Source organism: Musca vetustissima, unplaced genomic scaffold (genome assembly GCF_032173495.1).
Source record: "Musca vetustissima isolate MV318-11 ecotype Yass unplaced genomic scaffold, APGP_CSIRO_Mvet_v1 utg12355, whole genome shotgun sequence".
Taxonomy (NCBI): domain Eukaryota; kingdom Metazoa; phylum Arthropoda; class Insecta; order Diptera; family Muscidae; genus Musca; species Musca vetustissima.
In genome coordinates this window covers 1-125,372 of record NW_026889304.1, presented here as the reverse complement: position 1 = coordinate 125,372, position 125,372 = coordinate 1, and the positions used below count along the sequence as shown (strand labels likewise).

The 125,372-nt window shown below is 34.0% G+C and overlaps 1 protein-coding gene across 1 annotated transcript; it reads right to left on the bottom strand.

The window, feature by feature from the left end:
• Positions 1 to 71,054: 71,054 nt before the first annotated feature.
• LOC133336991 (receptor-type tyrosine-protein phosphatase epsilon-like) lies at positions 71,055 to 118,358 on the bottom strand (the record flags this gene model as incomplete). The annotated part of the gene is made up of 5 exons (XM_061545254.1): positions 71,055 to 73,487; positions 91,512 to 91,759; positions 91,812 to 92,032; positions 112,240 to 112,372; positions 118,233 to 118,358. Coding segments are annotated over 5 exons (3,093 nt in total), but the record flags the coding sequence as incomplete, so codon positions are not given.
• Positions 118,359 to 125,372: the final 7,014 nt, after the last annotated feature.

The window sequence follows — 125,372 nt, the reverse complement described above, 5'->3', positions numbered from 1 at the left end:
ATCTTTCCACTATCGTGTAGTGTAAGGAGGCTCATGGGCGGAAGGTATCCACCATTATTCATAATAGTATTCAGGTCACTGTTTGTTACCAAACAGCTTACTATGTTGTGGTTAGGATGGATTGTGCACTTCTCCAAGTATTTCAACGCTATATTAACCATATATTTATCAAACCTTACAATATTGCTTTTTTCATATAAGATTATATTTTTGGGGCTAGTTAGTCTACCCTGTTCATTTATTGTCGTTCTCATTCCAAGACAATGTTTTATCATTTTCCTTTCTAGTATTCTAACTCTTTCCATTTGGTGTGCCGAAATTGCAAACCATATTGGAAATGCATATGACATGGCTGGTCTTACCAGCTGTTTATAAAGAATAAGTTTCACCTTCTGTGTGAGGCCTCCTCTCTTACCAATCATGCTTCTTAGCTTTGCATAAACAGCCCTGCCTTTGCTAAGTACATAATCAATATGCCTCGTAAATTGCATGTCCGATTGGAGTATAACACCAAGATACTTCAATGTATCGGTATTGTGGATGATATTATTGCCTATTTTTATCGCCGGTATGAACTTTCTTGCGTTTCTGCAAACCGATCCTGGCTTTCCCCTAAATATTATTGAACGACATTTATCTATATTAAGTGTCAGTTTCCAATTGTCAAGGTATTGCTTCAATTCTTGCAGGTACTTTGTTATTAATTTTTCGGCTGTTTTTGCCCTATGATGTGTTGATGCAATAATTATGTCATCTGCAAAAATTGAAGCCATGACCTCTCCAGACGGTTGTGGGATATCGGCAAGGAATATATTAAAAAGAACAGGTCCTAGCACTGATCCCTGTGGGACCCCTGAACTTAGCGTAATATTTTCCGAGTTATAGTCATCTGTAGTTACATAGTAACTTCTATTATGAAGGTAATTTTGGATTATCTTGGTAATATTGTGATTAAAATTGTATTTATTTACCATTTTATATATTAGTCCTTCTTGGTACATAGAGTCAAAAGCTTTCGACAAGTCCAAACTGACTGCTATAGTTGCTTTGCGTTTGTTCAGGCCTCTACATATTTTATTTGTTACTGTCATTAGGCAATGTGTGGTCGAAATCCCTTTCCTAAAACCATATTGGTTGGTTTTTAGGATATTATTATTTTCTAATTGGTCATTTATTTTTTGTAGCAAAATTATCTCAAATAGCTTTCCAATTGAGGACAATAGAGAGATAGGCCTGTAGCTGTTTGGATTTGTGGGATCCTTACCTGGCTTAAGCACAGGTATAATTTTTGCTATTTTCCATTTGCTAGGAAAATAGCAAATATTTAAACAATGATTAAATAATACTGTTAAATATTGCCATGAGGCAATATTTGTTCTTTTGAGGACATAGTTGGGAATTCCATCAATTCCGAAGCTCTTTTTATTATTGAGTGTTTTTATTACTTCACCTACTTGTCCAGACTTTACAAATTGTGTGGTAGAAGCTGATATGTTGCTACCATCAGCTAGTAGGTCAGGGCAAAATTGAACCAATGGTTGTTCATCAAATGTTGTTATTAAGTTGCTTGAGGAAGATGTGCTTTCATTAGAAAATATTTTAGCCAAAAGATCAGTTTTACCCTTACTAGAAACAATTTCTTCTCCTAGTTCATTAATGAGACAGTCTATTTTTGTTTTTGGGCCTAATCCACAAAAAGCTTTTGTTTGTTTAAACATATTTTCGTTAGCTGATATATTATTTAAATACCTAATGTAGTATTGCTCCTCAAAGCATGCAATTTGTTGTTTAATTATTCTATCTAATATTCTGATTTGCGACCCTAATGATGTATATTCATTAGAGTTAAAAATCCTACTTCTTCTTCTTCGAAGATTTTTTTTCTGTGCCAGTAAATTAAGAATTTCAGTAGATTTTTCTTCCTATATTGCTCTTTAATATTATTTTTCATAGCGGTATTAAAAACTGCAGTCATGCTGTCAATTGATGCGTCAATTTCACTGACTGTTGCATTTCTATCCTTAGGAAGGTATATTTGCGCTAAATTTGCTTCAAGTTCAATATTAAATCGGCGAATATTCATGCTTTTGAAGTCAAATATTTTCTCCGGTTTTTCCTTATTTATATTATTTAAAATTATTTCAAGAAAAACGGCTTTATGATCTGAGTTGCAATCATCCGTCTCAAGCCCAGTAATCGCCCTTCTCGGGTCCTCTAGACTTATTTGATTTGTAATCAAGAAAAAATCTATAAAAGATTCCGTAGTCGGTGTTACTCTGCTTGGACTTTCTGTTTTTAAAATTTCAATATTTGGAGTAGAAAGAATCCAGTCATTTAATATACGGCCATTGGCATTTGTTTGGTTGCCCCCCCAAAGCGGGTGCTTCGCATTTATGTCAGCACCAATAATTGCTTCATTAGGTCCTATTATATTAGCTAATTTATCAAGGTCTTGCTTTGATAGTGAATCTTGTGGTCTGAGATAAAGGGATGATAAAAATATTGACTGTCCCCCAATGTTTCTGATTTTTAATAACGTTGCCTCAATACTACCTAAATTAACATCTATTCTACTGCATTTCAATTGATCTTTTATAATGATAGCTGTACCCCCTCCAAACTTATCCTTTCTATGTTGTGTAAAGATTGTGTAACCTTTTAAATTAAATTTGTGATTTTTACTGAGTTTATGCTCAGCAACCAGTATAACGTCAGGTTTTTTTTCATTCACAAATAATTTAAAATAATGTCTTTTTTGTCTGGAAATCAGTGAGTTTATATTAATAAATATTATTTTAAAGTTAGTCATTGAGTTTCAGTGTAAGAAATAAGCCAAAGATAGCTTCTGATTTTTCTACGTCTGTTTTTAGTTCTTTGTAATGTACTGAAAATTCACTAATTTTTTCCATACATGTTATAAAATCTTTTCCTAAAAGCCTTTGACAGTCTTTATTGAAGGCTCCCATAGCCTGATTAATAATTAGGGTAGTTGGCCCACTTTTGTTTCCAACTGAGGTCGTTATTGGAGACATTTTTGCAGCATTCGCATACGACAAATTATTAGTGAATTTCGGATAAGTAATATTTGGCATATTTGTTTGGTGTTTAATTGTATTGGTTTTTGAATGTGCTTTTTTCTGAGCCATCCTTTCTAGGATTTCAAGATAGTTGTTTTTTTTTTATAAAAACAACAAACTGGGATTCAGCCTGATTATTTTGCAACAACAAAATACAAAATGGTATCCCAAATAATCCGCCAACACTACTTAAATTTACTAATATTGACTCAAGTTTCATGGCGGCTCCCATATAACGGCACTCTCCCATAGTCGGTATTTTGAAGATTTTGGACATGTTTCCAACCCAATTGGCTGTAATTATTTTTTTCGGTTCCCATTGTATAGCACATCTCCGTACTAAAATATTTTTTATATTGACCCAAGTTTCAGGGTATATAGGGTTTCTGAAAAGGCGTGGTCTATACCATTCTAGAAACAGTACCAATGCATTTTGAAGCTAGAAATTCAATTAAATGGTGGATCAATAGGATTGTTAGACTCCCACCTCCACTTCTTCACAAAGTCCAATATCTTCAAAATTTTACCCGAAATGCGTTATTATTAATTTTTAAAGATTAGAATAGCAGGAATTAGTGCAACTAAAAGTGGCGTCAAATGCTGCAGAGATGCTTGGATTATGTGGGTAACTACCTTCCAAAGTAATCTACGGTGTTTCAAACAACAATAAATATAACGCGACAACCAACACTACCGCACATAAGTGCAGGTACCATTTGATAATACGTATTTGGACGCATGGATGAGGAGAGCCAGAGCCAGGCACCAGGTTCCTATGCAACTCTACATAAACCATTGACTCCACGATATTATACTGCCAGGTTAGATCTTCGGTTCTAGGTTAACGATGACACCCGTGCGTGATTTAAAGATGATCGGGAACGGTTGTATTGGAAGTCGACTTTGACGATTTAACGGTGATCAGGAACGACTGTAGTCGGAAATCGGTTACGGCCATTTAGTGATGACCGCAACGATTATTATCGGGTATTGCAACGATGATACCGGTAATCGGTCACGTTTAATAGTATATATTAATAGTATAGTATATATTAGCTGTTCATATCTAACTACGAACAGTACGCCGAAGTCTCTGTGTGGAACTTTAAGCCGAATACAGCGTATTTTTGTAGAAGCCATAAAGGGTAGCCACAAAAAAAAAAAACATATTGTGTAATGGCAAGCTCCATTTAGTGAATAAAACTGAAATACTTGTCCATTTAGTGAATGAAACTGAAATACACGCGGTGTAATGTGGTAGAGTAGAAGACGCTGTTAAACGTCAATAGTTTCGTTTCGTTGTTGATACTCATAGGGACGTCATGCGAGTTCATTGCTATGGTGGATGGAGCGGTCGATAAAACAGTATAGCTGGACATACCAGACATGGGTGATATTTTGTGATAGGAAGTATTCACCTCAGACAGGAAGAAACTTCACTGTGGACGAGCAAATAAGAGCTGTTATCATTAAAATCTCCATCTTCAAAAGAATAATTTGTAATTCGAATTCCAGTGAGCAATAGTAAATACATCTTTTTATAATAAACTAGCATAGACCCGCTACGTTGTTAGCGAATCTTTTTTATAGTTAAAAAATAAACACTAATTTAGCTACACAATATACTTTTGGATTAAATATAAATTTGAAACATTTTAGAAAGTTTTTATGTCTTCATTTTTTTTAAAAAAATCTCAGATTTTACTCGGATTTTCTTTTGAGCAGAAACGTTGATGCTTCTATTCTACTAAATCGAGTAAAACTTACTTATTTTTATATTTTCTGATAGTTTACAACTTTCTCGATCCTCTCGGTGGACCAATGCAAATAGTACAATAATACGTTTTTTGACCATTTTCGTTCCTTTCATTAATTTAATACTTACGGTGAAATATGTAGGACGTTTTAGTACATATTGTAGTACCCTTATAGTACGAATTACAATTTTGCACAGCGCATCATTTATTATGCAGAGACCTGCCTTTATAGGGAATATTTCCATTAAAATTGCAGAAATTTAGTACAAAATCCTCAATTGAAAAAAAATTCGGGTTTTTAGTATATCCTCGATATAAAGATCCAGCCCAATAATGATTACATCGAAAGTCGCTGCTGTGTAATATATTTCCAGTGTAGTTGGAAACATCATTGGAAATAAATATCAGTACTAATATTTTAGACATTTTAGTGGTGTTCAGCGGCATGTTGGAGTGAAACCATTGGAAGTTTTAACAAAAATTCTCATAGCCATTCGCTGTAGTATAGATCCATGTGGGATTGGAAACATATAACTGTAATTTTTAGTAAAAATGTTCGAAAAATATTGCCATAAAACATTTTATTTGTCATAGTCAAAGGTAAATACTAACATTCGAATATCTGTCTCTAACCTTCCCTATTTATTATCTTTTACTACAAATATTAAAAAAATTACCTTTTTGATTTGTTATAGCTAAATATACATACAAAATTTCAGGACTCTACCTCTATCCCCTTTGTCGTATACAATATTTAGTATTTTAAGTACAAATGTCATACAAAATTGCGAAAATCATTTTTTTCATAGGAAAAGCCTTTTACCCAATTTCTATATCCACCCGTACCGCCGTATACAATGAATTATACTTTTTAGTACATTTTAGAACTTATTTATGCAAAATATTTATGTATCAATGTTTATAGCCATAGTTCCAGATAAGTATTTAATAACAGTTCTTATCTTTATCCATTCTACCGTACACAACATTCATTACTTGCATCCATTCGTATTCTATTTGATTATAAAATACACAACTACATACCGAATTTCAGAATTCTATTTTTCCCCACACATTGCAATATTTTGTATTTTTGGTGCCATTTAGTACGATTTTCCAATAAACCAAGCCTCTTATTTATACTAAGATTTGGATATTTGTATTCTAAATTTACATTTATATTTTTTACAATTTATTAGTTAAGCTGCATATTAAATTTCAGATTTCAATCTTTAACTTTTCCATTATAATTTAATATTTTGTACCATTTTAGTACTAATTGCAATAATATATTACTGTATAGCATAGTATAGGTACATAGATATGTACCGCGTTTCAGATTTCTATTTTTCCCGGCTTCATTATAGTACAGTATTTATTACCAGTTTCAAAAGAATTATGCATAGCAATATTTTTCAATAGAGTAAGTTACATAATAAATTTCATATTTCCATTTCTACCAGTTGGATTTTATTTTATTATTTAATACTTTTTATCATCACTGTAGTACTAACTTCCAAAAAAGTGTTATGTATAGTATTCTATTTGTAATAGCTTAAGGTATATACCAGATTTCAGATATATATCCCTACATGTTCCATCGTAGTATAATATTTAGTACATTTTAGTACCTTTAGTACTAATTTCAAAAATTGTTTGCACATTTTGATTTATTTATCATTTGTAGTTCCAACCATTCCGGAGTAATACAGTGTTTAGTACTATTTAGTACCATTTTAATACTAATTTCCAAAAAATATTTTTATAAATTATTCTATTTGTAATAGTTTAAGCTACATACCAAATTTCAGATATCTAATGCTACCTGTTCCGTCGTATTATAAAATTTAGTACATTTTAGTACTAATTTCCAAAATTTGTTCACACATTCTGATTTGCTTATCATTGACAAAGCTGCATACCGAATTTCAAAGTTCCACTTCCAACCGTTCCAGAGTAATACAGTTTTAGTACTTTTTAGAACCTTTTAGTACTAATTTCCAAAAAATATTTTTGCGCCTCATTCTATTTGTAATAGCTTAAGCTCCATACTAAGTTTCAGATATGAATCTTCACTGATTCCATTCAAATTTAATGTTTAGTACTTTTTAGTACCTCTTAGTACTAAATTTCAAAAAATTTTCACACACACCAATTAGCTTATCGTAGGCAAAGCTGCATACTCAATTTCAGAGTTCTACATCTAACCGCTCCCGCGTAATAGGGTTTTAGTACTTTTTAGTACATCTAAGTACTAAATTCCAAAATTTTTTCACACATTCAAGTCCGCTCTTTATAGGCAAAGCTACGTACCAAATTTCAGAATTCTACATCTAACCGTTCCCGCGTAATACAGTTTTTAGTACCTTTTAGTACGAATTTCCAAAAATCCCGCCTTATCACACGCCTACGCACCAAACCCGACCTACATGCAAAATTTCAACTTTCTAGCTTTAGCCGTTTCGTCTGGGCGTTGATGATCAGTCAGTCACTTATAACGCAACTTTTTATATATATAGATTAATCGAGGAAGTGGCGGTACTTCTAATCTTTAGGTTTAGAAAGTGTTAAGATGTGTAGAGTTTGGGTTAAATTGGATTCCCAAATACTTTCATTTAAGATTTACAATTTGATATGAGAATAAGAGGATCGACAGACTAAATCTTCATATTTAATAGGGGATGACCTTTTGTGCCGGGATATTAGTAGGAGTGGGCCTATAATGTCCATCTTCGAACTTCATCTATGCTTATATGGAAAATTGCGATGCCCTATATTTGAATTAGTAATATTCTCTGCAAGTAATCGTGCGCACCAGACGAAGGAATGGACTGATTCCAAATAGTTAGAAGCGGATTTTGTACAAAGAACTGAAGTCTATAACTGATATATGAATGAGGCACAATATTGTTGTATCAAATGTGTATACCCACATTGGGCTTAAGACTGAGGATATGAAAATCTACATCTTTACGGTTAAGATATTTTATGTTCCGCAGACTATAATAAAGCTTACATTGTTAATGTTAATATGTATGATTTCATTGCTTTTCCGACAGCAATCCTCTACAGCGTCCTGCTATTTCTAAAGCAAATAAATCAAAAACGTTCATTATAATTTTATTGTAATGATGTTTTTGTTGTTTTTCTTGGTTCGTTTGTTGTTTGGTTAGAAATAATATTTCTGTGGCATTCCCCCCAAAAAAATTGACAAGGGTCTAATACATTTCCATTTAAAGATATTCCGCGTGTAATTTACATACATACAAACACACACATATGCTGCCCAGGGAGGATGTTACAAAACCGCATGTTGTATTCCATTATGCATAACATTCCATGTGGCATAACATAACGAATGAAAGAGTATTGAGCTTTGGGTAAAAACGGAACGGGTGTCGGCATCGTTCAATTTGGTTCGAAATTTGAATTTTGCGTATTTGCAAATATTCTTCTGTTTGTAGCATCGTCACAATAATCGTCATCATCATTGGTATCAGCAGCAGAGGCTACATCATCATCATCGCATTATAATGAGACTAAATTAATTGCTTGTCTGATAATAAACGACTACAAATACATATGGATGAATGAATAATTGGATGTACATATATTCATGCATCTGCAAATGTGTGTGTGTGTGTGTGTTGCCTGTGTGTATGGCAACATTTGTGGGAATTGTTGGCTCTGTGTTGCGTCCTTAGGGCGGCACAATTCATGTGTGTGTGTGTGCCCTTGTTACGGTTTCCTTGCCGTTCGTTTATAAAATGAACATTCATATTCCATTGTTATTGTTATCATTAGTAGTATTTTTGTTGTTGTTGTTGCTGGTGTTACTGCTACTGTTGTTGCTAAGACTGTTGTCGTGGCCTGTTAGCTCCCGATGTTGTTATTGTTATTTTGCTTTGCTCTACCATTTATTCGCGTTCCTTTGTTGGCTGATATTGTACGACGTATTTAGATAAAAATGACTATTTGATTTTGTTGCTTTGTATGTATGTTGGTGGAGCTTTGTATTTGCCTAACGGGCATCAAACTCCAACAACAACGGCAACATTAACATTGTGCTGACGTTAGGGATAAAACATGAAACCGGAAATTTGTGAATGCTTTTTATCGCTAACCCTTAGTTTGGTATTCCAATAAATAACACGCCCAAACCGAACCCAATTGTGGTTTCCGATTAGCGTTTACATTTTTTACGCATTATGAATGTTTTGACTGATATTTGTTTTTAATAAATTGGAATTAATTGCGTGTGTGGGGGTGGGTGTTTTTGTAAAGGTAAAAGTATATTTTTTTGTCAATTTTATGGTGGGCGGAATATTTTTTTATTTCCTTGCAGAGGAATATCCTTCAAAAAAAAAAAAAAAAAAATAACAATAATAATAAATAAATAAATAAAAAAATAAAATAAATAAATTGTCAGTACACTTAGAATTTATTAAAAAATAGTTTTCAAAATAATGCTCCAAATTAAACAAGTGAAAAAACCGTTAAGTTCGGCTGTTCGAATATTGGATACCCTCCATCATAGGTATACTGACAGATACTTACAATGAAACCAGTAAGGAAAGTAGTAAAGTCAGACGGGGCCGAGTATATGGTACCCTTCACCGCTATGGGTATATTAAACAGGACTATTATCATGAAATTGTATGAAATAAAATATGTGATATTTATCTAAATGTGAAACGACATAGATCTATCCACAAACATGCTATTCTTTTGTTACAATGGAACAAAAGTATGTAAATCGACTTCAAACAAATATCAATAGGTCGTTGGGCTAGGTCTGTACTTCTAGAAAACCCAACTACGTTATTCTAAGCTCAATTTTGTACGTTGTGCAAAATTTGATGTCAATCTGACAAATATGAGGAGTTTGATGCAACATTTACATAAAATCAGTTGAAAATAGATATGAAAGTTATATCCAAATATGAACCGATTCCAACGAAACTTGTCACAGGTTAGGTTATACTGATTTCAGTACGTTTTGTTCTTATCAGCCATATATTGGTTCCTTGGTGCTATATCTAAATCTCAACCGATTTTCACTAAACTTGGCACACATTATTCTGGATTAAATTCAAAACGCTATGTAACATAAGAACTTGGTACATTATTTAGATTAAATCGGACGAAAATATATATACATATATAAATATATATGCCAAATTCCATGGAAATCGAAAGATATATAGGGACTTTGGTGCACCATTTACATGAAATCGGATGAAACTATATATGGGAGCTATATCTTAATCCGGACCGATTTTCACGAAACATACCAGACATCATTCCAGGCTCATTCAGTACGTTATACAAAATTTCGTGCAAATCAAAAGATATGTAGGGACTTTGGTGCACCATTTACATGAAATCGGACGAAATTATATATGGGAGCTATATCTTAATCCGGACCGATTTTCGCGAAACTTGACAGACATCACTCTAGGCTCAATTCAGTTCGTTATGCCAAATTTCGTGCAAATCGAAATATATATAGGGACTTTGGTGCACAATTTACATGAAATCGGACGAAACTTAGCACACATCATTCTTGGCTCAATTCAGTACTTTATGCCAAATTTCGTGGAAATCGAAAGATATATAGGGATTTTGGTGCACCATTTACATGAAATCGGACGAAACTATATATGGGAGCTATATTTATATCTATATATGGGAGCTATATCTAAATCTGAACCGATTTTTCCCAATTTCAATAGGGTTCGTCCTTGGGCCAAACAAATGAGCTGTGCCAAATTTCATCCAATTCGGATCATAAATGCGACCTGTACTTCGCTCACAATAATACATGGACATACAGACAGACGGACGGACATGCATAAATCGACTTAAAAAGTGATTCTATGCATATTCTCAAAAGGAACCATGGGTCTATCTCGTTTCCTTTTGTCTGTTACAAACATATGCACAAAGACATAATACCCTGTACCACAGTGTGGTGAAGGGTATAAATATAGAGAACATAGCAAAACCTACACCGAAATTTCCACAAACCGGTGTATATACACAAAAAAGTAAATTTCAGCAGTTTTTAATGGGGATTTTTCCTAAAATCTGAAAACCACAAAACGGGGACTGATAGCAGTATCATGGTAGAGTATAAAAATTCTCAAACTACTTCAATTTAGAGTGCAAAGTTAGGCATAGGTGGGCCAATATTGATTACATAGTGTAGGAATAAGCGAATATCTGGGGTTATCATTATATGTGAGGCTATGCCTAACTAAGGGCCGGTATAGCTCAGTTTCGAACCCAACATTTTAGTTTTGCATCTCAATACTTTCCTTCAGGAGCTATCATTATATGGGGGTGATGTCTAAATGCTGGCCGATATATTTCATTATAGAAAGGAATGATTAAAAGAGATGGCCAATTGTCTTAGAATTCTATAGAATACACCTATATGGGGAAAATCCCAACACACCTCAGCTTAATTAGTTTATGTAAGAAATGGGGTTATTGGGGACTAACCCTAAAAGGAGGGTGAGTACTTATAATTTTTGGTAGGGAGATTTTTTACCATATACAACTATAAAATACCAAATACCAGTAATACTGAAAATTGGGGGTACCCGTATATGGGTGCTATCCGAAAAAATTGACCTATATTTATAATTTTTAGTGAAGAGATTTGCTACCCAATAAGATGTATAAATTACAGCAAATTCGGTCGAAAAATGCGATCAAAACCCCCAAAATACTGAAAATTGGCGGTACCATTATATGGGGGCTACCAGAAAATGTTGACCTCCACATATAATTTTTATGTTTAGTGGAGCAACTATGTACCCAAATTGAACCCAATGTACTAAGTTTCAACGCGCTCAATAACACAAAAATACCGAAAATTGGGGGCACCCTTATATGGGAGTATTGCCTAAACGTGGACCGATGTAACCCATCTTCGAACTTGACGAAAATGCCGAATGTGCCCCATCAAATGCAGACGAATTTTAACTAATACTAACTTATTATGTGTTTTTTGTACTAGCTTTTATAATTAAGTATCAGAGGACTGTAACCAGCCATACGTTTTTTATATCTTCCAGTCTTCCCTATCGCTATATGGGGGCTACACCAAAAACGTGGACCGATATATGTCATTTACAATATTATATATCATAGGACTACTGGAAATGTCTGTGCAAAATTTCAGAGCTCTATATTAAATAGCGCGATCTCTATCTTGATTTCAACAGACGGACAGACATAAGTTGGCACATAATTTTCTTCTGATCAAGAGTATATACTTAATGGGGTCTGCGGTGAATATTTCGAGGTGCTGCAAACATAATGACAAATTTAAAAAAAAAATTACTTTTATTTTGGTTCCACCCTATTGCATTTCTATAGTTTTCTTCCAGATACCTTTACATTGTATGAGCGACGAGACTTTTTGAACATCATTTAAGAAAATTGCATACGTTTGTGTTCGGAAACAGAAATAATTACATTCTGGGAAACGTAACGTATTCTTGGAAAATTAATGTATAGAAAATATGCACTTAATATTACGCATAATTTGTTAAAGTTTGAAATAACTATTTCCACTTCCACTTACCACACACCCAACCGGTTTTAATCAACAACTTTCGTTATGCAAAAATATGAAAATTATTCATAGACATATTTAGTTTTAAAACATAACTGTTCCCTCCCCCACACGACTTTACTCCTCCCACTGTCATCATCACACCATAGTCATCTTTAACGTCGACAATTTAAAAATGTTTCAAAATCCTCCCATCCTGCCATTCCAATATCAAACGAAAATTTACTCCGAATGCAGTGAAGAATACTAATGTGGCGATGTATTTTTTTTCTCACAAAGAACAACAACAACTTCGATGAAACAATACGACAAGGGAGCTGTAGAGCCGGCGTTATAAGTTTTAATTCCATTTTGTTGCTGGTACTACTACTGTTCATATTGTCGCAGTCGTCGTCGTCGTTGTTGTTCTTATTTGCAGTTCCATTCTTCCTTTAGGCCTTTTGGTAATTTTCTGCTTGTGTAACTTTCCATAAATGTTGCTGTTGTTGTTGCTTGTCAACATATTCTGCTTACAAATGCTGGTTTTCCTTGCTGTACCCGTCATGGTTGACGTTGTTGTTTTTGTTGGCTTTTTTATTGTTATTTTTTGCGTTCTTTCTTTTTCTGTTGTTGTTGTTGTGATTGTTGCAAAAAGTACGCGACAAAATTTAAATGTAAATTAAAACTCATAAACCATAGCGTAAATCTTATAAATGTTATTTTCTTTTCCTTTTGAAAGTGTGCGAGGAAGAGGTTGAATATGTGTGATTGTTTATATGTATGTATGTGTGTGGAGTCTGTGCATGTGAATTCATATGAGTTTACAGATTTTTTACATTTAAATACACATGTTCGTACCACAAAACGCCAAGAGATACCAAATGTTCTCCATGCCAATATTAAATGTGTGTGTGTACTTGCGTGGTGTTAAGTTCGAAAAAGTGTCCTGAATTTGTGCGTTGGAATATTTATTTTTGGGGATGTTGCTGAATGCTTTCAGATTTATTGTATCCAGATTTTCAACACACAGCACTAAGAGTGCTAAGTGGTTTAAAACACAGTGCTGGAAAACCAATTAGGAAAAGGTTCTCAGAAGTAAAAAAACTTTATCATTGTAGAAAATTTTATCCAAAACTATCGATAAAATAAGGGACATATCATTGTGGGTGCTATAATTTTATATAACCTGGACGTTTCTTCCAAGATAGATCATTACATCCTGTCAGACCGAAAGTGCACGTCGAGGTACCATACATTTTTATACCCTTCACCATAAGGTGGAGTATATATATACATATATATAATTGTTCTATGTCGACAAGCGCCGTCTGTTGAAATCACGATAGAGAAGTTTATATAGGGCTATGAAATTTTGCCCAGACATTGCTAGTACGCAAAGGATGTTCGGCAATGTAAATGTGATATATCGGTTCACGGTTTTGTATAGCCCCCCATATAATTAATCCTTCACCCTTAGTTCCTTTGAGAATATGCATAGAACCACTTGCTGAGTCGATTTATGCATGCCCGTCTGTCCGTCCATGTATTTTTGTGAACAAAGTACAGGTCGCACATGAAATTTGGCACATGCCACTTATTTGAACCAAAGACGAACCATATTTAAATTGAAGTAAATCGGTTCAGATTAAGATATAGCTCCGATGGTGCACCAAACTCCCAATATTGGTCCAATTCAGACAAAATTTTGCACAGAATTTGAATTAAGTCCAGATTTATGTTTGTGAAGTTTTGTTGGTATCGTTTCAGATTTAAATATAGCTGTCATATATAGTTTCGTCCGATTTTATATAAATGGAGCGCCAAAAAGTCAAATTTATGTTGAATGAGACAAAATTTTACACAGAGAACTGAATTAGGTCCACATTGATGTATGTGAAGTTTTGTTGGAATCGGTTCAGATTCAGATGTAGCCCACATATATAGTTTCGTCGGATTTTATGTAAGTGCTGCACCAAACTCCCAATATAGTTCCCATTGAGACAACATTTTGCAAAGAGTACTGAATTAGGTCTAGATTGATATATGCCAAGTTTTGTTAAAAACGCTTCAGATTTAGATATAGCTCACATATATAGTTTCGTCTGATTTTATCTAAATCAAGCACCAAAAATTCAAATTTAGGCTGATTGGCGCAAACATTTGCATAGCTTACTGAATTAGTTCAAAATTTGTGTGTGCGAAGTTTTGTTGGAATCAGTTCAGATTTATATGTAGCTCTCATATATAGTTTTCTCCGATTTTATGTAAATGGAGAACCATTCTGCCAATATTTGTCCGATTAGGACAAAATTTTGCACAGCGTACTGAATTAGTCTAGATTGATGTATGAAAAGTTATGTTGAAATCGGTTCAGATTTAGATATAGTTCCCATATATATTTTCGTCTGATTTTATGTAAATGATGCACCAAACTCCCAATATTTGTCCTATTGAGACCAAATTTTGCACAACGTTCTGAATTAGGTCCATAATGACGTATGCGAAGTTTTTTGCACAGGGTACTGAAGTAGGTCTAAATTGATATATGCCAAGTTTTGTGGAAATCGATTCAGAATTATATATAGCTTCCATATATAATTTACCCAAATGGTGCACCATACTGTCAATGTTTGTCTGATTGAGACAAAATTTTGCACAGCGTCCTGAACATACTGCAGTTTGTCGCCCGCTGTTCAGATTTAAATATAGCTTACATATATACTTTATTCCCATTTTGTGTAAATGGTGCACCATAGATCCTGTTCTATTTGTACGATATTTTGTTGTTGAAATCGATGCATGATATTAGATATAGCTCCCTCATATATGTTTCTTCGATTGTATGCAACTGGTCCAAATGGAGGTGTCTATGTCTTTTCGTTTTACATGAGATATTACATACCGTATCGGATTGAAGAGGCGCAATCTTAGGCATCACAGCCGGATCCTTCTTTTTGGTTACAGAAAGTAATCGGAAAGTAATTTGCAGTCTCAAACCGATTTGAGATTTCGCGACATCCATGAATTGAATACGAAAAATTCCAACATAATTTACTTAAATTATGAGTTCGAGTCGTGAATAAGTATTCTACATCGTGGAGTAACATTTTCAAAGACTTCCTGTATATTCTAAATTACTTATATTCATAGCTTCCACTTATAATTTTTACATAAGAAGACTACACAATTAGCATATGTTCAAATATTCAAAATTGTATTTTCATTTTGTGGTTATGAAATACTGTGTGTGTACCGGAAACCGGAAGTGTGCTAGAGAACAAACAAACAAAAAATATATTACATTCAACATGTCTTGAATTTATAACCACAATAAATGTGATTTTATTGTAGCCTTTCTATCCCTCCTTCAACTTTTAGCTAAAAACATTTTTTGCTTACTTTTGTTTTTGTTTTTGCTTTATTTTATTTTTTCCTTTTTCTCTGAGGCAAGAGTTCCTTAATGGCATTAAGGATGATAGAGGGTAGTATTATCTGCATATGTGATGAGTGGTGGATGAGGAGGGATCGAAGGGAAAAAGTGTATGGGATGGATATGTTTAATTAAATCACTTTTAATGAGGTAAGTAAGAGTTAAGTGTCGTAAAAGGGAATGTGGCGGCGAAAAGCAAAGGGTGATACCGTGAATATGTCATCCGGTGGCGTAAATGTTTGTTCAAATATGTGTTGGTATGAGAAACTTATACCATTTCCATGTAGTTACACTTCCGCTTTCTAGCACCCTAGTGATAAGTCAAAAAAAGGATATCCGTTGAGCCATGTCATAGATAAAAATGCTACGCTTTCCTTTGGGAAATGTATTAGTTTCAGTAAAAGCCCTTCCCACCCGTTCACCTCTTTAAGCTCGTGAGGTTGGAATGATTTGTAAAAGTGTGTGAGTGAGTGCTTCCTGTCCAGACAAAGTTTTCTTCTATGGCATTTTTTAATCGTCACTTTTGTTATAATTTATATTTTTATGTTATTAATTAATTACTAGGAATTAGGCTTCTTTTAAATAATAAATATTCTTTAGTTTTGTACAAAGTATTAATTACGGTAATAATTTATTTAATATCCAATCATACAATTATGTTCAAGAGTTATGCATAGTGATATAGTGTTTGAATTTAATGATGTATGAGAAGCATTCAACATATGGTGCTATGTTAGTTATATTCTCCATATTGATTCCGTGTGTGGACTGATAATACAAGATCATCATGTGACATAGAGTCTTTTCTATCACTAACATTTTTTCGATATTACATGAACATTTGGCATTAAAAAAGCTTTGTTCTGGATCCCACAGGTTGTCTCAGTTGTTATTATGTTAGCAATGCTTAAAACTCTCAACTACTTCGCATAAATATCATCACTACTAAGTTCTAGCAACATTAATCATGCAGCCTTGACCCGATATTTCCAATGTTAGTCTTCTGTTGTTATTTCAACAAACTGCCACGAAGTGTTAAGCCAACAACAAAAGCAGGTCATCTAAGCGTATACATGTTATTGTTGTTGTTGATCTGTAGCACGTATTTGCTCTGCAACAAACATTGCACATTCGCCACCAATGACAGCAGAAAATTCCTCAATGGAACAATGACACACACGACATAACTAAACAGAGAATTTATTATTCGTATTCGGTGTGAAGAAAATTTGCATATGTTGTATAAAAATAAACAGCCAGTGAGGAGTAGAAGTGACAGACGACTATTTTGTCACTTTTGAAGGAAATGAATTATTATGATTATAAGCGAATGTCATAAATCATCATCTATATATTTAAATAAATAATATTGTGTTAAAGACATTAGGTGATTTATTGAATTGCAACGAATTTGTTCTTGAAAATTGTCGTGAATAGACACATTATTTAAAAATAAAATAAATTTTTATATAAACTTTAATATAATTTTCAATTAATTTTATATATGTTTGAAATCAATAAAAAATTCCAAAAATATTCATAAAAAGTTTTCAAAGTATACAAATACTTAACGGCAGCCAACTTTGATAACAAATTTTTCTAAAATTTAAAAAAATAACGACTATTTTGTGTTCGCTCTATCTAATCTCTTGGCACTGGGTTTATAACTTTTTTGCCATGCGGATTTGTATCTCACTTGCATGTTGTTAGCTTGCATGAAGTCAGCACTTGAAATATCAGCTAGTCAAAAATTTTACCTACCCACCAAACCAGTAACCTATTTATAGTTCGATTTTCCTTTAGTACATCCTTTAGTACATCTATCCTACACCCTATCAGTGACCCTACAGACATTTAATACCTAATGAGAACCCAAAATATGAAAATAGAGATATTGGCAATATAGTTCTAATGTATGATTTTTTCGTTATTTCCACCGCATTCAACTAAGCCGGATGCTGACATTTTGAAGCCGAAATTTCCCTGTTTTCGGACGAACTAGTTGAAGCCCTAAACTTATTATAAGATCGTAGGACTCGTGATCTCACTTCGATTGGTGTATATCTCAAGAACATTTTTATAAGAAACCTATTTATTGGGTTGAACCCCGCGTGATTTTAGTTTTTTACGTGCTGAATCTACTGAGATCAGCCGTGTTCAAATCCGCCCAATAAAACTGCGGTCAAAAGTACTTTGAAAGTAGAAAAATCTGCAAATACATAATTTGAGAATTCCGCGTGTATAATCGCTTTATTTTGTATATAAATGTAAACATTTATAATCCATATTTCTGAGTAAATGTTTCATAAAATATAGCGACACGTGAATAATTTTATCCAAAATAGATTAGGGAGGCATATACACGGTTCTTGATGGATATGAGCATATGAGATTTAAAAGCTTTCAAAATATTCACCCTTTGTAGGGGAGGTACCAGAAGGAGTGAACCGATATTCCCCATATTCGAACTAGATTTATGTTTGAGAGAAATATTACGATGTGCACAGCTTGGACCAAATCGGACATTCCATTCGCTTTATATTAGATATATGAATATTCAATATGTTGACACTTTGTGTGAGAGGTACCAGAAGAAGAGAACCGATAGGATTGGTAAAAATATTGCGTTGTGCAAAGTTTGGATGAAATTGGCTATTGCGTTCGCTTCATATGAGATTTACAAGTTTTCGAAATATTGACCCTTTATAGAGGAGATACTAGGAGTGGACTAATGAGTCCCATCTTATAACATTATACAGGTTTCGATAAAATATTAGGTTTTGCAGAGTTTAGTTGAAATCAGATAGTCAGTTCGCATTATATTATAAAATTAATTTTCATCAAAATGTTGACCATTATGTGGGGTAGCTTGATTTAAGTTTGGAAGAAATTTTACGATGTGTTACGGGCCCCCTGGCTACGTCGTTGGCTCCCATATATATATATTTGTCCGATTTTATGTAAATGGTGCACCAAAGTCCCTATATAACTTTCGATTTGCACTAAATTTGGCATAGGGTACTGAATTAAGTCTAGAATGATGTATGTTAAGTTTCGAGAACATCGATTCAGATTCAGATATAGCTCCATATATGTTTTAGTCCGATTTTATGTAAGTGGTGCACCAAAGTCCCTATATATCCTTCGATTTGCACGACATTTGGCATAGCATACTGAATTGAGTCTAGAATTATGTGTGGTAACTGTCGGAATCGGAATCGGTTCAGATTTCGATATAGCTCCCACATATACATTCGTCCTATTTTATCTAAGTGGTGCACCAAACTCATAATGTTAAAACGAAATTTTGTACAACGTATCAAATTGAGACTTGAATGGCGTTATTGCGTTTTGTTGAAATTGGTTCCTTCCATATGTATTTCGAATGGGTGTCTGATTGAAATTAAATTTTTAACAGTGCGGCGTACCGAATATCGGGTATCAATTTTGCTATAAGTGATTTTCCATAAATTCGTGTTATGGTACGCAGATGACTCTAAATCTCAACGAATGACATTAAATTCATGATAAGTTGTAGAAAGACAGGTAAATTCGAGGGAACATTGACATTTGGCAATTGTAAGGATACATATGTACAATATACCCAAAGTGGTGAAGGGTATCACATAGTCGGCCCCGCCCGACTTTACTACTTTCCTTACTGTAATAGGTTGCAGATTGTAATAGGTTGCAGAATGGCATGTGTAGGGCTTGATGTTATTTGGATTACATATAGATTAAGATCATATATTTATGCCCGTTCAACTTCATGTCAATGTTCTTTCGAAAAGGCGACGTCTGTTAGGATACATATGTAAAATATACCAACTATAATTACTATTAAAACGAGTCTTACATACCATATGTAAAAAATACTTTTTTATGTTTATTTGAAATTACCTTTTTAAAAAAGTATTCTAAGGTTTAACCTATTTTAGTGAATAGTAATTTATACGAGTGCACTTAGATTTTCTCACGAACATCTAGCATAGAAGGTCATAATATTTTTAAAATGAACATCCGTTTTTATATTTCCCCATCAAAAACAACTGGTTAAGGCCAGTATATCCTCACAAAAACGTTAAACATAAATTGAAAAACAACATTGAGGCTCTCATAACAAAAGCTACCGAATATCTCTCAAACATATGAAGGTAAAGAAACATTAATTTTTGTTAAATACTTTTTTAGGTATATTCATTAAATATTTTATGTTAGAGTAGAAGGCTTGTGAAGATGTGTTGATTTGTTTTTGTTGTACTGAAAAAAAACACAATTTTGTTTTTATACTTCTTGTAAAAATTTTGAAAGAGAATTTTATATATGAAGAGAATATAAAATTTTGTTTGCATGCCAAGGACTCCCATAGGCAAAAAATTGTGTTTTAATGTCGGAATATAACAAAGGCAGTCAAGTCATGATGAGTTTGTTTGGGAAACTATTATGCAAGTGACTGCTTAACATGAATCTTCATTAGGAAAATGAAGGTTGAACAGAAGTGAGCATTGACAGCCAGAAAATATTTGTGAGATGATAAAACATAAACATGTTTGAGTTGCCATTACAGCTATCAAGGATGGGTAATTAAAAATTTTAAATGTATTTTCAAAAGAATAACATAGTAGGAAAGCTTAAAATGCCTACCAAGGACATTGACCATTTTTATAAACACATAAAATGGAGTCTTCACCAATATGATATACTACTCCTGCGATGTTTGGTATTGAAAATAGTTCACATTGGGATGTATACTAAATGGTGTAGATTAATTTTTATCTAAATAAATAGCTCACATATATATTTTTTGTTCGTTTTCACAAAAATGTTACAACAAAGATCCTATGTCTGCCTGATTTGCATGAAATTTTGCATAGATTTGATGAAGTCATTTCAACGGTCCTTCTATCGACAAGATATACCGAAAGTCATTAGATAGGACATTTTTTATTACTATAGGTTACGATAAAAATCTCAGGAGCACCATTGTAGCTACCCAAAGTGGTGTGGGTACCATATTGTCGGCCCCGCCCGACTTTAGCATTTTCCTTACCTTATTTTGTATATAACACCCTTTGAGTTCACAACAGCCAACCAAATATGTTTTTTATACCAACCTAACCTAAATTCTATTCAACTTGTTTGATGTTGCAGCACCTATTCATAGCTTAACTCATTTCCTTCATAAATAATGACACAAAACCACGTCGTCTTTGCATAAAGTAGCATCGTTATAAAAGGCAACGAACATAAGCCATATTAAACCTTTATTATCATACTACTTTTCCTCCACCTCATACCACCCCTAACCAACCACTTCATATTATAAGGGCGCTTAAACACATAATGTCAAAACAATTGCACGTTAAGTGAAAAATAAAATATGAAGCTCCCTGTTTTTTTTTTGGGGGTGGGAGTTAATGGTAGGCTATCCCTCCCCATTCCAAAAAAAAGTAAGAAAGGAATAAGTCCAGGAAACCAACACAGCAGCCGTTAGATATGGCGATGTCGAAAAAGATTGCGTCCGACTGATATTGCGAGTTATGTGTATGTGTGCGTGTAAGTTACAATAACAACATTTACAGCCATGCTTAGTTAACCATAAATGTAATACTGTGCCGCCTCTGCTGCTGTCTCTCTTCTTTTAATTCCATCCTCTGGCAAACGCGTACCAAGCCAGAAGTAATGACGGAAATAAAAGGAAACACAGATGTTTGGAGAAAAAGAAAGGAGAACGGAATATGTGTAGGTTGCCATGTGTTGCGTATGTTGGCGTGCGTGTGTGTTTGTGTGAGGACACCACTAGTACAATGACTTCTATTTGCATATGAAATGTTAAATTATTAAGTGTATGTTTGTGTAGCTGTTGTTGTTTTTTGCTGTTTGCCTTAAAAAAGTAGCACAACAACCAGCTATGGCAATAAACACATAATAATGTTGTTGTTTTTGTTTTTGCTATTTTCGTTACACCCCAAGTAATTTGGAAAAGTACATGGTCATTATATGGGATGCTTTAAATGGCGTGGCGTGAATTACAATGGAGGAATATTATAAAAAAAATTGGTTGCTGAATTTAAACGTGCTTGTGCAAGCATTGAAGATGATCCACGTAGTGGACGTCCAGCGACAACAACAGAAATTGTAGCCAAGGTGCATGATATGGTATTCGATTATCGACGAATAAAAGCGCGTGAAATTGCTAATATCATGGGCATCGCAAATGATTGAGTCCATTCAATTTTGCATGAAGAACTACAGATGAAAAAAATTTCGGCAAGATTGGTGCCGCATTTGTCCAGTCGATCAAAAACGCATAAGAATGAAGATTTCTCAGCTTGTTTGGATCGTTTTAAGCAAAATAACATGGATTTTAAGCGTCATAATTGTTGATGAGAAATGGACCCACCAAACTAACTATTTTTTCACCACTACTTTGAAGACGTTGAGGAAAACTATTTTAATCATGGGGTAGAATTGATAGAAAATCGTATTGAAGTTTAAAATATTTTTGAAAAACTAACTATTCTTTTTCATTGGTAGGCTAAGAAGTTTCCGAACCGTCGTCGTATATCTACATCTGAACTGGTTAATACCAATTTTAATGCAGTTTGTCTTCAAATGTGGCGAGAACAAATGTCAAAACATGAACTTGAACCTTTTCTGCATATATGTTCTGTACGGTTCAAAAATCAGAAATTGGCGGTGGTCATTCAGGTTAGTTGCAGGGGTTCTTATATGGGAACAATGACAACAGATTTTAACAGACAGACCGACGGTCTTAGTCATGTCAGTCTGTAAAAAAGTTTTTAAATCGACGATTATTTCGTGGAGTTGCTACTGTAATTGTGTTTTCCGTTATATGAGGGCTATAGTAAAATTCGTCATTTTTCGAAGGTACATTTGCTATCCCACCAATATTTCATCGGGCTATACATTTACGTGCACCGATAAAATTTTTGTCTGTAGAGAAAAATATCGAATCGCAAAAAAAAAAAAATAGAAGGATATCTAAAGGTGGAATAGGATGAGAACATGCGAATATCGATTTTTCTGTCTTTGGGGACTTTATCCAAAATCTAATGAGACTACTTGGAGGTTAACAAAAAAGGATATAAGGAGGATATGTTCTACAAGAAAATTTAACCTATGACGAATTTGTCCATCTGGGTTCTTTTAATAATCGCCAAAGGTATTTCATCCCCATAAGGCATTTTCCACTGCAAGTTTTTACCGACCCCCTTGGAAATTTATATAAACGTCATTGTACAAAATTATGAACTTATATTCCTTATAGCCACAAATGTAATATTATCATTTTAAAAGGAATCGAGATAGACTCATGGTTCCTTTTGAGAATATGCAAATAAAGTAAATTAAGTAAAAAATGCTGTGATGTTATGTTTTAATAAAATCGGTTCAGATTTAGACATAGTTCCCATATATAGTTTAGTCCGATTTTGTGTAAATGGAGCACCAAACGCCCAATGTTTGTCCGAGTGTGACAAAACTTTGCAAAGTGTCCTGAATTAATTATAGATAAGCGTATGTGCAATTTTATTGTTATTATTATTTTTTGTTTTGTTTTGAAATCGGTTAAGATTTACATATAGCTCCCATATATATTTTCGTCCGTTTTTGTCAAACTCCTAAAGTTTGTCCCATCGAGATACAATTTTGCACAGAATACTGATTTAAGCGTATATTGACATCTATAAAGTTTTGTTGAAATGGCTTCAAGTCCAATAGCTCCAATATATATTTTTAGCCGATTTTATGTAAATCATCCCAAAGTTTGTTCGATTGAGACAAAATTTTGCAATGCGTCCTGAATTAATTATTAAAAGAAAGTGAGGTTCTGTTGAATTTGGTTCAGATTTAGCTCCTATATATGTAAATGGTACACCAAACTCTCAAAGGTTTGCCCAATTGAGAATACGTTTTGCATAGAGTACAAACATAAATCTAGATTAATTGAAATAGGTTCAGATTTCGGAATAGCTCCCATATGTATTTTCGTCTGATTTTCTGTAAATGGGGCACTATAGGGGGCCTATTGAAATGCGTATGGAGTGATGTGTGTTAAATTTTGTTGAAATCATTGCAGATTTAGATATAGCTCCCATATAAAATTTCAGCATTTAATGTAGTTTTGCCTGGATTTCAAAATAATATATGTTTGTTTTGACTTCAATTGGTTCATATATATGTACATTACATATTCAATTTCGTCTGATTACATGCTATGGTCCTCAATAGATGTTATGTCGGTTCTATTGACAGGATATGTACAATAATATCAGCATATCTTTTATGTACCCAAAGTGACGAAAGGTGTCATATAGTCCGCTCCGTCCTACTTTTGAACTTTCCTCACTGGTTTAGTTACGTCATAAGTTTCTAATCTATGTAATAGCAGTTGCCTCTTTAAAATGAAGAAAATGGACCAGGCCTAGTCACAGCTCCCATTTCATTAGAATTTTTTTAATGTATTAAAAATTGTCCTCATCTGTTATACGTTTTTTCCATGAATTATAGCTTTTTTACTTTGGCATAACGTTGTTCTCTGCGGGTATCATATTTTCTAACTTTTCTCCATGGTACAATTTTATAGAAATTTGAAAATAAACTTTCTTATTTTCCATATCATTTTCCTCAGCTATATTTATGCCTACGCTGCAAAGGTGACTTTTGAAGTACTATTTTTTTTCTCCGGCATATCGAAATTGTCCATGTATGGGTAAGACACATAACGTAACATAACGATGTATGGGTGACAAGAAATTCGTCATTAAAATTTTGTAATAACATATTTAATCGCAAATGTTGTGGAAGAAAAATCCCATTGGCGCCAAAAATGAAAGAGGCTTTTACTACGATAGCTCGTGTGATTGTGGTGGTGGTTTACTTTTGGAACAAAATGAAAAAGGCAAAGAGAGAATGTTGCTTTCATAACATAACAGGGTAATGACTTGGGGCAAAATTGTTTTGCCTATTTTACACACCCAACGCCCTCCTCCCATCCCGTCTATATCATCCTCATCATCTAGCGTCAACACATCAAATATCATCAACCAACCACCTCTGGCACCTCTTTAAATTATTACACAGATGACACATATTTCTGTATGTGTTTGTGTATGAACGTGCCCGGTTGTGCGATGTTGTTGCTGTCATCATAAATATGTGTGGGCGACACGCATTAGTGTGTGTTTGGGAACGAATACGAACGTACGTAATGTGTTGCCACATTTGTATTTGTTTTTATTTGACATACATGTGTGCGTGTGCGTGTGTGTGTCATCCTTATGGGCAAATAAACAAACAGGAGCAGCAAAAAATTATATTATAAAAAAATGTAAACTGTAATACTTTACATTCGATGTAACAACAACAACCCCTACGACAACGACATCGACTATGACAACAACAACAAACTGTGACTCATTGCCAAAGAGAAAAAAATGAAATTACATTTCTAGGCTCATTACCGTTCCACATACACACACTTTGAGGGTTGTTCAAAGAGCTCTGCGTTGATACCAACCAAACGCTGTTGGCTTTTTGATGCTCGACTGGTTGTTGTTGTTGGTGTAATGGATTGATTTGTATTTCTATTTAAATGATGCTAAAATTTATAGTCAGTTTTGAAAGTGATGGGATTTGATGCGGTATGACAAAAACAAATTGTTTAATACTCAGCGGAAATATATATTTCAGTCTATTTATAAGAGTGTGAGTTCATATCACACACAATTATGCCGTTGGAAAAAACTGCTATAATGGAAAAACTCTTCAAAGGTTATAAAATCACATAAATGAATGCCTGCGGCTCAAAGGTGGAATAACATAAATAAAATAAATTGCAAAAAGTATGAATGTTGTTATTTCCTGTGTCTCTTTAGAAAACAAATACAAATGCAATGGAATTAAAAAAAAGCAAAATAAATTCCAAAACCATATTTAATTTTTTTTTCAAAAAATATTTATTTGTAAAAATAACTTTTCCACTTCATAGTAATCCCTGATAGTAAGTAATCTATCTGTGGCATTTTTCCACAAATTATCGAAACATTTCCGAAGCGCATCATGGTGTAGGCAATAGTTCCTGTTTCAATTTCGAAGACTTATTCGTATGTTTCAATCAAAGGTATTCCAGATTTTTTAAGAGGTCCACACTTTGTTATAGCACTAGTATAACGATATCTAAAATGTTCGATATTTTGAAGACTTTAGTCGAAGTTTCCAACGTTGGCCGTTGGTGGGTAAACCACTCTTTCACAGAACAGAAACGATCTATGTTTTGACATAATCCTCCCGATAAAAGTCCCGTTCCCATTTAGGTATTTTCAAAGACCTACTCAAAATTTGATGTACTTTTCTTCATAATAAGTGTGTGTTTTATTAACTTCATTGTAACAATAACAACAATGTTATATACAAAATCACCACTTCATAACAATTACGAGATTTCTTTAGAAACTCTCTAAAAATCATACAATAAAAATGCGGAACACCATAAGATACAAACATATACAAGCAAACCACAACGTTAAATATATACAGCCAAAAAAATATACAGCCAATATTAACTCAGCGAACTAAGCTGTGGTGTTGTGGATACTATTAACAGCTAGTGGTATTGTTGTAAAAGTGAAAAAACTGCTAAAACATTATAAATTGTAGCTGGAAATTAAAAATTACAAGAAAAAAATAATTATTTCAGGGAGTAAGGTTTTCAACATTTTTTTCTTGCGAGATAGTTGATGTTGAGGTTTTTGTGTGAGCAACTTCATTGCAATAAAATAAAAAAAAAAAACTTTTGTCATGATGTAGATCGGAGCCCTTATATGGCTCAATGCAAAATATGTATCTGCATCAAGTATGAACATATTTGGATTTTGGAAAATCACACAATAAAAAAAAAAAAAAAACAATAACAAGTGAAAAAATCTTTATGTTTGGCCAGGCCGAGTTTTAGATACAGTTACTTGACATGAAAGATCCAACCTCATGTGTCAAAAACAGGTGGGATTTATAGATAAGTCACATTATATATAAATGAACCTATGTAAACAATATTTTCCACTGAAAAATGTCCTAAAGGTTACACCGTATTGCATTGACAATTACTATACCCTTCACCACACTGTGGTACAGGGTATTATGTCTTTGTTTGTAACAGGCAAAAGGAAACGAGATAGGCCCATGGTTCCTTTTGAGAATAAGCATAGAATCACTTTTTAAGTCGATTTAAGCATGTCCGTCCGTCTGTCCATGTATTTTTGTGAACAAAGTACAGCTCGCATTTATGATCCGAATTGGATGAAATTTGGCACAGCTCATTTGTTTGGCCCAAGGACGAACCCTATTGAAATCGAAAAATCGGTTCAGATTTAGATATAGCTCCCATATATATTTTCGTCCGATTTCATGTAAATGGTGTACCAAAGTCCCTATATATCTTTCGAATTGCACGAAATTTGGTATAAATTACTGAATTTTGCCTAGAGTGATGTCTGCCAAGTTTCGTGAAAATCGGTCCATGTAAATTGATTTCATGTAAATTGAGCAGAAAAGTCCCTATATATCTTTCGATTTGCACGAAATTTGGCATAACGTACTGAATTGAGCCTAGAGTGATGTCTGCCTAGTTTCGTGAAAATCGGTCCAGATTTAGATATAGCTCCCATATATAGTTGCGTCCGATTTCATGTAAATGGTGCACCAAAGTCCCTATATATCTTTCGATTTGAGCGAAATTTGGCATAACGCACTGAATTGAGCCTAGAGTGATGTCTGCCAAGTTTCGTGAAAATCGGCCCTGATTTAGATATAGCTCCCATATATAGTTTCGTCCGACTTCATGTAAATTGAGCACCAAAGTCCCTATATATCTTTCGATTTGCACGAAATTTGGCATAACGTACTGAATTGATGCTGGAATGATGTGGGCTGAGTTTATTTTAAATCGGAGGAAAATATGTATGGAAGATATATCTAAATTTGGACTGATTCCCAACAATTTCAATATGGTTCGTCCTTGGGACAGGACCACACAGTGGTGAAGGGTATAAAAAGGGGATTTCTAGGGACTCCCACAAAAATCCAAAATACCAAATTACACCGAATTCGGCTGTAAACCAAAACCAAAATTGAGCACCAAAGTCCCTATATATATTTCGATTTGCACGAAACTTGGCATAACGTACTGAATTGATGCTGGAATGATGTGTGCTGAGTTTCGTGAAAATCGATTCAGATCTAGATATATATATATATATATATATATATATTCGTCCGATATTATCTAAATAATGTACCAAGTTCTTATGTTGGATAGCGTTTTGAATTTAATCCAGAATGTGTGTGTGATGTGTGCCAAGTTTTTCGATTTGCAAAAATTTGGCAAGACTTCTGATATAGCTCCCATATATATGCTTTCGTCCGATTTAATGTAAATGGTGCACCAAATGTATCCTTCGATTTGCACAGTATAATGTGTGCCAAGTTTAGTGAAAATCGGTTGAGATTTAGATATAGCTCCCGTATATTATAGATTGATTTTAAGTAATTGACGCACCAAGGAACCAATATATGGCTGATAGGAACAAAACGTACTGAAATTAGTATAACCTAACCTGTGACAAGTTTCGTTGAAATCGGTTCATATTTGGATATAGCATCCATATATAAGTAAATTGTGCATCAAACTCCTCATATTTATTAGATTGACATCAAATTTTCCACAACGTGCAAAATTGAGATTGAGAATAACGTAGTTGGGTTTTCTAGAAGTACAGATCTAGCCCAACGGATGACTTATTGATATTTGTTTGAAGTCGATTTACATACTTTTGTTCCATTGTAACAAACGAATGACATGTTTATGAATAGATCTAGGTCGTTTCGCATTTAGAGAAATATCATATATTTTATTTCATACAATTTCATGATAATAGTCCTGTTTAATATACTCATAGTGGTGAAGGGTATCATATAGACGGCCCCGTCCGACTTTTCTACTTTCCTTACTGGTTTGCAATGAAGTTGTTCACCCACTGTATTATACAGTCGCGTCTTATACTGTAATGGATAAGGGTTGGGACTATAATATAGTGTAAATCATTATGCAACAAAATATAAATTTTGGCAAGATTTAATGGGATTATTTTCTAATAAAGTTTATTTTCGAAACTGACCTTTCTGTTCCTCCGAAGGGTATGTATGATAGCAACACATGTACAGATGAACGGAAATGGCTAAATTGTCAAAGAATTCCGTACTTTTCATTACATAAACCGACCATTTTATGCGGTGTTCAAAATTTCGTGGCCACCTTACAAACATGAGAAATTTGATGCGCTATTTACCTAAAATCGGACTAAAATATATTACATAGGGGAGCTATGTCTAAATCCAAACCGATTTAAAAACAAACAACAATAACAAAACTTGACACTCATTAGGTTATACTAACTTCGGTACGTTTGTAAAATTATGAGACAATCGGCATAACTTTAGGTCTTAAGAGAATAATGTACTTAAAATCCGAAGATACCGATTTTTACGAGACATGCCACAGGTTAGGTTATACTAACTTCAGTACGTTATGTAAAATGTTGCGTCAATCGACCATAGTTTGATTCTTTGGTGCACAATTTATTTAAAATCGAAGGAAAATATATATGGAAAATACATCTACATTTGAACCGATTCTCCACAATTTCAATAGGGTTCGTCCTTGGGCCAAACAAATGAGGTGTGCTAAATTTAATCATAAATGCGAACAGTTCTTCTTTTAACAATTTAACATAGACAGGCAGATGGACCACAGTGTGGGGAAGCGTGTAAAATGGGGTTTTCTAGGGACTCCCACAAAAAATCCAAAATACCTAATTACAGCGAATTCGGTTGAAAACCAAAACAGGGACATTGTTAAAAATTCTACATGTATTGATCATTTTTTGCACGATGATTGGACACTAATTTCGATCGTAACAACCAATTTGATAGAAAAGCTTCTCCAAAATTCTCAATATCGGCATTTTTTGGGGGTAAAGTTATATGGGGACTATCCGAAAAAGAGGGCCGATATTGATCATTTAGTGTGGAGATAAGAACACATAAAGTCGAAAAGTGTCGGAAATGATTATTTTGTTTAGTTACGTAATATGGTGGAGGGTATAAAAATACAACAAAATTATGATCAACCCTCCAAACTACTCAAAATTCGCAAGGTGTAATATGTAATTTGGCTATAATTTGGTACTCTGGGCTCGGATTAAGTAGCAAACTTCCCTACGTATATTTATTAACATTAAAACAATGTTAGATATAGTGTCCATATAAAGTTCGATATTTTGAGAATTGCCATATTACTTGGTTAGTGGTAGTGATCGTACTATTAATTAGTGTTCAATACGATCTTAACTGGGTTAAAACAACACACGTATGTGTTGGCTGGAATGATCATCCAGTTTTCTAATCGTACATGTAAATCTGGCGGTTTTAACAATTTAACCATATTTAACCTCCGAATGTTTTGGAGCTTAAATGGGGAATAATATTAAAGTATCCTAATCTCAGCTGTTAATTTGGAGATTTTAATCATTTAAAGATCTCTGTATATGTCATGAAGGGTTCAACAATGTTTAGTAGAGCTCCACAATGAGCTTCGAGTCTCCCCTCCTAATAGAAGCTATTTGAATTTTTTAATGTTTTCCTTCTTGTCTGCAAACAAGTGATTTATAGCATATTCTTAATGAATAGGCAACGCACTTTTTAGTAAAAATATGACATCAAAGAAGTGTGTGTAACCAATTTTGTGTGTAATCGGATAGTAGTGATTGTACCCTCAAAATAATATTCTATTCTAGATGGAAGAAGGCCCTGAAAAGTATTTTTGTCACTTTTTTGGTTAAAACCTGTTTTCAGATAATTAAATAAGTTCTATATAAAACCTAGTTACATGACCTGGATGAGAAATGTATGTATCGAAGGGGGCATCACAAACCGACACAAGTATTGTACAATCATTTACATATATTAATAGATATGTAATACAATTATAGTATGTTCGTCCCATATGCGTATGAGTGGTGTCATAACTTATACGACACCTGGTACACAGAATGTATTTCAGCTTAAAATATTTTTGAATACAACCTGACTTCTCATGTTTTGATATAATCAGTAGCTCTGTCCAATGCAATTGTATAATGATAATCTAATCGAAAGACCTATTTCGGAAATATTTCTAGTTGTAGTCATACTTTGCAAATTCCATTCCTTACATAAAATACTTTTTTTTAAATATACGCGATATTTGCCTAAATAAATTTATATAACCCTTGTTTTTGCTGATTCTTAACTTCAATGATATTGACTTCATTATATTTAAATCTGTTTCAAAAGTGAAGGACATTTTGCATACTTTTTTCACATAAGATGCAGAGTTGATGACATACCGTATCCTTTCTTTATTAAATTTTCCTCTTCCATTAAGTTCATGTAAAATATTCCGAAATTATGCACGTATCAACATTTATATATTGTCACATACGCCAAACCCCTTATGGGAGCCAATAATTAATGTCTCCGACTACTTCAACGGAATATATGAGAATCCGTCGGGAAAAAACGCAAGGGTGGGCGACAACATCTAATGCTACAAAGTAGATAGTTTTAATAGAATTAAATGTTTCACATTGCTCTCAAGTTAAAAGTATAATTTGAATTTTGTGGTTAATTCGTTTAAGCTTTTGCTCTTTGCCGTTGTCGTTTCCGCGTCGTGACTTGGCGACTATAAACCCACAACAATGGAAATTCTTTTATTTTAGCTGTCACGTTTCGTGGAATTTATGGAAAAATTACAATGCACACTTATGCGTGCATGTGACGGTGTGTGTGTGTGGGTGCGTGTGATGGTGGCATGTTCTTTATGACGTTAATACTTTTATGGTATGTATTTATTCTTTAACCCACCCTCTGTTCCCAGTCTCTTCTTCACTATCTATGGCAATCTCTGTTAGTTGCCAGCTTATGTGTTGCTTGCTCAATGGTTGAATGTTAATTTTTTGTCGCTGTTTTTTATTATTTGCTCGATGCGCGGGGATTTTTTGATGTTCCATCATAACCTCAATTATATTCACACACACACACCCACATCCACACAATAAATTCCCACAATCACATACATTCACACTTGTATTTTATATAATTTAATAAAGTCGGGGAAAAAAACTTCCGAATTCAATTAAAGTTTGTTGGCGTATAACTAATATTATTAACATCGTTATTGTGCAAATGCGTGGTTGTTTTATACCATCGTGAGTGTATGTGTGTGTGACTGTATAGCTCGCTCTATGGGAGCTGTAAAATTATTGTGTGGGTGAGTAAGTGCGTATGAGTACTGTCATTACTTATACGCTACCTGAGGATTGAATTTAATTAGTTTACTCTTGGTTTGCGCTATTTATTTGACGAAGTTCGGTGGGTCTTTTTTGTGTTTCGTCGCAATCTATTTTGGAATTTTAAGAAACTTTTTTTGTTTTACCATTCATCACAGTTGAAATTCGTTGAAATTGCTTTACATAGCCAAAATTCCCATAGAAATATGTTGTTTGGAAACATATTTTGTATATGCATGTGGTTTTTTGTTGAAAGTGATAATAATTTTTTTATAATTAAATTAAGGTTACTTTTTGCAGTCATAGAACTGAATTCATAAGAATTGTTTTCATCACTACAAATATATGTAATTATGAAATATGCTAAATTATAACAAATATTCGGAATTAAGACATACTCGATTTGTTTCGATTATTGTCGGAAATATGAATAATTTATCAATTACAATATATATTATATCCCCAATTCCAATACTGATCCTTCATATTTATATCTTTCCTTCGAATAGATCAGACTCATATTTCCAAAAATTGTGTTTTGAAAAATATCAACAAAGCAAAGTTTGATTGAAGATTGGGTGTTCCATTTGCTTCCAATGAGATTTAAACATTTGAATCTTTGTGGAAGGTATTAAAAAGATGTGATACATAAGTCCCACTTTTAGTCATTATTCAAGTTTGCTTACAATATATGGTTGTGGCATTTTTGGTTTAAGGGAACCCCACCCATTCCCGATTTTAATTTTTCGAGATTTTCAATGGGCTGGTAAATCAATACCAATGCTTGTTAAGATTTGTAACTTTGCATATATATATATTTGAAGATTTAAAAGAGAAGAAAAATTATGTACAAAAAATTTTTGTTATTGTTTTGTTGTTGTCTTTTGTAATTAAAGAAAGGTCCTTATTTTTGATGGCGGGCATGATAACTCCTCACTGGAACATCGGAATCCGAAAATTCCAACGGTGTTAGAAAGAGTACATGTCTGGCTCTCGTATGAACTAGGATTATTGACTTCGCTCTAAAATTAACAAAATGGGGGACCTTTGAAAACATATTTTTGGAAAGTCGCCGATTTTTTGACTAAAAACCTAGTTAAAAAATAAGGAAGATCTTCACCGATTGGGGGGGGGGGGGTGGATCCCCCTTAAATGACGAAATCTCTCTCAACATGATTTAAGTTTACATTAAATATAACGTTGAGCAAAGTTAGGATACAATCGGTTATTCCTTCGAGGGTTATCAGAAAAACTGATGAAAGAATATTTGTATATCGATTCCAAAATTATCTGAACAGGATGATCAGATATGGAAGGATATATGGAAGCTATGCTAATTCAGTGCACTATGCAAAATTCCGTGCAAATCGAAAGATATATAGGGACATTGGTGCACCATTTACATAAAATCCGACAAAACTATATATGGGAGTTATATTTAAATCTGAACCGATTTTCACGAAACTTAGCACACATCATTCTGGACCTAATTCAGTACACTATGCAAAATTTCGTGCAAATCGATAGATAAATAAGGAGTTTGGTGCCCCATTTACCTTAAGTGGGACGAAACTATATACGGGAGATATATCTAAATCTGAACCGATTTTCTTCAATTTCAATAGGGTTCGTCCTTGGGCCAAATAAGTGACTTGTACCAAATTTCATCCAAATCGGATCATAAATGCTCTGCTTACAATTCGGATCTGTACTCTGCTTACAATTTAACATCTACGGACGGACGGACATGCATAAATCGACTCAGAAAGTGATTCTATGCATATTCCCAAAAGGAACCATGTGTCTATCTCGTTTCCTTTTGTCTGTTACAAGCATATGCACAAAGACATAATACCCTGTACCACAGTGTGGTGAAGGATATAAAAACATGGAAGAATGTCCTAAAGTTCGAAAATGCCAAAATTCAAACTTTTTAAATTGATAAGGACCAAAATTTACCTAGTATTTGGTATTACAGTTATACCGAATCCTGGACCGATATATACGAATTGTATTCATATGAAACAGATATACTTTATGTGGTCTCCGTTACATATTTCGAAGTAGCAAATTTGAACATTTAAAATCCTTGATTAAAAATTCCTTAAAGTGTATTTTTTTAAATCATCTAAAATCAATTCGAAACTAGTGAGCAACAATATGATACTCTTCACAACTATAACTGAACTTTTATTTTTTGTGGATTTATATTCCGAGCCTGGACAATATCTAGAGTTCAACAGCTCCTTGCCTTCCTTTCCGAATTAATTTTGCTCGGAGTGAACATTTACTCCATAAGATTAAAATTTTGTTATTTTTCACACAAAAGTAAATTTCCAGCCATTCTAATTAGTTGGCTAAATCCCCTTCCGCGTGTTAAAGTTATTATGTTCGGTTTAAAATGGTAGCCTCTAGATCGAAGAAATACTAAATATTTAAATCCTAAAATTATGGATCTTGGACATAAACGGAACTTCGTATAAACAATATCCGAATAGGTAAATTTTTGTAAGTATTTACGGTAACTCCCCTAGAATACATATAGCCTATAATTGATATCAATTTATAGGTCAACATTTCCTCTTGTATATACGGTCAATATTGCTGGTGTATGTTCTTTAGGAGTAAATATAACGCCATAAAATGAATGATTTTTATTTTTCACAAAAAGCTTTGGGTACCCACTAAATACAGAACGATTCTTATGAAATGATTCATGATTGTTCATTGGTCAAGTCCCTTTCCCCATTTCGTAATGTTCGGATCATAATTGTGCCCTCTACATCGGTCAGATGTCTTTAGTCCTAAGCGAATCTACATGCAAATTTTCGTGATGAACCTACACGCAAATTATCGTGTTTTCAAATAAAATGTGGGTCTAGGACAAATATTTCGCGATGTTACAAACTCTTGGCGTCACACAAAGCTATAATACTCTGACAACATAGTTGTGTACGGTATAAATATTCAAGCATTTTTTTACAGAATCTACGTTTATTCATCCTTCAAAAAATCAAGGTATATAGTTTTGAAATCAACTGGTATAATTTAAGTACGATTTAACGCCCTCACCATAAATCCATGAATCGGCACTAGTATTAATTGTTGCTTTATCTGGATTTCGTACTAAATATACGATAGCCCAATCTGGAAAAAAATAAATCAAAACACAGTTTGTATTCGTTAACGGGGAGCACATTAATGAGAATATTTCTATGAACATTTCATGGCCTACTGATGAAACCAATCTGGATGTGGGTCTTTTGCTATGTTTCCTACGAAATGTTTTCAAATTTCATATTATGTTTAAAACATATTTTCATTTTTAAAGTACAAGCTAACATTATATTTTATTTTCACATTAACCACATTCATAATAATTATCAATTGTATTACTTACACAGTCGCATACATAGATATAAGATTCTATGAATTTTATGATTATACATTTCCAGTCTAATATAGCAATTGAGAAAAAAATTACCTGAAATGAATTGAAAGGAAAAATGTATGAAAATGTGAATACAATACAATTGAGTAAATATTAAAAATTATTATCAATGTATATATTTATTTAAATAAATATTTGTTTCAATGTGTGTGTGTTTGTGTGTGTGTGGGCGTAGGCAGTTGCATGCCTATATGTGTGTGTGTGTTTAAAAGAAACAATTCAATTTGTCATTTTCATTTGATTTTTTCTGTTTAATATTCATAAAAATTACCATCCACTCACTATACCGCCCCAAATAACAAACTGAAATGTGTAAATGTTTATTTATGTGGAAAATTGAGTTTTCCTCGGACACTATTTTGCAGGCATCTGTACACAACTGACAAATACTCACTCACACACATATATATATATATATATAGGATGTGTACGTGTGTCTGCGTGTATTGATATTCACATTGAAAATATTTATGAAGAAAATTCCATGTATTTTTTATGAAGCAAGTCAAAAAAAAAATAATATTTACATTAAGATAAACAAATATGTTGATGCAGAATATATATTGATTTTTTTATAACGCATTATCATACAATTCAGAGTTTAATTTGAAATCAATTTCGACAGTTTAAAGTGTGCTTGTACATTTTGATAACAAAAAATTTGAATTATCAATAAGTAGAAAATTCAATTCAATATGATACCTTTGTACTCCACAACATATTTATTCAAGTTTATTATTCCCAAAGAAAACTGATCATCATATTTATTTGAAATAAAAAAATTACATTTCATAATTTTTATATAACTAAAAAGTTTATATTTTTTAGTTACATTTTTTAAATTATTTTGAATTTGTACTTGTTTCTAATTCAACTTTTGAACTGCTTTTCTAAAATAAATCTTATTAGCTTGGCTTTTTTGAATATTTTATTATGTTCGCCAAAAAAATAAAAAAAATAATAATAATAATAATCCAAATGAAATATATAACTCATATTTATTTCACAAACTGGCCACAAGCGTTGAATGTTCAAATCTTAATCATTTCCCAAACACACATCACATTGAAATCATATAGAATTCGGTCAGCTGCATTCATATTATCATTGTATGTGTATAAAACACTCTTGAATATTATATAAATCACCTGCATATTTAAATTTTGTTTTTGTGTGTCCATTAAAATGGAAACCCGAATGCAACAACAACAACAACAAAAACACACATAATACAATCTAACACAGCCAGAAACTACTAAATTACAATGATATTCTCGAATACTTCAAAATACTCATTTATGACTGAATAAATAAATTGCATGATGCAAATAATAAATAATGGAGGAGTTATACTCTATCACGGCAATAATGGCATAGATTGGTTTTGATCAAGGATTTGTAACACAATTCATCTTGATGGTCTATGAAACAAATGTCTTTTGCTGTAATGGGACGGGGTCCCTTCACCACTTTGGGTACATCCAAGAGATGCTCAAATGTACAACATCCTGTAGACATAGCATCTTGGGAGGACCAGTGAAATGAAATCGGAGGAAATTAAATGTGTGAACTACATAGATATTTCAACTAATTTGACACTAGATTGCCGAAGGCGGTCATTTTGACCGTTTTTCAATTTGAAGTACAAAAACAACTGTGTATATAATGACACAGCTTTTTAAAATTTGGTCACTCTTTTATAATAAACGTAATTCTATGTGGTACAAAAAGTCACCAAATTTAAAAAAAGTGTCATTATATGCACAGTTGTTTTTGTACTTGAAATTGACAAACGGCCAAAATGACTGCCTTCGGCAATCTAGAGTTAAAACAATCCATAACACATGCCATTCTGAAATCTATGAAAAATTGCATGCCAATCAGAAAGACTTGGGTTCTTTAGTGTACCATTTGTATTAAATCGACAATATTATGGATCTGTATGTAAAAGCTTATTATTTGCTGCACAATTTGCATGAAAATATATAGGGAGTCTATATCTAAACCTGCACTGATCTCAGTCCAATGCGCTTTGTAACATTTTATGTTACGCGAACAAACAAAGGCTCCTAGGTGCACCATTTGCATAAAATCGGAAATATATGGGAGCTACATCTAAATCTAAACCGATCCAAATTTCGTATTATAACCGCTCTTTATCACTCTGAATATGAACTAGAATAGAGCTTATGGCTCATTTTAACTAAATTTACTATTATTATATATTATCAATTTTATTCCCCGCATGTTATAACTCCATATAGCTATTCGTATAGTATTCTAATATTATTTCCTTACAGGAAATGCGATGGAAAGGGATTGGCGTAAGTAAATCAGATGATTAGACCCTGTATTATAGCTGTCACGAAACAAGACATGAATTTGGCTGTGGAGTTATGGTCAACAGGAGAATAAAAGACATCGTCTCCAGATTCACTCCAGTAGATGAGCGAATTGCTATAATCCGTGTAAAAGCGAGGTTCTTCTACATCAGTCTTGTTTGCACTTATGCTCCGACCGAAGACAAAGATAAGCACAACAAAGACATTTTTTACGAGCGCTTAGAAGCAGCATATGACATGACATTAAAATTCTGCTAGTAGATTTTAATGCAAAATCTCTGCCTTCATGAATAAACATCCGACAATGGCATGAGGTTCATTGACTTCGCGGCAGCAAAAAACATGGTAGTTAGCAGCGCACCAGATTTAAGCATCTCGATATACACAAGGCCACCTGGATATCTCCTGATCAAGCAACGAGAAATCAAGTCGATCATGTTGTGATAGACGGAAGGCATTCATCCAGTGTTTTAGACGTTCGATTGATCTGAGGAGCGAATATTGATTCGGACCAATACCTTGTAGCAGCCAAGGTTCGCACTCTTCTTAATGCTGAAACAAAGGTGCGATCTAACACAACGCGGAAACTCGACATCGAAAAGCTGCAAACACAACAGATAGCCGAGGCCTACTCCGCTCATCTTACCCAAGTGCTTGACGAAAGCACTTCTTGTTCCGATAATAGTATTGAAACACATATATATATAATTGCACCTCTCCCTTCAAACGGTAGCAAAAGCAACTCTTGGGTACCAAAAACCGCCATGGTACGATCAGGAGTGTCGTAATGCTACTGATGTGAAAAACTCAGCGTATAGGGCAACCCTGCAGACAGTAGCAACACGTAATGTGATGGAGAATTATCGAGAGAAGAGGAGAGAGGAGAAACGTGTTTTCAGAAAAAAGTAGAAAGAAAAAGAAAAACGTGAGCGTGAGCAAATCGAGATGTACAGGAGTCAGAATGAAGTCTGAAAATTTTACCAACGAGTAAATCACCAAACCGAAGGTTTTGGTGCAGGCACATCGTCCTGTAGAGATGAAGAAGGAAACCTGATGACAGATACAGACAGCGTGTTGAGGATCTGGAAGGAGCATTTTGAAAATCTTCTGGTATCAAATAGTGGCGGTGAAGAAGAAACGCCAGAACCAATAAGAGATGATGGTATAGAGTGTATACCACCTAGCCAATATGATGCCATAAAAGCAATTAATCGCAAAGCAATTAATTAATTAAGAACAATAAAGCAGCAGGAGCCGATGGGTTACCAGCCGAACTATTCAAGACTGGTGGCCAGATGCTGGTCAGGAGCTAGAGGAATGCATGCCAAATGATTGGAACCTTAGCATCCTGTGTCCCGTGCACAAAAAAGAGACAAGACGATATATGCCAACTATAGAGGAATTAGCCTTTTTCCATCGTATATAAAGTGCTATCCCGTGTGCTTTGTGAACGATTGAAGCCAATGGTCAATGACATTATTAGGCCATACCAATCCGGCTTCCTGGCAAATCCACCATTGACCAAATTTTTACCCCAAATTCTGTAAAAGACCCACGAAAAACACATCGACACATATCACCTATTCGTCGATTATAAAGTCGCATTCGGCAGCTCTACCCGTTGAGATATGTTTAAAGCCATGTCTACGATCAGGATTCCTTCAAAATTAATACAGCTATGCAGGATACCTTTAAGTGGCATAAGATCAGCGGTTAAGGTCGGAAAGGATCTATCGGAGCCCTTCAATACCGAAAGAGGATTCAGACAAGGTGACAATTTGTTGCTTACTCTTTACACCAAACAACACATTTTACTCATGACACATGACATGACATAGAAATAATGGGTCGAAGATTGAGAGCGGTAGCAGTCACCATTGAACACATTGAAAAGGAGTCTGCAAAAGTGGGTCTGGTAGTAAACGGCGAGAAGACCAAGCTGATGGTATTAACGCGTAAGACGTCCAGTAGACTCGGACCAACGGTGGAACTTGAGAACTACAGCTTCGAGGTAGTTAAAGATTTTATATACCTCAGTTTTGAAATTCGGAGAAGGATTGTGAAGGTCAACAGATGCTACTATGGTCTGAGTAAGCAACTCAAAAGCAAGGCCACCTCATGCCAGACCAAACTCACATCTACACTGATACGCTGATACTACCCGTGATGTTATATGGATCTGAAGCATGGATACTTACGCAATCAGATGAGTCAGCTATTGGAGTGTTTGAGAGAAAAAATCTCCGAAAGATCTATGGGTCGATCTGCGTTGACGGAGAATATCGACGTCGAATGAACCATGAGTTGTACCATCTATTCTCGGACATCGGCATTGTTAGACGTTTTGAGCTGCAGAGACTACGTTGGTTAGATCGTGTTGTAAGAATGGATGAAGATGACCCAGCCCAAAAAGCGAACCAACTGATGGTTCACACAGAAGAGGAAGGCCACGAATATGATGGAAAGATCAAGTGGAAGACAACATTGCCGAATATGGTCTCTCAAATTGGAAAGACTGCGCAAAAGACGGACGCGCCTGGAAATCTTTTTTAAGCTCGGCATATGGAACGAAAGTTCTGTCACAAGCCAGCTAAGTAAGTATAGTATTTTAATAACTCATTTCTTTTCATATTATGATGATGGTAATATTCTTTAGTTCTTTTCTCTTACTCTGATTTTTAAATTATTTTGTTTTCGACCACAGCTATGTAGTGCTACACACTATTCTATTTGCTGACAAAAAACAACAGTTTTTAATTTGTTTTTTATACCCTTCACCACGCTGTGGTACAGGGTATTATGTCTTGTAACAGGCAAAAATAATTGAGATAGACCCATGGTTCCTTTTGAGAATATGCATAGAATCACTTTCTAAGTCGATTTATGCATGTCCGTCCGTCCGTCCGTCCGTCTGTCCGTCCGTCTGTCTGTCTGTCCATGTTAAATTGTAAACAAAGTACAGGTCGCATTTATGATCCGAATTGGATGAAATTTGGCATAGGTCACTTATTCGGCCCAAGGACGAACCCTATTGAAATTGGGAAAAATCGGTTCAGATTTAGATATAGCTCCCATATATATATTTAACCGATTTAATGTAAACGGTCCCTATATATCTTTCGATCTGCACGAAATTTGGTACAGGCTAATCATTTAGGCCTATAATGATGTCTGCCAATTTTCGTGAAAATCGGTCCAGATTTAGATATAGCTCCCATATATAGTTTCGTCCGATTTCATGAAAATGGTGCCCCTAAGTCCCTATATATCTTTTGATTTGTACGAAATTTGGCATAACGTACTGAATTCAGCCTAGAGTGATGTCTGCCAAGTTTCGTGAAAATCGGTCCAGATTTAGATATAGCTCCCATATATAGTTTCGTCCGATTTCATACAAATGGTGCCCCAAAGTCCCTATATATCTTTTGATTTGCACGAAATTTGGCATAACGTACTGAATTAAGCCTAGAGTGATGTCTGGCAATTTTCGTGAAAATCGGTCCAGATTTAGATATAGCTCCCATATATAGTTTCGTCCGATTTCATGTAAATGGTGCCCTAATGTTCTTATATATCTTTCGATTTGCACGAAATTTGGTATAACGTACAGAATTGAGCCAAGAATGATGTCTGCCAAGTTTCGAGAAAATCGGTCCAGATTTAGATATAGCTCCCATATATAGCTTCGTTCGATTACATGTAAATGGTGCACCAAAGCCCCTATATATCCTTCGATTTGCACGAAATTTGGCATAACGTACTTAATTGAGCCCAGAATGATGTCTGCCAAGTTTCGAGAAAATCGGTCCAGATTTAGATATAGCTCCCATATATAGTTTCGTCTGATTTCATGTAAATGGTGCCCTAATGTTCTTATATATCTTTCGATTTCCACGAAATTTGGTATAACGTATTGAATTGAGCCTAGAATGATGTCTGCCAAGTTTCGAGAAAATCGGTCCAGATTTAGATATAGCTCCCATATATAGCTTCGTCCGATTACATGTAAATGGTGCACCAAAGTCCATATATATCCTTCGATTTGCACGAAATTTGGCATAACGTACTTAATTGAGCCCAGAATGATGTCTGCCAAGTTTCGAGAAAATCGGTCCAGATTTAGATATAGGTCCCATATATAGTTTCGTCCGATTACATGTAAATGGTGCACCAAAGTCCCTATATATCCTTCGAGGTGCACGAAATGTGGCATAACGTACTTAATTGAGCCCAGAATGATGTCTGCCAAGTTTCATGAAAATCGGTCCTGATTTAGATATATCTTCCATATATAGTTTCGTCCGATTTCATGTAAATGGTGCCCAAAGTCCCTATATATCTTTTGATTTGCACGAAATTTGGTACAGCCTAATCATTTAGGCCTAGAATGATGTCTGCCAAGTTTCGTGAAAATAGGTCAAGATTTACATATAGCTCCCATATATAGTTTCGTCCGATTTCATGTAAATGGTGCACCAAAGTCCATATATATCCTTCGATTTGCCCGAAATTTGGCATAACGTACTGAATTGAGTCTAGAATGATGTCTGCCAAGTTTCGTGAAAATCGGTCCAGATTTCTATATAGCTCCCACATATAGTTTCGTCCGATTTCATGTAAATGTTGCACCAAAGTCCCTATATATCTTTCGTTTTGCACAAAATTTGGCATAACGTACTGAATTGAGCCTAGAGTGATGTCTGCGTTGTTTCGTGAAAATCGGTCCAGATTTAGATATAGCTCCTTTTTATTATAGATTGATTTTAAGTAATTGACGCACCAAGAACCAATAGGAACAAAACGTTCTGAAATTAGTCTAACCTTCTGTCACAAGTTTGTTTGAAATCGCTTAATATTTGGATAGAGCTTCCATATATATTTTCGCCCGATTTCAAGTAAATTGGGCATCAAACTCCTCATGTTAGTCAGTTTGACATCAAATTTTGCACAACGTACAAAATTGAGCATAGAATTATGTAGTTGCGTTTTCTAGAAGTACAGACATAGCCCAACGGATGACCCATTTATATTTGTTTGAAGTCGATTTACATACTTTATGGATAGATCTACGTAGATTAACATTTAGATAAATATCACATATTTTATTTCATCCAATTTCATGCTAATAGTCCAGTTTAATATACCCATAGCGGTTAAGGGTATCATATAGTCGGCCCCGTCCGACTTACTACTTTCCTTACTGGTTTTGTGCATATGTTTGTAACATGCAAAAATAATCGAGATAGACCCATGGCTCCTTTTTGAGAATATGCATAGAATCACTTTTTGAGTCGTAAGCTCGAAATTTGGCACAGCGTAGCAAATTAGGTCTAGAATGATGTGTGTAAAGTTGCCTGAAAATCGGTTCAGATTTATATATAGCTCCCACATATACTTTCGTCAGATTTAATGTAAATGGTGCACCAAAGTCCCTATATATCTTTCGATTTGCTCGAAATTTGGCACAGCGTAGCAAATTAGGTCTAGAATGATGTGTGTTAAGTTTCCTGAAATCGGTTCAGATTTAGATATAGCTTCTATATCTGACCAAATGAACAATTTAGTATCGGTTGCAGAATGACGTGTTTATGGTTCCAATTTCATTTTACTGGTCCTTTAAAAATGCGACTTCTGTTAGGATTCATCTGTTGAATATACTCAAAGTGGTGAAGGGTATCATATAGTCGGCCCCGTCCGACTTTACTACTTTCCTTACTGGTTTTTCTATTAATATTTTGTTTAAAACTCTACTTTTCTCTGCAGCACTTGAAATGAAAATGAAAATTGATTATTTAATCTGGTTGTTTAGCAAAGTAAATTGCAGTGTTTTTTTGTTTATATTTCAATCAACAATGGTCATAACACTGATGCTAGCTATTATGACTGTGTTGATGGAGATGATGATGATGATGATGACGACGATGATTATGATACTGATGATGATGTTTATTCATATTTTGTGCAAATGACACAATTCAAGTGTAAATAAAGCTTAAATATTTATTTATTTTTTAAAGTTGAGTATAAATTATAGTTTGTTATTGCACTGTGTGTGTGTGAGTTTAGTTTTTTTCAGTAGATGCAATGTTTGCAAACAATTGATATGTGAGATACTTTTCACAAGAAATAGTTGAATAAATAGAGATTTTATTTTGTAATAAAAAGTTATATATTTTTTTTAATAAATTTATTAAGAGTATTATGAGATTACAAATGTTGTAATTCTAAAGTATGTATTGGAGTACATTTTTTATTATAACTATTTTCAAATTATAAGATTTATGAAGTGAGCTATTGTTAAATGCTCTGTTATAATAATTTGTTTTTTAATTGATTTTTTTCTGTGTAATTTATTGGCAACATTTGTTGAAGATAAATGTTGCCATAATTTCCCCTGTTTTTTTAGTTCTATGCTAATACATACTTTTACCTAAATTTTTTTTGTAATGACATGTTAAAGTATTGGTATTTAGAAGGAACCATATTGCATTTTGGAAGTTTTTTTAGTTATTGGGATTCAGCCGTTAGTATACTGTGTTAACCGAGATTACAAAAGGAGGTAGAAGAGGAGAGATTTTGGTCATTTCCTAGTAACTTTGGCTTAGCGAAGACTAAATCTTGGATCTCGTTGGCGACAGGGAAAAAACTGCATTGTTAACCTGATTTTTTATTGCTTGTGGTTTTTATAAACTTTGAGGCAATTATACCTGTAAAAAGGATTGATTTTATTTGGATTTTTTCAAAAGTTGGGTTAAACGATTTTTTTTACAATCTCCCAACTGGTCAACTATATCCAGGTTGCATTATTTTCCTGTTTTTCCTGAGGCTGCAGCAGTTGTTTTGTGTCCTGGTGACACTACATGAAGTTAGAGATCACACACTCATATGGTGAGATTGCATTATTCTGCTAAGGCTCCATTTCATTAGTGCTGATCTTCCTATTGTGTCTGTTTTTAGGAATACCCTCTTCCCCGGTGCATTCTACATTTCTATATCCCCGTTGCCCAACAAATTTTGTGCCTAGAGAAGAGACTGAGATTGCTTTGCATTCAGTTGGTAAAGTGCATTGAGCGAGTGCTGCAGACTGCATTATACAATAGGAATATGTGTGTTTCGAAATAATTTATTAAATCGACGTCTAAATTTCATAGTGCACTGATGTTAATTGCCGAAAGTGATTTTTGTTAAGATCATTCCTAAATTTTGCAGTGTTACCTTGGTTTTTTTAATTTTTTTAAAGGAAAGAAGAATATAATTTAGCTTATTGTCTAAAATTGTAATGAGAACGAAAAAGAAAACATTTCGGAAGTGAAACAAAAAAAAAAAAAGAAAAAATAAGAATTAAGAGATAGTGTGTGTGTGTATGTGTTTCATAATTGGTCATACCCAACATTATATTTTGCTAAAACTTCTTCTAAATTTATACAGAAAAAAAAGTAAAAACAAAAAAATATATTAGAAGAAGAATATAAGAAGAAGAAGAAGCATGTAACACCAAATATTTAAATACCTATTTATTGAAACAACAAGTGTTTTATCGTACAATTATTGTACAAAGAGATTGCTGATCGGTATGCTGTTCACCCTCTTCGAAAGGCCTTTCATCGTGGAAGTTCATTAGACCATCACGTAAGTTTATAATCTCTTATACTATATTACATTCAACAAGCACAACTCATTGGTTTTGGGGAGATCAATTGTTCCGTTATCTCTCTGGTTATTACCCATTGTGCTCATTTAATTGAGAAAATAGAAAATAATTTACAAATAATAATTATTATTTGTTTAAAATTATTATAAAAACATAATAATTTTAATTAATGAATAAAAATTAAGCCATTGTGATTGTGCTTGTTCAATGTTAGTATATTTCCTGTGTAAGTACGATTGATTGTCAGTGGATATGCCTATATTACATAGCATTACAACAGACGAAGTGCTGTTAACATTGCTCTGTTAACATTGGATGAGAGCCACAGTTTGGAAAGCTTTGTTCCCATTAACTCCGCTGTGTGTTTCATTGTAGCAATTTAATTTGTTTATTTCGTTATTGATTAGAAAATTAACAATTACTCTATATCAGTAATAGGCATATCTATTGACACATCGGCTATTTAATATTTATTTATATATTTGGTGTAAATAGTGAAACGGATATTGAAAGGCTAAATAGTCAAGTCGCCTGTTGTTAACATACCTGTATGTATGTGCATGCGTATGTACATATGGTTATCACGGAACAGGTCATTGACTTAACAGCTGTTTTGAAGCTAATTCGACCGATCAAACACACATACATTTCATTCAAATTACATACTGACATAATATACTATCTTTATTATTTGCATTGTTTCATCATCGAAATTTTTTTACTCAAAATTGAATATGAATAATTAAACCAGTAGAATTATATTTCTTTATTTTTATAATTTCTGTATAATTTATATTTATATATTTTTTTTAAATTTTTCAATGATAATGTTAGCTATTTAAAAAAAATTTTGTCATTACGGGATTTCATGATTTTGCTACTGTGGTCTTCATAGGAGTTAGGTTTGATTTATATTTTTGTTATTATATCGATTTGTAAGGATTATGGATTTGCTGTTATTTTTGAGATTTGCATTAAGATTTAATTCAATTTTCTTTGAGTTCAAATGAATTTGTTATACTTAGTCATAGTGTTAAAATATATGATGTTATTGGTTTTTAATAAAGTGGTGAATTATTTGAATATGAATTAGATTCTTTGAGGTTTTGATTTGTGATTTGTGAAATGTAGGGAGAGTGGGTTGTATAGGTTGGGTTTATCATTACTTTTTGGTTTTGATTGTATGGTAAACAGGATGGGTGGGCATATCATGCAGCTACCAACTATGCATGATGTTTTCACATACTGTGGCGAGAATGGGTTTTTTCTAGCTTCCTGTCTGGACTATAACAGACTATCTTTACTTATTTTCTCTCAATTCTTCTATTCCTATCTTCTTCTGAATTAGCACGCATTGATAAAATAAACTTGTAGTTTCTGTGGACAAATGAATTTTAGGCAAGATCCCCCCCAATACGACGAGCAATAAGGCTGGATAAATATGCGTGCAAGGCCATAGATTTCATTTGAATATAATTCAATAGCACTCCACAACTTCGATATCCCATACATACTACTGCTAGACAACACTGATGTAGCACATGGACTATGAAATTAGGAGGAAAAAAGTTGAGAAAACCCGATATATTTTTAATTTGTGAGGGAGATACTTGAACGGGTGGATCCATAAAACCCATTATCGGAATGGATCTAGATTTACTTTGTGAGAAGATTGAAGCAGTTCAGATACTCAATAAGCTTCATATTATACTGCCATAATCTAACTAAAGGTTCGAACCCCATGTTAAAATATTAAAATTTCAGATTCAAATCTCTCTCAAACTCCCATCAATATGATCCAAACCAAGTGACGTTTGTTTGAATGATAATTTTTCTTGTTTTCAAAAATGTGTAAAATCGTTTATTTTGATAATTCTTAATTTTTTATAAAAATAAAAAATAATTGAGATACTTAAAATAAATGAATGGAATAACATCAGATTTTCCATTAATTAATGGATGTATTCTATTATTCATCGACTTTGTTAATGTTTTGTGTGATAGAATTGAATATTTCACAAATTTTTCTGATGGTTATTTGGGGTTAATTGGTCTGCAGAGAGACCATATAAAGACCAATTGTACTGTATAGAGACCGAATGAAAGTATATGACGACCGCAGGTCTGTATAGAAACAACAGGAGTGTATAAAGTTTTGAATATAGAGACCACAGGCTATAAATACCAATTCATATCCAAACAGCCCGATTGAAAGTGAAAACTACCACAAGTCTAATGAGAGCCCATATGTCTGTATAAAGACCAATTAGTCTTTAGAAAAAAACAGTAAAGAAAGTAATAAAGTCGGACGTGGCCGACTATATGATAAGATGCATCCTAACAGAAGGGTCATTAACATGAAATTGGATGTACTAAAATATGTGACCTTTATCTAAATGTGAATCGATTTAGATAAATACATAAACATGCCATTCGCTTGTTACAATGAGACAACATTATGTAAATCGATTTAAAGCAAATATCAATCGGGCACCTGTTGAATATTTGGAGCCTAATAAACTCGAAGTCGGTCGGAAATATATATGGGCTACATATGTACTTCTATACGCAATTACGTAATTCTATTCTAAAAAAAACATGAAGAGTTTGGTGCAACATTTAGTTAAAATCTGATGAAAATAAATATGGAAGCTATATCCAAATATAAGCGGATTTCAAAGAAACTTGTCACAGGTTAGTTTAGACTACTTTATGCCAGTTTTGTTCTTAATGGACATATTTTGGGTCCTATATGGGAGCTATATCTAAATCTGGACGGACTCTAACAAAATTTGACACACGTTTGGCTAAACTATCATAAGTACGTTGTGCAAAATTGTGTGCCAATCGGCCAATTTTGAGTCTTTAGTGCACCATTAATTTAAAATCTGAAGAAAATATATACGGGAGATATATCTAAATCCGAACCGAACAAAACTTTGCACATGTTATGTTACACAAACATTAGTATGTTGTGCCAAATTGTGTGGCAATTGGCCTAATTAAATTGGACAATATCTGAACCGATTTACACACATCATTCTAGACTCAATTCAGTACGCAATGCCAAATCGAAATATATATAGGGACTTCGGTACACCATTTACATTAAATCGGTCGAACATATATATGGGAGCTATATCTAAAATTGAACCGATATTCACTAAACTTAACACACATCATTCTAGAATTAATTCAGTACGCTATGCCAAATTTCATCCAATTCGGATCATAAATGCGACTTGTACTTTGTTTACAATTAAACATGAACAGACAGACGGACCGACATACATATCGGCTTAGAAAGTGATTCTATGCATATTCTCAAAATGAACCATGTGTCTATCTCGTTTCCTTTTGACTGACTGACAGGGGTTTGTAAATACCAGTTGCTCTGTTGAAGGGTTTATAAAGTAAAATTCGTCAGTATAGAGACCACAGGGGTTTATCTGACCATTATTTGAAATTTTCGTCTCATAGGATGCTTTGTGCACTCTTTATAGAAAATCGGACGAAATTGGATATGGAAGATATGCCTAAATCCGAGCCAATAAATAACAAAACTTAACTCACACATGAACGGACGGACATCAAAAATCGACTCAGAAAGAGATTCTCTGCATATTCTCAAAAGAAACCATGGGTCTATCTCGATTTCTTTTGCCTGTAACAAACATATGCACAAATACATAACACCCTACACCACAGAGTGGTGAAAGGTATAATTACGGTGTAGTATGTAGGAACATTAGATATTCTAGAAAATAATTACACATGATTTTAATAGTCGTAAAAAGAAAAATTCATCACATGGGCCATCCCTGGCCAACCCTGGTGTGACTGCCACGACGATTAAAGTCCTACTTTCAATAATATACATATATTTTGATGAATAATCGGAGCCAAAAGTGGTTACCCATATTCTGTATGAACTTAATATCAGTATCAGAGCTGAAATGGCTCCGAATTCCATTTTAAATCTAATAGCCTTAATCCTAAATTTCGCATGGACATGTTTTTGGCTTCTTTTATATATTTGGTGAATATTGACCTCCTCCTCTTCGATTTTATTTAAGAATTTCATCCAATACCTAATTTTATTAAGCCTAATTAAGTTATTCAAATTCTTGTTGTTCACCACTACTTTTGTACCTATAATTCGGCCTTAGTCAGTTGATTGGACTTTATTGCGTTGCCTTCACAATGAAATATACAATATACGATGTATATAGTACATACATCCGTGTCTATCCTTTAGAGGATTAGTGTGACATACATAAAACATACACACATGCATATGTGAACGTCGTGTACATATCGGTGCTGTGTTTGTTTGCCTGTTTAGATAATGTTGTGGTGGATGTCATCTGGCATAAAGACGCCACTTGTTGTCATTGTCAACGTTGTCAGCGACAACGTCAGTGTCAGCACATTGGTCCACATTGTGTGCGGCAGCCATAATGAGCAGATGTCACTTTCTTGGGTCCACACACACACAAACATAATATTATGCATATGTGTCCGTTAATATGGTTCAGCGAGCGAGTGAGGCTGTGTGTGAGTGGGCACAAATGATTTCCTTTGGTTGGCACACACCCATCGCCATATAAAATGTCCTTTATTTGTAGACATTCATATGTGAATGAATGTGTAAATATGTACATGAATGTCATCATAGTGGTACACAAATGAATCTAACAAATGCTATTGTCTAAAGCTAAAGGATATACACGTATGTTGATACCAATACACAAACACCTATGTAAAGCTGTATGCCTCAATGGGTGCTTTATTGTGCGTTTATATGGAGGGACATTTCCCATCATACAGCCTCGTATACATATACCCTCTGTACACTTAGTCTCTTTTAAGTTTTGCTTTCGGCATTTTCATTGATCTAAGAACGTGGTTTTAATTTAAACAAAAATCCGATTCGATGACAGTTGTGGCTATGCATGGATGAGTGGATGTTCAAATATATAAATAATGTATGTTAAAGACACACACACCCACACATGTTCCAAATCTCATAAATGTATATCTATGCATGTGTGTGTGTATGCACATTTTTCGTTTCAAATTATTGACTTTGACTTGGCAATGAATACTAAGGATGACTAATACACTTCGAATGGTCTGTCAGTATGTGCATATGTATGGTTGTCTGTCTATGCATTTCATTGAGGGTATCAATAAAATGTTTGTTAGTTTTGTTTGCCTACAATGTCGTCCAATATTCTCGTTAAATTGTATATTCTTCATTAGATCCAAGGCTTATCCTGATTTCTGACATAAGATTAAAATCAATCACATTCAGTATTTTTTTTTCTTGCTTGTGTTGCAAAAACACATTTAATCATTTTCAAGGTATCAAAATGTTGATGGGAATTTAGAAAAAGTTGAATTCTAGATTTAATATTAGTTGATGGAGGGCATTTGGTATAGTAAAAATATCAACAATTTGGTTAAAGTAAAGGGAACCTACAGCTGTAAGTGTTTTACCAGAACGTTCATTTTAACAATATAACCAATTTGTTTCACTATCATTCTCCGAAGGATAATTCCAACAATGGGAATGTGGCGGTATATAGGGTATATGTAAAAGTATGGACCCATATTTATATCGCTGAAAAATCAGAAACCAAAACGTAATTAGAAATAGTCCATCTTTGGGTTTGATATGAACTAGGAATATAAACTAAATGGTGCACCTGCGAGCATTTTTTGGAAAATCGCATTTTTCCAGCAAAATTCCAAGTTTAAGAATAAGAAAGATATTCTTCTCCACTTCAATAACAGCTTTGTTTTGACACTGCGCTCATTCAAATGTCTCGTCTCATATAAGTTAGGAATATCTATTATGCTAGCCGAACCGAAGTGGCTGTTCTTGGTGAACAAAACATCTTCACAGAACAACTTAATATAGAGCTAGGATTTTACATAGTTCCTCGTCCTCGTCCATTATAGGAATTTCCATGGTACTGGGTGTATTTTCCAATCGAAAATTTGGCACAAGAGATACAATATTGTGCACAATATTTTTATAAATATTACTATGTTCAACGTTTTGAATGAAATATTTGAGACTCATAGTGAAATTTAACGTATTATAATTGTGTACTAAGTTTCCCTGCCAAAATTATTGACCAATTTTGGGGATAGCCTCGGACTTAAATTTGACCCGATTTAAAGTAAACTAGATGTAGACTACTGTATAACAAAAATCTGGCCTACCCCCTAGACATGAGTTTTGTAGGCTTCATCAGCATCTCCTGGGACGAAAATCCTTTACCACGCATATTGTCATTGATTTGGTTCAAACTGATATTTGATAGTTTGCAATGAATCATTTTCTCTTATTCGTTTTTCAAATTCCAAGATTTCAGGCAAATAAATTGTGCTCAAACGGAACAATCGACACATGGTGAGTTTTGCCGAAGGTTCGAAGGTTTCTTTGTGGGTCAACTTTCGTTTGATTTGGCTCTTCCGATTGCTATTTGGTTTCGGGCTCATGTTCATGATTCGGCATCTATGAAGATATTTATCAACGCTTTTTTGGAACCAATCGACAAAAGTTGTTACAAGTGGAATCCAACGACAATAAACCATTTTTACCGACAGGTGTTCATGTAATACCGAATTTATGTCTTGATCAGTTAACGCATGACACCAGAATTCCGTTTCACAACGACTAATTTTGGATGACCGTTATGATCTTCAATGGATTGTTGTTCTGATAATCCACACCGAACGTAGTGAATTTCATTTTTGGTCCAATTGATTTTTCAATTCACTTTTAAAATACAACGCAGTGTAATACTCATGCTAAAAAAATAAAATTTCCCACGGATATATCGTATTGGCGCGAAATATGTTTAGTAGTCCTCGTAATTCTGCTGTCAAATACTTAATGTTTTGTGTGGATTCCGTCCAATTTGACGTTGATAAAGTAGTGCGGATATTCCTTCTTATTTTTAAAACAGCATTTTCAATCAAATGTATTATTGTAATACTTCGTTGTCGATTATTCGTTATATACCTTTCCACATTTCTTTAAGAATGTTATGATTCATATTTATATTTGTACTTTATTAAAATATTTTTCATTATATTTCAAACATTATACATTTCTTCTCCAACCCCACCTTTATGTATAAGACCATAAATTTTAGAAACTTTTTTGTGTAGCAATTGCTTAATCCACATTTCCAATCTCCAATTATTATCGTATCCTAAACATATTTTGCATGTTTATTGGCTCTAGACAATCGATATTTAACTTAATTGGATATTACAAACAAACAGCCACTTATTAATTACACATGATTAAATAACTAATTGGTATTTGGACTTATAAATATATGGTTAGTGGTCTATGGATATGAATGTAGTGCATTTGTAGTACCTTTATTTGAAAGGAAGCGCACATTATTATTCATAATTATTGTTTATGGTACGCTGTGTTTATTTGTGTGTGTATGTATGAGTATGGTAAAATTACGCAGAATTTACTAAGGCTTGTACACCTTTCTTATTTTGGGCGGGGTTGGTTTAATTTCAAATTCGGGTATTAATTTGTCTTATTTCAAAAGGCAGATATTGTTCATTTCATGCATGCGTATAAACCCTAACTAAGCTCATTGGTTCGATTTTATGGGAATGTATTGATTATTGTAAAATGCTCTTTAATTTTTCTGGAAATATTTTAATCCAAATGGATGAATTTATTATTGAACCAGTAAGGAAAGTAGCAAAGTCGGCCTACATATGTATCCGAAAAGACGTCGCTGCAAAATTTAATCGCAATCAATGATTATTTGGTGTACAATTAACATAAAGCAAGCAAACCCTGCCAGAGATTAATTTAAATTAACTTCAGTATGTTGTGTCAATCGGCCAAGCAATGGATCTTTAGTGCACAATTTACTTAAAACCGGACGAAAATATATATAGGAGCTGTACACATCATTCTAGACTTAATTTAGTACGCTATGCCAAAATTCTTGCCAATCAAAAGATTTGCAGAGACTTTGGTGCACCATTTATTTAAAATCGGGCGAAACTATATATGGGAGCTATATCTAAATCTAAAGCGATTTTCACGAAACTTAGCACACGCCATTCTAGACTTAATTCAATACGCTTTGCCAAAATTCGTGCAAATCAAATTATTTTCAGGGACTTTGGTGCAACATTTACCTAAAATGAACCGATGAACCGATTTTCACGAAACTTAGCACACATCATTCTAGGCCCAATTCAGTAGGCTATACCAAATTTCGTGCAAATAGAAAGATATATAGGGACTTTCGTGCACCATTTACCTAAAATCGGACGAAACTATATATGGGAGCTATATCTAAATCTGAACCGATTTCCACGAAACTTAGCACACATGATTCTAGACCCGATTCAGTAGGATATACCAAATGTTGTGCAAATCGAAAGATATATAGGGATATGGGAGCTATATCTAAATCCGAACTGATTTTTCCCAATTTCAATAGGGTTCGTCCTTGGGCCAAATAAGTGAGCTGTGCCAAATTTCATCCAAATCTGATCATAAATGCGACCTGTACTTTGTTTACAATTTAACATCAACAGACGGACAGACAGATAGACGGACGGACGGACATGCATAAATCGACTCAGAAAGTGATTCTATGCATATTCTCAAAAGGAACCATGGGTCTATCTTGATTTCTTTTGCCTGTTACAAACATATGCACAAAGACATAATACCCTGTACCACAGTGTGCTGAAGGGTATAAAAAAGGGAAATGGTTGAATGCCGAGTTCGACATAAATAAGTCATATTTTTTACAATCAAACAAGTCAAATATTTTATTAGTAAATATAAAAATACATAACAATTTGCATTTGAAATGTAAAAATATTTCAATTTTATTTTTAATATATACTAAAATGTATACATGTATGGAATTTTATTTCACTTACAGAATTATATGTGACCTATAAAGTGGAATAGGCAGTACGAGTACATAAAAAAATATTCAAAAAATACATATATGAGTTTGAACATAAAAATTTGTGGTTATTGTTGCTATGTTTTTATTTGTTTTAACATAAAGTTGTAAATACAATTTCTTGTATTCCCCTTTTTTGTTGTAAAATTTCTACTGCAAAATTCTGGATACATTGAAAAAAAAAATATTTTTTAGCCCAGTACTAAAATTTCCATATGAAAAATATTGTTTCTTACCTTGCATTTTATCCTCCAAATGAATACACAATTTTTTACAGTCGAACAATGTTTTAAAGAGTTCTTGGATATTTTAATTATTTTGTCTAATTCAAAATCTATTAGTTTTTATATATATATTATATATTCTTTATAACACTGGTCGACTGTATAATTACAATTCCATTGACCTCTTCACATTTACTTCACAAATTTATTGCATTTTTATTGTTGTTGTTTTTGGAAAATATTATTTGACCTTTTTCTTATTACACAATGTCTACAATGAATGATTTTCAATTTTGTGCATTTAATTGTGCATAAATGCTCAGCAACATTTTTGTTTGTTTATTTGTTTTGTTTTATTTTCTTGGTCCATAGTCAACAATAGAAATAGTAATAAAATGAAAAAATAAACGAATATGAACAATAAACTAAATGAAATGTAAAAAGGTAACATAATGTAAATTTATAAGTACACAATAACAAATATTGATTAAACTATAGAGATTTGATTTTTTTGCTTTAATTTAAACTGAGATTTTTTATAAAAAGTTACATGATAAAAATGTTAAAAGGAAATCGATTATAATTAAAATTAATATTTAGCTTTTTATTCAAAAATTATAAAATATTTTTAAAAAAGTTTTGACAATTAAATTATATTTTTTTACAGGAATACAATTATTTAGCAGAACTGTAACGGGCCTCATGCACTATACTCCCAAGCTGCTATTGCCGATGAACCCCTTTGTACGTGTAATTTAAGCAGCTTTCGTTCAAAAATCGTATTTCGATATGAAAATTTTGAGGCTTCTTAAAATGTAATATTTGGGTTCTATCTAGATTTTATCTGAGTCGCACTTTTCCGCCATTTCGGCTATAACTCAATTTCGGCCCAACGCATCTTGTGATTTGTGTGATTTTACAACTGATTTCAGTATTACCATCTGTGAGAAAAGAACGACATAAAGACCGCACAATATACAGAGGATTAAATACATTCAGGCAATGACGAATAATTGACCACAAATCCGATTTTTTGCAAAAAGTACATTTAATGTACATATTAGAAATGTATTGTATTTTAAATCTGGGGACTTATGCACCAATAATTTTTTATCATTGTAGGCCACAGGCGATAAAAATGATTTTTAAAATTTACGTTTTTTTAACTTCAACTAAAACTCATGTTGTTGGGCAAACTTTCAGCTTCAGAACCTAGTGCCAAGCAGTGACAAAGGATATTTTAATGGTTATATCAATTCCTTATCTTTGATTTACTATTACCGAGGGCTAGTTATGCAAATGTAGAAGCCAATGTAGAATCCAGGCCATTTCGGTCCTGATCAGACCGTTTGACTTGAGCCCGTTTCTCAAAACCAATTCGCTGAAATTTTCTACATTGGGTTATTGTGGGGTAGCAAATTTCTCCACTAAAAATATAGGTCCACTTTTTCTCGTAGCCCCCATATAACGGTACCACAAATTTTAAGTATTTTGGAGGTCTCGAGCGCCATTTTCGACCGAATTCCGCTAAAAACGATAAGTATAGATTCATTTTTCCGTGTAGTCCCCGGTACCACAATTTTTCGGTATTTTGGAGTTTTTGTGAATTTTCAAACGAATTCGCTGTAGTTTGACACTTTATGTTATTTTTGGGAACCAAAATCTCTCAACTAAAAATTGTAAACATATGTCCACTTTTTCGGATAGCCCCCATATAACAGTAGCCCCATGTTTCGGTATTTTGAGGTACTGAGAGCGTTTATCAACCGAATTCGCCGTAATTTGCTATTTTATTGATTTATTTGCTAACAAATCTCCCTCAAAGAAATGTAAATGTTTGCCCCCGTTTTAGGCGTAGTACCCATATAACCTCATATTATACCCTCCAGCGTAAGGTGGAGTGTATATTAAATTTGTCATTGCGTATGCAACACCTCGAAATATACTCCGGAGACCCCACAAAGTATATTTATTCTTGATCAGGATTTATGCATGTCCTTATGTCTGTCTCTAGAGGTTTGGTATTGCAAATGGGATGTATCGGTGTATCGTTATCGTTTTGGTGTACCCCCCCATATAACAATATCACCTCCCCCCACATTCGGTATTTTGCTGATTTGGACAGGTTTTCCATCCGAACTGGCTGCTATTTGGTATTTTGGGTTCTCATTGAATAATACATGTCCCTATCAAAAATTATTCATTATTTAATAACGGTATCACAACATCCCCGCATTAAAAATTATTAATATTGACCCAAGTTACTATTTTAAGAATTTTGGACACGTTTTTTAACAGAATTTGCTGTTATTTCGTATTTTGTATTCTCATTGGCTTTGTCACTACCAAAAACTATAGACCGGGCCGAACATAACATTGTTTTAACTTATCTTTTTTCAGTAAAATGTCGGACTCCCACAGCACATAAAAATTATCAAAACCTACTACAAAAATGGTGATTCTGCCACAGCTATATTTCGAACGAATGTCTCACTCGGTAAACAAAGATGTCGTATTTGGAGCTCTGAGGATCCTTAAGTAATTGAAGAGTGACCATTACATTTAGAAAAGTCACTGTTTGGTGCGCTCTTTGGTCCAATGAAGCAAAACGGAATTTTCATCGAGAAGCCTCTCCATTCTGACCATGGAACTGTTTGCCGCTGTTTATAGTCTAGCGGATTACGGACAATGGTTAGTTCAATGGATTCGGCTAGCAAAATATTATTTATGATTTTTTCGGTCGGAGTTGGATGGTATTGATCATTAAACATGACGTCCGTTGGCGACGTAGGAAATAGTATTTCTTTTTTTCACACACCACTGTTTGGAGTCTCCTATATTCAGGTGATATATACATAGCTGTTTAATTTTAAAATTGAAATAATAAAAGAAATTAACAATTTTTATTTAAAATGACAGAATAAAATAACATAAAATAAAATATTTAAATATAAAAACACTTATTATAAAATAGGAAACTTGAATAAGGATGGAAATAGAATAGTTTGTTGTAAAGTATTTATATACATATGATATCTTTCTTAGATCGATAAATATAATATGGATCGAAGAGAAAAACTTGTTTTATTAATATATGTCATAGGAGAAAATCATTTCTCGAAGAAAACTTCGAAATTAGTAGTGCATTAATTAAAACATTTATTTTCAAATGTGATACGTTTTCAATTAAGAAATTATTCTTAATGCCTATTTTGAGGCGCAGATCAAACTTCAGAATATTTTAAATAGCATAATTGCTAAATCGAACAAAATAATTCATTGAAAGGGAAAATCGAGATAATTTCTGCATTAATTAGCAGCAGGCATTAATATACGTAATGCACCAGAGTTGGCAGTACACAATATTATTATACTTGTAAAATATTTTATAGATCATAGGCCGAAGATAGATGAAGAAATCGGTGACATAAATTATACAGTATTACGACATTATTAAATATATAATGTTACTACATATGCCATAACATAGTTGATACAAACTAATTTATTTCCATCCAACAATAAACTAAAATTTGTTTAAAATATTTTCATTAAATATAAATTAAAATCAATACTACTTATAAGTATACAATAGATTACTTTTAATATTAATATTAAATTGTCTTTATAGTTTTGATTTTATTAATATTAATACAAAATTTGTGTTATTATTGTGTGTGCGTTTATTACAATATTATTGGACAAATTTCTATAACTAGTTTTCGAAGAAAGTGATAATTTTGTGATTTTTGCAAAGAGTTTACGGTTTATATTAAAATAGCACAAATCAATGTAATCGCCTCATTTCTCCCCAAAGTCTTACGAATATGCTGACATTCGATTTTAGGCTTTATAGTGTTAGAATTTTTTCCGTATTAGGTCGTTAAAAACTCTATGTGATTTCTTTAATTGCACAAAAAATTGTTATTTTTCAAACAAATGATGAAAAATTACCCACAATGTACGTAGGCGAAGTCACTCCCATTATTAACATTTTACATACAATTGTTATTCTGTGTTTTGTAGTTCCAAATGTTCATAAATGGTCTCAAGTACACAAATATAATCATATCTTAAATACCATAAATCATCTTTGATACCATAAATAAGTTATTCAAGTTTCAAATTGAAAATCCATGAAACCACGTTTTTCTCTATATTTACCGTTATAAAATTAATTTTCGAAGCGACCCAAAAAAACCAAAGGTATTTTCGTGGCCCAGAGACTCCAACTAAACAGAATTGATACATTAGAAACCCTGAAAAATTTTCGTGTCGCACAGTGTAATCGAGATAGACCCTTGGTTCCTTTTGAGAATATGCATAGAATCACTTTCTGAGTCGATTTATGCATGTCCGTTTGTCCGTCCGTCCTCACTACTAAAAATTATAAATATAGGTCAATTTTTTTGGGTAGCCCCCATATAAGGGTACCCCCAGTTTTCGGTATTTTGGGGTTATTGGGCTCGTTTTATAACTGAATTCTCTGAAATTTTGTACATTGGGTTCTTATTGTGCACCAAATTGCTCCACTAAAAATTATAAATATAGTTCCAGTTTTTCTGGTAGTCCCCATATAACGGTACTCCCAAATTTTTGGTATTTTGGGGGCTCTGATCGTATTTTTCGACCGAATTGACTGTAATTTAGTACGTCGAGTTCTTATTAGGTAGCAAATCTCTCCACTATAAATAATAAATATAGGTCCAATTTTTCGGGTAGCCCGCATATAAGGGTACCGCCCAATTTTCGGAATTTTGGGGTTCTTGAACGCGTTTTTCAACCAAATTTTTGTAATTTGGTTTTTTTTGTAGTCGTATATGGTAACAAACATGCCTCCCAAAAATTATTAATATTCGACCCCTTTTTAGGGGTGGTCCCCTTATAACACCTTTTTTATACCCTTCACCGCACTGTGGTACAGGGTATTGTGTAGTTGTGCATATGTTTGTAACAGGCAAAAATAATCGAGATAGACCGATTCCTTTTGTGAATATGCATAGAATCACTTTCTGAGTCGATTTATGCATGTCCGTCCATGTATTTGTGTTAACAAAGTACAGATCGCATTTATGATCCGATTTAGATGAAATTTGGCACATGTTACTTAATTCAGATTTAGATATATACTTTCCTCCCATTTTGACTTATTGATGCATTAAACTCACTCATAGTTGTGAAGGGTATGATATAGTCGGCCCCGTCAGACTTTTGAACTTTCCTTACTGGTTAGTATTGAAAAAAATATATATATTCTCTTGTTTCAATTTTAGCATGGCTTTAACTTTGATTTTCGTAGGAAATCAAATTTCCTAAACCAAAGATATATTCGCAAACCATGTGCAGATAAATTTAAACATATGTTGAAATTTTTCGACATAGCTCCCATATAAACCTCCGCTCCATTTTCGGCTTTTTAACCCAGATATTTTTAAGTTATTGTGTTTACTGCACGTACAATTTTATAATCAGAATGTTAAGGCTCTGCAGAATACAACGATCACTATGGTCTGAAGAGACATACTGGAGCTGAACAGAATTTTCAACACAACAGCCGTACTACATGTAGTACCATCGGCATATCTGGGTTTAATATGTAGATTTCAACCAACGTGGATGTTACTGGGCATTTTAGATTCGGTGAGCATCCTAATTTTGACATAGTCCCATATAAAGGTACCGTCCATTTTCAGTATTTTGAAAGGTTTTGTCGTACTTTCCAGAAAATTCAACGAATTCCCAGAAAATGCTCAATATAGATTCATGGCTTTAAATAGCTCCCGTACATATATTTATCTTAATTTTCGATACGTTGTAGTTCCTAGCCCAGTTTTTCAACGAGAATAGGACATACAGTTACATATAAAGGCCGCGGTATTTTAAAAATTATAAATGCACTCTTAGCCCGTCCTATCGAAAGGTTCTAAAGAAATAGGTTGTAATTCGTAATTTCAGATTTTTCTTAACCCTACGGTCAATAACCAAAAAAGTATACGTAGATCAATAACCGTGGTACATTTGTACCCACCCAATGATAGCTCTGTAACTCATTAAAAAATTGTTTTAAATTAGTCTATACGGATCTGATCTAGATGTAGGAACTCAAAATTATATATACATTAAAATAATATATATTTAAATCCATGCTTAAATGATAATCTATCTAAAACAATCATAGTAAATTCGTTATAGCTTTCGAATGGGATAAGCTTTTTTTAGTTATTTTTTATTGGGATCTTATTTAGGTGTTCCTCAACCCCTCTGCAAATTTGTGTGGCCCTAGACAACATGGGCCATCAGGACGACTCGTGGAAATCAGAAACTACCTTGGTTTTCCTTTGGTATACAGGGACTAAAACACCACTAGACAGTCTTAGTTACATAATCGAAGTGTTTGGTCCCTTCGATCCCCTAAATATTAACCAAACAAAACACTGTAACTGTACCTGCATGCAAAATTTCGTTTCGATTCGTTCGTAACTTTGTTCTGTATATTAAGCAGATGGATCCTAACAGACGTCGCATTTTTGAAGGACCATTAACATGAAATTGGATGAACTAAAATGTGCGATCTTTATCTAAATCAATCAGGCCCTAATTCAGTACTCTGTGCAAGATCGGACAATTATTGGGAGTTTGGTGCTCCATTTACTTAAAATCAGACGAAAACATATATAGGAGCTGTATCTAAATCTGAACCGATTTCCACAAAACTTGATACACGAAAGGCCATTTTCAGTACGTTTTGCAAAATGTTGTGCCAATCGGCCAATATTTGGGTCTTTGGTGCACCACTTACTTAAAATTGGACGATATATGGGAGCTATACCGACATTGAAACCGATTTTCTCCCATTTCAATAGGGTTCGTCCTTGGGTCAATTAAATGCCATTTCAACAAAATGGCACCGATTTCAAAAAAAACTTCGCATACATCAATTAGAACCTAATTCAGTACTCTGTGCAAAATTGTGTCCCAATCGGACCAATATTGGGTGCTTGGTGCACCATTTACTTAAAATTTGAAGAAAATATACATGGGAGCTATATCTAAATCTCAATCTATGTGAACAAAACTTAATACACGTTAGGCCATACTAACTGCAGCTCGTTTTGCAAAATTTTGTACAAATTGGCCAAATTTTAGGTCATTTACTTAAAATTGGACGAGTTTATATATATATATATATATATATATATAAATATATAAATGGGAGCAAAACCCAAATCTGAACCGATTTAAACGAAAGTTCGCATACGACAATTTGTCTTACTCGGACCAATATTGGCAGTATGGTGTTCCATTTACATAAAATGACATCAAAACTTGACATGTAAATATTTGGACCAAATTCAGTACTTTGAGCAAAATTTTGTCTCAATCGGACCAACATTTGAAGTTTGGTGCATCAATAAGGTATAATCGGACGAAAATACATATGGGAGCTATATCTAACGTACTTCAGTACTCTGAGCAAAATTTTGTCTCAATCGGACCAACATTTGAAGTTTGGTGCATCAATAAGGTATAATCTGACGAAAATACATATGGGAGCTATATGTAAATCTGAATAGATTTTGTGCCAAATTTCATCCAAATCGGATGATTAATGCGAGGTGTGTTATGCTCACAAAAATACATGGACGGACGGACATACACGAATCGCCTCAGAAAGTGATTCTATGTATATTCTCTATTACATTCTCTATTACAAACATATCCACAAAGATATAATACCCTGTACCACAGTGTGGTGAAGGGTATACTAATCGGTAATCTTACGAGTGAACTCAAGAAGTTTGGCATGGTTATGGCGTCTGTATTAAATACAAATGAATAATTTTCATTGACTCCTTTGGAAGACACTGAGAATTAAAATTTTTGAACAATTTGAAAAACGAAATCACTCAAACCGGTCTCAAGACAATGCTCACGAGCATGTCCATATCCTAGTATAGTTTCCCAACCTTATAAGGACATTGTCTTCCTAAAATGTTCCCGACTTTTTAAAGAAATTTAGAATGTAGACAACATTGTTGAAAATATAAAAATTTCGGCAGGGCCGATCTAAACTACTTTTTCACTTGTTGCATATAATCTATATAGAATATATATATATATATATATATATCTAATAATCTATATTAGAAAATTTATTTTAAAAATATTTTGCAACCACTCACTAAGTACTCTATATAGTGTGGTGTATTTAAGTGTAAATTTAATGTATATTTCTAATAAATTTTGTAAAGGGAGACATGCTATTAAATAGTTTGTTCAATATAACGAAGTTGAAACTACAAGATTTGGGTATAATTTGAAGCAAAATAAATGTACTATTTGCTTTAAAAATTTCTCTCTTTCATCTGAAATGTTGTCGACATCAACTTTGCTTACTATATGTTTGAAAAAAGCATCAGTTTTTTTCTCTTTGTTACCTTCTTTTCGCCATATTTCAAAAAAATCGATTTTTTATACGGAGGTTGCCTAGAAAAAGAGGCATTATTCGCAAAAGTCAAAAAATCGCAACTTGAAATAAATTTAAATTAACTCATTACTTATAAATTAATTTATGTGCAATAATTCAAAGAGGTCATATTGGGTCATTTTTTTAATAGCTTACTGAAAGTCAATCTATCAAATTACTTTAAGCCTTTAAAGTCTTCATAGGCTAAAGGGTTATTTTCAAGTATAGTATCGCAAACATAAAAATGTTTTGATTTAATATAAATGTGCTCACTTGTATCTATATTTTCCATTTTACATGATATGAACTAGGATTATTAACATCGATTTCACTCAAACTTACCAGACGTTATTTGAGACTCATTTCGGTACCTTTGTGCGCTATTCGTAAATCAAACTACTGCAATTTAGAGTACAAAGTTATTCGAGTAACGAATATCCCCCATAATATGGTAGAAAACGCCTATATGGGGACAACTCTACGGAACAAATCAGATAAATATTTTAATATAAAAGGGTCAAATATTAATTAATTTTAAATATAAATTAATATTAATTTTGGTAGAGAGATTTGTTATCATATACGACAACAAAATACCAAATTACATCGAATTCGGTTTAAAACCGCCCCTATATAAAGGAGGGTACCCTTATATGGGTGCTACCCGGAAAAATTGGCCTATATTAATAATTTGTTGTAGAGAGATTTGCTACGTAATAAGAACTCAAAGTACTATACTACAGCCAACTCAGTCGAAAAAAACGCCCAAAACCAAACCAAAATACTGAAAAATGGGGGGTAAAGTTATATGGGGGCTACCATAAAAAATGGACCTATATCTATAATTTTTAGTGGGGAAATTTAGTACCCAATAAGAACCCAATGTACCAAATTTCAGTTGGAAAACGCGCTCATTGGGGTACCTTTATATGGGAGCTATGCGTAAACGTAGACCGATATAGCCCATCTTCGACCTTGACCTGACTGCAGACAAAGACGACTGTATGCAAAATGTTAGTGATCTATCTCAATTCGTTTAGAGACTAGAGTGATTACTACAGACAGACGAAAATGGCCAGATCATCATAGAAGTTTACGCTGATCAAGAATATATCTACTTTATAGGGTCGGAAATGATTATTTCAATGAGACGGAAAGCTTGGAGTAGGGTATAAAAAATATTTGTTTATATATCCTAAGAATTGCTGTAAAATATAAGTATAATGATTTAACATTCGAAAGGATGAACATGACTATCCTATTTATGTTCTTTGGGAAAATTACATTGATGTAAGTAAAATCTAAAATAATGACGGTAGACTGTGTTGATGTATCAATGTAGGTATTTCTAAACCGATGTTAGGTATTCTAGCTTAGCTTGAATGGCATTAGCTTAAAGTTTCATTTATGTATACTTCTTTGTATTTGGACGTAACTCTGTTGTATTTTCTTATTCGTTCTATTTGGGTTCATTGGCTTTAAATCAAAGTTAGTACAATCACATTGTTGTATTTTGTATAACTACATGCCAGACTGATTATATATTTGTGCTGGGACCAATGAATTTTATTGCCTTTGGAAAGAGTATAATCATTTGCTAGTGAAATCAGATAGTGCAGGATATAGAACACATTAGCTATGGAAAGAATCAAGACAACTTTGGCAGGAAATGAAGGATCCAAAATAGGTGTTAATTAAAAGTTAACTAAACGGGAAATGTATGAAAATGGTATATTTATTTAAATGTTTCATCATCAATTGAACTACATAAATGTTAACAAGATAATAAGCTAAAATAGTTTATGAAATAACTTAACAGGGTTTTCTTCAGCTTCTTTCAAATCACAAAATTATCAAGGATTTCTTGCACAAAAACCCGTCTACAAAATGATTAACAATAATAAAAACTTATATTTAATATAAAAAATAAATAAATATCATAACAATCTTCTTGTCAAGTCAAATATAAGTATATATAAATATAATATATATTACTTAGACTAGCATACACATATACATTTATGTAAATATAAAACATTTAAAATCTGTTATACGTTAATATGTATATATAAATATTTTTCTATATAAATTTTGTTGTTGTTGTTGTTTTTGTATTTGGCATAAATATTTGGGAGTTTTCGAAAAACAGTTTTCTAAGGCATTTTGTTTGTTCTGTGGTGTTGGTTTTTTTTCATCACATTAATAACAATTGTTTAACATTGAAAATATATGTATATAAATAAAATAATTGTCTATTTGGTTTATTTATTTTTTTTTTCTTGGCATATAAAGTTTGGCTCGACATCGTGTTTTTTTTATATAAATCTTCTTGGAAGTGGAGATGTACATTTTGAGTTTTTTTTTATATTTTTTTTAATATTATTACTCCAAAAATATAGTTTTGTTTTTATAAAGTTATATAATATATATTTCTTTAAATGTTTGCAAAATTTAAATCCATGTAAGCCACGATGATTCCATTTGCAAAACTCAAACAAAAAACGTTTGAAATACAGCAAATATTTTTGTGGGTTATATTTCTGGCGCGCAGGAGGTGCAGTGTTGTAATTGTTTCAGATCAATTTGTCTTAAAAATTGTTAATCTGAATCAATTATAAGTGATAAGCTAATATTTATAAAAGGGGTATTAGAGGATTTCAAGTAGACGATTAAAAAATGATATTTCATAGAGACAGAGAGTATTTTGATGATTCTACAAGGCGTTGTGGATGTACCTTTTTTATAGTCTTTGAATCGAAAGGCTAAGAAACATGGATTCTATTATTAACTAGACTTAAAAATCGGGAATAGAGATATATTTTTGTTTTTTGGTCTATACGACATTATTTAGAACCGTCAAGAAAATACGATTATACAAATTTAATTATTGCCAATTTCCGATAGGGTACAAGATTTGTATAACTCCACCAAAGAACAGTAGACGTTGTCAAACGTTGGATGCAAGATGGATGAGTCTAACACACTATCAATAATGATTTCCATCAGATACTTCGAATGATAAAAGTCACACCATCCTAAGACCATTTACATTTGTCTTAAATATCTTAAGTTAAAAACCAGTGAGCGGAGCAGTATAGTCAGACGGGGCCGACCATATGATACCCTACACAACTTCCACGAAAACTAACTTTCTGCGGTTATATATTCTGAGCATGGAAAATATTTCCCTATATTTACACCCTCTTGACCGACTAGAGGTCAACAAATATTACTAATATTCAGTAAATCCCTTCTCAGTACTTGTCCAGATTCCCTTCACGGTGGGTTGTGTTATGATGTTCGACTCGAAAATAACACAAAAATTAAGTTTTCGGTCCACTTCATTCCAAAATTATTATCTGATCATCACCGAAAATTATAGGCGTTATCATTGACCATTCCTGGATCCTCAAGGAAATTTTCAAAGCGATCCGCGCTGTATTTCCGCCTCCAGTGTGGTAATGTGTAACTAAATAATATCTGAGTACATAAGCACCTGTAAATATTTAAATGTAACTCTCGCATCTTGGATATACTATCAACTTCTCGGTTCTAGGTCATTCAGGAGTAAATATATACGCTATAGAATACAAATTTTGTCATTTTTCACACATATTTAGCGGGTCCATTTGACCCGCTAAATATTGATCGATCTTTATCAAAACAGGCATGCTTATTCTTTGGCCCAATCCCCTTCTCCATGAAAAATTCGCGGTGTTTGGGCCATAATTGCGGCCTCTGGAGCGACCAGAAAATCAGACAAAAATTTAGTTTTTGGTCCATTTCATCCCCTAAATATTAACCGATCTTTACAAAAAACAATAGGGGTCTTCATTGGGCAGAACCCATCCTACATGCACAATTTCGTGAAGATTGGTCCATAACTGCGGCCTGTATCGTGTTTACAAATTATAATGGACAGACGGACGGATGGACGGACGGACTCTTGGGGCTGCACAAAGCTATAATACCCTGACAACATAGTTGTGTAGGGTATAAAAATTAAATCTACTCTGCTCTATTTGATACTGATTCTAACTCCAGGTTATTGAAGTGGTGAGGTGTGCATTGTAGAAAATTACCATATGCCGAAGTGATGTTTTGCAATACTCAATCAAATTTACGCCCAATACGAATGGAGTTGGATACACCACCACAGCACTCTGGTTTGTCTAGGTAGCTACTTCTCTTCTGCTGCGGTTGTATTCACCCTGTATTTTTGAATTGTTTCCCCAGTGTCTGTTGATCATCTTGTTGTGTTGACGCACAGGAAGCATCTTCGTCTTCTCCAGTAAGTGGTCTATTGGAGTCATGGGTATACAACCTGTTTCAGTCTTCAGGGCGACATTCTGATACGATTGAATGTTATCTAATGCGTAGTACTTACGATAGCGAGTCACACTGCTACCAACATTTCAATCTGAGCTGGAGAGTAGTTCTTTCAACACTTTCACTCGACTTGATGGAATGTGTGATGTGAGCTTAGGCATCAATAACTCTATGATTAGCCAAAAACATAGTTCTTATCTCACAAGGCTATTTACTTAGTTTTCACATCTGTGAAAAATTCTGGTAGCAGGATCTGCCGATCCATTTCGTTGTACCAAATGGTCGTGAAGTTCAACCAACAACAGCCGCAGTGACACAGAACACTGACCATTGACGTCGTGCGTGAACTGATAATGGAGGCTTGTCATGTGACATACCATGAGTTAAAAGCATCCGTTGGCATTTCTTCCACCCTCATATATTCCGTAATGCAATTTGACAATTGCTCAAAAATTGACACGGGCCTTTGGAAAGAAATGTTGAACATTTAAAATCAAGGACATATGCGAGTGAGTCCGAAACAACCGTCTGGGACTTTGAAGATGTTCCTAATGACGCGAAAGCAATTCGTTATTCTGAAAAACTGGTGATGTACCGCTTGAGCGACTTAGGAACACAATTTGTTTGCCTTTGCTGAAATTCAGAAAACGAAGAGCTCTATGTTAATGCGAGCTCTTACTCAGGCTCTCAAACCAGCGTATTTTTGTACTTCGATATACCTTGAAAAATAGCACAACTCAACTGCCGTTTTCAGCATTCTGAACTCTGTGGGTGGCATGTTTATGCCTAGTATATAAACACTGTGCCATTCAGATCAACTCAATTTCCATGGGAATGGGGTTCCAAACTTGATTTTTGTGTTAATTAATCTACAGGATGCTATTCCGTCTTCAAGCTTCAGAATTTATGTGTATTCGAAATATATTACTACGAGTAATGAGACTTCTCTTCTTCTCTTTTGAGTGTTGAAAGATCTTGGGGAGTATATGAAAATCCTAGAAGGAAAATTTCGCCATAGGTCAAAGTTCGAAGATATTGCGTGATCTTTTCCTTTGTTGGCGGCCCTGTTGTACTTAATGAGATAGCTTCCGATTCCTATTTAAATTTAAAAACCCATTTTTTCCTCAAAAATACATATAATTGCTACAAATGAAGATATTTCCGAACGTTGCCTGTGGTGACTTTTTGCTTCTGAGGTTTTCATATACTCACCAAGGCCTTTCAATCCCAATAAAAACCTTTTAAATCCCAGACCATGATCTCGATTTTATCGCCCAGCGAAATTAATATCCCAAGTGAATTCGTCATTGATGAAAAATTTAGAACATTGTTATATATATTTCTGTTTCCTTGTGTGGAACTCGACCTAGTGGGTTCAAAAAGTCATATTTTAATTTTTATAAAAAAAATATATTCTTCCAAACAACGACGTGAAAAATATAGCCTTAAAAATCGTTGGGCAATATTTTAAAACAGTATTTTGATGACTGATATTTACATGAAATTGATTATTTTTGAGTTCTATCCAAAAAGGATTATATCGTTCATAAAGGATCGATATCGATTTTAGTGGATTCGGATCTACCTTTCGTTAATTTTAAGTAGTATATAAAATATGATAATGGCTTGTTAGACAATTTTATGTTTGTTTCAATGTTTAAAGACGATTTTAATTCAAGGCGTTCCAAGTCGAATTAATTTGATCCTTGTTTCTTAGACTTAATGATCAACAAATAAAAATAAATATAAGCAAAGACATAAAAGGCATACACAGTGCAACATTGATTTGAAAGTTTCAACAATTTACTAACTATAATTATATATACAAATAACCACAAATTTTTATAAAAATGTTTTATTTTTTAATTCCAATTAAAGCAATTGTTTGCATTCTTTCAAATCACGATCTTCATTGTTTTGTTGCACTCTGTTTAACAGCTGTTTCTCTACATCTATTTTTGGCAAGCGGATTCTCTTTTTAGTTTACATAGAAGTCGCTTAGGCTTGATCTATAACTTGATCTACAAACATTTATTATTAGATTTTCAGCACTATCGAAGTTAATATTGTTTTGTTTGTTGTTGTTGCTGCTGCTGTTGATTTAGCTTTAAAGCATTACTAACTGTCCGAAAAAGTGTATGTCCGATAGAAAACATTTACATTTGTGTATTTGTAGTATTATACAGGTTTAGGTGTAAGTTATATATTTAATAACTGCTACCCATAAAGTTGCAAGAAAATTAATTTAACTGAATTCAAATTGAATCAGTAAACTGTTGTAATAACAAAATATGTATTGTATAAAAACCTTGAAATAAATCTATGAAAAAAATATATTCCTCGATCTAACACAGCATTTCAGAATTGCTGGGCTTTGAATTAAGGGTAAAATTAAAGATAAATTGGGGTTTATGTGTAATTTCGATTTACAAAAATGCACAGTATTAAAAAATAAAATATTCAAGGATAGTATATATAGACATTAATTTGGTAAAAGCCATTGCCCTGTGACCTGCGCCCTAGTTTCGTAGGATATACGATATCATAATAAAAAATAAATGATCACCATCAAAACCTCGAACTCGAATGATAATTGCTTCATGTATACCAACAAAAAAATATACTGAAATAAAGTTTTCGGTACACTTGATTACATAAATATTAGCCCATCCACTGTCAGACACATCTTAAAATCGAAACAGGATAAAAATACTAATTTAGCATTCTCAATGGCAGGACGGCACGCTAGGAATATTCCTTCCATATAATGAAGATAAAATCCAGACATTGAAACTGGAAGCAGTGATTTGGGGCGGCGTATACCTGCAAAGGTCTTTACAGAAAATTTCTTGAGATGCACTATTTTTTATAAAAGCTCCAAATTGTTGACGATATATTAATGAGATTCTGAAATACTGTGTTCTAAACATAAACAAAATCCATCAGATGAATTGCACATAAAAAATAATCAAAACCTAATATTACAAAATTACATTTACCCCGGTATAGTTGGGGTCATTTCGCAGTTAACCTAAACTATCAAAGAATTATAAATATTGCAGCTTACAAAAATCTAGGTTGGGACAATATGTCTCAATAACAACACGATAGAAATCTATACAAATGATCAAAATAAAATATATACCTAGGGTTCTATGATTTTGCTTGTTTTTTTTTTCGTAAAATATAAATAAATTGTTTTCAATGCTATGCATCGATAGAAATATAACCTATGATCCTGTTGGACACCCAAAAAACTATAATGCTTTTATATAAAACTTGTTTCTATCTCTGTATATACCTTTTTCTTCCCTATGAATTTGTTTTCTTCTTCTTCTCTTGCAGAGTTCTGTTGCACTCTTATTTTTGTGTTTTTTTTTTCAATATCTTTTGAAATCCTCCATACAAACTCCTGGAAAAAATATCTGTGCAGTTTAATCGTTTTTGTTCAGAAAATGTAACACATAATGCAACACCAAGTCATAACAATATTTGTATTCGGTCATATTCTCTACCAGATGCGGACGATTACGTCTAACCGTTTTGACAGCCTGAAAAACATCCACTTCACCATGTTGTATGACCTGTTCGATACAAGCATTAGCGGCACAGTACACGCCGCAACGGCTACGACCATCGGGTGATACAACACATACTGGGCCATAATCAGTTTTGGCACGCCACAATTCGACCATATTCATCAGATAGACCAGCGAATTGGTCGATGTGGGCACTTTATGGCCCATGGGCCAACACGTCAATTGGAAGAGCTGTACAGTGCGTGTTGGTGCCTTAACGCCGGCCATCATTTCGGTCAATGAGACGATTTTTTTGTTGATTTTGAATTCCCATTGTTTGATGTTAGTGTAACTGCGTGCAGCGGAATAGTGTACAGAGAAGACGGGACCGTACTTCTCCATTTTGGATTTGATGGGCCAGAATGAGGGGAAGGTTTGGGAATTGGCAGGGGGTTGGCACAATACTACCACCGCCGAGCATTCGGTATCGTAAACCAGGGACCAAAACTCACCGAGCGTATGTTTCATGGGCCATTCGGTGACAATGTATTCGCGCGGCTTGGTATAGCCATCCACATAAACGGCATTGATGTAATCTGTAAAGGCATTACCTTGAAATGATGTTAGATAGGGACGGAAGTTGTCGGGTGGCACACACAGGACATCTCGGTTCTTTTCCCGGTTGTCGGCACGATGACCACCAGCACAATCGCCAATGGTGAAACGTGGTGTTTGCTTGCAGATTTTGTCGTATTCCATTTGATATTCGTTCATTTTGGTTTGAGAGTTGCGTCGGGCCTTGGCCTTCAGACGATCGGAGAGTTCGGAAACGGGGAACCAAGTTTTACCGCATACAATGTGCTCCTCCAGTGTATCATAGATGAATTTATATTGATCGACATTTTCCACTAAGCCTTTGCGCGACTGCCTCAGCTTCTTTTGATAGCCGTAAATGTTGAAACATTCTTCTTCCTCGTGCAGCTCCAGATTGGCATCAATCGAGACGAACACACCCGAACGGCCACCACCATCACCACAATGTACCAACATTGGGCCACGTGAATCTTTGTCTTTTATAATGCTGCCGACGACGAGGCGAACACGTCGGCGAAACTCCAATAAGGCATTTGAGAAGGGACAACAATGGGAATACCATTCGGTATAGTGAAATTGCAGCAACAGGCGGTCCTCTACAATTTCCGATCTATTGGCCTCATTCAGTTTGTAAAGTCGGAAAGTGCGTATATGGAAATTGGCCAATTGTTCCTCTTTGATGATGCTAATATTAATGTCGCCATAGGTTTCGTGTACCTCACGATTGGGTGGCCAGTATTGAACACACATCACTTTGGCAAAATCGAAAGTCTTCGTGAGCATAATAATGGCACTGACATTCTCCTGCCATACCATACGCCAGAAGGCATTCACTGTATCCTCCACTGGACCCTGGGTCACAATATAGGCATTTGGTTTTAACAAACTATCCACGTACGAAGCATTCACATAATCCGAATCCGGCTCTCCCTCCACCTTTTTCAGCACCACTCGATTGTAATCGTAGGGAATGCATTTGGGATTCTGATTTTTGCCCTGATTACTCTTCTTCATGGCATAACGGCAGGTATTGGTCTCCACTCGGGCGGCTGTCTGAAATTCCAATTTATATAGGACGGGGAATTTTCGTCGAAGTTCACACATTTTTATAAACTGCTGGGTATCAATGGGATAGGTGGGCATGGTCTTCGACAGGGAGTTGTTTTCATCTCGCGCCTCCAATTTGATTTTCTCAAACGATAATAGGCCACTGTTGAGCATACTCAATTTCAGGGTACTCGGTATGGAGAGCAGGGAGCGGCGGGGCTGTTTGGGTTCTGCGACGGCATGACGTGGCGATGACTTTGATCGACGTTGTTTCTGTGGTGATGGTTTTCGTGTCTCAACAGCACTTGCACTGGTGACACTGCCCCTGGTGCTGTGAACTTTACCATTGCCATTGGGTATTGCTGCCAGCGCTGCTGCATCCCTAGAAGTGGAGGCTCGTGGATATTCATCGGTCTGTGACATGGTGTGGTTGTCGTCGTCAACGTTGTACGGCTTCGCTGTCGTTCGTCTTGACTCTGTGGGACTTTTTCGGGGTGTTGTTGTTGCTGTTGCGGTTAATTGTGTTGTGGCCGTTGAATTAGAGGTGGCTAATGACGATGAATGGGAGGGGGAGAAGAGTTTTACTTTGCCATGACGTCGTAGGTGAAGGAATTTGGTAAATTTCTTATAGATTTTATGCCTGGTATTGTGTTTGACGGCCAGTTCAAATGTTTAGATGTATTCTCTATTTGTCGATTGTGTGTTATGATTCAGATTATCTAAGTGAAAATACGCAGACACACACACACCCGCGAACATGCATAGATACTGGGTGGTTGGCTGCTGGCTTCCTCTCGATAAAATTTGTTGAGATACTTCGGTGCTGACACTTAGTCTGTGTTGTTATATATGTTTTCTTAGTTGTTTATTTGTAAATTCTTATTGTAGTAATTGTTGTTGCCGTTGTTGTTGTTGCTGCTGCTGCCTTTTGCAAAACAAGTAGTTGTTTTTGTTTCCCACTTACTCATTCACGCACAATTTCGAGAAAAACGAATTAAACAAATTTTTCATGTTTTCTTAAAAATTTTCACCAGCTGCCAACACGGGAGAAAGTAAAAAAAACGACTGACACACGAATTCTCTTTTGGTTCAGAGCAATGGCTATTTTGTTGGTTAATGTTTTCTGTTCTTTATATTCTCATCGTTTAATAGCTGCAGGTTGTTTTTATTTTTCTTTGCACTGTTCACAATTTTCCTGAATTTGTTCTCTCTCGTGGACATTTTTTCTCTTACAATCAGCTGTTTTATCGTTTAGTTTTTAATGTTATTGTTTTTCATACAGTGGGCTCGTTTCTTGTATATGTATTTGTTTATTGTGCTTCGAATTTTGTTAATGAAAATCAACTTAAAATATTTTTTTTTATTGTTATTTATTTAATATTCTTTAATAGACGTTGCCTTCGAAATCGTTGTGTGATGCATGGAATTTTTTGTAGAAGTAAGTTTTTGTCCACATATTAAACGAGTTGCTGCCGAGTTTTACTAAACGAGATTTAGTATATTCTGTCATTACTAGGATCTTTATATTAAAAACAAAGTAAATACACACTCTCAGACATCGTTTGCTTAAAAACAAATCCATTGAAATGGTGTATGAGAGCGATAAAATATCTGATTTGTATAAAACTTAATATAAGTCATTCTAGACCTAATGTACAGAATTTCTTTGTAATCTTTTAACCGTTATTTATTTGTAATACAATTTACACGAAATCGTAAAGAAGGTTGTATTTATTGGCAAAATGAATGGAAGTCATGTTACGGTTCGTAATACTATATAAGCCCATAACTCATCCAATTCAATCCAAATCGAGTAAGCTATGTAGTAAATCTGAATCAATTTGATAAATAGTACAAAATTTCGTGTCAATCGAGCAAACATTAGGAGTTTGCTGCACAATTTCTAATTTACAATATATATATATATATATTTATATATGGGAGTTATATCGAAATATGAACCGATTTTACCGAAACTCACCACCCATCACTCAATTCAATACGCTATGCCAAACTTCGTGCAAATCGAAGGATATAAACGGACTTTGGTGCACTATTTACCTAAAATCTGACGAAAATATATACGGGAGCTATATCTAAATCTGAACCGATTTTCACGAAACTTAACACACACCATTCTAGACTTGATTTAGTATGCAATGCCAAATTTCTTGCAAATCGAATGATATAAAAGGACATTGGTGCACTATTTACCTAAAATCGGACGAAAATATATATGAGAGATATATTAATATCTGAACCGATTTTTCCGAAACTCACCCCTCATCATTCTAGACTTAATTTTGTACGCTATGCCAAATTGCGAGGAAATCGAAAGATATATAGGGATTTTGGTACACCATTACCATTTAATCGGACGAAAATATATATAGGAGCTATATTGAAATTTGAACTGATTTTCACGAAACTTAACATACATCATTGCACACATAATTTAGTACGCTATGCCAAATTTTGTGCAAATCGAAACATATATAAGCACTTTGGTTCACTATTTACATAAAATCGGACGAAAATATATATCAGAGCTATATCGAAATGTGAACACATTTTTCCGAAACTCTATCTCATCATTCTGGACTCAATTTAGTACACTATGCCCAACATCGTGCAAATCGAAGATTATAAAGGAACTTTAATGCACGATTTACCTAAAATCGGACGAAAATATATATGGAAGCTATATTTAAATCTGAGCCGATTTTCACGAAACTTAACGTACATCATTCTAGATACAATTCAGTATGCTATGACAAATTGCGAGGAAATCGAAAGATATATAGGGATTTTGGTACACCATTTACATAAAATCGGACGAAAATATATATGGGAGCTTTATCGAAATCTGAACCGATTTTTCCGAAACTCACCACTCATCATTCTAGACAAAATTGTGTACGTTATGCCAAATTTCTTGGAAATCGAAGGATATAACGGGACTTTGGTGCACCATTTACCTTAAATCGAACGAAAAATATATAGGATCTATATCTAAATCTGAATAGGGTTTGTCCTTGGGCCAAATAAATGAGCTGTGCCAAGTTCATCCAATTCGAATCAATAATACGCACATTGTACATTGTTTACAATTTAACATGGACAGACAGACGGACGGACGGACATGCATAAATCGACTTAAAAAGTGATTCTATGTATATTCTCAGGAGGAAACATATGCACAAATACATAATGCCCTGCACAACAGTGTGGTGAAGGGTATACAAATCAAATATAACTGTCAAGAAAAAATTTAAATTTCTGATTAACGGTATTTCCCACGTTACTTATACGTTTAGTTGTGCTGAAATTCAACAAACTTGATCCTCAGATTATAGGGTATATATGAATTCCATCTCTAAATTTTTTTACAAAAATATAATAACCGATTTCATTCACTCTATATTTTTTTATTTTAATAATCTTTAGTTTATCACATCTTTATCCCAGACATATTTATCTACTTATATTTCGTTTTGTCATGTTATATATATTTTGTTACTATGTCATTTTTTTCTTGCACATAATTTTTGATTCAATAAATTATTCCCCGTTTTTTGTATTATTCATGTTTTTGTTAAAAATATTCGTGGCGTATATGACGATTATACTGTCATGAGTAAGTATGTCTGGTTGTTTGTTTTCCCGGAATTTCCGTGCCTTTTTCCCGAATTGTTTGCAATTAATTTTTGTAGCTGTTGTTGTTAAACAAATTGCAAATATTTTTATAGTTTTTTTTGTTCATTGTTTTCGCCTTTTATTTTTGCTATGTTCTTCTGATTTTTTTTCTACAACAAAAAAGTTTGTTTATTTCTCTAACACGCTCTTTCTTCGGTCTGCTATATTCACACTGTCAGTCCCATGAAAATTCACTCTGACGCGTGTGCTCACTGCGCCAACTCCGTGTCTGCTGGCTCATCTCATCTGGTCTATTTTTCATTCACCAGGCAGTCAGCGAGCCAGCCACGGTCGGCAGGCCGAATGGCAGCAGCCTCGAAATGTGTAATCGAAAATTCCATGCATCACACCTCGCCTTCGCCGTTCTCTCCATCAACGTAAAGAATTTTATTGGATTTTTTTCGCAGGCGATTTCCAATCACAAACAGGCCGTAATCAATCGATTGTTTGTTTACAAAAATTACAAATTGAATTGCTTTATTTTAGTATTATCACGTTTTTTACATTTTTCAGCACTTTAGCCCTTGAATTGAATTACTTATTATTTTTGTAGGTCACCATTTTTCACAGCGAATCGAAATTTCAGATTTTATTTGCAAAATTTGCTTAAAATTTTCATTTTTCCCGTTTGGATTTTCTATTTTCATTATGAAATTTTAGATATTTGGTCGTTTAGATGGTTGACTATATATTTCTTTTAGCCATTTATGCACTATATTTAACAAAAGAAAATATTTTTTGTTCGAGGTATTTTTTTCTGGTATCGTTGTTTGTCTTATTTTTTGTTCGTTTTTTCTTTCGCACTACCACTGCCACTTGCTCTGTCAAATAACGTCTGCTAGGAGGGCACGTAAAAATGAATGAATTTTTCACATTTTGTTTCACTTTTCTGTTGGATTTTCTTTTATCTTGTCATTCGTTCGAAGAAAAACAAAATTTCGAATTCGAAAATATGGTTTGAGATGCTTTGGTTGGTACGATAATTTGGTTAAAGTTATCGTTTTGAATATACAGTGGGAAAGTAAGCTATTTTTATACCCTTCACCACACTGTGGTACAGGGTATTATGTCTTTGTGCATATGTTTGTAACAGGCAAAAAAAATCGAGATAGACCCATGGTTCCTTTTGAGAATATGCATAGAATCACTTTCTGAGTCGATTTATGCATGTCCGTCCATCCGTCCGTCTGTCCATGTTAAATGGTAAACAATGTACAGGTCTCATTTATGATCCGATTTGGATGAAATTTGGCACAGCTCATTTGTTTGGCCCAAGGATAAACCCTATTGAAATTAGGAAAATCGGTTCAGATTTAATATAGCTCCCATATATATTTTCGTCCGATTTAAGGAAAATGGCAAACAAAAGTCCCTATATATCTTTCGATTTGCACGAAATTTAGCACAGCGTACTGAATAAGGTCTAGAATGATGTGTGCAAAATTTCGGTAGAGATTTAGATATAGCTCCCATATATAGCTTCGGCCGTTTTTAGGTAAATAGTCCAATAAAGTCCCTAGAAATCTTTTGATTTGCACGAAATTTGGCACAGCGTAATGAATAAGGTCTAGAATTATGTCTGAGAAGTTTCGTCAAAATCGGCTCAGATTTAGATATAGCTTCCATATATAGCTTCGCCCGATTTTATGTAAATAGTCCACTAAAGTCTCTGGAAATCTTTTGATTTGCACGAAATTTGGCACAGCGTAATGAATAAGGTCTAGAATTATGTCTGCCAAGTTTCGTGAAAATCTGCTCAAATTTAAATATAGCTTCTATATCTGACCATATGAGAAATTTATTATCGGTTGCAGAATGACTTGTTTATGGATCCAATTTCATTTTACTGATCCTTTAAAAATGCGACGTCTGTTAGGATTCATCTGTTGAATATACCCAAAGTGGTGAAGGGTATCATATAGTCAGCCCCGTCTGACTTTAATACTTTCCTTACTGGTTTTAATTTTAACTATATTTAAAGTAGAGCTGACAACAAATGTAACATCGTCGTAAAGTACGATTGCATTTATCTCAAGAGTAGTTATTATAAATCCAGTGGAGTTTATTTGACCTATACTGTATGAAATAATGATTACATACAAAAATGCTAGTATGAAATATTACTGAAAATCAACTTTATAAGATAAATATAATCCTCTATAGTAGAATCATAATCCCATATAACAGTTACATTTTTAAATGCAAACTTTTTACTTGCTTTTTGTGTCGATTGAAAAATATTTTGAAAAAATATCTATTTTCAGGAAATGTCATAATCAGCGCAATCATTAATTTCCGAAATGATATCGAATCTAAAAGAAAATATTTTTATCTTGAATTGAATCCTCCGATCATAAATAACATGAGAAAAAATATAAATATGGCATCACTAATGCGATTTTTTCGCATCTTGTGTACCCTTGTCGATGTGTCGAACATCATTTGTTGTAAACATATAAATATGTATTTATTTTAAAATATAATTTTCTAGATCTTTTTACAAATAAAAAGCGGGTTTACGTATGTGAACGATTTTATCCTTGATTAATAGAAAAATGTAAGACCACCTGAATTTCAGCCAAAAATTCATTTTAAGCATTTTTTTTATAAATTTAATTCAATTTTAATTGATTTTCTTCAAATTTCGTTCGAAAAAATCTATCTTTCTCAGTTTTGTAAGGGATTATTTCCCGAAGGAAAGTTTGATACCCACTATTTGTCTTACGGGTTTTTGTTAATAATAGTAGTATAGGAAAATCAAACCAGTAAGGAAAGCTCAAAAGTCGGACGGGCCGACCATTTGATAACCTTCACCACTTTGGATACATACAAGACGACTATATGATACCATTCACGTACAAGACATGCTAATATATTCAATATTCTGTAGATAGAAACGACTTATCATCTTTAGGGACCCTTTAAAATGAAATCGGGCGAAACTAAATGTGTGATCTACATAGATATTTGAACCAATTATAATACACATACACATATCATTCTGAAATCTATGAAAGATTGCATGTGAATAAAATTCTTTTGCGTACGATTTGTATGAAATCGAGCAAAATAATTTATGTGGAGGTATATGGAAATCTGAACCTAATTGAGCAACCAGGACAGTGCGCTGTCCACAATTTTATCTCGTAGGCTCATCGGTGCACCATTTACATAAAATCAGACGAAAATATATATGCGACATTTCTGCAACTTTAATACACCTCACTCTTTACTCACCTCTGACAAATTGGCGAAGACATATATGGAGATATATCTAAATCTGATCCGATTTTAACAAAACTTCGCATACGCCTATATAGACCGAACTCTGTACGCTGCGCAAGAGTTTGTCTCAATCGGACAAATATTGGTAGTTTGGTGCACCATTTATCTAAAATCGGAATAAACTATATATGGGAGTTATCTAAATCTGAACCGATTTAAAAGACTTAATTGGGTACGCTGTGCATGATTATGTCTCAATCGGACAAATATTGGTAGTTTGGTGCACCATTACATAAAATCGAACGAAAATATATATCTGAAAATATCTAAATCTGAACCGCCTTCCATAAAACTACGCACACATTTTGTGGACCTATTTGAGTACGCTGTGCAAATTTTTGTTTAAATCCGAAAAATAACAAGTTTGGCTCAACTTATTTTAATACAACTTTACAGATATCAAACTGGACTCAAGTCAGTACGCTTTGCAAAATTTCGTATTAATCGGACACATATTGGGAGTTTGGTGCACTCTTTACGAAATCGGGTGAAACTATATATAGGAGCTATATTTAAATCTGAACCGATTTACATATAACTTCGTATGCATCAATATGGACCTATTTCAGTACGCTGTGCAAAATTTTGTACCATTCGCACAACCCATGAAACTATATAATATATATACCAATCGGACAATCCTTGAGATTTTGGTGGCCCATTTACCAAAAATCCGACGAAACTATATATAGGATATATATTTAAATCTGAACTGATTTTCACAAAACTTCGTATACACCAATACGGGCCTAAGTAAGTACGCTGTACAAAACGTTGCTTCAATCGGACAAATATTACGGGTGTAGTGCACCATTTAGGTAAAAACTGACGAAAAATATATATGAGAGCTATATCTAAATCAACAGGGTTCGTTCTTGGGCCAAATAAGTGAGTGTGCCAAATTTAATTTAAATCGAATCATAAATGCGATTTGTACTTTGTTCACAAAAATACATGGGCGGACGGACGGATAGACGGACATGCATAAATCAACTCAGAAAGTGATTCTTTGCATATTCTCAAACGAAACCATGTGTCTATCTGGTTTCCTTTTTACCTGGAACAAACATATGCACAAAGACATAATACCCTGTCCCAGGGTATTCCTTACGGAATTACTATGCATGAATATGTTGTTCTTTAAAAGTATTGCAAAGATAATATTACTCAATGCTAGAATGTAGTTTTATATTTCAATTCTAGAAATCTATTTTATGAAAAAAAAAACTTCGGCATTATACCAAACAGTACTGTGGTATTTACTGCTTCTAAATTTCCCAGCAGGATTTAAAAATACGGGAGGACATTAAATAAATATAATTTCGAATTTATTATCCACTCAATATTCCTTCTGCGTTATTTTTAAGAACATAATTTGTCATTTCGAAAAGTATTACTGATCCCTTCAATAAATGAAATTTCAAAAAAAAAAAATTATTAGAGGTGGAGGAAAAAAAATGTATTCGAATACCATTCTTCAAGATGTTCCATTAGAAGCGCTACTTTGCTACTAGAGATGACTAAACAAATTATGTAAAATTGAAAAAAAAAATTAAAAGAAAGACAAAGATATATTTTCATAGAAGTCAAGATAGAAGAGTATCGTGAGAGAGACTGGGGCACTTCGGCACTTTTTGTTTAGAGCTCTATATCTCAGTACTTATTCAACATATATAACAACTTTATGGCTGATTATTGTCCTCTGACACTTAGTTATAAAAGCTAGTACCAAAAAGATATAAAAATTAGTATTAGTTTAAGAATTTTACAGTTTTGTAAAAAAAGTCAAATTCGCCGAATGTGCCCCAACCCGGGGTAGCTTAGGCATTTGATGGGGCACATTCTGCACTGTAGTCATAGCCTGGTAATTATCATCGCTATCAGTCTAGTTGAAATTCAGAAATTCAGTCTGATAGTCTAGCTATCAGTCTAGTTGAAATTCAGATCCTCTAAAGGCTCTATTTGGTTTTAATACGCGACACAATGTTTAAAATTTTGGGCTATATTTTCTAGCGGCGGACGTTGAAATCTCAAGGTCGCACACACTATCAGAAATAGGCTTTTTTCTATCGCATTTTTGTCAATACAAGCACATTTAGTCTTATATCTGTAATTTCGAACCATATTAAAGGATTATTTTTAAAGACAAACTCAAAAACATTTTAAGGAAATAATAATGCACTATCTGTATATGGCCGAATGTGCCCCAATTTAAAATGCCGAACCTACCCCGAATGTAGATTTTTATTATTTATTAAAATTTGTTATTTAGATCATATTGTAAAATAAAGGGGAATCGACAACATTCTAACATATGTTCTGCTTGTGTATTATAAATAGATTGGATCTACTGTGTGGCTACCCCCATCTATCGGATATTTTTAAATTTTCTAAAATGTTGTGTGTGGTCACAACTAGTACACAACGCTAAATGTGTGTGGAATAGTTTACGCTGAAAATTCTATCTGATGATTTATCGTACAACATAAAGTAGATATAGAAAATTATTATAATTATTAATAATTAAATTTAGAATTTTTATAGTTTTATTCTAATATAAATAAATAAAAACCAGTAAGGAAAGCAGTAAAGTCGGACGGGGCCGACTATATGATACCCTTCACCACTATGGGTATATTCAACAGATGGGATCCTAACGGACGTCGCATTTTTGAAGGACCATTAACATTAAAATAAACATTTCATTCCGCAACCTATACTAAATTTTGGTCAGATATAGAGTTGCTTCTTACAATGGGAAATTATGTAAATAAATTTAAAGCAAAATATCGAAGTCTAAACCGATATCTTCATTTACTTATAAATCCAAATTTCGTGAAAATCGAAGGATATACTTTGGTGCACCATTTACATAAAATCGGACGAATATATATATATATATATATATATATATAAATCTGTACAGATTTTCAGGAAATTTACACACGTCGTCCTAGGCTTAATTCAGAATGTTATGCCAAATTTCGTGCAAATCGAAGGATGTATAGGGACTTTGGTGCACCATTTACATGAAGTCGGAAAAAACTATAAATGGGAGCTATATCTAAATCTGGACCGATTTTCTCGAAACTTGGCAGACATCATTCTGGACCGATTTTCTCGTAACTTGGTGGACATCATTCTAGGCTTAATTCAGTACGTTGTGCCAAATTTCTTGCAAATCGAAAGATATATAGGGACTTTGGGGCACCATTTACATGAAATCGGACGAAACTATATATGGGAGCTATATCTAAATCTGGACCGATTTTCATGAAACTTGGCAGACATCATTCTAGACCTAAATGATAAGGCTGTACCAAATTTCGTGCAAATCGAAAGATATATAGGGACCGTTTACATTAAATCGGTAAAATATATATATGGGAGCTATATCTAAATCTGAACCGATTTTTCCCAATTTCAATAGGGTTCGTTCTTGGGCCGAATAAGTGCCCTATGCCAAATTTCATCTAATTCGGATCATAAATGCGACCTGTACTTTGATTACAATTTAACATGGACAGACAGACGGACAGGAACCTCAAAAGGAACCATGGGTCTATGTCGATTATTTTTGCCTGTTACAAACATATGCACAAAGACATAATACCCTGTACCACAGTGTAGTGAAGGGTATAAAAAAATCGGCCAGTTGGGGAGAGTTAATAATGTAGTAAATAAAAGCAGCGCACGTCGTTCAAGAATGACTGAAGATTGATACTCTTTATAACCTTAACCACACTGTGGTACAGTGTATTATATCTTTGTGCATATGTTTGTAACAGAGAAAAGGAATCGAAATAGATTCATGCGAATATGCTTAGAATCAATTTAGATTTATGATGTCCGTCCGACCGTCCATGCGTCTGTTGATGTTAAATTGTAAACAAATTACAGGTCGCATTAAATAATCCGATTTGAATGAAATTTGCACACAATTTACTTATTTGGCCCAAGGACCAACCCTATAGAAGTAGGAGAAAATCGGTTGAGATGTGCTCCCATATATATTTTCTTCCATTTTAGGTAAACGGTGCACCAAAGTCCCTGAAAATCATTCGATTTGCACGAAATTTGGCATAGCGTACTGAATTAAGTCTAGAACGATGTGTGCTAAGTTTCGTGAAAATCGGTTCAGATTTAGATATAGCTCTCATATATAGATTTGCCCGATTTTAGGTAAATCCTTTTGATTTGCACGAATTTTTGCATAGCGTACTAATTTAAGTCTGGAACTATGTGTACTAAGTTTCGTGAAAATCGGTTTAAAATTGTCATTGCGTAAACTGATAATGCAATATCGCCATGTAACCGTGATATAGAGCCAGAATGCCTCTGATTTAGCTTTGGATTTCAAGGAATAGTAATAAAATAATTATTCGCCACCAGTTATGTCATTACGTAAATTTTTATTAAAATAAGTAAAATAAATTTGGAAAATAGCCGTTCTATTTAATGCTATATTTCAATCAATAATTTACAGATCATGATTCAGTCTGAGTTTTACCTCTTCTTGTGACAAATGCTGATAATACCTTTTAAAAAATGCATCAAAAGAACGGATGTAATTAAGATTATCCATTTTTAATTTATACCATTCTAGCTACCTAACTGGTTCAATGCTCTCATATTATCCTCCCAATAAAATTGCAGTATATCAGTTAGTCATTTCCTTTGCAAGCAAACAGTATGGTCACATTCTATTTGTATAAATATTTAATGTAAAATTCCCCCCAAATGGAACCAAAACTCTATTGACGTTGTAATTTGTTTGGAAAAGTCAAAGCAAATCAAATTCATGCTAGCCATGACAACACTCCCAAAAGTCGATGATGATGAGGATGCCGACGAGGACGTAGAAGCTGAAGAAGATGTGCAAGGGAATCTAATTAGTGGAGGTAACAATTACATTTTGGCCGTTTGTAGCAACCACAAGTTGATGTGTTAATGTAATGTCCTGTATTTCTGTGTCTGTTTGGATGCTTTACCCGATTGACTTGACTGTCCATCCATCGGACAGACATATAGATCATCAGTGTATAATGAACCCGTCGTACAAACATATGCTGGTACTTGTGTAAATATATAGACAAATGTTTGTCTGTATGCTTGGGTATAGCAAATGAAATGGAATACGAAATACCCAATTAACTTCCTTCAATATACATACACGCTCCACAAATTATGCACAGCTCTGCAGTTTACCCAAAATCCAATCGAGTTGACTATAACTTTAAGTAAATACCTGTCAATTTATCATTAACACATTGCAGGCTGGCCGAGGAGACTGGTTGACTGACTCACTGGCTGGCTGGTTGGCAGGCAATTGTCACGGCTAAACTAATCAGGGATGGACGAAGTGAAGGCTATGAAGAATTTATACATGACATTTGATTTTGTATGACATTAGAAGTTTTCACATTTGTTCGTTAATTAATGAGGGGGAGATAGAGGACATTGCCGTTGCAAAGCAGTGATGGGGTATATGTTGTTCCCCAGGGGTGTTGTGGAATGTATATTTTTCTGCTCAGTAGAAGATATGGAAAGTCATCTGTCAAAGGTACACAGGTATACCACGTAAGAAATGTACTTTTATCGAATATCACTTGATAGGATATCTGTTTATCTATGGAACCAAACATAACTAGTTACAGATTTCCTTCCCAAACGTCTGTGTATTTTCTTCCGGGGATATCGATGATCAAACGAATCGTGAGTTAAGACATAGGTGAGATGTGTCTTGGTTCATTTCAACATATCGGACCTTAAACCAATTTCACTACAAATGTTTTGAAAATTCAGACTATAAAAATAAATAAATTTTTACTTATACCTGTACACCACAGTGCTAACTGAACCAAATTGTTTAAATGCGCTGTTCGCATGATCAACTGACCCACATTTGCGATATGTATGATACGTTATAGCAAGGTCTACAATAAGGTCATCGAAGGAGATATAGCTCAATATTAGCCGATATCGACATCCTCTAAACAAACCCGGGTTTACAGAATGATAGGATATCACAGAATAAGATGAGAATCCAAAATAATGCAATGGTTGGGAGGTCTGCGTAGAACTAGGTTATTATGTCCAAACTTTACAGCTTCGGGCACGATGCTCGCCACTAAAGAAATAATATCATCTTGAGAAGACTTAGGTTGTTCGAGGAGTTCAAGTCATCAAATAGCCTTTAGCATCCTCTATCTCCCTTACCAATGTTCCGAAAGATCCACTGTTCCAAAAAGATCCGCCATTTTGCTAATTTTCGACCGATGGCAATAATGCAAAGTTACAAGTCTTTAACATAATGAATGCTCATTTACCAGAAGGTTGTAAGTTCTCGATATTTAAAATCGGGAATGGTAGGTCTCCTTAAGCCAAAGTTGTTGAGTTCATGGTCCATTGAGAAAATGCAATTGTCGGTTAAAAATTTTACAAAAATCTACCAATGGCCGGAGACCCATTTTTCCGAAAGACTCTACATTCAAGGGCTGACTGCCGTAAAAGCACAAATGGTTTGGGGGTTTGTACAAAGGCCGAGAAAATGTGTGAATGTTGAGAGATAATAGACGTGAGAACACAACAGACAACTCTCTATACAAGCTGCATCTGCACAGAATTTGCCACAGAAGATTCGGACGAAAACAGCATCATGATTAAGACCAAGCTAATTTTTGATTTGGTCCGAGGTGGAGTCACATAAACAGTATACAAGAATTAAGCTAACCAATCGCACAGCAAAGCTATTTGAGGTTAGTAAGAGAATTTTCGATGTGGAAGATATTCCTAGTATAAAGACTTTACTACAGTTCCCAAGGGAACTCAAGGAAAGCAAGCATTGGCAATTATAAGTCAAACTAATTCAAACCACCAAATAGGAATCTACCCTTATTTTAATCAAAACTTCAGTCAGTTTGTTTGGAAAAAGAACATAGTACCTAGGTACATACATCTATATTGAACATAAAAGAAGTTTTTTCCTCACCAGGATCCTGAAATGCTAGCCACTTCGGTTAACAAATGTGTCATGGAAATCTGTCAAAATACAACATACACTACCTTTTCATGGCGTAAAATCAAGGAGAATATATTGAGAATAAGTTTTTTGCCCACCAAGAACCGTAAAAGCCAAATCATTTGAATACATATATGGATTTGTCAAAATATGGACATATACTGACAATTTTTTATTTTAAAAGATTTATTTGAAATTTTTCAGTACATAAATTCTAGAAGTAGTAGACACGATAAATAATGTCATCTTTATTATTTCAACAGACTGGTGGAAGGACGGACATTGTTTAATAGAACATAGAATTAGCATTTGCTCAAGTCGTCAGTAAATATTTCGAGGATATAAAAGAACAAAAGAAAATATATATTTTTTTAATTGAAGTTTCTGCTACTGAAAAACTATTCAAATGTCTTTTGCAGATCTCATGAAAGATCACCATCCTATATATTGAATATCTTAATTTACATCCGACATACTTCCATCTCTGGCATTAAGTATTACATTTCCCAGAAATGACACGATATTATAAAATGCATAAATACCCATTTCAGATGCCGACACACGCACAAACACACAATCACACTGTGCATACATACTTCGTAATTTTGCCTCTGTAGACCTGTAGAGGTAAGACCACAATTTGGAACATACTTCTATTTGGTATGTCTTTGGACTTATAAATACTAATAATTTTGAGGTAAATGGGAAGAGAAGCTCACACAGCAATATCAGCAATACTATCATTGGCAACGCAATCATACAATATGAGCGTGTGTGTGTGTGGGGGCAACCCCCAACAACATAGCTGCACAAATATTTATTATTGTCAGAACATTCCGAAATATCGTTCGAAGCATCAGCCTCCTCATCATCATGATTCGTATGATCATCATGATAATTATCATTGGTCTTGTCGAGCTGTGTGTGTGTTTCGTCATTAATATTATGCCGTGCAGTAGACAACGCCTTTGCTTTAGTTCCCAATTGGTGTGGTATGAACAATGAAATGAACACAGCCGAATGCAGTGGCAACAGCAGCAACAGTGGAGGCAGCCAACATATTCAGCATTTGGTGGCTGACTGGCTAGGCAGACAAACAATCACAAAATCTACAAAATAGGGAATTTATAATTTTCTTGTTCGACATTATATTTTCCCCCTTTGGATACCTAGGCTGACGAATGATTTTAGGGAAAATACCAATGTTTGTCGAACACGGGCGGTGTTCATTTTCAATGGATATAGATTGCAGCTATAATTCAAATGATGGAATTATGATGTGATTTTCATTGTTGGAATGCTGTGTGTTTTCGAAAAAAAAACAACAACAACAAGACCAACGAAAACATTTAGAATTACATTATGACACGTGTTTTGATTTCGCATCTGTTTTATTTCATTCATAAATATGTTATTAATAATGTTTGGCTGTTTGTTTTTCGTTTCCATTATTATTCGAAAATTAATTAACTGCTAAAGAATCAAATGGAAAGGTTGTAGGCGAGGGGATCGGGTAACAAACGTAGTAAAAGTTTGCTAATGAGTCTCTAAGAATAAAGTGTAAGAAAACAATACCATTTGAATAGGTTTTTATACATTTAATGTATTTTATTACGTCTTTTGTTTTTGTACCAATTTTTTACGGTAGCCCCCATATAGCGGTACCCCAAAATTATGTATTTTATTTTTTTAATTAATCAGCTAGATATTAGGTATTTCTCAATACTCGGCATTCTTGACTCCATAATGTACGCTGTGCAAAGTTCTATCGCTATCGGAGAAATATTTAATGTCTTTAGTGCAACATTTACATTAAATCGGTCGAAAATGTGTATTTGATCTATATCTAAAGCTGAACCGATTTCAATAAAACTCAACACACCTCACTTTGGACTCAATTTGGTACGCTGTACAAATTTTAGCCTCAGTCAGAAGATATATAGAAATATTAGGAATGTGACCACCAATACTCTTACTGGACAATATCCTTTTCATAATTTTTTCCGAAACAAATTGAACAGTTTGTACCATATTTGCTCGAATTCTATGAGGTCTTTAATCGATGCTGGGCTAATGGCAGCAACATTATAGTTTACGTGATATTAAATCAGAATTTTTTGGGTCAAGCTCTGATTACTTCAGTCATGTTTTTGTTACTTGATTGATACATAGAGTGGATTTATTGTAAGTAAACATTGTCGGGATCAATACCATCCAACTGCGACCATTAAAAACATAAATAATCACACCATTTACCTTAACTGTTGCCATTTTCGAAAAAGTAAAGTCCAATGACTCCACCGGACCATAAACCGCCACAGAGAAGCTTCTCACCCATATGTCTTGGGTTTTCCGATTTTTCGATGGAATTCCGTATAATTTTCATGCATTTACAAGTAGAAACCAGTAAGGAAAGTTCAAAAGTCGGACGGGGCCGACTATATGATACCCTTCACCACGTTGGGTATATTCAACAGATGAATCCTAACAGACTTCGCATTTTTAAAGGACCAGTGAAATGAAATTGGATCCATAAACATGTCATTCTGCAACCAATACTAAATTTTCCATTTGGTCAGATATATTTTTCATTTGGTCAGCTATATCTAAATCTGAACCGATTTCATTCAAGATTTCATTCATTACGCTGTGCCAAATTCCGTGCAAATCGAAAGATATATAGGGACTTTGGTACACCATTTACATTAAATCGGACGAAAATATATGAGATCTATATCTAAATCTGGACCGATTCTCAGGAAACTTAACACACATCATTCTAGACCTAATTCATTGTGCTATGCGAAATTTCGTGCAAATTGAAAGATATATGGGGACTTTGGTACACCATTTTCATTAAATCGGACGGAAATATATATGTGAGCTATATCTAAATATGAATCGATTTTCACGAAACTTAGCACACATAATTCTGGACCTTATTCAGTACTCCATGCCAAATTTCGTGCAAATCTAAAGATATATAGAGACTTTGGTGCACCATTTTTCCTTAAATCGGACGAAACTATATATGGGAGCTATATCTAAATCTGAACCGATTTTCTCGAAAATTGGCACACATTATTATGGAACTAATTCAGTACGCTATGCCAAATTTCATGGACAGACAGACGGACAGAGGGACGGACATGCATAAATCGTCTTAAAAAGTGATTCTATGCATATTCTCAAAAGGAACCATGTGTCTATCTCGTTTCCTTTTGCCTGTTACAAACATATGCATAAAGACATAATACCATGTACCACAGTGTGGTGAAGGGCATAAAAATGTCAGTCGACGTTGCCGACAGATGTATTGTCCCAGTCTATGGTTTGCAGAGATCTATGGAATTACTACACACTGGTGTTATTATTCGCTTTATAAAAGGTATATATTTTTATCCAATAGTTAATAATTTGTGGACAGGATTTTGCCCAAACAAACATTTTTTTCGAAGAGGAACATTTTTACCGTAGTGTATATAACCTTATTAGCTGTACATTAGGGATATACAAATACCCTATCCTGTTGATAATCGGTCAGGTTGGGTTCTTGTGTTGACTGAGCGGTATAAGCTTTATGAAAAGTATTGTATACTGAAATTTGTGGAATGACAAACGAGGAATGGGTAAACTTAGGTTATAGCCCAGACTATAGCAGCAATATTCCGCGTTTTTCTTCAGCGACATGAACGTGTGGACAACAAATTTACGCCAACCTTACCTTCAAATTCAAGTAAATGGTGGTCGATTACATAGCATATTAAATAGAGTCTATAATATCGGGATGCTGGTATTCCTTAAATCAATTTAGATTTTGATTGAGTCTAGAATAAATGTGTCTTTAAAACGCTTCGGATTTAGATATAGCTCCTATATATTTTAGACCGATTTAATGAAAATTATAAACCAAAGCTTCCACATTCAAGAAATATCTTCGGTTATGGAGATATTGTTGATCAAAGAGAAACGGTGAATTTCCGTTATAATTCTATTAGCTAAGAATGTGTAGCGCGGTCGCACAGAGGTAATGTAAGTAAATGAATTGAATTTGGAAGAATATCATTCAATGTTTAATAAGTGCGTAATTCTCTTTCGTGGGCAATGTTAATATTTTCGTTTCGTTATAAACATAATTTTGAGGAATACTTTCCCAGTAATATCGCTTCGCCACGCTTTTAATTTCATTCCGATATGACCATTTTTACAGAAGTTGCATCATTCCGAAATATCAGCAATATTAAACCAAAGTTTTTTAAAATAATTATGCCTACGACTGTACATGCACCCATCGTCATTAGTCGCTTTAAGTCTATTTTACCTTTTCATTCCATAACATCATTACAAATTAACTTTATTTCACCTTTCGTAAATTGTTCCCTTTCCTCTGTAATTTGATAATACCTACATGGTGTTATTTTGTCATCAAATCAAATTAATTCCCAATTTGAGTTTCATTTTGCGAATTGTTCAATTACATTCTACAACACGGTGACTTCTCATCTATCCTGCAAACTGATTTGATGTTCTGATGATGTTCTTACAAATTGTTTGAGAAATGCTTTTCTCTCGTTTGTTGCTTTCAATAGAAAATAAAATCCACTTTTCCAGTACCTGGTGACTATAGTCAACGTGTTTCGAGGGAGGTGGATATGATATTACTCTGTCTGATGATAGATGACAACGTTGACATTTTTAATACAAAACGTGCTGAAAAATTTTGTAGAACGAAAATAGCTTTGCCGCGGCAATTTATTTGCTAGGTTTATCATATCAATCGATAGTTGTCTTTCCACCGTAAATACTACCAGAGTATGTTGGGTTGGCAAATGGTGGAAAACTACCGGGCAAAATGTTAGTCTATTATTGTTATGCGTCCTGTGTGCCTGTCCCACCCTCTCAATCTCAATCTAACAGACAAAGAAGTAGCAGCAGTGGAGAATGTAAAGTGTCAGTACTTACCTTGCCAAATATCGTTAAACCTCCATGTTTAACGTTGAACGTTGGTGCATCCGCATAACTGGAATCCGCCCATGGTGTGTGACACGTCGATGTCAGTGTCATATAACGTACGCCAATGGCATATAAAGTCCTCAGCACAGCCAATGAACCGCCCAACGAATGTCCACCTTCAACGCCTGTCAGCGAACAAAGCTGATGGTTCTTGTGGGCTTCTATGATTTCTGTAACAAAAATGGAAACATGGAAAACATGAAATGGACTGCCATAGAATGGAGTAGTTGAGTGGTTTAGAAAAGTAAAATCCAGGAAATTGAGTTTTGTTGTTTCGAATATGGGCAGATAGAGAATGACAACGGCCGAATGACTGTGGTGTCGATGGAAATGCTGATAGTGTTGTTACATGTCCAAAGAAAGTAGAGTTTGGAAGATGTTGATAAAAATTTAATCAATAGGATAACGTATATGTAGCGGATTTTCTTCCCAATGTATATATCTATATACATATATCGACGCCTCCGAACCATAGTATGCTAAGTCGACTTAGCATGTTTTAAAGTTCTTTACGTTTTTAGATACCACGGTCCTTAATTTATATTCTCTGAAATTTTGGTAATCGTCGGCCAATCCAAACCAAAGTTATAAGCAAAAATGTACTTAGCATGACCCGTAAGATATATGAAACTTCCATACTATGAGAGCTTCTACTGAAAAACTCACTTTTCACACTTAGCATGCTATGGTTCGGAGGCGTCGATATATGCGTACATATATATTATGGGCAAAATGTATATTTTATCGGACAACCGCAGTCTCAATTAATGCATCAGTTATAAATGAGAACTATCAGGCATGTCACAGATTCCGATCGGAATGTTTTTAATTCCATAATTCCATTTCGATCGTTTTTAACCTTTTTTAGATTCCGATCGATTTGATGAATGCATGAAATTGAAAGTGGAATTAATTCCGTATTTACTTTTGTTTTCAGAAAACGAAATATGATTTTCTTCGGAATGAAACCACTTGTGGTTTTGTAAACGGAATTGAAGAAAATGTGACGTTTATATGAAGGCTAAAAAACGCTTATTTTCGACCAAAAACCAAGCTGGAAAATAAGGAAGATCTTCACGGATTAGATTTTTTCTAGTTCATACGATAGCTCTGTAGATCCGTAATAAAATGTTAAAATTTAGAACCGATTGGAACCGATTAGAACAGTTTTTCAGCTATTGTGCCCGCCACTGTTCCGACAAAACGTCGTTTAACGTTTGAGAAGCAGTTCTGCCGTAGCTAGATGCTGATACCAGTCAGCGGCTATAACTTCAATAATAGATAAGATTTTAACTTGAAATGTTGATGATACATTCATGAAAAGTTTTAGGTTCATATTGAATAAAAAAATCGATGGTTAGAAACCGACAATGAATGAGGGTCCCCTTAAATGTTTTCTAAATTGTCATAGAGTTTTATTCTGAATGACATGTGTGATGGGGTCTCCGACGAATATTTCGAGGTGTTGCAATTAAATGACAAATTTAATACAAACTCCACCTTATGGTAAGGGGTATACAAAATTACAGGATCTACAGAAAATTCCCAATATATCAAAAAAGCATCGTTTCATAACTTACGTACATTAGCAAAGTTTGGATTTTCCACTTTATAGATACAAAGAAATAAAATTTGTCTCAAATAATTAAAAATTTACAAAGTGTAGGGTTTTAAAATTGTCGTCTGTGCCAAACCATAACATATTCTCACAGAGTTTGTAAATATTTGTTTTGTAGGTTGTTCATAACTTTATATATTTGTTTTTTTTTCTGCTCTAGTTTCAGAACAATTGTTTTTCTACTTCTCTTTATTTCCATTTGCATTCCCCTCCTCAAATGTTGTTCGTTCGGTTTTTTGTTTATGGTTAATGGTGTGTGCATCAATTTTTGATTTATTTTTAGTTTTCTACATTTTATCATTGGAATTTGGTTTTTGTGGAGTGGAGGTCGGTAGTTTTGCAAAAGATATGAAAAAGCAATAAAAATGGCTTTGTTTTAGATTCGCATTTCTAGGGCAATTGAAAATAAATATATGTATGGAGAATAACAATATAACTTTAATTTAAAGATATTTGAAATACAAGAATGAATTTGAATTTGAAGATGAAAATCAAAATTTAGTGTCACAAAATTTCATCTGAACAATTGGTGAAAATCAAAACTAAAATTTCTTTTTACACATAACATTTAGATTAAAAAAATCTAAGTTTTTTCTTTACATAATTAAAAGATTTAATACCCAACTTATATACTACCTATTTATTTCGTACTCCAACATATAAATCCAAAATATTAAACTTCCCAAAAAGTTTATAATGCTGCATCTTAAAGTAATAAAATGTGAACGAAAAATTCAAATAATTCCATTTCGAAATTCCTTCATGTGTACATTGTCTTATTGTCATATTTGATTTGAAAAATACCAATGATTTGAATTTGCATTTGTTATTCTCTTATTTGTTGTTTTTGTTATTTTGCATTCCTTAAAAACTAAATTTCATCTCTCGCCCTCATCTTCACTCATGTTGAAACAATGAAATTTCCACATGTTTGACTTCGTTATGCTTCGTCTGGTAAATGCATCAAGGAATTGAGTTTTGTTTTCGAAAACGATTCTTTCGATTCGATGTCAATCGAACTTCAAATGCTAAATGTTAACGAAATTGAATGTGTGAAGATAAGAGCAAAACCAATGATGTGTTATGGAAAGTAGTTGTTAAAGAGCATCTATATTTCCTGATTTATCTTTTACGTAAAAGGAATTATTACCGAGAATAATAGATGGTCTTTAGAAATTTTATCTTTACATGTGTCCTTATCTGTTGATTTGTTCAAAAGTCATTACAATGAACGTAAATTATAGCAATTTTTGGGAAAATCGATATACATCGATATATAGAAAGTGTGTTGTTTGATTTTAAGTTGATTTCATTAAAAAACTATTACTATATAGAATTTGATTTAGAACGGAATAATATTACACTTATTATGTCTGTTTTAAAGTGCTTTGATATTTTGAACTGGCCTTTCTAATATTCCTATGAGGGTTGGTATTGTAAATGGGGTATAGCCCCCCATATAACGGTAACTCCAAATACTCGGTATTATGGGAATTTTTGAAACGTTTTTCAACCTACATGGCTGTAAATAGCTACGTTTGGTTCTCATTGGTTATCAAATCTTCATACTGAAAATGATCAATATTGGTCCAGTTCTTAGGATATCCCCCATATAACGGTACCCCCAATTTTTAGTATTTTGGAAATTTTAGATTTGTTTTTCAACAGAATCAGCTGTAAATTCGTATTTTGGAATCATTTCGACATCAGATCTGCATATGAAAAATTATCATTGTTGGCCTTTGCCCTATATAGCCCCAAATATTCGGTATTTTAGTGGTTGTAATTTGTTCTTTTGGGTTGCGTTATGGTGATATTTATCTATGTTGGTCAAGCTATAACGCTACAGATTGAACATTTTTGAGTAGAAAATGACTCTAAAAAAATTATCAACATTGGCTCATGTTACCGGGTGGCCCCACATATATTGGTATCCCCCATACTTCGATATTTTGGGGTTTATGGGCACCGTTTTTAACCGACTTGGTTCTAATTTGATTTTTCTGGTTAGGGAATCCCCCATATAACGCTCTATAATTTGGGGAGCTTGGAGACGTGATTTAACAAAATTAGCTGTAATTTTATATTCTCATTGAATAGAAAATTTCCCTAAAAAATATTTTCAAGTATATATATATATATTTTCCACATAATTGTTCATTGTTATTTTTTGGTTTCTCCACCAAGTTCCTTCTAATCTGATTTTTCAAATTCTTATGGGGAATCAAATCTTCCTACAAAATATTATCCATGTCATTTTACGTTTTGGTATAATTACCATAGAATGGCACCGCATTTTCTCACCGATGTGGCCGTAATTTGTTATAAAGATATATATGCAAAGCCTCCCTATCACCTCCGACGTATAATACATACGTCAGAAAAGTCAAAAACCCATCCAAAACGAGTAGGTTTTTGAAAAACAGCTATTTCTATTAATCAATTGGGAAATTACGTATGCTTTACTCAAATCTATATCAAATTTCAAAATTTTCTTTTCCAAAAAGTTTAGTGTTTTATCAATTCTAGTAGGCAATAGTCAGATATATGTGAAAATAATATATATTCTTGAAAATAACTGTATATGTTAATAACATTCAAATAAATGACATTTACTACATTTTATACAGATATATGACATTTTCGACGTTTATGCCTTTTTGACCATCGAAAACTTAATTCGAAAACCTAAAAATTCGTCACACGGACCATCCCTGCTCCGTGTAAAGTTTTTGCTTGATTTCGCCATTGGAGGGTAAAACAAATTTTTAAATAGAAAGCTTACAACTCAATACTGTATCTTTCAATTTTCAAATGTATATGACTGTTTCGAACTGTTTCCATATACATCGTATTCTCCAAGCGACTATTTAAACATCCTTTACTTGAAATATTTTTTGGTTGAATGAAAATGTGTTAGCCAAACCTGAGAAAAATGGATGAACTTGCTTCGAAATTTTTTCGTATCCACTGTATTCTTCAGATCTGCCCTCACCTATCCGAAAACTTCTACTAAACTTCTGAGAAAACGAAGACTGAAACGCACAAAAACGAAGGTTATAATTGAGCCACAGATGCTGTACGTGAACAGATAACACAAAGTCGCCATTAGGCATACCGTGAGATAGAGGCATCCTTGGAAATTTCTTCCAAAAAATTCGGTCGATATTGCATAGACACCTGACGTAAACAAGGTTTGTTCTCATCGGATCCCGCAAAATTTGACATTGGCCCAAAAAAGGTCCCGATCCAATAAGATCGCAGTGCATCATATGACTTTTTATGATCGTATGCGCATTAGCCCAAATCTAACCTGCAACCCACATTATAAGCCTTCGAAGACGAACCAAATTTAGCGAAATTGGCTGAAATATATAAAGTAGCCCTCGTGTATAGGGGTTTCCCAATAATTCCTGTTGAGAGCATAGGGTTTCCACAAAGCATTACCATCATACTCGCTTAATTGTTTCCAAATAGGGGACCCCACCATTCTCGTGGTCAAATTTTTTTTTTTGATTTAATTCGAATCTACACTAATTCAAGAATGTCCCTACAAAATTTCAAGTGAACATCTCAAGAACTCTTGAAGATATAGCAGATATACTTTGTGTGCATCAAGTGACGGCTAAAGGGCTTCTCAAACTTTAAACGCGTTTTTCTCTATTGCGAATGGCGGGCACGATAACTCAAAAACTATTAAGCCAATCTATTCCAAATTTTTACACGTTTCTCTGTGAGTGTATAGGTATCGTGTGAACTAGGATAAAGCCAATCGGTGAAGATCTTTCTTTTTTAACCTGGGTTTTGGTCAAAAATCGGCGATTTTCAAAAATATTTTTTCAAAGGTCCGCCAGTTTCTTAATGTTAGAGCGAAGTCAATAATCCTAGTTCATACGAGAGCCAGGCATGTACTCTTTATAACACCGTTGGAATTTTCGTATTCCAATGTTCCAGTGAGGAGTTATCATGCCCGCCATCAAAAATAAGGACTTTTCTTTAATTACAAAAAACAACAACAAAACAATAACAGTAACTTTTTGTAATTTTTTTTTTCTCTTTTAAATCTTCAAATATATGGTAAATTACAAAAATCTTTTAAATTCCTTGAAACTGAGGTTTGCAAGGTTATAACCCGCGAAATATGAACATATTGCATAAAATTTAAATTCATTTCTATAAAATGAAGAGTTTATGTCAAAATCTTAAAATATTGGTAATAAATAACAAGTTGCGTGGAAGCTGTGATGGTGGTAATGTAAAAAAGGGGTGAAAATGTGTTGAAGCCAACGAGTTTTTTAGTGTTTCCTCCTAATTTGTGGCTAAACTACACAACGCGCGCACATGTGATCAGTGACTAAGTTGCAGAATACTCCATGGACAATATGGTTCCAATATATGATTTTTCGATATCCACCCTAAACGGATCCTGACATTTTGAAGCCGGATTTTCGGTGTTTTTTTTTTTTTTTGAATTTTTCTTATAATCAGGAAGCCCATCCAGGTAATGGGTAATATAAACTGATTATAGGATTGTAGAACTCGTGATTTTGCTTCGTTTAGTGTATATCTCATGAATGGGCTCACCATAGCTTCGTTGCAAACGGGTTCCAAAATTTGGTGCGTAAATTTTTATAAAAAACATATTTTTTGAGTCTAAAATTAAGAAAGTCCATTCAAATTCCGTGGAACCCCGTGTGATTTTAGTTTTGTGCCGGATCTAATGAGCCCAGCCACGTTGAATTCCGCCCAATAAAACGGCGGATATAGGTACCTTGAATGTGGGAAAAACTGCAAAAATGTATTTTGACAAATTCGCGTATATAATCGCGGTTTTATTCGAATTGATTTGATAGACATTCATGCTTGTATTATCATATTCGCGAATCTGTGTGAAATGGACCAAAAATACATCGATACGCGAATAATATGCATATTTAATCAAAAATTGATTGTGGCGGCACATCCGCGGTTCTTAACCAATTCTTTTAAAATAGGTGTAATTTTGTGTATTTTCATAGGAGATTACTGAAATCTGATGCGCATAAAAATCGTATGCACGTTGCGTCATTTTTAGGGTTTTTGCATAGTAAGGTGCATCGAGCGGCACACTTTGGCGAATACGCGAATTGCATCCTTTTAAATGTGTGCGCTTCATATACTGTAACTGCAATAAATATTGGAAGAGATAAAACCCTATTCCCTTAACCATACTAAAAAATCAAAAATTAAAAAAAAATTTGTGGCAATTCAAATTTATTTATTTTATTTTCTGATATATTCATGCTTTTATTCGTTTTTCGCGACTATTAAACCGTTCCCTTAATCGTCATTCTAGTTATTCTACGGATTTTTTTCATAAGGTGTACCAACCAATCGATGATTTTGCTTTGTTAGATTACACAGATCTACGTCGCTATATGTTTATGAATACCTAGTCTTTTAGTAGTCTTTTAGACACAAGCCAGGTTTCACTGCATCATCGATTTAATACAGGGTTCCTCGATATATATGCGATTCTCCATACACTTTGCAGTAGTCTGAATACTACTCTTGCTTTGTCGTTTTGTTAGTCTATTGATTGTGTTTGTTTTTGCATCATCACTTCTTTTTACAGTGTTTTCTAGGTAGCAGATCTATCGACATATTCAATTGATTGGCCTTGTAGTATGACATTTTCTGTACTGGTGTTGTTAATTTTCATGACTTTTGTTTTCTTTGATATTTGTTTCATAAAAAAAAAACAATTATGTTTTTCTTACCAATCTTCCTTAATGCCATCAATAAAATACCCTTATTTTTTAAGTTATTTTGAATAAGTAGTTATAAACCGCTTAACAAAACTTAAGATAAACTATTATTTTCAAGTGAAGTAATAAAAAACAAAAAACTTTAAAAAAGTTCTTAAATCAACTAAATTCTGAATTTTTACTTTATTTTCTATGGAGAACCCAATTAAGGTAAGTTCAATGAATAAAACAATATATTTAATATTGTTAGTGTTTTAAGTCAACATCATTATCAACATCGTCAGGCTTTATGCAATTCTATATGTTTACTTTGCTGATAGTCCTTCTTATGGCCTTTTGAGAAACTTTAAAATTTATATAAACTTCCTCTCGTCCTAGGAGCTAAGGTTTTGTGCTTAGATTGCTTACATAAATTTATGATGTTTGTTATAGTTTCTTGTTGGGTGTTTTTTTGTTTCTCCATTTCCTACTTTGGCAACATTTTTCATTTCTTTATAGGTCGAAAGTCTTTTCCATAGTTTGGCCATAAGTGTACAAAAGTTGAGATTTCTGTTCTTCTTTTTTTGTGTTTGCTGTTGCTTACTTCACGCATCATTTTCCTTTCCCACGCTACTTTGAGGTGCATTTCGGTACGAAATTGTTGAAAGTCACAAAGGTGGTGCAAAGGAAAAGTTTTGGCTCAGGTCGGGTGTTGTTTTTTTTTTTACTTTTTTGGAGGGCATTTTTAAACGGAAGGAAAGCATGAAAAATGCTATGATTGTCGAGAAAGCATATTTGTGTTGCTGATGTTTGCACAAAAAGGACTTAGGGATATAAAACTTTTCATTGGAGGGTATTTAAGGCTAGTTGGTGAAAATAAAGAAATATTGAAAGTTGGTTTTTTTTCTAAAATGTTTGGTTTTTATGAAATGTGTAAGGGATAAGTAGTACAATAGGTTGAAGAAAAAATTTGAAAATTGAAAATCACATTTCGAAGACCAAAACTTAGAAAAATGATGGTCTCTTATTAGGAATAAATTTCGCAATAAAGCTTCTCAAAAATTGGCTGTTTGTGTAAGATTCAAAACAAACGATTTCCAGTGAAATTTGAAAATTATACATCACTCTGTCGTACGTGGGATTATGACTTTGTACGTTTGTATGTAAACTGCAGAAAGAAATATGATGTACATAAAATTACTTTCTCATTGGAAATATGCATGTTTCATGTAAACAAAATGTATGTCACATATATTTTGACACAAATCATTCTATTGGACCAAGAACAAATCCTATTGATGAGAATCTGTTCAAATTTAAGTATACCTACCATATAATAATTTAATGGATTTTATTGTAATCATTTTTTTTAATCAATATTATTTTTTTATATAATAGTATTTGTGTTTTAAATTTAAGAACAATCTATTTTTGAAAACCTTTCAGGAAATTACAAAACAAACAAACATAAATATGCCACAACAAGTAAATATTGACTGTATTAAAATGGCAAACAAACAACCCAGTTTGGGTGCATCTCCTCTCCCTTATCCATGCCCCTGAACATTCTCTGGCATAATTTCGCTGTTTTACAATTGTTCCAGATTTGTTTTCGTTAGGTTTAAGTTAAAGTAAAAATATCACAAGTACGTGCAAAGAGATATTGTTGGTTGGAGTTGACTATGCTGTACCTTAAATATTATTCCATCAAGTTTACTCAAAGGGTTTTAACCACACTTACAAATTGTTAGACTGGTTGAAAAATTTAACTTGGACCTTCAAAGTATAGAAATTGGTTTGAAACCTTATAAGTCATGGATCTGAAATGCCAAATGCACACCATACATAACATTGCATTCCACACATATAATGCCTGTGACAAAACATTGTCCTATATTGAATATTTTATGCAAAAATGTGAAATATGTTTTTCATGCGGTCAAACCCATTTCGTGAAATGATTGGAACATCATTTAAAAAGGGGGTTACAGCAGTTCAGATTATTCTCAACTTACTAACCTTCTTGACGATAGCACTCCTTGTCCCGATAATAATATAGAAGCACAATGGCAAATAATTGCCCACTCCATACATACTGCAGCTAAAACAACACTTGGGTACCAAAACCACCACCAAGAAACCCATGGTACGATCAGGAGTGTCGTAATGCTACTGTTGTAATAAAACGCAACGTATAGGACAATCCTGTGCTATCCAGTGCGCTGTATGAACGATTGAAGCCAATGGTCAATGACATTATTGGACCATACCAATGCGGCCTCAGACCTGGCAAATCCATTTGTCGACTATAAAGCCGCATTCGACAGCCCTATCCGTTCTGAGGTGTTTAAAGCCATGGAGGATAACTTTAACTGGCACAAGGTCAGCAGTGAAAGTTGGAAAGGACATCTCGGAGCTCTTTGTGACAGTTTGCCGTGTGACATTTTCTAACATCGTGCTGGAAAAGGTCATACGAGAAGCAAAGGTGAACAGAAATGACACTCTGTACACCAAACAACATGAAAATTCGAAAATGTTCATTGTTATTCCCCTCAAATTGAGCGTAGAATAATGTGTGCAAAGTTTTGCGAATTCGGTTTAGATTTACTAATAGCTTCTATAATTTTTTCCTCTGATTTGTTATAAATAGGGCATCAATTTTCGAAGGTTCGTCTCGGAAAATGAAAATGATGGTCATTCGGTTTTCCATCGATATCTTACAGATGATTGTGATTTTTATACGTAATTAACAAATTTCTTGAACAAGGATCTGGTAATAATGGAAATAGGCGATGAAAACATGCAAATATCGACTTTTTTTGTTTGAGATCTCTATCAAAAATGTTAAGAGCGACAAAAAATAAGAACAAAAAGAGATAATCGAACGATAGGTTTCACAAAATGTTATTTTTCAGACATATCATTTCTAAAACAAGCTGCAATATAAGGAATAGAATGTTTTCCACATTTAAGGGAACCCCCCCATTCTCGATTTGAATTTTTTAAGATTTTCACTGGGCTGGTAAATCAATACCAATGCTTGTTAAGGTTTGTAACTTTACCCATATATAATTGAAGATTTAAAAAAGAAGAAAAATAATTTACAAAAAATTTTTGTTATTGTTTTGTTGTTGTTTTTGTAATTAAAGAAAAGTCCTTATTTTTGATGGCGGGCATGATAACTCCTCACTGGAACATCGGAATCCGAAAATTCCAACGGTGTTAGAAAGAGTACATGTCTGGCTCTCGTATGAACTCGCTCTAAAATTAACAAAATGGTGGACCTTTGAAAAAATATTTTGGAAAATCGCCAATTTTTGACCAAAAACCAAATTAAAAAATAAGGAAGATCTTCACCGATTGGCTTTATCCTAGTTCATACGAGAGCTATACACTCCCAGAGAAACGATGCAAAATTTGGAACCGATTGGATTATTAGTTTTTGAGTTATCGTGCCCGCCATTCGCAAAAAAATGTTTAGAGAAAAACGCGTTTAAAGTTTGAGAAACCCTTTAGCCGTCACTTGATGCTAACACACTAAATCGGATATATCTTCAACAGTTCTTGAGATTTTCACTTGAAATTTTGTAGAGACATTCTTTAATCAGTGTAGATTCGAATTATATCAACAAAAATTTTGACCCCGAGAATGGGGGGGGGGGGGTGGTCCCCTTAAAACAATGAGCTTCTTTTTGTTGCGTAGTTTAATATACAAATTAATATTTAATATTTGAATGAATATTCGAGCTGTCTTCCATTACATTGGAGGATATAGAAAAACTATAAAGGGTTTTGTGAAAATTAAACATATATTTAAATTATTTCAAACAATTGGTCTCAAACATAAAACTTATGTTTTTGTGTAGGGTACAAGCTATTGAGGCAGAACCATCACGTAAAATGGAATAAACAAACAACAACAAAAATTTAAACTGAACAAAAATCAACAACAACTCTTGAAACTATCCTAGTAAATGCATCTAAGCTACATGGTTCGAATCGATGCAGAAAATTACATATTGTTCGAAAGAGAAAGCAAATCGTTCTTTATTCCAATTCTATAGCTTTCAACAGAATCGACTGACGAACGAACAGACATACAGGCTTATGCTTGAGCAAAGTAACCTGGCAAATGGAAAACGCATTTCCCTATTTTCAGACATTCTACTTCACCAAACTGTAGCTGCTTAACCGACAAAACTGGCAAGCGAACAAAAAAGCATTGGCGAACAACTCTCCCTCTCAAATCGAACTGGGGCAACAACAGAAAAAGGAAATGTTACACGTTCACTACTCTTCTTCTTACATTATGTTTCACAATTCATTTCATTTTATTTTCTAGTAAATTCATTTCGTTCTGATTTTGTTGGTTAATTTTTTTTTTATAGTTGTTTTCATATTTTCGTGTTTTCTGCAAGAATTCACTTCGAATTGATTGCAATCAAAATGGAACATTTATTTCGATTTCTAGTCTTAAACATAGTAATTCAAAAATTTAAATTTAAAGTCGAATGAATCAGGACTTAACGATCTGTGCCTGTGAGACAAAAATTAGCTCGATATTAAAACAGAATTTTTGATTTTAGTTTATTCTTCAAGTCAAAGAGTTTCAAAACACTGATTTAAATTTTATTCTAACCAAACCTTGCCCAACTACTGAGTCTTCATTGCATCTATGAAATATGTACAAGAAAATAAAAAAGTTGATTAGACATGTGCAATTGTTTCTGTAAAAACAAACATTCAAATATACATTCAACATATCGTGGTTCTATTATAAATTCGGTATAAGCGTTTGTATTGGCATTGCCTACACACATTGTGGGTCAATATTTGTTGTTGTAAGTTAGGTAAATATATGTATCCTTCTTTACTAAAGTGCATGGTGATTTACTGTTAGGGTCACACACATTTACACCCACCAAAAATCTACCTCATAAATAACTCTTAAACTAGAAAAAAAAAACAAACTTTTCTCCATACATAAATAACAAACTTAAAATTTTCTCCATTCTACTTCAGTTGGCTGGCAATAGTGTTTTAAGTTGCTACTTCTTGGGTTCGTCATAATTTTCTATGCGGCTTAAAATTCATTGGAAACGGAAGAATGTGCAAGTGGAATAAAAAGTTTTTAACAATTTCTTTGTCCGTTTTTTTGTTCTCAGTCATGTTTTTGCTAAGAGAAATGGAATTAGAGAATGGACCCAAGACGAGCTGAGAATTTAAGAAGCTCTAAATATTGATGAAGTTTCAAAAGAAAAGAAAACAAGAGGCAAACTCGAAGTATATTTACAAAACCTTGTTCGACTCTTTCAACACAAAATGAGAATTGTTTTCTGAATAAATACTTCACAGAAAGTGATGCTATGAAAAATGGATAATATTTTTATTTTCTTCCGTTTTGTTTATTTGATAGTAAATTTGTTGCTTTGTTTTTTTTATACCCTTCACCACACTGTGGTACAGGGTATTATGTCTTTGTGCATATGTTTGTAACAGGCAAAAGGAAACGAGATAGACACATGGTTCCTTTTGAGAATATGCATAGAATCACTTTCTAAGTCGATTTATGCATGTCCGTCCGTCCGTCCGTCTGTCCGTCTGTCTGTCTGTCTGTCCATGTTAAATTGTAAACAAAGTACAGGTCGCATTTATGATCCGAATTGAATGAAATTTGGTATAGGTCACTTATTCGGCCCAAGGACGAACCCTATTGAAATTGGGAAAAATCGGTTCAGATTTAGATATAGCTCCCATATATATATTTAACCGATTTAATGTAAACGGCCCCTATATATCTTTCGATTTGCACGAAATTTGGTACAGCTTAATCATTTAGGTCTAGAATGATGTCTGCCAAGTTTCGTGAAAATCGGTCCAGATTTAGATATAGCTCCCATATATAGTTTCGTCCGATTTCATGTATATGGTGCCCCAAAGTTCCTATATATCTTTTGATTTGCACGAAATTTGGTATAACGTACTGAATTAAGCCTAGAGTGATGTCTGCCAAGTTTGGAGAAAATCGGTCCAGATTTAGATATAGCTCCCATATATAGTTTCGTCCGATTTCATGTAAAAGGTGCCCCAAAGTCCCTATATACCTTTCGATTTGCGCGAAATTTGGCATAACGTACTGAATTGAGCTTAGAATGATGTCTAACAAGTTTGGAGAAAATCGGTCCAGATTTAGATTTAGCTCCCATATATAGTTTCGTACGATTTCATGTAAATGGTGCCCCAAAGTCCGTATATATCTTTTGATTTGCACGAAATTTGGCATAACGTACTGAATCAAGCCTAGAGTGATGTCTGCCAAGTTTGGAGAAAATCGGTCCAGATTTAGATATAGCTCCCATATATAGTTTCGTCCGATTTCATGTAAATTGTGCCTCAAAGTCCCTATATAACTTTCGATTTGCACGAAATTTGGCATAACGTACTGAATTAAGCCTAGAGTGATGTCTGCCAAGTTTGGAGAAAATCGGTCCAAATTTAGATATAGCTCCCATATATAGTTTCGTCCGATTTCATGTAAATGGTGCCTCAAAGTCCCTATATAACTTTCGATTTGCACGAAATTTGGCATAACGTACTGAATTGAGCCTGGAATGATGTCTACCAAGTTTCGAGAAAATCGGTCCAGATTTAGATATAGCTCCCATATATAGTTTCGTACGATTTCATGTAAATGGTGCCCCAAAGTCCCTATATATATTTTGATTTGCACGAAATTTGGCATAACGTACTGAATTAAGCCTAGAGTGATGTCTGCCAAGTTTGGAGAAAATCGGTCCAGATTTAGATATAGCTCCCATATATAGTTTCGTCCGATTTCATGTAAATGGTGCCTCAAAGTCCCTATATAACTTTCGATTTGCACGAAATTTGGCATAACGCACTGAATTGAGCCTAGAATGATGTCTACCAAGTTTCGAGAAAATCGGCCCAGATTTAGATATAGCTCCCACATATAGTTTCGTACGATTTCATGTAAATGGTGCCCCAAAGTCCCTATATAACTTTCGATTTGCACGAAATTTGTCATAACGTACTGAATTGAGCCTAAAATGATGCTAAGTTTCGTGAAAATCGGTCCAGATTTAGATATAGCTCCCTTTTATTATAGATTGATTTTAAGTAATTGACGTACTAAGGAACCAATAGAAACAAAACGTTCTGAAATTAGTATAACCTAACCTGTGACAAGTTTGTTTGAAATCGCTTAATATTTGGATAGAGCTTCCATATATATTTTCGACCGATTTCAAGTAAATTGGGCATCAGACTCCTCATGTTAGTCAGATTGACATCAAATTGTGCACAACGCACAAAATTGAGCATACAATTACGTAGTTGCGTTTTCTAGAAGTACAGACATAGCCCAACGGACTTATTTATATTTGTTTGAAGTCGATTAACATACTTTATGGATAGATCTAGGTAGATTCACATTTAGATAAATATTACTTTTTTTCATCCAATTACATGTTAATAGTCCTGTTTAATATACCCATAGTGGTGAAGGGTATCATATAGTCGGCCCCGTCCGACTTTACTACTTTCCTTACTGGTTTATTTTGTTGAAGAAAGAAAGTAAATAAGTGTCTTGCATTGGAATTTTTTAGATTGATTTCCACTTCGTGTACTTCCACCAGCCACAATGGTTGAGCAATAAATATCGTGAAATTGCGGAATGAAATCTTCACGTATCAAAATTCCAGTAAGAATATCCAAAATGCCGTTGCACTTCCACAATCACCTTCCAAACCAAGGTGTCGTTATAAAGGTTGTTACATTAAAAGGTTACATCAGGACAACGCTAGGCCACAAACATCTACAGTGACTCGCCAGAAACTTCGAAAGCTTGGTTGGGAAGTTTTAATGCATCCGCCATACAGTCCGCCGGACTTGGACCCAAGCGATTATCATATTTTCCTTGCATTGCAAAATTTCTTTAATGATAACAAGTAAAAAAGCGGGACCAATAATGACAACATTGTGTAGGAAATTTCAACTACTTTGTGTTTTCATTATATAAGGGGTTAGGCCTAATTAAGGGCCGATGTAGCTCAAGTTCCAAGCTAATATTTTAGTTTTGAATCCCAATACCGTCCATCACGCTAAATGTTAAATAGGTAGGATGTTTTAAATAGGACCTGGTCCTAAATGCGGGTGGATACAGTCCAATCTCAAACCTCACGTTTTAGTTTTTATGTCGATATCCTCCGTGATAAAAATGATTACAACATATGGCTTAATCGACTAAATCGTTTTAAAATTCCATACAATGTGGGGTAATAACTGAAAATTTCGTCTACCGAATAACCCCCCTACTATGGTGGAATACAGCTATATGGGATAACCCCAACACCCGGAAAAAATCAGCTATTTTAAAATAAAAAAGGGAGTTATATGGGGACTACCTCTAAAAGGGGGTGAATATTAATAATTTTTGGTAGGAAGATTTGTTACCATATACCACTGCAAAATACCAAATTACAGCGAATTCGGTTGAAAACCGTGCTCAAGAACCCCAAAATACCGAAAATTGGAGGGTACCCTTATATGAGGGCTACCTGAAAAAATGGACCTATATTAATAATTTTTGTGGAGAGATTAGATACCCAATAAGAACTCAAAGTACTAAATTACAGTCAATTCGGTAAAAAAAAATCCGGTCAAAACCCCCCAAAAACTGGAAATTGGGAGGTACCCTTATATGGGGGCTACCAGAAAAAGTGGACCTATATTTATAATTTTTAGTGGAGAAATTTGGTACCCAATGAGAACCCAATGTATCAAATTTCAGCGAATTCGGCTGAAAAACGCGCTCAAGAACCTCAAAATACTGAAAATTGGGGGTACCCTTGTATGGGGGCTGTCCGAAAAAATGGACCTATATTTATAATTTATAGTGGGGAGATTTGCTACCCAATAAGAACTCAAAGTACCAAATTTCAGCGAGTTCGGTTGAAAAACACGCTCAAGAACCTCAAAATAACGAAAATTGGGGGGGTACCCTTATATGGGAGCTATGCCTAAACGTGGACCGATATATCCCATCTTCGAACTTGACCTGCCTGCAGATAAAAGACGACTCTATGCAAAATTTTGAGGCACTATCTCAATTCGGTTAGACGCTAGAGTGATTACAAGTACTATAGAAAGGCCCTCCCTCGTGGGATCTGTAGCCAAACCTAAAATATCGACATCCACGTCGGCTGAATAAAATGCCCGAATTCGCCTAGGGGCTACTCGAAAAATGAGACCAATATTTTTAGTTTTATTGGGGAGAGTTGGTACCCAATAAGGACACAAAGTATGAAACTACATCCAATTCTGCTGAAAAACGACTTGGGGGTACCGCTATATATTGGTGTTATGCCCAGTAGAGAGATTTGGTTTGTAATAAGAACCCAAAATACGAAATTACTTGTAATTCCTATAAAAACTTGTTCAAAACCGCCAATGTACCTTTAAATGTCTAAACGTGGACCGATATAGCCAAATAAGTTCGATATTACCGAACAAAAGACAAATCTATGCTAAGTTTTTGCAGTCTAGCTAAATTTTTTAGACTCTTGAGTGATAACTCCAGACACACGGACATGTGTAAATTTTGGACATGCCATAGAATTTTAGGCTGATCAAGAAAAAATATATTTTATAGGATCGGACATGCTTACCGCAAACATAGAAGATAAAAATCAGACATAGTTAAAAAGGCCATAACTCAAAACCTTGACATATGGCAAATTGGTCCTCCTTCGTTATTAATATAGTGGCCAAAATCTAGTTTCACAGTGTTATATATGTACAGCGGAAGGATTGACGGACTGTTCTTGGACATTTATAAATCGGCTCAGAAAATGATTCTCACATTCTTATCCTCAAGTAAAGTAAATATGGGTATATCTCTAAAACTAACTAGATATCAATAATTGTTTACGGAATTGAGTACCATAGAAAGGCTCTCCCCACCCGTGGGATCTGTAGCTAAACTTAAAATATCGATATAAATTTAGTAAGTCTATTTAAATACATTTTAAAATGATCTGTTATGTCTTTTTGCTACAAATGAATTGTAAATAATTTTCCAGAAGTTCTTCTATAACAACATTTTTCCATTTTTCCCGCTATGCTTGGCTGGTGATTGCATTTCCTTTGTTTGGTGATTGTCGTTATAGGCAACTACTTTCTCTTCTTAGCGTTTCATGATGTTTCAACAGTAAGAAATACGAAAAAGCAATTTTTTGGCAGGATTTCTCAAGACTTACAAAAAAATCAAAGAAACGAAAAAAAGCAGACTCACCATATTTTTTTCAACATCTTCGCCGTTTTCACTGACTGACTGGCTGACTGATTTTATTGCAAAGTACTGCCATTTCAAAAAATTTTTTAAATGTGCAAATGGACGTTTATTCAAGAAACAAAAAATGATGGAAAAACTAGCATTTCTAGAAGCCACTTCTTGGGAGGTGTGTAAACGAGAAAAAAAGAAACTTTGGCCAACCCATAATTCATAAAGAAAACAAGACGGAACAAAAATATAAACAGAACTTCTGTCATCTTTTTTTCTTCCTCTTCTTCTCATTTTTGCACCAACATCAGGCTTTTAACTGCAGTTTTACTAAGTGTTTACGGGGAGTTGCAGTATTTCGTCGACACAAAATTCGGCAAAAAAAACCCAAATGCCGAGAAAATCATCAAACTCCACAGGACGAAAAAAAAAGAAATGAAAATGCGAAAGAGAATGGGAGTGCCAAAAGTGACATTATGGCAGTGAAGTGACTCTTGAGTCGACACAGAAAAATAAAAACACCATAATAATAAGTGAATGCTTTCAATGGAGCAATTCGGCAAGTAAAATGGGTCGAAGTTAAGTCTTATAGGCTTTAAGAGGGCAAACGCAATAGAAGTGCCAAAGAAATAAGATGTATTATTAATAGATGAATGGAAATGGAAAGAACATCTGACGGTGTTGAAAATGTTTTCAAATGAATGCAACATATTATTGAAATTGTGAGTTTTTGGGGTTGTGAAAAAAAATTCAGGGGATATTATCTTCAAAAGGGTTATATCTCCCAAAGATGTGCAAATATCAAATATACTTTATAGAGTCTCCGATAAATTTTGAGAGTTGTTGCAATCGATGTGGCAAATATAATATTTCACCATATGGTGGTGGAGGTCTTAAAGAAGATCTGGAGATCTTCATATATGATACTAGAAGGTCTTTCTCTAGGAATCAGATCATCAGAAGTTTTTCCTGTAACAGATCAGAGTACCTTATTGTAGAAGTCAAGGCTTGCTTTCAGAGGTCATATTATAGTAGACACGATAGATGTATAATAGCAGATCATTATATATATTTTATATAACGTAGAGCGATTATATGAAATAAATAAATTATATGAATTATGATATAGCCTGTCATCCCTGCGATGTTGTAAACTGCGGCTTCTCAAGTCCTATAATTTGTCATTAAGATTCATGGTCGTCAAGAAGTTATTGTAGGAAAAATAAGTTCCTTTAAACGAGAAGGAAAGCATTGCTAGTTGTCAGATACATAACCTCAGCCTATGTCCAACTTTTCAAACTAAATTAAGGTTTAGGTACAACGTTTTCGTCACATTTGTATATACACAACTATTATATCGAGGGTATATTATTTTGTCATCCCGTGTGTATCTCATCGACATATGCAGGGTAAAATTCTAAGACGATCTGTATCGGTATCGGTCCATGTTTCGGCATAACCCCCATATAAGGATAACCCATCACACCAATTCCGTTTTTTTGAGGTTCTTGAACGCGTTTTCAACGAATTTGTTTTGGAATAAAAAAAAATGTTTCGAAAATCAGAAACTCTGTTAGTGGTACATATTAATTCAAATTAAGAACATTTTAATTCAAATTAAGGCTGCATTCTGTCCATGGTGTATGTCTTTATTCAACATACACTAAGTGTTCTATATGTCTAGTTTCATTAAAAACATGTAAAACTTGCTAATATTCGGTACAAAACATTGGTGACAAATTTGAAAATTTAACACGATGTCAGCCTGCTACCTTATTTGGTTTAGATTCTAACTTTGTTATCTAATGTAATTACGAACCAGTACGAAAAGTAAGGAATTCGGACGGTGCCGACATATAAGAGAAGCTAATATGTACAATATCCTGTAGATAGGATATACCATCTTTGGAGGACACTTGAAATGGGATCAGGCGATATTAAAATTGTAATCTACATAGTTAATATATATGGAAGCGAAGAAAAATTGGCTCTTCGGTGCCCCATTTGCATGAAATCGGACGAAATTATATATCTAAATCCTATATCTAAATCCTATTCAATATGCTAGACTCGATTCAATATGCTAAACATAATATCATGCAAATTGAGCAGGATCTATGCATCATTAACATAAAATCGGACTAAGGTATATGGACCTAATTAAGTACGCTGTGCATTTTTTTTCTCAATTTGACAAATATTGGGAGATTGGTGCACCATTTACATAAAATCGGGCGAAACTATATATAAAAGCTATATCAAAATCTGAACCGATCCCAAGAAAACTTCGCATCCACTAAAATGTACCTATTTCAGAACGCTGTGGAAAATGTTGTCTCAATCGGATAATTATTGGGAATATGGTGCACCATTTACTTAAAATCGGAGTAAAATATATATGGGAGCTATCTTAACCGATTTTTTCCCAATTTCTGTAGGGTTTGTCCTTAGGCCATATAAGTGACTTGTGCCAAATTTCATCCGAATAAGATCACAAATGCAACCTGTACATTATTCACAAGAATACATGGACAGACGGACAAGCATAAATCAACTCAGAAAATGATCCTATGCATATTCTCAAATGGAATCGTGTTTCCTTTTGTCTGTTACAAATATACGCACAAAAACATAATACCCTGTACCACAGCGTGGTGAAAGGTATAATAAATATACTGAGTTGGTATTTTCAAGAGAATATAAAATTGGTTATCCTGATATTGAACTTACCTTGTGCTGAGGTACATGTCGTCAGCTGCGGTGAATACCGATCCGTTAATCTCTTAATAACATCGATTTGTTCTAATGTTAATTGTACTGCATCTCGATGTTGGGCCTCACAGGGTACATATGCAGCCCAAAACTATAAAGATAATAAAATATATAAAATATATTAGACATCAAGTATTCAAAATCAAATGTTCATATAAAATATATTACATATTTTGCTAAAAGACAAATACAAATGTAGTAATTTTTTTTACCAAAAAAGAGGTTTCAAAATATATTCATTTATTTTTATGAATTTAATTTCATAAAAACACATTTTAGCCTTCTCATACCCCTGAAAACCGCTTTATTTTTTATTTAAGAAATATTAAAACGTAGCCACCCCTACCACACCATTATCATCTGTTTTAAATGTCCATTTTATATCCTTTTTTTAACACACATTTCAACAACATTGATATGCATACATGACGTTGATTATGATGATGGCTCATAAAGAGGGAACGAAAATTTCACAGAATTGTGAATAGAAAACCCATTGCCGCTTCAATCAAATATTCATATCTCTATGCTTGGGTACGCCACCTGTTACCTTCGCATCTTTATGATGATGTCTTAACACTTTTATGCCATATCAATGGATCATAAAATTAATATAATATATATTTCGTTTCTGTAATGTTGTTTTAAATAAAATAATGAAGTAAACGTAAATTGAGTCGTAAACATATATTGCGTACTCGGTTTGTTTGTTGGTATTAGGGGAGTTCATTTTGTTGTTATCCAATTTTGAAATTAAATAATTGGGAATTACCTTGAGTGCGACATATTCATTATTAATGAAGTTCCTCCAAGTTCCATCGTGGTACAAAGGCTAATTTGTTTACAGAATTCCGGGAATTTATTGTTGAGAGATAATTGGGAATAATTATTAAGTAGTATGTTTTATTGTCCGGGAGATTTTGTATTTTCCTTACTAGTTTTTTTATTTTAACTTTTCGGAATTCCGCTACTGGTATGGTATTAAATTTTTGTTTGCAACCTTATGGTGTAACCCCATAACCTCATCACCCCTATTACAAAGTTATAGAAATAAACACGACTATAAAATTTAATGTATAACAAAAGCAAGATGCAGAGTGTGAGAGATCATCGTGAATGACATGCATGTGAACGTTTAATGCCACATAAAATTCAAATTACCAATTTAGCTAATATGGCAGAAAACATATTCTCCCCACCCATCTAAATCTCTTTCAAATTCCACATGCACCACAAATAGAGTTGCAGTAATTTTTTGCAATTTGACCGGGCCATTGTCTGCTGCATTAAAATACACAAACGAGCGACGTGACTTTGAAATAGGACAGAGCAAAGACATTTGGATTTCCAACACACACACACAAAATGCCCTTACTCACACATACATGCAAAAGATAAACTGAAACGAAAGTATTCCGAAGGAAAACATGAATGAACATTCAGTGGCCATTACAAGAATTTAGTTAACAAAATAAAAAATGAAGGATTTCTCTGAAAGTTTTCGGGAAAAAAGAAAACAAAAAATAGTTGGGTGATTTAAAGTAATTTTCCAAAGATTTGAACTGAATTCAAAGTATTTTGTAAAAGTTACAAAATAGTGCTCCACCACAACATGGAGGGTCCACCAAAACTTTGCTGAATGTATGTTCCATTGCAAGTTATTTTCGGAGGGTTGCCATGTGATTGAGCACACATGCACGTTTACATAGTTGTTGTCGCCACAGAATGTTGCACTCTCATTCAGTATGGGCATGACTAGATTTTGTTTATTTTTTCAATACTCAGATACCCTACACCACCAAGTAAGTAGAATAGTTCAGGAACAATTTCGCAAACTCTGAAGGTAAAACAATATAAACATTCGAAATATTTCAAATCAGATTGTGTGGGACCTTCGATATACCAATAAGGGGCGAGTAATACACATGGAGGCCATGTCGAAACATGAACCTTTTAAAATAATGTTTTTTAATCTTTTAAGGCCCATTGAAAATCTTGAAAAAATAAAATAGAGAATGGGGGGGGGGGCACTATTTTATTTTTTCAAGATTTTCAATGGGCTGGTAAATCAATACCAATGCTTGTTAAGGTTTGTAACTTTACACATATATGTTTGAAGATTTAAAGGAGAGGAAAAATAATTTACAAAAAAATTCGTTGTTTTGATGTTGTTGTTTTTTTGCAATTAAAGAGAAGTCCTTATTTTTCATGGCGGGCATGATAACTCCTCACTGGAACATCGGAATCCGAAAACGGTGTTAGAAAGAGTACATGTCTGGCTCTCGTATGAACTAGGATTATTGACTTCGCTCTAAAATTAACAAAATAACGGACCTTTGAAAAAATATTTTTGGAAAATCGCCGATTTTTGACCAAAAACCAAGTTAAAAAATAAGGAAGATATTCACCGATTGGCTTTATCCTAGTTCACACGATAGTTATACACTCACAGAGGAACTTGTAAAAAATTGGAATCGATTGGGTTATTAGTTTTTGAGTTATCGTGCCCGCCATTCCAAAAGAGAAAAACGTGTTTAATGTTTGAGAAGCCCTTTAGCCGTCATTTGATGCTGACACAATAAATCGGCTATATCTTCAGAGTTCTTGAGATTTTCACATGAAATTTTGTAAGGACATTCTTGAGTTAGTGTAGATTCGAATTAAACCAACAAAATGTTTGAACCCGAGAATGGGGGGGGGGGGGGGGTTCCCTTAAGTCAGTTTAAGCTTAAAATCGAAGTTTTGCAATACAATAGGAAGAACCTACGTACCCACTTCCCCTGGATTTCCAGAAGAACCCTTTTAAAATTCAATCAAATGATTCAATATAACACACGGTACTACTTTGGCTGGAATATATTAAAAAATGAACTTATGTCGATCATTCTATGCGAACACTTTTATATGCTCCACCATAAGGAGGAATGTATATTAAGATACAGTTCTGAAATTTTGCACAGACATTGATAGTATTTCGAGGATATTTGGGCAACTCCATTTTTAGCGTTTTGGTGATGTTGGACACGTTTTCACGTGGAATTGGATATTATTCTGTATTTTAAGTTCCCTTTTTATAGGAAATCACCATTCCAAAATTTGGTATTTTGATTCCCCATTTGTGTACATTGGGTTACAATTGGTATCAAATTTAATTCCAAAAACTACCAATATTGGTCAGCTTTTTAAAGAAGCTCCCATATATTTTGGTGAGTTTGCACACGTTTTAAGCCAAATTGGATGTAATTTAATATTTCGAATTCGCATTGGGCGTCAAATCTGACTACCATATATTATCGGTCCCTGTTTTGATATATCGTCCGTATAACGGAAACCCCACTATTTAAAGTTTTTGGGATTTCAGACGTCTTGTTTAAACATCACGTGTCATTTTCGGTATGTTCTGGGAGTTTCGTTTTCTCTTCAAAGCCTCAATCGACCTAGGTATTTTGCAAATATACTTCATGCTGGAGGATATAAAAAGCTCGGTCCGCCATTCCGAATGCCAAATAAAGCCACCTCTGTTAAAAAAAAGGAGGACAGAAATATAAAAATACCTAAAATGGGGACATATATATGATGTCTATGTCGACGCATGCATTTTGCAAATATGTTTATAACCTTCCGAGAACATACGGTTGAAAAATTTGGCTACAATTTTAACAAGTAAAATCGAAGTTAAATTCGGCCCGCCAGAATGACATCAGCTTTGAAATCCGAAGTGTTGTCAACATATGCTACTATGGTCTGACACGCTGATACTACCCGCGCTGTTATATGGATCTGAAGCATGGGTACTTGCACAAGCAGTGTTTGAGAGAAAAATTCCTCGAAAGATCTATGGGCTGGTCTGCGTATCTCCGTCGAATGAACCATGCTTTGCACCACCTATTCTCGGACATAGACATAGTCTGACGTATCGAGCTGCAGCGACTACATTAGCTAGGTCATGTTGTGAGAATATATCCTCACCCGCAGCACAAAGGCAAAAGGGGAATGTCACGAATTAGATGGAAAGGTCAAGTGGAAGAGAACATTTCGAAACAGGTATTTCAAAGAGGAAAAGCTGGCCTACAAGACCGACGCGGTTGGATTTTTTTTTCAGCTCGGCTCGTGGAATAAATGTTCTGTCGCAAGCCAGCTAAGTAAGTAATATTAAATATTGCGATCCCTATTGGAGGTCACATACAGGAATTCTATGAATAGAACTACATGTAGAGGTTTTCTACACACAGAATACCTTATACAGGTCTTCTACAGATAGAAGTTTATATGCAGGTCTTCTATAGACGAAAAGGCTATATTCATTTATTCTACATATAGAAAACCATATGCTGGATTTTTCCTGGTAGAAGATACTATACAGGCTATATATAAACCTTTTTGCTGGTCTTCTTTAGACCAATCACATTATGCAAGTCATCTATTACTATAACACATATTCAGAGTACTGTATACATACATACACTCTTATAGTAGTCTGTCGTTAGAAAATTTACAGGTCGTCTGTTGAAGCACGGCGTTATTAAGATCTCCTTATTTATACATAGAAATCTTTATTCGAGTGTTCTGTAAATGGAAAGTATTATAAATAAACCACGTATATGGTCGTGCGATATAACGGTATGTTCAGGTCGATCCACTGATATTACAAGATGGAGGGTATAAAAGATCGACTCAAGTATACTAAGCAAAATTTCATTTGTTTAACTTCGTTTTCCTAGTATTTTTTATACCCTACACAACTATGTTGTCAGGATATTATAGCTTTGTGCAGCCCCAAAGGTTTGTAACGCCGCGAAATATTGGTCCTAGACCCACCTTTCGATCGTATACCGATCGAAATATGTGTGTCCGTCTGTCCATTATAATTTGTAAACACGAGAAATTTTGCATTTGCGATGGGTTCTGGCCAATGAAGACAGCTTTTGTTTTTGAAAAGATCGGTTAATATTTATGGGATGAAATTAACCAAAAACTTTATTTTTGTCGGTTTTTCTGGTCGCTCCAGAGGCCGCAATTATGGCCCAAACACCGCATGAAGAAGGGGATCGGGTCAAATAATAAGCATGTCTGTTTTGATAAAGATCGGTCAATATTTAGCGGGTCAAATGGACCCTAACTTTTGTGTGAAAAATTATATTGTCGTAGTTACAGATGCTTATATCATTATCATATATCATTTAGTAACCTATTACCACATTGGAGGGCAGAAATATAGCGCTGATCGCTTTAAAATGTTCCATGAGGTTCCAGTTATGGTCAAGGACAACGCCTAAAATGTTAGGTGATGATCAGATAATAATTTTTCGGATGAAGTGGACCGAAAACTTAATTATTTGTACTCTTCGAGTCGAAAGCCGAACATCACAACACAGCCCACGGTGAAGGGAATGTGGACATGTAATTAGAGGGGCTGTACTGATTATTAGTAAAATTTGTTGACCCCAATCTCAGAATATAGAACCACAGAAAGTTAGATTTTCATGGAAGTTGTGTAGGATATCTTATGGTCGGCCCCGTCCGTCTATACTGCTCCGCTCACTGGTTTTTTGAATAAACTTGTTTCCCAGAAAAGTCGCTTATTTTTTTTTTCCAACCTCACTTCACATACATACGTACGTGTATATGCATCACAACAATTCCGTTTAGAGGGCTACATATCGCATTGAATGCAAGTTAACACTATTTCCGGTATGCCAGAGAACAAACACAAAAAAATTGAACATGACGAGAAGAACAACAGCAACAATGACCAAAAACATTGCCTTACTTATAAATCGTTCATCAAATGTATGTATGTCTGCTACAACGACGACTGTCTCTCCGTATTGTTGTTGCATACCGGTAATGGTAAGGACAAATACTTCAGTTTCAAACTCACGACGATCTCGCAGTATGTATTGACATTGTAATATAAGCCAAGGGAAATGTTTACAATTCCAACTTCAAACATGACCACCACCACCAAATGGCTGTTTTTTTGGAATTGCTATGCCATGGCTATTTTCTGCGCTTTGCAACAACGTTTTGTTGTTTTGTTCCAGACGGGTGCATACCGGATCACGTGATGGCAATAACTAGTGGAACTGAGGGCACAAGAAAAAAACACATCTTGTTAAGGACATTGGTGAAATTTATTTTCTTAAATCAAATTGCCCGGACTATTTTCGGAATAAGAATAAGTTGCAAATGCTCTAGTACAAATACTAAGGTGTTAAATGGCAATACAAGAATGTAAAATGGTAAATACGAGTATAAATCTGGCTGGTGATAAATGCCGTTTGAAAGGAAAATAAACGTGCCAAATAGTTTTGTATTTAATTTCGTGATAGATGGAGGAACCTGATAAGGTGCAAAATATTTGTCAGTTGTATAGTAATAATATAGACGATCGTATTACAACTCAGATTCATTAGTTTTGAAGTGTGTTTACAAATGTATATACGTATACAACTATGAAAGGTCTTTTCAGTTACATGAATTTACGTGGAGAGTATATGAACATGGAGAGTATATGAACGGTCAATTCAGGTTTGCCGGGGCAACATTCAATCTATACCAAGGAAGATACTAAATTATAACATAATAGAAATATAAGTGAAATAAACATCGGTCATGTCAGCTACACTCTCAAACATACTGATAAAAATAGCCATTTGGTTGAAAAATGCTGTTAAAATCTATAAAATATAGTAAATGGAATTATACCAAAAATTGGAACCTATATATGCCCTCCATCTTAAATATTGAAGTTTTTACCGAGATTTCAACAGACTAACGAACACGATTATATCGGTATAGAATTTTATTTTGATTAAGAGTATTGTGTTTAAATAAGTCTTCGAACAAATCATCATATACTCCGAATCGAGGAGGATGAGAGGCTTTATATTAAAACCAGTAAGGAAAGTAGTAAAGTCGACTGGGCCGACTGTATGATACTCTACACCACTTTGGGTATATTCTACATATGGGAAATTACAAAAATCTTTTAAATTCCTTGAAGCTGAGGTTTGCAAGGTTATAACTCGCGAAATATGAACATATTGCATATAATTTAAATTCATTTCTATAAAATGAAGTGTTGTTGTCAAAATCTTAAAATATTGGTAATAAATAATAAGTTTGGTGGAAGCTGTGATGGTGGTAATGTAAAAAAATGGGTGAAAATGTGTTGAAGTCAACGAGTTTTTTTGTGTTCGTTCCTGATTTGTGGCTAAACTACACAACGCACGCATATGTGATCAGTGACTAAGTTGCAGAATACCCCATGGACAATATGGTTCTAATGTATGATTTTTCGATATAATCACTGCATCCACCCAAAAAGGATGCTGTTTTTGAATTTTTCTTATAATTAGGATGCGCATCCAGATAATGGACTAAACTGATTATAGGATTGTAGAACTCGTGAGTTTGCTTCGTTTGGTGTATATTTCATGAATGTGCTCACCTTAGCGTAAATTTTTATAAAAAACATATTTTTTGACTCTACAATTTAGAAAGTCTATTCAAATTTCGTGGAACCCCGCGTGATTTTAGTTTTTTACGTGCCGGATCTAATGAGCCCATCCGTGTTCAATTCCGCCCAATAAAACGGCGGACATAGGTACCTTGAATGTGGGAAAAACTGCAAAAAATTTTTTTGACAAATTCGCGTATATAATCGCGTTTTTCTTCGAATTGATTTCACATACATTCATTCTTGTGTTATCATATTCGCGAATCTGTGTGAAAATAGGTCAAAAATATATCGATAAGCGAATTATATGCGTATTTTATCCAAAATCGATTGTGGAGGCACATCCGCGGTTCTTAACCGATCCTTTTAAAATAGGTGTCCTTTTGTGTATTTTTATAGGAGATTACTGAAATCGGATGCGCATAAAAATCGTATGAACGTTGCGTGATTTTTTGCCATTTTTAGGGTTTTTGCATAGTAAAGTGCATCGAGCGGCACACTTTGACCGCTAAATTAAACATCGAAAAATTCATAATTATTGAAATTCGGTTTATACAAAAACCGCATGCGCATCAACCTTTTAATGTTGATCATTTTCATATACTGCAACTGCAATATATTTGGTAATTTTTAAAGTCAAAACTCTTAACAGATGAATCTACCGATATTTAATAATCATCTAAAAGAATTTGTAGAAGAAATCGTCACGTGTTGTAGAAGATCTAGACTAAACCGTATTATTAACCATACCAAAACATCAAAAATTAAAAAAAAAACATTTTGTGGCAATTCAAAAATTTATTTATTTTATTTTCAGATATTTTCAACCTTTTTTTGTTTTTCGCGACTATTAAACCGTAATTCAATGTGATTTGCCTAGTAATGCGAAGAAAACTAATGTGTTTAACCATTTGTGAAGATATTCGCGAATTACAACAAATAGGAGTTATTTTAATTTATATTTGAAATACAACATTTAAAACCGCTATAACTTTTGTGCGCAGCTTCCGAATTTGTGAACACGAAAGATTTTGAATCAGCTTATTTTCCTTAACCTATGTACCAAAAATCAGGAATGTGCTCGCAAAAAAATTTTTCAATTTTTTTAATGAAATTTTAAAAGAATTTTGTAATTTCCCATACGTCTCCTAACAGACGTCGCCTTTTCGAAAGAACATTGACATGAAATTGAACGAACTTGAATATGTGATCTTTATGCCATTCTGGAACCTATGCTAAATTTCATTTCATTTGGGCAAGTCGTTTGCGTACAATAGCATAAATTTATGTAAAACAAACTTAGCACACATCAATACAGACTTAATTTAATACGCTGTGCCAAATCGCATGTAAATCGAAAGATATTTGGGGACTTTGGTGCACCATTTATATAAAATCGGACGAAACTATATATACGAACTACATGTAAATCTGAATTTATTTCAAAAAAACTCGACACACGTAAAGTTAAATCTTGATGCGCAAATTTCGTGCAAAACGAAAGATATATAGGGACTTTGGTACACCACTTACCTTAAATCGGACGAAAATATATATGAGAGCTATATTTAAATCTGAACCGATTTTCAGGAAACTTAACACCCATCATTCTAGACCTAATTCATTACGTTGTGGAAATTTCGTGCAAATCGAAAGATATATAGGGACATTGGTGCACCATTTACATTAAATTGGACAAAAATATATATGGGAGCTATATCTAAATTTTAACCGAGTTTTCCCAAATTTCAATAGGTTTCGTCCTTGGGCCAAATAAGTGACGTATGCCAAATTTCTAATTCGGATCATAAATGCGACATACATAAATCGACTTAGAAAGTGATTCTATACATATTATGAAAAGGAACCATGTGTCTATCTCGTTTCCTTTTGCCTGTTACAAACATATGCACAATGACATAATACCCTGTACCACAGTGTGGTGAAAAAGCATCATAGTTTCTTGATAATACCTTGCAAACGCAGTATTTTATTTTTACCCAGACAACCTGTTACGACCCATGTCTATTTTCTTTAACAACACTTCTAATTACATTTACACTTTATGTAACATAATTTGCCAAGCCATAAGCCTATTTATGTGGAAATTCCGACATTTCAATGAAAATGCTCACCAATCAATCTTTAACCTCGACAAATGATAAAGTCTTACACTTGTCTAATTTTGTCAAATTAGATGTAATAGTGTCACTGAATATTCCGTTATTACAGAGTGTGGGAGGCATAGTTGTAATTATCTCCATACCACTCATCTCTATTTACGTCTACGAATGATGGTTACATTGATTGTGGTCGCGGTTGGAAACGTTCGTGTTGCTGTCGTTGTTGTTACATTATGTATGTATCCATGAAACCTAATAAATTTACAATATTGCCTTGGAGATAAGGTTAAAGCAGTCAGTTTGCCTCGCTCTTCTAATGATATCATGCGTTCTAAGTTATTTGCTTTAGCTAATAGGACATTTCCTTAATTTGAATGTGTTCAGAGTTATATTATGAAAATTAGAGGCCACGGAAGTGAATATGACATTTGACTGTTGGACAATATTGTATCAATTGAAAACCCTCCTTTGAAAAAAACTCTCTTCTTCTTTGAAAGTCAAAGATTTCGAAGTAATAATAAAATGTTTATTATAAATGTTGAACTTTTCTTCAAGGAATTTAAAAGATTTTTGTAATTTCCTAACCACATATATATGCTTTCATCATTAAATTTGTATTATATTCTTGAGTTATAATTTCAAAATGCGTACGTATTACTCCCCAACATTTTGCAACTACTAACATTTGTACTTTTCCATCGTACACACACTTATACTTAATCATTTGTAAACATAATAAATGTATTTATTTCGGTTCTAAGAAACTCTCTTATTTCATACCCTAAATACGAATTCGTGTACCACAACAAAATTCCCTCAATTACCCAATGGTAACCACCACCTACATAGTTACCAAGAAGGGAAATAATATTTTTGTTGTGTTACATTTTATCCCTGACTCAATGCGTTTACATTTGGCGGGGCAGGTGAAAGTCGTTGTAGGTGTTGTGCCAACCACCACAATCCAGCAAAGGAAATAACGGGAAACACTATAAAATCTGTAATATTAAGAAGCTGTGTATAACCCGAAAAGTGGAATGAAAGTAATTGCAACAACATTTCATTATTATTATTATTTAGGTTTTTCTTTTAATAATTAAGAATTCTTGTAAGTTATTCAGTGTGTTTAATTGTGTGTGCATTTCGAAGAAATGCACACACAACCGAGACATTTAATTGCATTTAATATATTTATTAAAGCAAACTTTACCACGAAAATAAAAATTGACGGAACTTACAATGGAACATAAGATATGAAAGTCTGAGGTCAGACGGATCGGCCGTCACCTCTCCAAAGATTTTGGGTTATTCATAAAGAACAAACATTTCGATCGGACGGAAATAGAATATTTGGTGAACTTTGGCTATGAAACCGTATTGCGATTCATATATGGCAGTCGAATAGAGTTTGGAATATCGGTGTACACATTACAAGTGTTATATCACAATTTGCATGAAATCGATCATAATGTATATGAGAGCTATATCTACATCTGAACCTATTCTCAGTAAATTGTAATTGTGTTCTTCGTTGGGCCATATAAATGAGCTGTTCTAAATGTCAATGCATTCGAATGCCAAATCAAACTGTACATTATTGGCAAATGATAAATGACAGACGTGCGGACGAATATGCATAAATCAACATAGGGAGTAATTCTATTTATAACTGCAGGGTGGCGTAGGGCATGATAGATACCAAGCAACGGCTCTGATTGGCAATAACATGGCAAAGCCAAGGCTTATATTGGTCCCTCTTTACTCTCAATTGTGGACGCTGACCTCTCCGCGGTGTCACCTTGAGTAGCTACTTTCTTCATCCATTGAAATAGTGAGCTGATATGTGCCGCGAGTTTACCCATAAAACTATAAAAAAATGGGTTGAGGCGTCGGGTTATTTGCCCACAGTCGGAAAACCCCTTCTACTATCAAAAAGTAACGAAAAAGAAAATCAAACCCCCCAATGTTGACTACCCTTGCCAACGTATCTGGGAATCTGCACTTGGAATGTGCGAACGTTGTACAGAACAGATGCAATTTTCGCTTTGGCAGATGTACTCAAGAAATACTGAGCCGATATTACTGTCTTACAGGAAATGCGATGGAAAGGGACTATCGTAAGTAAATCAGATAATTACGCCCTGTATTGTAGCTGCCATGAAACGAGACATGAATTTGGCTGCGGATTTATGGTTAACAGGAGAATAAAAGACCTCGTCTCCAGATTCACTCCAGTAGATGAGCGATCCGTATAAAAGCGAAGTTCTTCTCCATCAGTCTTATTTGCGCACATGGTCCGGCGAAAGACAAAGATGAACAGACCAAAGACATATTTTACGAAACAGTTTATGACCGCTGCCCTGGCCATGACATTAACATTCTGCTAGGAGATTTTAATGCAAAAATCAGAAGGAAAATATTTTTGATGCCACCGACGGAATATTTAGCCTCTATGAAGAAACATCCGACAACAGCATGAGGTTGAGTGACTTCGCGAAAAAAGGGAGCGTATAGGGCAACCTTGCAAACAGTAGCAACACGTAATGCAATGGACAATTATCGGGAGAAAATGAGAGAGGAGAAACAAGAAAAACGTGAGCGTGAGCAAATCAAGATGTACAGGAGTCAGAATATAGTCCGGAAATTTTACCAACATGTAAAACACCAAAACGAAGGTTTTTATGCAGGCACATCCTCCTGTAGAGATGAAGCTAGAAATCTATTGACAGATACAGGTAGCGTGTCGAGGAGGAGAATTTCAAATTGTGGCGATGAAGAAAATGCACCAGACCCAATAAGATATATATTATATATCACCTAGCCAAGATGAGGTCAAAATATCAATTAATCGGCTGAAGAACAATAAAGCATCAGTTGCCGATGGATTACCAGCCGAACTATTCAGATGGTCAGGAGCATGCACCAGCTGATTAGTACAATTTGGCTGGAGGGATGCATGCCCAATGATTGAAACCTCAGCATCCTGTGTCCCGTGCACAAAAAAGGAGACAAGACAATATGTACCAACTGTAGAAAAATAAGTATCCTTTCCATCGCATATAAGTACTATTCAGCGTGCTGTGTGAGCGACTTAAGACAATGGTTAATGACATTATTGGACCATACCAATGCGGCTTCAGACCTGGCAAATCCACGATTGATCAAATGTTCACTCTGTGCGGAATCTTGGAAAAGACCCATGAAAAACATATCGACACATTTCACCAATTCGTCGACTATAAAGCCACATTCGACAGCCCTATCCGTTCAGAGGTGTTTAAAGCCATGTCTGCATTCGGCATTCCTGCAAAATTAATACGGCTATGCAGGATAACTCGGAGCCCTTCAATACAGAACGAGAATTCAGACAAGGTGACAGTTTGTAGTGTTACCTGTTTAACATCCTGCTGGAAAAGGTCATACGTGACGCAAAGGTGAACAGAAATGGCACTCTGTACACCAAACAACACATGTTACACGCCTACATCGATGACATCGACATAACA